Below are 114,034 nucleotides of genomic sequence, written 5' to 3' on the forward strand. Positions count from 1 at the left end.
CCGCCCTCCCCGTGCCACCCGTCCAGGCAGGTCAGAGCGCTGCGGACTTGAGCTTTTACGTGGCGGTGGACCGTCCGCGGCTACCCAGCGAGATAAAGCCAGCTTAGCCAAGGACTGCAGATGGCACCTCAGTCAGGGAAACCCCAGAACTGCGCCTGCCGCCGGGCCCAGCAGCCCTGCCGTCTGCAGTGGAACAGCAGCGCCGTTTGGCTGGGCGGTCCGCAGGAGCAGAAGTTCCTCGGGCCATTGCACTACGGCCCCGGCGTGGAAACGCAGATGCTGATAACGCTGGGAGCACCCGAGGCTTGACAGGGTGCCCTGGGCACGCACTGCCCGCCGTGGCCGGCCGCGCGCTCCTGCTGAGGTGCGTGCGAGGCGCCCGGTTGCCCCGCGGCTGCCCGAGAGGAGCCTGTTTCCCAGGCGCTCGCTCAGCGCCCCGCCCACCTCACCGCACCCTCCGCGGCTGATGACCCAGCCCTTCCCACATTTGTTCGCACCGAGGCACCAAAATAGTAAGACTTCCAGAAAGAGAGGTGTTGGGTTACACATCACACACGCCTCTCACAGCCAGCTTAACCGAAACACTAAAGGTAGCAAGCCGGTGCGAAGCCCGGAACTGCGGACAGTCAGACAGGATTCACGCCCTATGAGGGAGGGAGGGGGAGTAATGATAAAATGTAAGTGGAAGTCCAAAACGGAAAAGAAACGTGAACATCGTCTGTATAAAATTTTGAGCACTGATCTTAATGAATTCCTCCCCTCCAAAAAAGAATTCACGTTTAACATATTTAGAAAACTGCCTGGAGAGTTGTCTAAAATGAGACTTGGGGCTAAAACACTGTCGCTTTGAAATTACTTTTTGAACTTTTCGTTGAGGAAGATTGTGCGGCACCCATGAGGCAGACTGAATTCCAAGTACCAAGTATGAAGTCAAACCTCTCGTGGATTGTATGCATTGATTCTTTACCCCTTGGGCTGCCCTCTCCAACGCAAGTTGGAGATTCATATAACGATAGGCAATGGGCTTTTAAGACTGATAATCGAGTGTTTACTTGAACGATTTGTGTTATTTTGGTGAGAAGAAGACCAAGGTAAAAATAAAATCAGTTTCTCTAAGGGACAAATACTCAGCAAACAAAACTTCAACTTCAGAAATCAGGAAGAGGATTCTTACCCTAGGACTAGTACAAACACGCTGTCAGGGCCACACCTACGCTTATGGCTACCTGCACAGATGTGGAAACATGCAGGGATTTGCTTTTCTTTCTTTCTTTTTTTTTTTTTTCCTTTCTTTTTTTTCCACTTGAAATATAACTTCCCGAGATGTTTCACAAAATTTGCTTTTTTACATTTGTAGCCTCAAACTCAGTAACTTTGTAATGCGAATAACTTGCGGATAGGAAAGAAATTTTATTCTTTATATCTTTGATACCCGATGCTTTAGATGTTTCATCAATGATTGTTAAGTTCAATGAAATATCAGCCCAGCCACTAGGTGGCAACACAGTAGTATGTGTAGAAGTATAGTCTGGCTAACTGGAATTTCACCTTGAGTAACAGGCATGTTCTGAAAATTTACGTGTATATCTTACTTTGCAAAATCATTTAATAGGTACCACTAGAGTTCACTATAACCTTATTGTCAATTAGATCCTTAGGGGCCAGCACTGTGGCTTAAAGTCCCTGCCTACAGCACCGGCATCCCATATAGGCACTGGTTCAAGTACTGGCTGCTCCACTTCTGATCCAGCTCCCTGCTAATGTGCCTGGGAAAGCATCAGAGAATGGCCCAAGTGCTTGGGCCCCTGTACCCACGTGGGAGACCCAGAAGAAGCTTCTGGCTGCTGGTTTGAGATTGACTAAGCTTCCACAGTTGTGGCCATTTGGGGAGTGAACCAATGGATTGAAGACCTCTCTCTCTCTCTGTCTATACCTCTCTCTGTAACTCTTTCAAATAAATAAAATAAATCTTTACCCAGGATAGGCAGGGCCTGAACTATACCCCTCATAAGCAGGAAGCAGCTATAGAAGATATGATGATTTTATGCCCTTCAACATCCCTTAAGATTAAAGGTATGGAGTCTCTGAGAGGGGAATGTTGTAGGCAGGCACATGGGATAAAGTTGATCAGGTTTGTGAGCTGGAAGACCACGCCTTCACCACACCCCTGTGTGATCTCATGCCCCTACTTGGCCACACCTGTGGATCCACCGGCCTATCAGACTAATTAACCATTCCCCTTTGGAAGTGGATTAAAGGCCAGGGACATGGTGGGCCCAGCCTTTGGCCCCCTTTTTAGCCTGTTTCCCTTTTGCCCTGGGCCTGCTTTCTACCCCTGTGCCTTCGGGGCGCGTGGCCTTCAGGCCACCTGCCTCATGCTTCCTGGCCTACATGCTCCTCCACGTGGCTGGCTCCTGGTACTTGGTATGAATCCACATTTCCCTCTTTTTAGATAGGGCCCTCACTCTTCTGTGCACTTCTCCCACTGAATAAAAAAGCTTAAAAACTTGAAAAAAAAAACTTTAAAAAGACTTAGATCCTTTAAGTTGATAATTCTTTTTTTATATAAATAACATTTTTTGAAGATTTATTTATTTATTTGAGAGGCAAAGTTATAGACAGTGAGAGGGAGAGACAGAGAGAGAGGTCTTCCATCTGCTGGTTCACTCCCCCAAATGGCCGCAACAGCTGGAGCTCTGCCAATCTGAAGCCAGGAGCCAGGAGCTTCTTCCGGGTTTCCTACATGGGTAGGAGCCCAAGCACTTGGCCCATCTTCTACTGCTTTCCCAGGCCATAGTAGAGAGCTGGATCAGAAGAAAAGCAGCCGGACTCGAACCAGTGCCCATATCGGATGTTAGCACTGCAGGTAGAGGCTTTACCTGCTATGCCGCAGCACTGGCCCCCAAAAATTCTTTTTTAAGATAAAATTTCCCTGCGTATAACTGACAACTACTGGTTTCCTATAACAGGATATATCTGTTCTGTTTTTGTATGAAAAAATTATTGTTCATTTGTACTTTGTCAAAGCCTTTTAATGGTTTTAATTGCCTTGAGAAAGTGTCATTACATAACTCCCAATAACAAGTCATTTGCTTGTTTTTTCACTCAGCCTTAATAACCATTTTGCCTGAAAGTCGCAGCTACCCTGGCGTCAGACAAACCTAGGTTTCCACTGCTACCCCCATCAGGTGAGTCCTTGTATAGACTGTTTACCTTGCTAACTTCAGTTTACTCATCCTGCCTCAAATGGAGATAGTGTCTACTTTATAAAATTGTGAAAAGTATTAAATGAAATAGTATTAATGGAACATTTAATACAAGCCTTGGTTTGTAGTAGAGACTGAATAACTGGTAACTATTATTCAAACTCTACAATGAAAATATCACCCATATCACTATTTGGTTTCTTTATTCTGTTGACTTAAGCCCCTCAGCAATTAAATTGAGTTCATAACACCAGGTTTCATAGCGATAGGCCATGCGGATTTGGGCTACATTCGTCTTCCGGATATCATTTCCAATGGGGCCTTCCTCAAGGTAATTGTTGCCCAGAAACCTTGCTTTTTCCTAGAAGAGAAAAAGAAACAGAATTATTGTTGCCTATTTTCACCCTGATGTGGACAATATTACATCCTCCACAAAAATTCCTTCCTTTTGTTAGCCACTGGTGAAAGGAAAAACAAAACAAAACCACGTAGTGCCTCAATGTGCATAGTCTGCTGAGAAATTGAATGTATTTCATTTCTTTTGCCCAAGAGGCATGGCCAGAGACAGAATAATGCTTTCTTGTAGGAATCAAAAACCACATATAATGGTGTGTCCCCAGCTAATTTTTCAGATTCAAGTTGCCAGACCCTAAACTCAAAAGGGCATGGAGCCAATGTTGTGGCATAGCAGATTAAGCCACCACTTGTGATGCCAGCATCCCATAGGGGTGCTGATTCAAATCCTGGCTGCTGTGCTTCCAATCCAGCTCCCAGCTAATGAGCCTGGGAAAGCAGTGGAAGATGGTGCAAGTGCTTAGGCCTCTGCCACCCACATGGGAGACTTGGATGAAACTCCTGGCTCCTGGCTTCGACTTGTCCCAGTCCCAACTGTTGCTGCCATTTGGGGAGTAAACCAGCAGATGGAAGATATCTCTCCCTCTTGCTCTCTATTTCTCTGTAACTCTTTCAAATAAATAAATAAACTAGAAAAGGCAGCCAGTCCAGGACAGGTCTACCTCGTGAGAAATTCCACACTGCAGAACACTGTTCCTCGCCACTTCACACATGTCACAGGTACTCAGCTTGAAGACTTGTGCTGCAATGGCGTATTCTTCCATCAGGGGCTCCTGTAGTTATTTAAATGAGGCAAAAAAGAGGAATGCAGTAATAAAATAAATAATACACAACCTACACAAAAAAGAATAATGAAATACTTTGATTTGACTTTTTAAATTCTGGGTAGGGAAAAAATAGTCCAGCAAAATATCTACTTCTATTGCTCAGGAGCCCATATATATATATACCTTGGTGAAGTGGAATTGCATCGGATCATCGGTAGACAGTGAGACCACCAGTCCTTTCTGGAGAAAATCTAAAAATGGATTTTTGGCATACTCTAGAAATAGGCTGTTGTTACTTAATGGTGACATGGCAATAGGAATCTGGGCTAAGAAAAACAAGTATTGTAACACAGGACTCTGAAAAGGAAGAAGATAAAAATTATTGAAGAACATTGAAAAAGAGATACAAACTGGATAAATATTAAAATCTCATAGCCTGCCTTAAACTGTAGCTTTCAACAAAATAATCACCTATTCTTCAAAATCCCTGAGTAAAGAAGAATTACAGTTTCTCAATGTAAATACTATTTAGAATAAAGGTATTTGCGACCATCCATTTTCAGAAGCGTTGAATCAAACCAAATTATTTGAGTTGCCTTAAGGTCGATGGCCTGTCTTAGGCAAAACACTTCACCTAAAAACATTTTTTTCTCTCTACAAGAAAGCTCTGGCTCTCACAAGAAACATCTTAAAGCACGCTGGAACAAGAACTCTGGCAAGAACCAGCTGAAGGTATGCCAAGCTGCCTCTGAATTACCCCTTGTCAGAATCCTAAACCGGAAGTCAGGGGATCTGTACCAATTCCTCCCTGCCAACCATGAGCTCGGTAACCTTGAGCAAGTCCCTTTACTTCTCACTCCACAACAGACTGTGCTAAATAATCTGAAACATCCTTTATGCCTCTTGAATTTAATTCTCGAATTGGTAATGACTCTTGACACTTCTGTAGGGGAGAAAGAAACATGCTTCAAGCTCGCATTTATCTGTTAATATTAAGGAGAGAGCTTCCAACTCACCTTTTTTAAATTCAGGCCATGAGAGATGTTATCTGCTGTCATGAACGCGGTCATGAGGTGGGTGAGAGCCCCAGCTTCCCCGCAGTGAGGTCGGAACAGAAATGTATTCATGCCTCGTTCCCTAGGGAAGAGGAATTGCAGGTTCTGGGCACAGAACTGACTTACAGGAAACTTTGGTAGAAAAACTAACACTCTGGAAGGGAGCAAGTCATCCAGAGAATTCAAAAGAACTGGTGATCCCAAATAATCATCTTAATTCTTCCTAAAGAAAACTTTTAAAAAAGAGACAGCCGGAGATATGGGGGTAAAGAGGTCAGAGTTGATTAGCTAAATGGAAACATCTTGAGTGTCAATGGATTTATATCAGCGTCTCAGCATTTCTCCTACCCACACCATAGCAGAGAAGTGTTTCCAAAACACCTCATAATATAATATTCATTATTCAGATATATCAAGAAGGGTAAATATATATGCCATTTTATAAAATATCTTATAGTGATTAGTGTGAATTTGTTTCTTTTATCAAAGGGAGGGGTAGTGTAAATTACTTAGCTTTCAACAAAAGGAACTTTGTTACTGAAGGTGCCAAAAATGTCCATTCCTGCCCCTGAATAAATAAACTGAAGGAGAAGCTAAGGAAAAGAAATTTCTGATTTGGGTCAATTGGATGCACCCCAAGAATGCACTGTTGCCCTTGACCACCTAGAGTGCCAACGCATGAGTAAAGAGCTATATCACGCAGAATCTCCTGTGACTCCAGTTCTCACGTACTTACTTTCTCAGGCTGTTGAGCACCATGATGTTTGCGTACATGTAGTAGGCATAGTAGGTGTAAGATGGATTCTTCTCCATTGTCCACTCCTGGGGTTTGGGGCTCTTGGAGGAGAACATGTGGCCACTGTGTTTGGACTCATCATCCACACTGTCAAAGCCAGTGATCTGCCAGGAAAAATGAGCCACACAGTGGGCTTAGTCCGTCTGCAGGCTTCCAGCCCTCAGACAAGCTTTTAGCTCCAAAGGCAAGGACCAAATGCAAAGAGAGAACTACAGACTCATTCATGGCTGTGGAATCGCCCATTCATGAGCAGCAGTACAAAGGTCTAAAGAGCTGTGCTTACATGCTTGAGGAAGACACTGAGTTCTGGATGAGCTTGGGGGTTGACGGTCGCCTCAAACACTGGCATGAACACATTCTCCAGCATCTTTCCGAAGTGTGGAAGGAAATTCTTGGATCGAAACACATCACTAGAGGCGAGAATGAGAATTGGGTAGGAAAGGAATATTTATAGGACTGATGGGCCCCCAATGAGTGAAGCATAGGGTCCAATGCCATGTACAGGAAAAGACCTGCTATGTGCATCCTGGGTTCGCTCTCATACACTCTTCTTGGTTACTCATACCCATGGCATGCTGGGCCACACACTTCATCTCTTCAACAAACCTGCCATGGTAAGAAGACTAAACCATCGCAGATCATTCCAGATAGAGAATGAGGAGTCTGGAAGTTATACCACACAAGTTTCACTGGTTTATCTGTGTACATGGTGTACAAGATGGTGAGCGTGAAATGTTTATCACGAATATCTCTTGTCTGTTGGGGCAATTTAGTACTGAATATATGCAAGCCATTCTTCAAATTTCATTCTCATGTAACTCAATAACTTAGATGTCATTTTTACCCCATTTGAAAGTTGATGAAACCAAGCATAAAGAGGTGATGTAACTTACTCAAGGTCTCATAGCTAATAACAGAACCAGCATTCAAGCACAGTGAGTCTGAGTCCAGAATCAGGCTCCTAACCACCGTTCTCTACTGTCTGTTTGCCTTATGGTATTAGATAAGAATTGCTACCCACCTCAGAATGTTACTTCTAAAGTTGAAAGACAGGATGAAAGCCTTGCATTGCCTCAGGGCATACAGAGCACAGAGGCAGGTGGCCAGGGAATATATAAACACAGAAGTTAGATTAAAAAAAAAAATCAATGATACTAAAGAAACTGAGAGAAGCCATCCCTGAAGGCAATGAGGGGTAGCAGACGGTGTGAAAGGGAGTGGACTTCCTTAGCAATGCTATTGGTAAACACTCATTGATGATGGAGAATTTGGATACTTGTAAGTGAGACAACTTGCAGACAGTAGCAAAGGTCCTGACACGGGAAAGCTCCATCCCACTAAGAGGAGCGTGGGAAAGAACAGACCAGACACAGAGAAAAAGACAAGGAGAAAGAAGATAGACACTAAACTGTCACATGATTCTTATTCGAGCTTAAACATTCTCAGTAATGTATGTGTCATCCTGATAAAGTCCTGAGTTTAAAACAAAACACAAAACACTCCTGATTTGAAAACTGAACTGAAATGATGTTCCCAACTCCTGTCTGTGGTCAAGAGTTCTGTACACCATGGGCATTTGGTGCAGTGGTGAAGATACCATTTGAGATGCCCACATGCCATATTGGAATGCCTGGTTTGAACCCAGATCCTCTGCTTCTGATCCAAGTTCCAGCCAATGTATACCCTGGAAAAACCAGGGAGAATGGCCCGAATGCTTGGGCCCCTGCTACCCACATAGAAGACCCAGATGGAGTAATGGGCTCCTGACTTCAATCCAGCCCAGCACTGGCTGTTGGTGGCCATTTGGGAGGTGAACCATTGGGTAGGAGATCTCTTTGTCTCTCCTCTTTTTTGTCACTCTGCCTTTCAAAGAAATATATACATCTTTAAAGAGTGCTGCACCCAGCGTGGGCAAACTGAAGACATGGGACCTGGGACTGATTTGTGCTTTCAGGAAGCTCCTTTCGCTCTAGGAGAGCTGTACATGCTCGTTCATGCGGGGGCAATGAGGCGGATGAGACAAAGACAGGCTTGAGGTTGTCTGCGGGGCAGGTACGTACTAGATCCTGGGGACCTGGATCATCCATGTCATGTTAGAGCTGTAGATGCGGTTGCGGACGAACCAGGAAGCAAGTTTGCTCCATTCATCAGGGCTGCGGCCGTAGATGGACAAACGAGGCTCAGCATGCTGGTACTTGGCTTCCATCAAGTCTGCACCTACCTCCTGCAAAGCCAAGACAGGAGTCCAAAGCGGGAAATCCCCCCAAGTCCCTCAGGGCTCTACACCTGTGGGAGCTACGGAGAGGAGATGGGTGCTAAGAAGAAGCGAGGAAATGTGAGAGGAAGTAGGAGGAATGTGTCAAAGTTTACCATCTGAGGGATCTGAGAGCTGAGGAGATCCACGGGGGATAAAAGACTCAGAAGTTTATGGAGATTAGAGAATGAAAACTCAGACTACGGATGGTGAAGCAGCCAATGCGTTTACAGAGCAAAGGTGGCTTTTCCTAGTCCCCCTGCCTCCCCGAACACACCTGTTGCAGCTCCAGGTGCTGTTTCTGCTGCCTGAGGCACACACATCATGAAGGCGAGAGCGTTAGCATTCCTGCTCTAAATGTTGCTGAATTCACAGTTCCCAGCCCTGAGAAGGCCAGGTCCCGAAGCCACACCCTTAACTTCTCTACCCTAGGAACAGAGGTCTTGCAAATTGTTAGAGTGCACATTTCAGAAGAGCTTCTTAAATCCATGTGTGTAGTCCTTGGCCCCAGAGATGGAAGCTTTCTTTCCTTTCTTTGCCCCTCCCTCTCATTCTCCCTTTGTCCCTTCTTTCTGCCCCCAACCCCCGTCTTCCTCCTCTCCTGAAGAACCGCGCCAGTGGGCATCAATCTGATCTGTTCTTCCTCACCTTGATGATAGTGGCAAAATATTCCCCGTTAATGTAATTGTCTGTCTTCAGGTAGAGATCCCGCAGCTCGCTTGCTCCTACAGGATTGTATTTGTCATTGAACTTATCAAAACGCTGGAAGGTCTGGCGGCCCTGGGTCAGGAAAACGGAGCAGACATGTAGGATCGGCAGAGCTATCTGGACAGAGTGCTGGGGACTGGCCAAGTTAAACAGAATTGTCAGCAGGGGAAGGGGCTGGGCCCAGGAATGGAATTTGGGACAGTTGACAAAGACCGACTGTCAGAATTGTGGTGTTTTCAATCAGGGTAGTAAGCAAACATAGTTAACATAGCTAGGGGAAGAAGGGCTGGTAGAGGAAACACGTGAGGTTCTGAGTGTTAGTGAAGCAAACATTATCTTCTCAACCTACGGCATGAACATCCAGAGAGTCAACAGTCAGGTCATAGGGGTGCAGTTTTAATTTATCAAAAAGTTGCTTTAGGGTCAGGTTCTTCTCTTTGGTGCTGTAGACCACTCTGTCGGCATCCACTTGGTAAGATTTCTTAATGAAGCGGAGCAGGTGTTTCTGGTTCATACAAGCAGCTGCATGGATGTGGGTGTCCACCTGTGTGTGCGTTCAGAGAAAGAAAAACCAGAAATGAGCCCTAGTTTTGCTGGAGTGTCAGAGGCCGTGAGGCCTGCAGGTCCTGCCATGGTGGGAGAATGAGTGGCAGGCGTGATCTGACAACTGGTACAACGATCCAGCGAGAGGAGCCGGGAGGACCCTCTAGGTGCCAGGATACCAGAGGTTTCGCTACAAGGAATAATAATGCTGCCTTCTCCTGTCTCCATTTGCATCCAATGTGCTTCCTGTGTGTGACCCACACAAAATCCTCAAGGGCTCTTCTCCATGCCTGAAACACAGTTGGAAGTATTGTGGCTACTGTAGCTTTTATCTTCAAAGGAGAAAAGATTGAAATTATGAAGCCGTGGCACAGTGATGACATTTATGTAGTAGATATTATTTCCTTTTAAACTTTTCTTAAATTTATTTCTTAAAAAAGATTTATTTATTTATTTATTTATTTATTTATTTGAAAGGCAGAGTGGCAGAGAGAGAGAGGGAGAGACAGACAGAAGTCTTCCACTGGCTGGTTCACTCCCCAATTGGCCACAATGGTCATGGTTAGGCCAGGCTAGAGCCACGACCCCAGAACTCCAGCTGGGCTTCCCCAAGGGTGGCAGGTACTTGGGTCATCTTCCTCTGTTTTCCTAGGCATATTAGCAGGCAGCTAGACCAGTGCTACTTAACCCGCTGTGCCACAACACCTGCTCCTCTGCATTTTTCTTGTAGATTCTGCTGAAAATAGTTAATCTGATGGCTTTTTTTAAAGTTGAAGTTCAGAGAGGCCATGATCAATACCATGCTGATCCTGCTCAATCTGTTTTCACTTGGGAAGGTTGGGAGGTCTAAGCACATAGAACCAACATCTCCCTGATGTCTGGCGCAGGTGTTCTTGCCAGGTCATGTCAGGGGCGACAGCATCGCGTGGTGAGACAGAACAAGCTTCTACAGCAGATATTGTTAGAAGTATAATTTTGTAAGATGAAGTTTTGACTGATCAAGTTAATTTGCCCAAGATTTTATAGACAGCTGAGCCAACATTTGGGCCAAAATCTTTGCTCTTGTATTTCCCATTCTCATGTCCATGCAATCATTTATTTAAATGGTTAGAACACATTTTTGAAGTGCTCCTAATTGATTGTTTTTCATAATCATTATCTCATTTGTTGTTAGCAGTCCACTTGTGCTTGAACTGAGCAGATGTAGTTCCCAGTTTTACAAATGAGGACATTGAAACTCAAAAATACTTAATTACTTCCCCAGGGCTTTATAGTCAGGAAGTAGAAGAAAAAGAATTAGATGAAAGGTCTTCCAAATCCTGGAATAGTACTTCTTGAGGTTTTATACATTCCTATATGGGTGCCGGTTCTAGTCTTGGCTGCTCCTCTTCCAATCCAACTCTCTGCTATGGCCTGGAAATGCAGTAGAACATGGCCCAAGTGCTTGGGCCCCTGCACCCATATGGGAGACCGGGAGGAAGCTCCTGGCTCCTGGCTTTGGATCGGCTCAGCTCTGGCCATTGTGGCCATTTGGGGAATGAACCAACAGAAGGAAGACCTTTCTCTCTGTCTCTCCCTCTCTCTGTCTGTAACTCTATCTCTCAAATAAAAATAAAAAACAAATTAAAAAAAAAAAAAAAGCCAGGAGCCTGAACTCTACTCAGGTCTCCTACATGGGTGGCAGGGACCCCTGTACTTTGGCAGTCTTCTGCTGCTTTCCCAGGTGCGTTAGCAGGGAGCTGGATCAGAAGCAAAGCAGCTGGGACTGGAAGTGGCATTCATATGGGTCACTGTGTTGCAGGCAGCAGCTTAACCTGTTCCACCACAATGCTGCCCCTGATCATTGTAATTTTTTATACCAAGAATATGGTAAATTTTTCTCTGAGAAAAACAATAAAAATGGCATTTAACCTTTCAGACACAATCTGGAGAAGACAATAGAAATGGTGCTTTTAGGAGCCAGCACTTAGCACAAAGGGTTACACTGCCACTTGCAAAGTGCCAGTTCAAGTTCTGGCTGCTCCACTTCCCATCCAGCTCCCTGATGATATGCTTGGGAAGGCAGTGGAAGGTGGCCCTAGTGCTTGGGCTCCGCACCCACATGGGAGACTTGGATAGATTCCTGGCTCCTGGTTTCAGCCTGGCCCAGACCTTGCTGTAGCCTAGCCCACATTTGGATGTTGTGGCCATGTGAGGAAATGAACCAGTGTTTGGAAGATCTCTCTCTCTCTCTCTCTCTCCCCCAAATAAATAAACCTTTTTTTTGAAACAAATGGCATTTTTACCCTTGTAGACACAATTTATCTGCTTTCACTAAAACCTCACTACAATTGCAGTGATCTTAATCAGAAAATGGTGTTCTTCTTGTCCCTCTCAAGAGATAATTGGATTAACGTGTTTGCCCAAGCATTGCCCTGCACAGCTAAAACATTTACCTTCCTGCAGTTGTAAAAGTCGCGGTGGGGGTTGTTCTTCAGCTCCTTCAGCTCGTCCATCTCGTTGAGCATCTGGTGCACCTGGAACTTGGAGGAGAGGAACTTCAGACGCCGGTGCGCATAGGTCTTACTGTGAAAAACACGATCACACGATTCTCAAAGCATTCCAGACATTTAAGGAAAACTGTCACAATTTCAAAACGTCCGGAGCCTTATCACCCATCAGGCATAATCATTGGAACTAACGTTTCGGGTTACTGTGCACTTCGAGCTCCAAGGGCTTAATCTTTTCATGAAAGCTGAGCACAACAGTGGAGGCTGTGAGCAGGCGTTTTAAAAACCAGTGGAGGCAGTGTCATTCCAAGTTAAGGACCTTGGCTCTGGAGTCAACAGATTGGGCTCAAATTCTGGCTCAGCCAGCTGTGTGACTTTGACCAAGTTGGTTAACTCAAGAGCCTCAGCACATAAAACTGTAATTATTAAAATAGCTACCTCACAGAGCAGTAGTTAGGCGTGAAAACAATAAGGTATATGGAGAGCTTCACTTAGTATTTGAGCACAGTAAATAATGAATAAATAGTCTATCACCAGTAGTAGTGCTACTTGTTTAGGTCTCACTCAACACTTACACAGGTCCTTGGGCAATTAAAGCAAGCAAAAAATTCATATCATCCAAGAAATCTTCCATATGTGGGTAAGGAAGTGGCTTGGGCTCATCTTTGCCCGCTGCTGCTTCGTTAGCATAGATGTAAACCACACCGTCTTTCATTTTGAGGTGATAGCCCAGGTTCTCGGGAAGGTTGTCTGTTCGGAAAGGGTCCTCTCCCTTCTTCAGAGCAGGCGTAAAGACTTTTTCAGTGAAACACAGAGTATATAACAGCACATAGGATGAAGAACCACATTAAAAATAACCAAAATACAAAATACTATAAAATCACATTAGTATGGTATCTCATATATCATGAATTGCAATTTTGCAGAGCTAAGCTGAAGTTCACTTTTTCATTTTTTAAAGGTGGCTAAAGTGGTCTAAAATAACCATAAAATAATATTTTATCTAATAGAAGGATGATTTTTCAAGTTCTTTATTTAGAAGTACTATTTATATAAGGTAATGGATATACTACTTATAAATAATTTTTATTATTTAGTGAGGTTGGTTACTAAAGGCTTTCTATTTAGAGTTTTTATTAGTTTATTAGATAACTGCATAAAATAAAACTGAAACTACAGTTAAAAATACAAGGATATTTTGAAAGTTCATGGAAAAACAAAGTTCAAAGATAAGTTTATTTTGGTGCAAAAAGTCTTTGAAATCCATGCGTAGTTTTTTCATAATATGCATTTTTCCATGAACTTTTTTTTGGAGCCCTCTTGAAGAATTTGGATCTTTAGCTTATTTAAACTAAGTTTCTTCATTGGTCTTAATTTAGAGTGTTTTTAAAGTGGGCTTTCAAAGAGCAGTTTTGGGGCCGGCACTGTGGCACAGTGGGTGCCAGTTTGAGTCCTGGCTGCTCCACTTCTGATCTAGCTCTCGGCTATGGCCTGGGAAAGCTGTAGAAGATGGCCCAGAATCCTTGGGTCCCTGCTCCTCTCCTGGGGAGACCCAGAAGAAGCTCCTGGTTCCTGGCTTCAGATCAGCTCAGCTCTGGCTGTTGTGGTCATTTGGGAAGTGAACCAGCAGATGGAAGACCTCTCTCTCTCTCTCTTTCTCTCTCTGGCTCTGCCTCACTCTGTAACTCTGTCATTCAAATAAAAAATAAAAAAACCTTAAAAAAAAAAAAGAGCAGTTTCTAGTAACAGAAAAACTGAGTGGAAAGAGCATTTCCAGGTATCCCCACAAACACAGAGCCATCCCCACTACTGGCAACCTGCATCGAGTAGTACAGTTTTTTTTAAGCATCAATGAACCTGCATTGTCATAATCACCCAAAGTCCACAATGTACAGTAGGGTTTGCTCTTGGTGTTGTACAGCCTGTGGATTTTGGCAAATGTGTAATGACTATATTCACTCTTAATGTACCATGCAGAGTAGTTTCACTTCCCTAGAAATACTCTGTGCTGTGCCTAAGCTGGTTTTAATACAAAGCATACAATAACTTTACAAGAATTATAACTTTTACATGCTTGCCACCTTTTAAAGCACATACAATTCCTGCTAATGGAATTGAGAAGGGAGTAAGTGGATACATGTTCCCTTCTTTCTACAGCTAACAATTTCAGCCTAAGGAAGCCAAGAACACATTCCACGATGTAAGGGCATTTAAGCATTCATCCTTTTTTTTTTTTTTTTTTTTTTTTTTTTTTTTTGACAGGCAGAGTGGACAGTGAGAGAGAGAGACAGAAAGGTCTTCCTTTTGCCTTGGTTAACCCTCCAATGGCCGCCGCGGTTGGCGCGCTGCGGCCGGAGCACCGCGCTGATCCGATGGCAGGAGCCAGGAGCTTTTCCTGGTCTCCCATGGGGTGCAGGGCCCAAGCACTTGGGCCATCCTCCACTGCCTTCCTGGGCCACAGCAGAGAGCTGGCCTAGAAGGGGGGCAACCGGGACAGAATCCGGCGCCCCGACTGGGACTAGAACCCGGTGTGCCGGCGCCTCAAGGCGGAGGATTAGCCTAGTGAGCCACGACGCCGGCTAAGCATTCATCCTTTAATTTCCAGTAAGCATGGTCACTCCTGACTTCTCACTGCTGTGCCCAGTGAAGGCATCAAAAAGTCTCCTGTTGGCAAGTGATGCCTAAAGCAGCCAGAGAGAGAAAATAACACAGAAAGAGCTGGTGTATCTTCTCACAACTGGGAGATAAAAAAGGAAAGAAGTGAATCACTATGTTGGTACACCAGGTACCAATTTCCTAATCCCACACTTAAACAGATAAATAAAGTGTAATTTAGGGACACAAAAGCAAGACAAACATCCTAAATGTTATTATTATAGAGGATGGACAAACCAGGATTATGAGTTACCAAATTGAGTAATATGATATTTTTTAACTTTTATTTTATTTGAAAGGCAGAGTTACAGAGAGAGAGAGTTACAGAGAGAGAGAAAGATCTTCCAAGTGCTGGTTCATGCCCAAATGCCAGAAGGCTGGGGCTGGGCTAGGCTGAAACCGGGAACCAGGAGCTCCACCAGGGTCTCACACATCGCAGCTCTCCCGGGCACATTAGCTGAGGGCTGGATGGGAAGTGATGCAGCCAGGACTCGAACCAGTGCTCATAATGGATACTGGTATTGCAGGCAGCAACTTAACCCACTGCACCAGAACACTGGCCCCATGCTTAATATTATTTTAACATTAATAGGAATTACAAAGGAGAAGTTATAGATCTTTAATAATATGACAATTTGCCTTTCAAATAAATACATCTGTAAAAAAACATGACTCATATTTTTAGATTGTGCTATTTGCAATCTGGGTGCATATTTTAAACTTTTTTCTTTTTAAAAGATTTACCTATTTATTTGAAAGGCAGAGTGGCAGGAGAGAGGGAGAGACAAGGAGAAAGAGATCGTCCATCTGCTTGTTCACTTCGCAATGGCTGCAAGAGCCAGGGCTGAGCCAGGCTGAAGCCAGGGACCAGGAACTCCATCCGGGTCTCCCAGGTGGGTGCAGGGACCTCAGTACTTGGGCCATTTTCTCCTGCTTTCCTAGGTGCATTAGCAGGGGGCTAGATTGAAAGCAGAGCAGCCAGGACTTGAACCAGCGCTCTGATCTGAGATGTTGGCATTGCAAGCAGTGGCCTAATGACCTGTTGCACCACAATGCTGGACCCAAACATTTTTCTTTCAGAGAAGCAGAGAGACAGTGAGCTAAGAGACACAGAGAGAGTTCCATTCTGGGTCCTGATTCCCTCCTCAGGTACCCAGAATGGCTAGGAGTGGGCCAGGCTGAAACCGGGAGCCAGGAACTCAACCTGGGTCTCCCATATGAGTGTCAGAGACCCAAGGACCTGAGCCATCACCTGCTGCCTTCCAGAGTCCACAATAGCAGGAAGCTGGAATCAGGAAGCAGAGCCAGGACTCGAACTCTAGGTGCTCTGATATGGGACGCAGGTTATGTCTTAATAGGCGTCTGAACAGCTAGGCAAAGACTAGTAGCATCCTTTAAATGGAATATTCAGTAGTGAAACCAAGCTGCATGTCGCATACCTTCTATGAGAGAATTCCTTACCTGGGCAGAAGCTCTCATCTGCTTTCCAAGCTGTGCCCTCAATGCTCCGCAAGTACTTGGAAGGGGTTTTGGGGAACCTCTGAAACGACTTCTGCATGTATTTCTCCCGGATACACAATGCCCGGTACAGCCCTTTGCACACTATTTCGAAGTCTTCCACTGTGACCTGGCAAGAAAATGTCAGCCTACCAGAAGCTATGGAGTGGGTATGGCTTCTCTCGGGCACCACCCAGCTCCGCTGTGTGTTGCAGCCATGCTCACTTGGCTGCTTCCTGCCCCATGTCTTCCCTGGGTCTCTCTCCAGGAGCTGGTCCTGAGCTCGCTCATCCACACCAAGACTTCCATATGGTCTTTCTCTTACCGTCCTGTCTTTGCTTTTGCTTTTTGCAGTGATTAGCTAGTGAGCATTACTTAAGGAACTCTTTCTAGCATGGTATATACTTTCTTCCTTCCAGGCCGCATACGGACAGCCTAAGCTACAGGATTTTGAAGGTAATGAAAAAGTGAAAGGCAATGTGATTCTAACTGTGAGAATTCAAACCATTTGTTGGTCAGTCAGGGACATAACTATTTGGGGGTGAATGAGGTGTCCAAAGTCCCTCAAACATCATCAGCATGCACTGTTTTCTGCAGCTGTGGATGGAAGAGAATAGCATCCTATGAGAAGTCAGTCCTCTGCGTGGTTTTAAAGAGAATTTTATCTGTGACTGGAAATGAAGAGATTCTACAGAAAAGCTTTGATAGAGCTGCTAGTAATTTCCCAAATTGGTCCATTTCTCCTGTCTGCCCTGCTCCTCCTCCCCCAGCAATGCCTGGCTGGGCCAGGCCTGCTTAAGTGGCTATCGTTGAATACTCATTATCAGAGTCCAGACATTTTCTTTCTAGGATCAACATGGGCTTGTTCCCAATAGTTTGACATTCAGATATTGATCCTGGTCAGATTAACTATTTACAAAAAGATTTATTTATTGAAAGGCAGGGGTACAGAGAGTAGAGGAGACTGTGAGAGAGAGAAGGAGAGAAAGGGCGAAAGGAAGAGAGAGAGAGAGAGAGACAGAGAGAGAGAGATTGATTCCATCCTCTGGTATATTCCCCAAATGACCACAACAGCCAGGGTTAGGCCAGGCTGAAGCCAGATACCAGGAGCTTCATCCAGGTCTCCTATGTGGGTGTCAGGGCCCAAGTACTTGGGCCATCCCTGCTTCTTTCATTAGGCACATTAGCAGGAAGCTGGATCAGAAGTGGAGCAGCTGGGAATAGAACAGGTGCCCATATGGGATGCCAGCACTGCAGGCCATAGCTTAACCCACTGTACCACAATGCCAGCCCCAGTTTAACTATTTTTAAAGGCCTGCTGAGCTGGGCCGAAAGAGGTGCTAGGTCTGATGCCAACTTCCTGTGGCACGCTTGTCCATTGCCACCTACTAGACCACCAGTCTATCAGCTCCTCAAAGACAGCATCTGGGTGCTATTCATTTTCATGTCTTCAGTGCTTAACACACGGTGCCCACTACAGAGCCACAGCTCATTAAGGACTGACTGAAGTGAATCAATTTTTACTTGGAATTAATGGGAACTTAGCCCTTACTCCTCCTTTACCTTTCTGTTTGAATTACTAGGATGGGGTGGATGCTTGGCTTAGCAGTCAAGAGTTAAGATGCCCACATTCCATACTGGAGTGCTTGGGTCTGAGGCCGAGCTCTGCTCCTGACTCTAGCTTCCGGTTACTGCAGACCCTAGGGGGCAGTAGTGAGCTCAAGTGACTGGGCTCATGCACCCATGTGGGAGACTTAGATTTCGTTTCCAGCTCCTAGCTTCCGGCCCAGCCTGTTGTGGGCATTCCAGGAGCAAACCAGTGGATGAGAACTCGCTCTTTCTCTCTCTGCTTCTCCAATAAATTAAAAAATTACACTAAATAAATAAGTGACAAGGATAAAGACTGATTCGAGTACAGACTGCAGCCAGGTGGAGTGTGCACAGCAGTTCGGCCACATTCAGCCAGCAGCTATGGCCCCATACTTGGCTCTTCAAAGACTCCAGGCCAAGCTTGCAGGTGCTCTTAGCTTTCACGGGAGTAGCTACTCTCTGAGTTTTGTGTACCTTGTCCTCCCTCCCATCTTCCCTCTCTTTGTTGTTATTTTCATTCCTACCAAGCCTGTAAGTGTTACATTTGTCTCCTAGTTTTTTTTTTTTTTCTTTTTCTTTTTTTACAGCAGACAGGCAGAGTTAAACAGTGAGAGAGACAGAGAGAAAAGTCCTCCTTCTGTTGGTTCACCCCCCAAATGGCTGCCACGGCTGGCGCGCTGCGCCTATCCGAAGCCAGGAGCCAGGTGCTTCCTCCTGGTCTCCCATGCAGGTGCAGGGCCCAGGCACCTGGACCATCCTCCACTGCCTTCCCGGGCCACAGTAGAGAGCTGGACTGGAAGAGGAGCAACCAGGACAGAATCTGGCGCCCCGACCGGGACTAGAACTCGGGGTGCTGGCGCCGCAGGCGGAGGATTAGCCTAGTGAGCCACAGCGCCGGTTGTCTCCTAGTTCTTATGGTTTTTTTTCTTTTTTTTTCCCAACTCTGGAGTTCTCCAAACTGTGTTTCCCATGTACTTATCACCATTAAATGTTTATTTTTTTCAATTATTTAGTGTCTAAAACCCCTGCCACTGGCAGAGGACCATGTTCTCATGGAGCAAATGAGCAAACAAGAATGGTGAGCATTTCATTGCTCTGTCATTTTCAAGTATCTTGCGACTTGCCATAAATGGGTTAGTTATATGAGAAAGGAGTCAGGACTGGTCGCAGAACTATATTTGGAGCATAGACTAATGGCTGAACAGCAGTTTCACCAATATGATGCTGATACTGCAAGTCCATGTGGCAGAGATTTATTAATTGGACCAACTGGTCTGGCCAGGGCAAGCAGGTCAAGTTGTTGGTAACATGAGTTTGCTCTCCGTGTGGCATCCTGGAGTCTGTTCCCAAGCAATAGGCTACTGTGTAAGCATCTGCGGTGAAATCAGAGCGTTCAGTTGGTCAAGAAACAATAGCCCTGGCAGAGTTTTCTCACTTCTCCCCCATATTTCTCATTTTCTTCTGGTCTCTTTCTTTTCCTCTACCCCTCTCCTGATGTGTTTTCTTTGGTTGATTTATGATACCTCTACCTCGTCTCTTTATTCTAGGTCTGCGCTAGGTCCATCTCGAGAACTCCCTGTTCCTCTCTAGGGCTCCCTTTCCTGCTTATGAGGCCATCAGCAAGACTGGAGGCCTGCTGCTGTCTTCAGTTCTTTTGCCAAAATATGTCCACTGTATTCTGTAGCACATATACCACATTTTACTCCACAGTCTCCATACTGAAGCGAAGGAGACAGAGGACAGACTATGCAGAATGGTAAAAGCAATACAAAAATATAAGACAAACAGTAGTATTGGAATTCAATAACGGAGCATAACAAGGGACAGGTGGGCTAAACCCCTTTCTCAATGGGAAGGGGAGAGGGAAGAAGCTAGACTGGTCAGGCTGAGTGGCTTCCCACAGCTGTGTTGGAGTGACAAGAAGTAACTCACCCCAGAGGCATAGTCTCCCGTGATCTGCACTCTCTGAAAATCAGGCACTGTCTGGTAGGTTGGAGATAAAGAGATGTATTCATCAATGCGCGACAGCTTGGTGGAAGATGCTTCACTGAGTGGAATGGACAAATTAACAGTCTTCCGTCCTCGGAAACGCTTCTTCCTGGGTTTGAAATTTAAAAACAAGAAGACTTAATTTTGTTTTCACCAGGAGTTTCCTTGTGATAGATATTTAACTACACAATTTTATTTTGAAGACAAAAAGTCAAAGTTAAAATGTGAGTTGAGTGTCAGAAACAGGATCCAAGCATAGTGGGAAGAGAAATCACTGCAGATGCACTTTTTCCTGGTTATATGATGGAGTAGTGGTCCTTATGGAACATACTAGAAAGCCTTCAGCATGACACCATTCTTCCCAGCAGTCCACTCCTGGCCAAAATAGGCAGTCTGGTTACTTCAATAAGCACAGGCTAAGTCAGGTACGATCTGTGTCGTTTTTGTTCGTGTTCCTGCAATTCTGTGAGCTTCCCTATCTCCTTACCTGACAAAATGGTGCGATAATGGCTACCTTATAGAATTCCTGTGAGATTTAATGTGTATCAAATGCCTAGCATGGTACCTGGAACTTTAAAGATGCTTAACACAATGTGCTCAATTCAGCAAGTATTTATTGAGTTTCTGTTTTGAACCAAACCCTATGTTAGGTCCTATGGGGGATTCCAAAGGTGTATTATTGTTCTTTTCTTAAAGACATAAAACCAGGAGAAAGCTGGCAGAATGACCTTTTCCCCCATGAAGCTGGTAGGATGGAGGAGGGCCAACAGGAGGGAGTTCCAGGTCAGTGGTAACTCTAAGTTTGAGAACGAAAGTGTGGCAGGTCATGACAGATGGTGAATCCTGGAGTAGCTCAAATAAAGGGAAAAGGATACTGCAGGAGAGGGATTTCTGGCAAGTTCTGGGGAGGCGGTGTGTATGCTATCATGGACATAGGCTGGGCAGGGCTGAGGGCTACCTCCCTGAGGGGAGCTACATCCCTGAGTCCAAGAGGGCCGGGTCCATGGTGGGGAGGGAACATAACACTGAGGGTGACTGGAGACAGAGCCCAAAGACGAAGGCTGTTGTGTTCTGGTTTCTGTAACCATTGTGTGTAGGCTGCACATGTTAGCAGCCTCAGCGCACCTGGGCTTGGAACAACTGCATGGGTAGCTCGAGTCTCCTTACTTGGGTGGACAGGGAGGCATCAAGTCAAGGGAGACGTGGATGAGGATAGGAGACTCGTGCTTTTTTCTTTTAGAGTCATCCATGGGAAAACAATTGGCAACCGCTACGGAATCCTTCCTCTAAGCTGAGCCATCATTTGGACAGACTGAGCCATGCCTGCATTTCCCCGCCTTTGCCCCCCTTAGGTCACTTACCTCGTGCCTTCTGTGGAGGTGGCCAGCATCTCCATGTGGAGTATGTGCTCTTGCATCTCATGATGAGAAATTGGACAGATCTCATCCACGTCAAAAGGGGAGATCTCTTCGCGGCCCCCCTCATCTTTGACTTCTGAGGCAAACACTTTTTCAGCGAAGCTGCGCATTGCATCATCGAGTTCTAAAAGATATTCACACGTATTAGCGTTCAAGGCCCTTTTCAAAAGGGACTCAAGGTTTTGGCTGGGTGTAAGCCACGGGGCAAGTGGCTGAACTGGGTGTGTGGTTACTCTGCTCTCCAGCCAAAGTTCCAGAAACGTGACGGAGCTCCGTGCCTGCTCTTCTTTAGTGAGAATCGGTGTGTGAAGCTTAGGAAATCTGCTCTCAGAAGCACGGGGTCAGATCCTCACAGCACATTTTGGGAAAGCGCTAAGAGTCACTGGGCTCTCGCAGCACTAGCACTGGGCATAAGGGCGCCTGTTTCTGGCAGGGTGTCTGACTTGGTAGTACTCGTGCAGCACAGTCCTGCCCATTAGGTTGGTGGGGTTTGTCTGATGTTTCAAAGATGTGGGTAGGGTTGTGGTCCCAGGAAGGACCAGTGATCTCTCAGATCTATGTAGTTCTGAGAAACCAATGTGTCCTTTGGGGCCTTTCTTCTTAGGACAGATTTTGTGTTTCTTTCACACATCAAACTTGATTTTGTCTTTCAAATCCTGACAGTTTGGTGATGGGTTGCCGTGTAGGGGAAGGGAGCCACTAAGATCCCTCACTGAGTACTGGGAGTCCCATTTCTTCCAGATCTGGACCTTCTGTAATGAACGACCCCCCGGAGAGCTGATTTTACTTTTACATGCCTTTATTTTCTCATTCTTAAAATGGGGGGAGAAGGCAACCCTTAGCAATGGGTGACCCCAAGACCTTCAGGATGTAAGAGCACCAGTCGCATCAGATAGGACTGTGATGACCCTCAAGCTATTCTGTGGAGTTCCACTGTGTTCTTTAGACTTCCAGTTGCTTCTATCCGTCACCTGCAACACTTCTAAAAGTCTCTTGGCATTTTCAGAAAAGAGATCTGGTGGCAATCGTGGGAATGGCCAACAGATAGCTCTGTGGGGCAATAGCCAAAAACAGAAGGATTCCCCATAGGGTGACAGAGCAAATCGCATGCTCTGAGAGAGTGCACCCCCTGACCCCACCATTCCATCGGTGTCTTTACAGGCCTCCAAAGGGTCACCTTTTCAGTTATAACTGAAGTAGCTGTGATGTGCTCAAACATCTGCTCTGCCCATGCCAACTCCTTCACCTTCCTGTTTCAGTTTCCTGATCAGTAAAGAGGGAATGCTAGGCCGGCACCGTGGCTCAATAGGCTAATCCTCCGCCTAGCGGCGCCGGCACACCGGGTTCTAGTCCTGGTTGCCCCTCTTCCAGGCCAGCTCTCTGCTGTGGCCCGGGAAGGCAGTGGAGGATGGCCCAAGTCCTTGGGCCCTGCACCCCATGGGAGACCAGGGGAGGCACCTGGCTCCTGGCTTCGGATCAGCGCGGTGCACCGGCTGCAGCGCGCCGGCCGCAGCGGCCATTGGCCATTGGAGGGTGAACCAACGGCAAAAGGAAGACCTTTCTCTCTCTCTCTCTCTCTCTCTCTCTCTCTCACTGTCCACTCTGCCTGTCAAAAAGAAAAAAAAGAGGGAATGCTAATGCTTACTCAACCTTACTCAAAATACTGTTGTGAAACCATGTGAGATAATGTGTGGGGATGATTTAAGGAAAATAAAGCACTACATTAAACTGAATGATGTAATTTGGTAGCATTGGTCAAATGCACATTTGCTATTTGTGTTAGCTTTGGGTAATTAAGGAAATGATCAATGATATGACTTAGTATAGGCTGAAGCATGCACTGGAAATGATTGGAGTTTACTAAAACGTTAACACTAACAGGTTAGTCAGTTTTCAAAGCCCAACTTGTCACAGCAGAGTTAACAAAGAAGCCCGCACTGTGGGTGGAACTTCATGCATCTGTTTGCCTCATTAAGTTCAAACACTCCCCAAAACTAAAAAGCATCTTTGGATACTATTACTAGTTCTTTGGCAAGCATCAGGATCCACAAAGGAACAAATGGAACATGAAGTACATACATTTTTTTTTCAACGGCCTAAGAATGCCTCTCTAACCCACTGCCAACTGATCCCCCAAAACAGTACCACTCCTCCCTGAGCTTCACACACAGGCACATGCACATCCAGGATGAGTGGCAAGCGGCAGACAGTGGAGGCTGCGTGCACCACGAGGAGCCAATGGAAACAGGCCAGTGGGTTACGACGAGGAGGAGAAGGATGGCAATGCAACTGGCTTGTCTCGCCGGGTCTGGATGCCTCTGGTAGACTACCACAGAAATGGATGCCTGGACACCAAATGCTACTTGCCTGAGATCTGGCTCTTCTATAACAAGCATTCATAGCTGGGACTGCACACACTCATTTGTTTCAGATCTTTCAATGTGATTTTTACTAAGATTATCTCTCCCTGAGCTATGACAGACAGTTGAAAAGCAAAAACAAGTAGCTTATATGATGATCCCAAAGTATGTTGCTGATAATCCCTATCACTCAGTCAACCAGCTGTTTGGTTCATGCAACCACCCAGCCTGGGGCCGACGCTGTGGCATAGAAGCTCAAGCCTCTGCCTGCAGCGCCGGTATCCCATATGGGCACCTGTTCAAGTCCCGGCTGCTCCACTTCTGGTCCAGCTCCCTGCTAATGCGCCTGAGAAAGCAGTGGAGGATGGCCCAAGTGCTTGGGCCCCTGCCACCCACATGGGAGACTTGGAAGAAGCTTCTGGCTCCCAGCTTCTGCCTGGCCCAGCCCCAACTGTTATGGCCATCTGGAGAGTGAACCAGCAGATGGAAGATCTCTCTCCCTCTCTGTCTCTCCTTCTCTCTCTGCATCTCTGCCTTTCAAATAAGTAAATAAATCTTAAAACAAAACAAAATAAAACTACAGCTGAAGTGAGATCCATAATTCTAAGAGCTCTGCCTTTCAAAAATACTTCAGGGAATAGTGGTGATTATGGAAAGAAAAGAGTGAAACTGGTATTTCAGAAGATTGGTAGAGAAGATTTGATGATGACCTGAATTCATGGAGGAAAGGAGAAATGATTCCCTCAGGTTTGTGCAGAAAACTACTAACTTCTTTTTTCAATGTGTTATATTTGAGATAGTGGAACATGTGAGTAGGAACAGCTTGACAATAGAGCGTCTATTTTTGGAGAGAAAATGGACAGGAGAATAGAAACAAGTGGAATAGTGAAGCATAAATAAGCTTGGATTAGGAGGGGGAGAAGTGTCTGTGACAAAACACACAATCACTGGGCGTTCAGTGTTCATCATCATAAAAGCACAGAGCTAATAACAATAACGCCAACCTCCCAGAGTCGTGGCAAAGATGCACGAGAGATACTTTAAAAACTACACAGTACTTTCCAGAAATGTGGGGATTATTTTTAGCACAGGAAGTGCAAGACTCTTGAGAAAAGGAATGTCATGCTTACTTCTTTGTCCGGCAGATCCAGAAAAGCATGCTGACTTCTCAGCAGTGTTTGATTAATGTGCAGGAAATACAAGGGTGCAGGTCTTTCCTCTGCCACATCTCATCTCCTAGAGGATCTGAGGCAGACTCACTCTCAGTGAGCAAAAGGACAAGTCGAATTTGAGAGCGAAGGGAACCTATGGCTAATGTTATGGTTTAATCCCAAATGAGTTTTTTACTTTATTGGGTCACAAAAATTCACAACAAAATTTTTTGCACTGGAGCTGAGTGTTGACTAAGGCAAGACTCAATATGTGCTTCTTGTTTCAAAATATAGTGCCCCTAAGAGGTCTTCTTTATAGTCTTTTTTTTTTTTCTTTAATCCAGAAAAGCCATGGATTCATTTGCTATGCTATGGGATATTCTCTGTTGACTTTCAATGGTATCACTTAATAAACACTGCTGAAAAATAACCATGTTTCTGAATTAAGGATCCATATTGTATCCTTAATTGATGGCAAATGGCAGTGAAAATAGTCCAAAATACTCACGTTTTCCTTCAGCTGTATAAAATAAGACAAGATAAAATACATGAACAACTTGTGGAAGTCATAGAGGCTACGAATCAGTGCACTGACAGAGGCTGGTAGGCTGCGTCAGAAGGAGGCCCAGGTGTTGTTCCAGCTCAGTCTGAGACTGGTTACATTTTGCTGTGGTCAGAAACTTTGGGAATGTGGTTATTATACAGCTAGTCATTTCCTTTTCCTTGCTAACGTGACTCTTTAAATTAATGTGTGTAATCTTAAAAAGGTACTTTTTGTACAATGTGAATTAAAAAAAAAACCTGATGAGGAATGATGGGAACTCTCATACAATACTGGTAGCAGGTGAGCTAAAATAGCTCATTTGGTAAGCGGTTTGGTAGTACCTACCGAACAGCCATTTCTGAGAAGCTATCCTATGGAAATAATCTTCAAACACAGAAAAAGCTTTAGATACAAATACTTTGTTAGAGAATATTTATACTCACCATGCATGGACTTCAAAAACTGAAAGAATATTAATTCTTTATATTCAGAATATAATATAATTAGAATACTTGACTTATATGAGAGTATTTCAAAAAAGTTTGTGGAAATTGAATTAAAAGATAATTTTGCTGCAAAAAATTTTTGACATTGGTGTATAATTTTTTTCATAACATACTTTCCATAAACTTTTTGAAAACCCTTGTACAGCTTTTTAAAATGATGTTTAGGAATACCATGGTAAAATGGTTAAGTTATAATGTTAATCCAAAATATTTTCCTGCCAAAAGCAGGATATTAAATTACATATGCAATATGTAATATAAATATACAATAAACTACATATATACTATGTACATGTAAATTTACAATAAATTATATATACAATCACAACTGATATTTATAAAAATTCTTTAGTTTTACACAGAAAATAGGTGGAAAAGAAAAACTCTAAAAGATAGATGATGGGACTGTGTGATTTTTTTTTCTTATTATTTCTTAATTTTCTAAAAGGGTGTTTATTACTTTTTTCAGTACAGTTCCTTTTTCTTTTATCTAGAGCATGCATTAATTTCTGATGAAAAAGGCTTCTAACTTCTTAGTGCATGAGCACTTCAAAAGCCTCATGGAAAATGGAATTAAAGACAATTTTTGGTGCAAAAAGTTTTGAAAGCCATGCACATGGAAGGTCTTCAAAAAATTCATTGAAAATCTGTATTATGACAAAAACTATGCATGGATTTCAAAAATCTTTTGCACCAAAATATACTTACTTTTTAATTCCATTTTTTCCATGAACTTTTTGAAGTACTCTTATATTTTTTCAAAGTACTCTGCGTACAAACCTGGGTCATGAACCATCATGAAGACAGTTTGGGTTGATACCTCTGTCATGCTCATGATTTTCAGCTGATACTTCAGCTAGAAACATTGTATAGGACCCTTCTCAGAGCTATGACCACACAGGTTTTAGACTAGCAGAGTTGATGAAAACTCAACAGTTTTCTATTGGGGTCATCAAAGATGCTACATACTAGACACAGTTCTAGAAAATTCCCGACCTCCCAAAACTAGAACAAAGAAAAAACCTTGAAAATGTTTTTGCTTCTTTCTGACATGTATGAACCCAGAATTATCCAAGCTGATATGATAGTTAAAGGAATGATTGTATATGAAAACAATGAGCGCTCCAAACACTTTTGCACACCTACCTGGAAGCTTGAACAGAGGCATTGCTGCTGGGATTCTGGATTCTACGATAGCACAGTAGAAAGGAAGAGTGAGGAGACTGTGGGGCTGGCTGGCTGACACTATAAAATATCCTGACGTTCATTTTTTTATTTTGCTTTGCCCCCTGTAATCTGACCCTTGTCTGCTAAAAGGAGCGAGATGAGCTTTGGACCTATTTATAGCTTTAGGCAATTGACAGTGAAAAACAGGTGAAGGCTTCAGTCTTTATTTTGGGTTTTAGAAAAGATATCTGTGGTGGGCCAGGAATGGCATTTCAATACTCTAAATCTTCCTGCAGGTTGGATTCTTGTCAGGTGTAGTTTTATTACATGATGTGACCACTGATGAGTATTTTCCATCCTACTGAAACACAGGGAAATCTTCCAGGCTTCTGATAAGTCAAGATCCTCAGGGTTTCACATGATGAAAACAGTTTCTGTTAGATGCTAGTTTATCTTGAAGCTACACACACACACACACACACATGCTTGTTTTCATTAGAAATATCTCCAACTTAGCAGAAATTCACTTGACAGAATTTATTGAATGAATTCAGTGGTAAATTTAGACACCCAACTTCTGTCTGGAGTGTTCAGCTACCTGTACTCTATCTATTGTCATAACAATAGCTTTCTTTTGCATAACATTTTATAGTACACAAGACACTTTCCAAACATTAACTATTTGATCCTGATTACAATCCTATAAAGGAAACACTGTATTTGAAAGGCAGAGTGAGGCCGGGCACCGCGGCTCAATAGGCTAATCCTCCGCCTGCAGCGCTGGCAACCCAGGTCCCCAGGTTCTAGAACTGGTCGGGGTGCCGGATTCTGTCCTGGTTACCCCTCTTCCAGGCCAGCTCTCTGCTGTGGCCCGGGAGTGCAGTGGAGGATGGCCTAAGTGCTTGGGCCCTGCACCCGCATGGGAGACCAGGAGAAGCACCTGGCTCCTGGCTTCGGATCAGTGCAGTGCGCAGGCCGAGGCGGCCATTGGAGGGTGAACCAACGGCAAAGGAAGACCTTTCTCTCTGTCTCTCTCTCTCACTGTCCACTCTGCCTGTCAAAAAAAGAAAGAAAGAAAGACAGGAAGGAAGGAAGGAAGGAAGGCAGGCAGAGTGACACAGAGACAGGGGAAACCAGAGAGATTTTCCTTCCACTGTTTAACTCTCCAAATGGCTGTCAACAGTTGGGGCCAGGCAAGGGGAAAAACCAGGAACTTGGAACTCCATCCCATTCTCCTATGTGGGTGCAGGGGCAAGCACGTTAACAGGGAGCTGAATCAGAAGCAGAACAGCCAGGACCCGAAATGGCACTCTAATATGGGATGCTGGCATTGCCAATGGCTGTCTAACCCACTGTGCCACAGTGTTTGCCCCAATAGATAAGTATTTAAAAAATACTCAGTAAGATAATTTATATATATATATATATATATATATAATTTTAGAGGAAGAAAAAGAGAGAGAGAAAGAGAGGCTGGTGCTGTGGCAAAGTAGGTTAAGCCTCCGCCTGCTGTGCCAACATCAAGCATGGGCTCCAGTTCGTGTCTCAGCTGCTCCTCTTCTGATCCAGCTCTCTGCTATGGCCTGGGAAAGCAGTAGAAGATGGCCCAAGTGCTTGGGCCCTTGCACCCATGTGGGAGACCAGGAAGAAGCTCCTGGCCCCTGGCTTTGGATTGGCCCAACTCTGGCTGTAGCAGCCATTTGGGGAGTGAACCAGTGCATGGAAAACCTTTCTCTCTGTCTCTACCTCTCTCTGTCTGTAGCTCTACCTCTCAAATACATGCAAACATACATACATAGATAAAATCTTTAAGAGAGAGAGAGAATATCATGCTCTCATCCACTGGCTTACTCTCCAAGTGCCTCCCCAATGGGCAGGACTGGGCCCCAACTGGAGCCAGGAGCTGTGATGCAACCCAGGTCTCCCATGTGGGTGGCAGGGACCCAAGTACTGAGCTGTCACCTGCTGCCTCCCAAGATGCACATCAGCAGGAAGTGGGAATCAGGAGCAGAGCCGAGATCCAACACAGGCACTCTGGTGTTGGCTGTGGGAAGCCCAAGCGGCACCTTAACTGCTAGGTCAAACATTCGCACCACTCAATAAGATTATTTCAAGTGGAAATAGTTGCTATGAAAACAAAACAAAACAAAACAAGGTGATATCTAAGATGAGTGATGATTTTCAGCTAATTCTATAACTGAGGACAGGAGTAACTGTCTTCTCAGAACTCTTTAGTACTATAGAACCGATCTACACAAGTCATTACTGGATTGAACTGGGGAGTGCACCAGTGGATGGGAGATCTCTCACTTTCAAATAAGTTAATAAATCTTTTAAAAAAATGTTTTATGAAAGGTGATGAATGCTGAAACAGATACATCACAGAACTGGAGTAGAAATGATAGATCCCACCTATTGTGAAGACAGGACTACCAAAGCACACACTAGATATGAGGAGTAATGGAAAATGAGTTTTGAGGTGAAGTGTCAAGTTTGCTTGTGGGTGGTTTGTAGAAGAGCACTGCCATTCACTAAGATAAAGGACACAAGACAAGCAGGATTAAGACTAAAGATGATGTACAAGGAACTTGAAAGTCTATGGGAAAATAGAATTAAAGATGTTCATTTTGGTGCAAAAAAAAAATTGAATTTCACGCACAGTCTTTTGGTGATAAGCCTTTTTCCACAAACTTTTTTGAAGGTCCTTCATATTTGGCTTATTTAATCAGAGTGGAAATGCTTGTGGGGCAGATATTTGGCTTTGGAGCTCAGGGGAGAATTGTGGACCAGAAAGATTTGAGCGTCATTAGTAATGATGTTGGTTAAACTTTGATAATAAGTTACATTACTTTGAGAGTGTGTGGTGAGGAAAAAAAAAAAAAAAAAGAGGGCAACAGATAGATGACTCTTAAGGAAAACCAATATTTCAGGGTTGGTTGTGGAAGGAAGAGACCACAAAGGGAAAGCTGAAATCATGGGGGAAGGAGGCGAATTAGGAAACATTGCCTCATGGAAACGATGGGAGCGGAGCAATCCGAAATTCAGTCACAGGGTTAAAAGCTGTGAGACTTCCTCAGAGGACAGAAAACACTCCATGGGCTTCCGCATTTAGGAAGGTTGCTGATTACTGTTGGCTCACTCGGGTCCGCTAAGAAGCTGCCCAGACAAGAAGAGAGATGCAAGAGACACAATGGGATACTGTGTGTGCAGCCCAACAGGGGAGCGAGCAGGAGCAGGTAGGCAGAGCTTCAGCTCGTGCTGCCGCACAGGTTTGATCCCCTGAAGGGAGCGGGGAAGGAAGGCAGACTGTGTAGGGAGAACCTCAACCTGTGGTCTGAGCATATCTTAGCCAGGGCAGTGGGCAGTTCCCCCAGCAAAGACTGCCCACAGAGAACAGGTGGCCCGGCCACGGCAGCCTCCCAAGGTTCACCCCGCGGATGAGAACAAGGAACGTCGAGGCATCGCCTCAGGGTTGTCCATGAACAGTGTGGCGGCTAGAAGCTGCCAGCCAGCCCGCGGCAGGTCCCAGAGCCTTTTCTCCCAGCTCTGTGACTGCCCCGGGTGGAGAAGTTTGAGAGTTCCAGGAGCAGGGGCTTGATGGTTTTGTGAGTTGAAGAGTGAATAGGAAGTGCAACCTTTGAGGGGTGGTGCTGGTTAGTGGGGGGCATGGTGGGCACCACCCTTAGAAGGGGTGAATGCCCGTCTCAAGGGAGTGAGTTAGGTCTCTTGGGAGTGGATGTGTCACCACGAGAGCGGGTGTTACAAAGCAAGACCCCTGCGTGTGTCTGGCCCCTTCTTCACATGCTACACTGCGATGCTGTCCACCGTGTGAGGCCGTGACATGAGGCCTTCCCCAGATCGGGCTGTCCCATCTTGCACTTCTCGGACTCCCAAACTGTGAGCAAAAATCCCTCCTATTTTCCTTTTTAATATTTATTTTATTTATTTGAAAGGGTTTTTTTTTGGGGGGGGGGTAGACAGAAAGATCTTCCATCCATTGGTTCACTCCCCCAAACAGCTGCAATGGCTAAAGCTGAGCTGATCCGAAGCCAGGAGCCAGGAGCTTCTTCCAGGTCTCCCACGCGGGTGCAGGAGCCCAAGGACTTGGGCCATCTTCTGCTGCTTTCCCAGGCCACAGCAGAGAGCTGGTTCGGAAGAGGATCAGCCAGGACTCAAACTGGCACCCATATGGGATGCTGGCACTGCAGGCGGCAGCTTTACCCGCCATGCCACAGTGCAGGCCCCCACAATTTGCTTTTAATAAAACAATCTAAATTTCAACAGTGTACTGTGCTGTTAGAGGGGAGAGGGAGACATGCTAAGGGGTCCACACAATAATAAGTTCTCAGCACTAATGTATTAACTCAGGGCCAGCATTGTGGTATAGCGGGTAAAGCCACCACCTGCAGTACCGACATCCCATTGGGCACTGGTTTGAGTCCCGATGCTTCACTTCCTATGCAGCCCCCGCTAATGCACCTGGGAAAGTAGTGAAAGATGGCCCAAGTGCTTGGGTCCCTGCATCCACACTGGAGATCTGGATGAAGCTCCTGGCTTTGACCCAGCTCAGCCCCGGCTATTGCTGCCATTTGGAGAATGAACCAGCGGATGCAGCTCTCTCTTTCAAATAAAATAAATAAATCATTTAAAAAATCAAAATATATCAACTCGCCTAATTTTCACAATAATCTTTTGAGGAACTATTATTGTCTCCATTTTACAGTTGAAGAAATTCAGATACCGAGAAGTTGACTTGCCAAGGTCATGCAGCTAGTAAGTGAGAGAGGCAGAATCGAAGCCCAGATATTCTGGCTCCTGAACGGAGGTCCTTAAGACCTTACTATTGCTTAGTTGTGCAATAAGCATGATTGTGTTTATAAGATACTGGGTTCTGGACTAGACATGAGGATGAGACTTAGTGATTTCCAGATATATGGTTGTGGAGTAGACTGGTTAAGTGATTTTATACTTTTATTTATGAAATCTTCAAGTTAAATCTTGAATGGGAGCCTAAAATGAAAGAACCATCAAAGTGGAACTGCTCCCAAAGTAAGAGGACAATAGACGAACACAGCCTTATCCATTCAGCCTTTCTTTAAAGTATCTTCCAAATACATAAATAAATCCTAAAATAAAGATACTATAGAGAGAAGGAGAGATAAGACATAGATCTTCCACCTGTCGGTTTACTCCCCAAATGGCCACAACAGCCAGTGCTGGGCCAGGCCAAAGCCAGGAGCTCCATCTGGGTCTCCCATTGGGGTGCAGAGGCCTGAGGACTTGGGCCCTCCATCCTCCACTGCTTTCCCAGGCACATTAGCAGGCAGCTGGGTCAGAAGTGGAGCGGGGAGGGGGATGACTTGAACCACTGTCCTTGTGGGATGCCAGCGCCACCGTGCAGGCCGTTCTATGGCACTCTAGCACTAGGTTTGAGCACCATAGTTTGAAAACTACTGAATCAAAAAGAGCAGATTCTGGAATCAGGAGACCTTGGTTCAAATCTTAGTTAAAACCAAGTTAGGGGTTTCAGATTTCTCATAAGCAAAATGGAGATCATTCTTACTTTACATGGCTATATGAGGATTAAATCAGATGAGTTATATAAGAACACTTTGAAACTTTGAAGCAATACACAAATGTTGGTTTATCTTTCTAGAGAGCCTTGACTTTAAGAAATTTTCACAGATTTCTCCCCAATAGAGTATAAGATTGTTAAGGAATCACTATTTATCTGGTTCACTGCTATATGCCCATGATTGTAATAGGTGTTCAATAAAAGCCTGCTAAATAGATTAGGAAGGAAAGCCATCAGGAGAATGTTCTGAACCAATGGGCTTGTGGTTATGCTTCACAGGGGATCCAAATAAGAGTTCTCTCAGAGAAACCCAGGCCTTGGGAATTTCAGTTCGCATGCCATGCTAGAGTTTCATTTTGGACTTTAATGTTGAATGTCAAGCTCCTCAAATTCACAAGCAAAGCAAGCATAAGCTTACATGATCTAACTTTCAAGACCTTTACACCGTATACCATTATTCCTATGAGGGATGCTGAGTCGCAGCAGTAAATGTGGAGAACAGATACTAAGATGTTTTAAAATCATGTTTTTTCAAACTTACATAGGTGTAATTTACACATCTTAAGCCTCTACAGAGTGTCCATAGTGCCAGTTTCATCACTCCCACAGCAGCCACTCTGGAAGATTGCTTTTCCTAACCTGGATAATATTTCAGGCACCTGTATTTAAGGCTTTAGTAGGCTCAGTCCAACCACACCCCCACAGGGCATGTACTGCCTCTATCTTTAGGAACAGTTAATAACACGTTAACCCCCAGTATTGAAGGCGCTATCCATTTTTTACTTTATATGATTCCTATAAATTGATGGCATTTTGAATACAGCATTAAGAAGGGACTAAGTTTGGTGTTTGAGATTGAAAACTAACAGTGCTCCCGCTCCATACCAGTAGTTAAGAAACTATCTTAAGTGTGACGTAGATCATGTGATGGAAAACGAAGTCACCAAATAAAATGATCAACTCACTAGGTCACATCTTCCAGTTCATGAATCTGGACCTCCTTATGCTTCTTTTGGCATTGGAAAGGGCATTTGTTATCTGTACTTTGTGTTCCCACAGTTCCAGTTTTCCTTTATTAAGGTAAAGGACCACATTTCATTGCCAAGTTATTTTAAAAACACTACAAAGCATTCCTAACAGTTATGCAAAATGAACACCAGCAAGGCCTCTTGGCCCTTTTTCATGTATTTATGGATATCAGATAACTCATGAAACTATGCTGGCCTTTTAATGACCATGAATATTAACTTGTTATGACAAATGAAACCTTAATAGCACAAAAAGATGCATCGGAGATCCCCTCATAGTCCCAATAAACAAACTTCTTTAGGTATTTTTTCAATATTTGCCAATCTAAAATATTTATATCCCTCCATATATCTTCTTTTTAGGGAAAAAATTAAATTTTTGTTAAATCTTTGGTCTTTGGGCGGCCATTGGAGGGTGAACCAACGGCAAAAAGGAAGACCTTTCTCTCTCTCTCTCACTGTCCACTCTGTCAAAAAAAAAAAAAAAATATTTGGCCTTTGGTAGAATGAACCATATTCCCTGTATTGCAATATTATAGTGTTAGCTACGAAAGCTTAGGTTTTAAGTAATTCTTTTATAACTCAATCTCCTTAATTAGGGCTGGGAAATCTGAGATAACCTAATTCAACTCCTGTATTTTGCAAATGAAAAAACTGGGACACAGTAGTAAAATTATAATTGGAACCCAGGTTCTCTGGCTCTTCCAAGTATACTGAGATTGCTAGATTGTGCAGTAATAATAAAAAAAAGAAAAAGAATTTCCAATGTTAGTTTCAGGTGCTTCGTATCAATGTATGAAAATTTAAGAAATATCTACATATCATCCTAAGGCAATATTTTAAAGCAGGCCTTGTCATAACAGTAGTCACCACTTATCTGTGGAATATATGCTGCAGGAGCCCCAGTGGATGCACGGAACTGCAGATATTACTGAACTGTTTATATGTGTGTGTATGTGCATATATGTGTATGTATACATACAGTTTTTCTTAACAAAGTAGAATAATTCTAACAATATGTAATACAATTACAACATCACTACTCTTGTGCTCTGAACATATGCACTGCAATACCTTGATACTCTGACAGTCAATCTGACAACGAAAAATGTTACTGATTAATAGGCAGGTAACAGATGTGGTGTGGAAAACACAGGACAAAGGGATGAACGCGATGTTGTGAGGCTTATCATGCTACTCAAAACACTGTGCATTTTAAAATTGATGGACTGTTTATTTCTAGAATTTTCCATGTAGTATTTTCAGACCACAGATTAACTGAAACCAAAAATTCAAAACTGTGAAGGGGGGAGGCTACTGTACTGAGAAAAAATGAGGACCTTCCCACACTGTAAAAATATCATATCTAAAAGCTTCTATAAAGGCATTTCAGTGTGGAAAAAATCAGGACTAAGCCAAGAACTTCCAGTTTTTATTTTTTAAGCATTATTTAACAAGAAAGACATTCAACCAAATTTAAAACAAATTAGGATGGCTTAATTTACAATAAAATAACCAACCTTTCATTTAGGGCCAAGGAGGCCAATAACTCTCATTTTAAACAGCAGAATTGCACAACTGATATTTTTACTCATATATGATGACAAAGAAATATAAATGTCATAAAACTCCCATTGACACCCATCCCTTCCCTTCAGAGTAGAGTTCATATACTTGTTTTAGGTCAGTACTCAGGCTTTTCAAAATCAATTACATTTTGAAATATATCTACAACTACTCTGATGATAAGAACATTTTAAAAACAATTCTTATAGAAAACAAATACCTTAAAAAATTTTTTGTGGCACATTAGACTGCTTAAAGAAATAGCAAAGAAGAAAAATAATGTACAAGAATTATAGTCCCCTTGTTTGTGTTTTCCCTAATTAATTATTCTTGCTTCTTATAATTTATTAGCAGAGATGAATTACAAGAAGCAGATGCACCATGTTTTGGTTCTTGGATTTAGCTGCCAGCTTAAGAGTTCATGACTGTAAATACAAAGCAAAATACGATTATGTCCACAAATTCTGGAATGGGAAAAAATCAAAATCTCTCTCGAAAGGTTTGGTCTATCTTTGCTTTCAAGTCATGACAAAAATTCACAGCAGTTTAAAGGCTGATAAAATACTAAACATGGCACCCACTAAAATAAATTTGTGATTAATTTTACTTGTAATACTCCTAAAGTGAAAACTGTAATAAGTATTATCTTGTGTTACTAAGTTAAAATTCTATAGTAAGCTGCTGGAGCTTATACAAGATTTAACAGATTCATTTATAGATCAGGCATAGTAGCCTTTGGACAGAACATCTTATTTTCACACTCCTGAAGGTGCAACCTTAAAAAAATAAAAATAAAAAAACAAAGCAATATGCAATTTAGGACAGCTGGCCAGGCACTTAACTTGGGGAAAGTGACTTTGAGATTTTTGAGGTAAATTAGAATTATTTTCAGCAATTACAAACATAAATCTAAAAACCACATTTTATACCACACTAATTATTCAGCTCTTAACTCTCAGTTTGTCACTCTATTGTGCCAAAATTCATACCTAAGTATTACTTCTTAGGAAGTTATGAAGAGCATTTTCAGGTTTGAATTTTGGCTTCTTTTTGATACTTCTGTGCTTAGAAAGAAAACTGTAAAGGTGCATACATACAAGAGCCCAAATGGGTAACTATCTTTCCCTGTAATTTGACATTAAATTTGATAGAAGCTTTTTAGAAAAAGAGTCACATAGCCAGTCACACAGACACTTAGAAAAAAAGAACACAGCTGAGGTGGTAAGCCTCGATCTAGCCTCAGGAAAATTACAGAGCAATGCTCTAACAGGAGCACAATCAAAGAAGCAGTTTTTGTTTACACATGACGGCAGTACTGTAAATGAGCTGTAAGGAGCACACCTCTCTGGGTTTATCAGACTCTGGGCTTGGTATATGTCTCTGTCCCTCTTCTGAATTCATTTCAATGATATGTGTTTGCTTAGTAAGTGAACATTTGTATTAGAGGATGAGGGACCTCAGTAAGTATGGAGACTTTAGAATACCAGAGCAGAAGCGGCCTTTCTGGAATTAGTCTTTTATCAAAAGTTATCCAAGTCTGTTTCTCATTAGAACTACTAGCAAACTGTCTGCAAACAGAAATGCCATGCCTCTGAATCCTCAAAACAATTCATTGTATTTTTCACTCCTTTCTCAAACAGCAGGTTCAATCCAAAGTTACTTTTTATTTTGAATACACGCATCAGGTCTCATTATCTGCTATGCACAGGTAAATTTATCAACATTCTGTTTCAAACACTCCAAAGAACATTATGAAAAAGGAAAATTAAAAAAAATTTTCATTGGCGGCATCCTCATTCTTAACGAAATGAGAAAACATATTGCCTTAGAGTTTCCATGTGGCTAAAAACTGGGTCTAAATACTTTATAAAGACTTCTAAACTGACCTGCCCTGGGATACTACGCTTTTTCCAGCCATGGTAAAGGACTCATGCTAACTCACTTCTTGTTTCCTTACAGGACTAACAGCAGGAATCCAGCAAAGCTAGGAGCTGGAATTACTGGTATGGGAGCAGATGTGGAAGGATTTCTCTCTTGGTGATGCTAAATGGTTCATTCAAGTTTTGAAACTGTGACCTTGGTCATCAGCACCATGCTTTACTCCACTGAAAAACTTCATCTCCTGTTGCTGTGGAAAAAGGGGCAGAGGGTGAGGTGAGAAGATTGAGGAAAACTGTATGCTTCATTAAACTATTAAATGCAATGAAAATGCAATTTGCCTGTTAATATATTGTATCTGAGGTTTAAGAATCATTGATTACAGCTACTAAATAACACCACATCACATTTTTACAATGTTTGAACGTCTATAAATGCAGAATTTTCTGGCATGACCCAAATTTGAATACAAATGGAAGTTCATTGAACATTAAGTTATCAGTAAACTAGAAGAAACAAATTACATACATTTTACAGGTAGTAACCTACAAAAAAGTAGAGATTAGGTAAAAATTAAGTGAAATTATTCATAATTGTTTCCAGGTTCATCTTTCTCCTGGGAGAACCTAAAAACATGCCTCTGGAAAATCATCTTCATACATGTCAGAAATGGCATCTGCTATCATACAGTTATCTTTCTCTCAAAGGTAGATAGGTCATAGACATTTCTCAGACATTAATTTTTATGTTTGGGTCATCTATTCCACCGAAACACTGTAAAGGAATTACAAATCACTTTTAGGAAAAAGGCACTTTGTTGTGAGAGTTGGATTTAATTTCATGAAAGTTCAGAAGACTAGGATAGACTCAGAAGTCAGTATTCACTTTTGTATTTATGAATGCAGAGCAGATGCCAGTTAATAGAATATAGCTGAAATATTAAAAAAACCAAACAGCAACATTAACTATATTCTTGGCAAACAGTAATTTATGACATTTCTCTACAAACTAACATAGTTCCAAGTTTAATAGTAAAAAGAAGAAAAATCACCAGCAGTTGCTACGTTAGAGCCCAACACTGTTTTCAACAGAATTTTATGTCTACAGTTTGGTTCTGTTTCAGAGCATAAATTGCTTTTCAGATGAAAAACCTGGGGTGGCAGAGGTGTGTTTGTGTGGACTGGGGGAGGACCCAGTGCAGAACACTACTGGGGAATAACGAGAGGTGCATTTCTCTGGTCAGACAACCAAGTGAGGAGGTAGTTATTCTGAGAACTTCTCAAATAGAGAATATTGTGCTGATCTACTATGAGTTGGGGAAGTAGCATGAGCTTCTCTGTGAGAGTGAAGACAGCAATAAGAATGCTTCTCCTCCAGGAAAGTCAGGACCAGGGTGTCAGTGCAGCTGGAATGAAAATGGAGTGTCTGTAAGTGGCTCAAAGTATAAGATAAACACATTGAAAAGATCAACATGAATGATTATTCATATGCAAACGTGTCCTACCTTGAAAGTGGCTCTTTTCTGATGACAGAACTTTGCAATAGCTATAAGAACAGAACACACGCCATGTCATTATTACTTAATTTGCTTATAGTAATCCTTCAAACTCCTGGTGTGAAGCATATGGTATGCATACACTTCATAAGTAATACCTTCTAATTTCTAATAATATATATAAATAAAAGAGGCTTGTAGAATGTTTTTAAAAGTTTACAAGCCAGGCACAAATACTGCATGTTCTTCTTTATCTGTGTAGGCTAAAATTAACAATCAAAAACCAAAAAAGAAACCCAAAATAAAACAAAAAGGAAATGTGTGTATCAGTTTTGTTGCAAAACCAGTGTTTTGTCAAATTTTGTTTTAAATCTTTGTCAAACAAATTGATTGGAACTACATACTATTATAGTTTCAATGATTTTGTGACTATTTTAAAATTTACTTTACATGAGTGAAACTGAACATCTTGTCATTTGATTATTGTTTATAGCCCTTACCTATTTTCCTGCTGAACTGTGGTCTTCTTTTTATTTACTCTTTTTATTTAGTGGAGCATTAAGCCATTGACTATAATGTAAATTTAAAGTGCTATCTTAATAGATAGAATATTAAGTTGAAAAATAAAACAAAAATAGTTTAGACATCAGTTAATCTCAGAGAAGGTGTCACTGGGGAAATACTTCATAGTTACAGGTACGCAGAAACTCCGTTGAAAGGCAACAAAGAGACAAATAACACCAACATCCTTATTTTGCTAAATAGTAAGATTTTGTAATTATGTCAAGAGGCCACATACTCACACTCACCTTGTTACATCACCACACAGGGCAGCCCCATACAACCTTGAGTCCCATCATCACTGCTGTTGAGCTTTTTCATTCGGTACTGGCGTATTTCCCTTACCAGTGTGTAAAAGGCATCTTCAACACCCTATAAAAGAAAAACAAACAAACAAACAAAAAAACAGAGGAAATTAAAGAGCTCAGCTGACACCATCCAAGTTGCAAGTTCTCTCATTTGCACTTTATGTGGGTTTAAAGTTCTAATTACTCAATTAGCAGCTGATAAGAGAGGGTGATTTAAGTGTAACAATCCTCTTTTTTTTTTTTTTTTTGACAGGCAGAGTGGACAGTGAGATAGAGAGACAGAGAGAAAAGTCTTCCTTTGCCGTTGGTTCACCCTCCAATGGCCGCCGCGGCCAGCGCACTGCGGCTGGCGCACTGTGCTGATCCGAAGCCAGGAGCCAGGTGCTTCCTCCTGGTCTCCCATGGGGTGCAGGGCCCAAGCACTTGGGCCATCCTCCACTGCACTCCTGGGCCACAGCAGAGAGCTGGCCTGGAAGAGGGGCAACCGGGACAGAATCCGGCACCCTGACCGGGACTAGAACCTGGTGTGCCGGCGCTGCAAGGTGGAGGATCAGCCTATTGAGCTGTGGTGCCGGCCAACAATCCTCTTGAATCACTTTAACAGGTTCATATGTAAGTGGCACTTGTAGAAAAAACATTTAAGCAAATGAAAAAGTGTAATGTGGGGCATGCAAGACAGAACTATTAAATACAACGTGCTGTTGGTGGAAAATGGATTAATGTTTATAAATATTTTTAATCAATCATGTTCACTAGATTTGTGTGTTAATGCAGGAGTAAAAATGCCACATTAGATCAATAAACACACTTTGGATTTAAACTAGATTAACAAAATTATAATTTTAAGAAATAAAAAGAAAAAGAAATCCATAACGACAAAGCATATAGATAATACTCACTAGAATCCATCAATCAAATTTTTCTGCCTAAGACAAACCTGTCTGGTCTTGGCTGAGGTTTCAATGAATGGAATCCCATAACTCTTGGCCAGTTCATGGGCTTGTTTTGTGTCAACTGTCCTTGTTGGCAAATCACACTTGTTTCCTACCAGCACCATAGGTACATCATCTGAGTCTTTCACTCGCTTAATCTGCTCCCTAAAACAGCAGATATGTTATCAGAACATAAGAAAAACAAACTTTCAGGAAGGAATAAACAGGGCAAAAAAGAAAATGGCAAATTTCAGTCCTACTAGCTTCTAGAACTGACTTCGGGTCCCTGTCGCCCCCCACAACCCCATAAATCCACACTAAGGAGACTGGTTCAGACTTTATGTGGTAGTCATAGGGAAATCATAAGTACCAGTTCACTTCCTGGTATAAGTCAATGGGTATTCTAGCCTGACCTGTGTTCTTCTTAGGCTCTAATATTCTCCAAAGAGCTCAGCTCTGGATTTTACTAGTAACTAGAATTGTATCCTAATGAAGGTGTGAAGCATACAAAGTGAAGCTCACTGCCTCTAATAAACTGTTACTTTTTTTTTTTTAAAGATTTATTTATTTATTTGAAAGTAAGAGTTACACAGAGAGAGAGGAGAGGCAGAGAAGAGAGAGAGAGAGAGGTCTTCTATTCGATGGTTCACTCCCCATTTGGCCTCAATGGCCGGAGCTGTGCCAATCTGAAGCCAGGAGCCAGGAGCTTCCTCCGTGTCTCCTATGTGGGTGCAGGGGCTCAAGGACTTGGGCCATCTTCTACTGCTTTCCCAGGCCATATAGCAGAGAGCTAGATTAGAAGAGGAGCAGCTGGGACTAGAACTGGTGCCCATATGGAATGCCAGTACCCCAGGCTAGGGCGTTAACCCATTTCGCCACAGCGCCAGCCCCTCTAATTAACTTTTTCAAGTTCCTTTAGGAGTAGTGGTATGTAAAACTGTCCAAGGCTGGTGCCGCGGCTCTGCTAATCCTCCGCCTGCGGCGCCAGCACCCTGGGTTCTAGTCCTGGTTGGAGTGCTGGATTCTGTCGCGGTTGCTCCTCTTCCAGTCCAGCTCTCTGCTGTGGCCCAGGAAGGCAGTAGAGGATGGCCCAAGTGCTTGGGCCTTGCACCCGCATGGGAGACCAGGAGAAGCACCTGGCTCCTGCCTTCGGATTGGCGCAGCGTGCTGGCCATAGCAGCCATTTTGGGGGTGAACCAATGGAAAAAGGAAGACCTTTCTCTCTGTCTCTCTCTCTAACTCTGTCTGTTAAAAAAAAAAAAAAAAAAAAAAAAGAATAAAGCTCCTTAAATTTTTTAAAAAATTATTTTCACTTTTTTTTTATTTGAAAGGCAGAGTTCTTCCACCTGCTGGTTCAACTCCCCAAATGCCTGCAATAGCCAAGGTGGGCCAGGCCAAAGTCAGGAGCCTGAAACTCCACCCAGGCTTCCTAGGTGGGTGGCAGGGACCCAAGTACTTGAACCATCATCTGCTGCTTCCCACAATGCTCAGTAGGAGGAAGCTGGATTGGAAGTGGAGGAGCCAGGACTAGAATCACACACTTGGATACAGGGCATGGACTGCACCAAATGCCCATTCCAGGTGTGACCGTATTCAGTTCAAGGCAATCTATCTGGTTTTTCTTCACACAAAACTATAGGCAGAAGTAAAGACATAAAATAGAAAACAGAACTGCTCTGAGTAAACAGAGCTGAAGGCTCTGGAACTCCCAAGTGGTAGCATGCCTTTCAGTGACTTGCGAGGCATACCACAGTTGGTTAACTACTGCTCCAAACTCTCTTGATCAGTGCTATATCAACAGATTTTTCTGAGATGATGGAATGGTTTATATCTGCACTGTCCGACAGGGTAGCCTCGGGTCACACATAGCCATTGAGCCGTTTAAATCAGTCACTAATGTGGCCAAGGAACTCATTTTAAATTTTCCTTAATTCTATTGAGTTCAGTTGCACATAATCACAAATGGTGGTGGCTAACATACTGCACAGCATTGCTCTGGATGCTACCCTTGGATTATATATATATACACACAGTCATAGACCTGAATTGCATTAAGTTGGCTATCTACAGACCTGTGTTCTGGTGTGACAGCAGTAGTCTATGCTAAGGAATAACATAAGAGAGCCTAAAATACCTGGGACATGTCACTTTTAGGTTACTACTGCTCTTTACATCAAACAACACCCTCTGAGCATCCAAGAAAACTTCTTTCTGGTCTCAGTATTAATTCTGCTTCTTCTAAGCAACTGATTTGTTTTCAGCATCCAGATACTCCATCTTTCAGCTGGCTACTTTCCTTTTCATAACAGCTGCCCAATTTGTAGTCAATCTCTAGAAGGTCATTGGGGCTTCATGCAGTTGCAGAATAAGCACATTCCAAATATCATTTTAATTTTTATTTTCTCTTCGACTCACTTCTTAGGCCTACTATTCATTAACTTAATCTTGATCTACCATATGGTTTGGTGTAGGGCATAAATAGAAAAATAAATGCATTATAAAGAAGAAAAATGACTTCTAGAAATTCAGCAATTAGATGTTTGCCGAATGTTGAAAATTTTATTCAGTACAGTCATCCCTCAGTATCTGGTGGGAGACTGATTCCAAGACCCCCTTTCTCCTGAAGATTTCAAGATCAGGGGTGCAGAAGTACCTCAGGTAAAGTGGTGTAGTATTGGAGTATTAGCATATCCTTTTGCATATCTTTCCATATACTTTAAGTCATCCCTAGATTAATTCTAATTCCTATTATAATTTAAATGCTATGTAAACAGTTGCTACACTGTACTGTTTGGGTAATAATTACAAATCAAAAAGTCTGGACCTGTTCAGTACAGGGATGTGGAACCAATGGCTATAGAGGGCTCACTGTACTACAATTACTTTCAGAAAAAGAAAGTGGAAAATAGAGCAGGCTTAAGAGAAAACACTGAACTGTCACGGATGGAAAACAGGTTGGAACTCAGGGCAGCAGAAGACTTGGGGAGCATTTACTATTTACCAGGCACTATTCTGAGTGGTTAACTTACTTATTAACTAGCTTAATCTTCCCAATGACTCTGTTTGGTGCATATCATAGATAAGAAAACCAAGACACTGATTTAGTGGTCTGCTCCAAAGTCACACAGCTAACAAATGATCAAGCTAAATTTCAACCCAGGCAGCTCCACATTCTTATCCACCCTATCATTCTTCCTAAAACACACTGTGCTAAGAAAAAAAAAAAGCCCTAGGTTTTTAGTCCTGACTCTGCTACTACTCGTAATTATTTCAGAAAACCTAACAAACCAGCTTCTGAACTCTATTTCTGATTCTGTAAAATAAGAAATGTTGTACTGGCCTTTTTTTTTTTTTTTTTTTACAGTCCAATTTAGCTTAGAAATGATGGTCCTATGACGACAGCACATCTTCATGTTCCTCTGCCTTGTTTCATCTTTGTCTACTCCTTCTTTGCATTGTCCCCATCATCTTTTCTCCTACTTCCTGAAGCATGTTTCTCAGAGGTATTTTCCTCTTGGATAATCACTTTGTGGTCTCTCATCACAACACCACCTCTGGTTCTGAGATGCACCCAGTGGCAAGCTCCATTATAAAAAATTATAGTGACAGTATATTACAGAAAAATAAATGCCAGTATTTACTTTTAGTAATAATCACATGTTCAATGTCAAACAACCTAAACCCAACTCTTCGACAATTAAAAAGCTGTTATCTGCCCTGATACAGTATCCTCATTCCTCCACAAAGCTTTGCAATACCCTTAAAGACCATCCTTTCAGAAGAAATAACGCTCTTAGTACCTGTAGAGGTTAATATCTGCAAATGATTTGCTATTATTGATGGCAAACACACAGAGGAAGCCTTCGCCTGTCCTCATGTATTGGTCTCTCATGGCACTGTACTCCTCTTGTCCAGCTGTATCCAGAATGTCCAACAGACAGGTTTCACCATCTATAACCACCTGTTTTCGGTAAGAATCCTGGGGGTGTGGAAGTTAGGAGGCAGGGCAAGGAGGGAGAAAAACGGATTTGATTTTCATTAAAAAAAAAAAAAAAAATCCACAGGGAATGCAATGTTATTACCAAGGAAAAATAATCTAACTATTCAAGTTCATTTCTTTCTATCTGGTTTGTCCCCAAAACTGCAAATATATTATCAGGAGCAGAAAGTACTTATTTCAAGTCTCTCCAGGAACAATGCCTCAAATCCTGTATGCCTGCAGGAAAGAAAATCATTCTGTTCCTGGAAAAAATGAAAAAATATGGTAATTCAAGTGGCAGCTCTCATGTATCTAGGAGACTAGAGATTAAATTCAGTGTACTTTTAAGAAGCTATGAACTGGGCCGGCACCGCGGATCTACAGGCTAGTCCTCCGCCTTGCGGCGCCAGCACACAGGGTCCTAGTCCCGGTTGGGGCGCCAGATTCTATCCCGGTTGCCCCTCTTCCAGGCCAGCTCTCTGCTGTGGCCCGGGAGTGCAGGGAGGATGGCCCAAGTGCTTGGGCCCTGCACCCCATGGGAGACCAGGAGAAGCACCTGGCTCCTGGCTTCGGATCAGCGCGGTGCACTGGCCGTGGTGGCCATTGGAGGGTGAACCAACAGCAAAGGAAGACCTTTCTCTCTGTCTCTCTCTCTCTCTCACTGTCCACTCTGCCTGTCAAAAAAAAAAAAAAAAAAAAAAAAGCTATGAACTGGACTGTTTTATGTTTTATTTGAGTTGTTTACTTTTAAAACTGTAAATACACCTCCTCCAATTATAACCTGGCAATGGAGACAGAGTCATCACATTTATGATAAAGGAACAAATTCCTTTTGTTTCAGGGAAGATTATATTACCAATTTCTTTTTCATAACAGATTGTGCTCTTGGGAAATATTTCTGAATGAAGGTACCAAATTAAAATTAATTCCCAGGAAGAGAATTCCTCAGGAAGACAGACATTCATAGACCATATTAAAAATATTTCCAATGTAGCTTTAAGGCAGTCATTTTGCTTTTATTGTAATTTTAAAAATTATTTATTTGAAATTCAGAGACAGAGATTTTCCTTCCATCTGCTGGTTCACTCTCCAAATGCCCACAACAGCCAAGGCTGGGCCAGGTTGAAGCCAGGAGCTCAGGTTTCATTCCTGGTCTCCTACCTTAATTCATCTCCACTGCCTCCCAGGGTGTGTATGAGTAGGAAGCTGCAACCAGAGTGGAGCAGACTCGAACCCAGCCACTCCAAGATGAGACGTGGGGTCCCATGCAGTGGTGTGAGCACTGTACTGAACACCTGCCCTGCTTCTATTCCAACATTGTCCTGACATCTGGGAAAACTCCTCTAGGCTACTGGAAATGCTGTATTTTGTCATCTAGGTGGTGGCTACGTGAACGTATACACAAATGTAACCTGAGGGGTATCAGGAGCTCTACTTCCCACTCTGATTCCCTGGGTTCAAGTCCTGGCTTTAGCTTCTAATTCCAGCTTCCTACTAATGCAGACCCTGGGAAGCAGCAGGTAATGAAGGCTCAATAGCTCACACTGATGGCAAATCTGGATTTGTGAGTGCCCAGATCCTGGATCTGGTGTGGTCCAATCCCAGCCATTGGGGAAATCTGCGGAGTAAACCCGCAGACGGGAGCTCTATCTCTGCTTCTTAGACTAAAAAAACAAAAAAGGAAACTGAGCCATAGATATAAAATTTATGTATTTTATTTATGTGAACTAACCTTCAATAAACTAAAAAATAAATTTCAATTAAAATGTTAAAAAGGTAGTATAAAATATGAAAGCTGTTAAGTCTGAAGACTACCAAGCATTAGCAATTAATTTTAAACAATGGCCATATTAAAGTTTGTTTGCATCAATTAAACATTCAATAGCCAGGTGGTAGAGGGGCCAGTGTGTGGATTAAGATACAATAATCTCTAGACATTTCTCATTTGAAGAACATTTTTTACAGGGCTTCAGATGCCCCCTGAACACAATCTAGAACACAAACCCCCATGGTAACAACAGAATCCTTTATGCAGAGCTTTACCATTCACAAATAGTTGAAACATTGATTTCTGACATCCTTGTGTGGTAACCAGGGCATGTTTATGGTAATTTAATACATGAGGCTGAGATTTTCTCAATATCACTAACTACATAAGCTGAAAACAGGGACTGAAATCCAAAGCACGGTGCCCTAAATATCGAGTGTTTTCTATTCCAATACAGTCACTGCTGCCCTGATGAGCTAGACAATGAAAACTGAGGAATGACTGGATCTCTGGATCCTTTTACAAGACTACTTCAAAAAGTTGGTGGAAAATATTAACTTAAAAATGTTATCTTGGTACAAAAAGCTGTGAAATCCATGCAGTTTTTTTCACAAGCATTTCCATGAATTTTTTGAAGAACACCTTAATATATGATTTCAAAACTTTCTGCACAAAAAACTTATCTTTCAATTCGATTTCCCAGAAACTTTATGATGTACTCTCCTCTCACATCCTGCATTTGATCTCTCTATGGCCCGTGTTTATATTTAACACAGCTACCATATGAAAACCACATAGATGTCAACACTGAATTTGCAAGTTTATGGAACTGTTCAAAACAGTACACTTTTAAGGCAATCTTCAGCACCTAACTGAAAAAAAAAAAAAAAAAAAAAAAAAAAAAAAAAAAAAAAAAAACCTCCTCTCTGGGAAGATTTACTACATGAGGCAGTACCTAAAATAACTTTTTACTGCATCTCTTTAAAGAATGGATAATGGATATGGGTAAACTGAGGGCCCCGGTCGGGTAGTGATCTACCACAGGTCCTCACCTCTATGGTGGGATCATATTCATCCACAAAGTGGTTCTGGATTAGCTGGATTGTCAGTGCGCTTTTCCCAACACCACCTGCTCCAACCACCACCAGTTTGTACTCAGTCATTTCACACCAGCAAGCACCTATGGGATAGTTATCAATTAGGGTTAATGGGCAAGCCACAACTACTGCACTTCAAAGCTTTCTATAATCAATAGTAACTAAAACCGGAGTTTGGAGTGAACCGGTTCCATACACGTGACCTTCCACTTCATTCTCAACGTGATTTAGTAACGCAGAAACTATTGCAGGTGTGTGGGCCACAGATTTCTGGATTATAGCCGTCTACCTACCCCCACCCCTTTCAACAGTCCTTGGGCTCCGCCCTCAGCCTAAGGTAAAGGAAAGCCCCTCTTCCCTGCCCCCACCCCTCACCCTTTCTTAAAGTCTTCTCACTTCTGAGAGGGCGGCGTCCGGGCTGCGATCCCTTCTGTCTACAAAGAGCTCAAGTAGGGCCCCAAGCCAAAGACCCCCGCCCAAGGCCTTTGTCTCCAGCTCGTTGATTCCGCTCGACTCCTGGCACCAACCAGACGCCTGCATGCTCCAGAGCCCAGAGGTACGCACGCCAGACCCTTACCTCAAGCCCCGCTGCCTCCACTTCGAACGAATTCAGCACTACAACCGAGAAAAATGCTGGAGACCCCGGAACCGCCATGAACAGCCCCCACCAGGGAGCGGCACTTCCGGCCCCGCCCGCTACGTAATCAGTCGGCGCCCGGGGCACCCGAGTCCCCGCCCCGGCCACGTGGGCCTCCGACCTAGAAGTCACGCGGTAGGCCGCACCCAGACCCGCCCCTCCCACACGGGACGTTTCAAAAATGAAAGCACTAGGTGCTAGTGTCTCAAAAATCAGTAAAACTTTATTCGCTTCCATTCTTTCGCCATTAACAGAAAATTGGAGAAAGCAAAAAATGTTTTGTGTTTACAAAGATAAACGGCCTCTTTACCCAGAGATCAAAACCTCAAACGACAACGGGGAAGATCAAAGCGCCCTCCCCCGCATCCCCTGAGCTGACCCTTGTCATCCTAGACAAAGCCTTCAGTCCACTGGCCAGGGACCCTGTGTTTGGCCAATTTAAGACGAGGGCCAAGAAATCAGACCAATCCATTCCCGTGATAGAAAGTGGAACAGAAGCTACACCAAGGGTCAAGTGCCTTTATTCTACAAGACACAGGAACCAGGCGGCTACTTATAAAAAAAACAAGATTCATTTCAGGCACAACTTTTTTATTTTTTTTTTCTGTTTTGTTTTTAAATCAGTAAAAGAAACTGGGTCCTAGAAGCTGCAGTGGTCTAAGCAGCAGCAAGTTTGTGCATTCTTCTTTTGTTTGTTTAAATACGTTTAAATTATCACACTGCTGGCACACCTCATTTGCATGAAATTCTGCACCGTACATACTAATTGTAGTCAAGTTATTTACCCCCCATCCCAGAAAAAAAAAAAAAAAAACTACTCTGGAAGATAATTTTCATTGAAATCTAACCAAACTTCGTTAAGTGGATTGTGACAAGATTATAAATGATATGAAAAATAACATTTTTAACATTTGGCCATCAACTTAAGAAAATGGTTTGCCTATACAAGTTTTTGTACTTTTTAAAAAGGTAATATAATCTACCCTCATATGGTCCTCAGAATTAAAGCATAATGAACAGGAAGGAAAGGAAAAGAATGCAACTGAATGCTAAGGCAGAATATCTTGCCAGAAGTAATGAAGGTAGAGTATACACTAAATATCAAGTGCAGAATTTCATAGGGCCAACAAGATAACAGTCTATTTTTCACTTACACAGGCGAAGTGGATTTTGCAATTACCAGTTGCGTTAAATGCACCAAATAAAGCTCCTAAAATTGATACTATAAGGCGCCACCTTAAGTTTTCCAGGCTGCAACTGTGCATAATTTTAAAATGGTTTTCTTAAATTTATTTATTTTTTTAAACATAACACGAGGAAGGTGTTAAAACTGGTGTAATAGCTCAATAGAATAAGTATTCCAGATTTTGGGAGGGATGAAGAGGGAGATACTCAAAACCCTTCACCAGAATCCCCCCAACTTGATCATAGTGGATTAATGATGTGCTTTGTGGATGTGGTTAGTCAATGACACCAGCTTGACGGATCTTTCTTTCTGCGCCAAATCCCTATGAAGAAATAAAATTACAGTTAATGACTTGGATGCGCCACGATCACAGTACATTCACAGTTCCACAAGCAAGTATAGAGTATTATTTTACACCAACTTTTCTCTAGAGGAGGAAAATCCACAGTACATCCTCTTGACCCTAAGCTACGTTCAAAATATCAGGAAAAGCCAGAATTATATTTCAGAGGCTGGTACTGTGGTGCAGTGGGTTCAGCCGTGGCCTGCAGTGCCAGCATCCCATATGGGCGCTGGTTTGAGTCCCAGCTGCTCCATTTCAGATCCAGCTCCCTGTTTATGGCCTGGGAAAAGCAGCGGAAGATGGCCCAAGTACTTGGGCCCCTTCCACCACATGGTAGATTGGAATGAAGCTCCTGGCTTTGGTGTGGCTCCACCCTAGCCACTGTGGCCTCTTGGGGAGTGATCCAGTGGATGGGAGATGTCTCTTTTTTCAAATAAATCTTAAAAAAAAATTTAAAAATATTTCATGCTGTAAGTAACCACTCCATTAGGGAATGAACCAACACACAGAGTCCTAACTAGTTATATGCAAAATTTTGAAATAGGACCTCAAATAGTATGATTGTCTGTCAATAGGTCTCCCCCAAGCTCTATATGGAATCATACCATTGAGTTATCTGGTCCCTTTGGCTGACGAAGAACCATTAGGCGAGGAGCACTGGCATCATCAAGGGTGATGTTCTTCAAACGATTGACCAAGCGATCAGGTCGAGGAGCTGCAACAGCCTTGGGGCCCTCACTGCAGTAAAGTCAGGCGGTGAGAAAAAGTACTTAGAAGAAAAGTTATCTTACATCTAACTGCCCAAATGACTCACTTTTAATGAGGACTATTGCCTCATCAAGCCAGCTGGCAAGACAAGACAGGTAAGTCAGTAATTACGTATTTCCTCCATCTCAAGGTTACCACTGCATAGGAGCTAGAATAAAAATTCCTCTCACAGTAACGAATGAATCAGCATGACTAAGGCATAAAAATTAGAATTTTAGGGGAAGGTATCGTGGTGCAGGGGGTTAAGCTGTCACTTGGGAAGCCTGCATCTCATAGCAGAGTGCAGGTTCATGTCCTGGCACCTCTACTTCTGATTTAACTTCCTGTGCATGCATCCTGGGAGGCAGTGGATGATGGCCTAAGTGCTGGGACCCCTGCCATCAACATGGGAGATCTGGATAGAGTTCCAGATTCTTGGCACTGACATGGGCCAAGCCCTAGCTGCTGCAGGCATTTCGGGAATGAACCAACAGATGGAAGATCTCTCTCTGGTTCTGCCTTTCAAATAGATGAAAATAAGCAGCAAATAACCTAGAAATAGTTTAAAGAAAGAAAAAGAGCTAAACAGAATTCCTTAAGTGGAAGAAAAAGAGCTCAGCAGAATTCTTTAAGAGACACTCAGGGATCTCATATAAGATCTAGCACAGCATAACCACCAATTGTTTCATCTGGTCAAATTTATGAGACTAAAGTCAGACAATGAACACCAAAGGCAGGAAGCCATCAAGAAATAAAAAAAAAAAAAAAAAAAAAAAAAGGAGGCGGCACAGAAAAGTAAAGAAATGTGATAAAGCAGAGCTTACAGAAGAGACAGGGTGTTTATTAATCCAACTACAACCAAACTCACCAGACCCGCCAAACATTACAGGCGCTGCACTTCCCAGTGCGCTGATTAAGAATCACTGAGAACTCCACCTCATCTCCTGCCTGTAGCTCAATACCATCCTGAACTTCTTTCACGTGGAAAAAGAGCTTCTTGCTATCTCCTACTTCATAGTTAATGAATCCAAACTGCAATGGAAAAAAAAAATCAGATATAAACGGGTGCAGAGCACCTCAATTTGAAAGAAGCACAATGCCTTTATCCTAACTAGAAAGGACACATTAAAAACATGGCAATAAAGTTGATGTTCCACTTTAGCTGTCTATGCAGAAAAACTGGTCTGGGAAGAAACATATCTTTATAATCACTGCCATTCACTACAGCAGCAGATTGACTGAAACAAAGAAAGGCTGTATTATTCCTTCATATTATGAACTGTGTTTTCTAAGTTAAGAAAAATCAGGAAGTTATTACTTGAACATACATATCCCTTCTAAAATTACAAGGGTTATGGTATTATGGCAAACAGCCATACAATGTTATATTCACCGTACTGATGCTGAAAAATGTTCTTGCTGAGGACTTGAGAGATTTCCTTGAGATCTCAGTATTAAAACTAGTTTTGTTTGCCTTAGCTTATTTTATGAACACTTGTAAATACGGTTTATTTGTGTGGTCTGAAAAAGAAGCTCTGAGTAAAAGTGTGTAAGATCGTCTCATCTTTCTATTCTGGAAATCTCAATTCAAAATTTATTTTCCCTATTTTGTTAGTTACTAATACCCTCCTATAGACTGCTTACTAATACAGTCCTTTGCTCTTCAGGTGGTTTTCTTCCTATTTTCTTAAGCTACCTAAAATCAATGTAAGTAAAACAGAAATATAAAAAACACCAAATACATGTAGATAGCTTCCCCTTGGCTGAAAAAATTCGAAGGTCTTGGTTACTCATAAAAGGATCAAATACAGATCCAGAGATGCTAGTACTTACCTGATCTTTCACACACTCCACCGTGGCCCTACGCAGGGGTGTGATGTTGTAGGCCATAGTCTGTGCATTTTGACCCAGGACACACAATTGGAACTTGACACTCTCCCCTTTCTGCAGGCAATCCCCTTTGTTGGCCATCCCAACTATGCCAAATGGATAGACCTCACCCTTCATATCCCCTGTAAAGAGAAAATAGGTGTGAAGTCTAAAAGCTAGTAATTCAGATATTTGCTGATGGTAATAAGTTCATAAATACAGTTGTGACAAAAGTTATATTTATAAATATAAAATTTTTGAATACTTTAAGGCTTAAATTAAATCCTAAAAGTCAAATACTACCATGGCAACAAGTATCATCAGTATTTTACTAAAGAACAGTTTTAAACTGCATTTATTAACTTGAAAAATAACACTAGCACTTAACAATCCCATTACCTAAATTTTAAGCGCTATGGGGGCCAGTGCTATAGCACAGAAGTTAAAGCTGCCACCTGAAGTGCCGGCATCCCATATGGATGCTGGTTCGACTCTCAACTGCTCCACTTCCTGTCCAGCTCTCTGCTGTGGCCTGGGAAAGCAGTGGAAGATGGCCCAAGTCCGTAGGCCCCTGCACCCACATGGAAGACTAGGAAGCTCCTGGATCTTGGCTTCGGATGGAATTGGCAGATGGAAGACCTCTCCCTCTGCTTTGCCTCTCTGTAACTCTGCCTTTCAAATAAATAAACCTTAATTAAAAAAAAACAAAAAAACAAAAACAAAAAAACAAAAAACCACTATGGGCCACTAATATATATGTGTGCGTGTGTTGTGTATGTATATATATTTTTGAAAGAGAGGTTGATTGATCTTCCATCTGCTGGTTCACTCCCCAAATGTCTGCAGCAGCCAGGGCTAGGCCAGACCAAAGCCAGGAGCTGAAGGCAAGTCAGATCTCATTTGTAGGTAGCAGGGACCCAACTACTTGAGCCACCACCTGCTGCATTCTAGGGCGCACATTAGCAGGAAGCTGGAATTGGGGTAGAGCCAGGACTTGATCCAAGCCACTGCATACCTGTATGGTATACAGGTACACAAAGTAGCATCTTAACCACTGGGTTATTAATATTATCCACAGGACTATCTTCTTTCCAAGCACACAATATGAGTCTTTAGCCAAAAATATTGCCCACTCTCAGGCAGTAAATTTGACATCCCTTCTTTATGAGATCTGACTCAAAGGAATAGCTTTTCTCCTAGATCGAGTCTAGGAGAAACCTTTCCTTAAAGGGCCAGATAGTAAAAATTTGGGCTTGCAAGTCATTCTACCTCTGTCACAACTACCTAATTCTGCTATTATGGTGAGAATGCAAGCAAAGACAACATGTGAACAAATGACCTTGATTACGTTTAAAGAAAACTTTATGGGGCTGGCACTGTGGCTTAGCAGGTAAAGCCGCTGCCTGCAGTGTTGGCATCCCATATGGCCGCTGGTTCAAGTCCTGGCTGCTTTGCTTCTGATCCAGCTTTCTTATGGCCTGGGAAAGCAGTAGAAGATGGCTCAAGTCCCAGTAGAAGATGCACCTGTGTGGGAGACACAGAGGAAGCTCCTGGCTCTGGATCAGCGCAGCTCTGGCCGTTGTGGCCAACTAAGGAGTAAACTGGCGGATGGAAGACCTCTCTCTCTGCCTTTCCTTCTCTCTCTGTGTAACTCTGACTTTCAAATAAATAAATAAATCTTTAAAAAAAAAAAAAAAACTTTATTTATGATAGGTCATTTTGTGTGTGTTGAACTCTGTCCCAGAGTAAAAAGTTGTCCAAAAGGCCAGCACTGTGGCACAGCAGGTAAAGCCGCAGCCTGCAGTGCTGGCATCCCATATGGTCACTGGTTCGAGTTCCAGCTGCTCCACTTCCAATCCAGCTCTCTGCTATGGCCTGGGAAAGCAGAAGATGGCCCAAGTGCTTGGGCCCCTGCACCCACGTTGGAGACCTGGAAGAAGCTCCTGGCTTTGGATTAGCTCAGCTCTGGTCATGGTGGCCATTTGGGGAGTGAACCAGCGGATGGAAGACCTCTCTCTCTCTGCTTCTCTGTAACTTTGGCTTTCAAATAAATATATCAATCTTAAAGGAAAAAAAAAAAAAAAAGGAAAAAAAGGAAAAAAAACCTTGTCTTGATACCGGTGCAGGCTATAAATGAAAACTGGATCCAAAAGTTCAGCTGCATATTCTTTTTTTTTTTTTTTTTTTTTGACAGGCAGAGTGGACAGTGAGAGAGAGAGACAGAGAGAAAGGTCTTCCTTTTGCCGTTGGTTCACCCTCCAATGGCCACCGCGGTAGCGCGCTGCGGCCGGCGCACCGTGCTGTTCCGATGGCAGGAGCCAGGTGCTTCTCCTGGTCTCCCATGGGGTGCAGGACCCAAGGACTTGGGCCATCCTCCACTGCACTCCCTAGCCACAGCAGAGAGCTGGCCTGGAAGAGGGGCAACCGGGACAGGATCGGTGCCCCGACCGGGACTAGAACCCGGTGTGCCGGCGCTGCAAGGCGGAGGATTAGCCTGTTGAGCCACGGTGCCGGCCTCAGCTGCATATTCTAATGAATTAATAAAGGTGAAGAGGAAGTTAAGTATGAAGTAGAAGCTTCAGAATTGTAAACACTTTTACCCTTCTTATGGTGGTAGGTGAACATTTAAAAGAATACATAGGACCCAAAATCTTTGAGAAAATTCCTACAGAACACAAGTAATCAGAGAGGCTAGGCATTTGGTGCAGCAGCTGTTGCCATTAGGAACATCTGTATCCCATATTGGAGTGCCTGGGTTTGAGTGATGGCTCCATTCCTGATTCCAGCTTCCTGCCAGTATACACCCTGGGAAGCAGCAAATGATGGTTCAAATACTTGGATCCCTGCCACCCCATCGCAAGACCCAGAATGAGTTCTGGACCCTTGGCTTCAGCCTGGCCCAGCACTAGTTGAGGGCATTTGGAGAACGATCCAGCAGATGGCAGATTTGCCTGTCCTCTGTCTTTCAAGTTGAAAAAACAATTATACTCATTGTTATTTTAATATTAAAAAAAAAAACAAACAAAAAAAACGAGAAGGCTGGTTGTGGTATAATTATCATTTATTAACTAAGCATGTATTATGATTCACAATTAGTCTTCGTAGAACCTTCTAAGTCTGAAGATATCTCTAATTTAAAGATGAACAAGCTGAGTTAAGAAAGATTTAAGTAATTTGTCCATAGTTACACAGTTAGGAAGCATTCAGATCTTGGCCTGCCTTACTCCAAAGTCTTTTTTTTTTTAAATTTTTATTTATTTATTTTTTGACAGGCAGAGTGGACAGTGAGAGAAAGAGACAGAGAGAAAGGTCTTCCTTTGCCATTGGTTCACCCTCCAATGGCCGCCGTGGCCGGCGCATCTCGCTGATCTGAAGCCAGGAGCTAGGTGCCTCTCCTGGTCTCCCATGGGGTGCAGGGCCCAAGCACTTGGGCCATCCTCCACTGCACTCCCGGGCCATAGCAGAGAGCTGGCCTGGAAGAGGGGCAACCGGGATAGAATCTGGCGCCCCAACCGGGACTAGAACCTGGTGTGCCGGTGCCAGCCCTACTCCAAAGTCTTACAATCGGTTACAACTGTGTTCCTAAATAAGAGTTGTAAAAGCAACACTTTAGCAACCATCAGGGGCTTATGCTGCACTGTAGCAGGTTAAACTGCCGCTGCAGCAACAACATCCCATAGGGGTCCAGGTTCTGAGTCCTGGCTGCTGTACTTCAGATCCAGCTCCCTGCTAATGCGCCTGGGAAAGCAGCAGAAGACACCAAAGTTCTTGGGTCCCTGCACCCACTTGGGAGACCTGGAAGAAGCTCCTGGCTATAGCCTGGCCCAGATCTAGCTGTTGCGGTCATCTGGAGAGTGAACCAACAGATGAAAGACCTGTCTTCCTTCTGTCTCTCCCTATAATATACTATGCCTTTCAGATAAATAAAATAAATCTTCAACAATAAAAAAAAACCCCAAAACAACAAAAAGGAGAAACCATCAAGTGGGGAAATAAGATTTGTCCAGGCCCAGAAAACTCTAGGCTTGGAGATGCATGAAAAGCTTCCTTTTCCACAAAATTTTTGGTTTGGACTACATTCTACAGCCAGTGTTGGAGAACAAGTGGACTGGAAGTTGGGGATGCAAAGAACATAAAAAAAGCATGTTTGATACTACCGCACAATTTAAAGTGGGTATCCCATACTCCCATGGCCTTTTCCCATGGTGTGGTCTCAACATGCATAACTAACACTGACTTGATATGAACTACACGTGGTAAAAGAATAGGTTATCAAGTTCATGTCCTTGTCCCAAAAGTCCTGCTACAGTTTGGCTCCCCAACTCACAGATCGATTTAAACTCTAAAGTCATAAATTGTTAGTTCAGAAGAGGGTGGATGCTTAATCCAAGTATGGTGATTGGGAGGTGGGTCTAGTCAGAGACCCCTGGGGGCATGCCCCCAAAACGTAATTCTCCAGAGAGGTTTAGTTATAAAAGTGCCTAGGTGCGCTCTCTTTCTTGCTTCTGGGTTTTTCAGGTGATCTTTCCTCTACTTGTATTTTGTTGTTAACCAAACTCACCAGACGCTAGATCAACAGGGCCACCAATTAGGGACCAAGAGAGGACCGTGAGCCCCCAAAACTGATTCCTTCATAACCATGAGACAGGTATTTAGCTGTCGTAATGAAAAGCTAAATAATATAGATCTGCTATTCTCCTACTCTGTTCTGACTTCTGGATGGTAAAAGGATTTATTTGCTTTGGTTGAAATGGTAAACGCTCATCTATTTTAACATTATGTAACTATGCTATTCTTATCACCTATAGTTTCCATTTCTACTGCAAACTTCTTTTATCCACACAGACCTAAGCTGATCCTTCTGGAGCTGGTGATTGGAAGGGTGGCATCAGAACTCAGATTCTTGAAGATGGGGAGGAAGGAAAAACAACAAAGTAAAAACTGTAGGGAATCTTTGGTGTAGAGATGAGAAGTAAGAACCCCATGGAACTCTAGCAATTAAAGAAGGGATATAGTAAACTCTTGCACAAATATTCAACATTAAATATATATTTTAGTGAGAGATTTTGTTATTGGTCTATCTCAGTATGACTCAGAATCAGTCATATGCTCACATAGCAATACTTCTCTTATAATTTAAATTCAGGCTGACCTTAATGCCAAGGGACATAAAAATAAACATGATTTCTCCTAATCAAATTTTTTATGAAATCTGAAAAACAAATATTATTCTATTTTAAAAGCTTAAAGCATTCGTCCGTAGGTATGTCAAATGTCAGTCTGACAGGAGGAAGCACTCACCTTCCTCCACGATCTCAATCATTCCTTGGTACTCTGTCTGTGTTGGATCGACACTCCTCAGGGGGCGAATGACTTTACCAGAGTAGATGGTGGGATCAGCTTCCTCAGTAATGCCATTCACTTTGAAACAAAAACATGTACACTTCTCAATTTTATTTAAACCCTTCCCAAAGGAAAAGAACTAAGCAAATAATATCACCATAATATAGAGGGTGGATTGACTGCCTACTAGTCTTGAAATGAGATAGGTTCCTCTTTCTAGAACAGTCACCATTAAAATATCTGATTTTACTAATTTATTTGAGCAATTAACAGGTATTCATATTTAAAACATCTTGGTTTCTCAACTTTTCCAGATGACCAAATGTCCTCATTTTATTAAGATCTTGTTTGATCTCTAAAATGACAATTCCAATACTAATAAATTTCCCTTATTTTATAGATGTATTACTATCTTTTTAAGTATAATACAAATAATATGTTATATCTCTTCTCTTGTCATATTTTCCAGCAAAAAAATCAAGTTCAATGAAAGCAGAGATTTGTCTTCTTTCTTCACTACTGTATCCTCAGTGGCTAAAACACATGCACATCTAGATATTTATGGAACTGAAATGCATCTGCTCTCAGAGAAAAGGTTATATGGAGAGTAAATGAAAGCCAAAAGTTAAGCTGCAGGGCTTTTAAAAGCTGGAGATTGCCCACTCCAAGAATTTTAGTAGGTCTGGGATGGAGTCAAGACAATGTCTCAATAAGCTGTCAGGGGTGCTGTTGATCTGGGGTTCACACTTGTGAACAACTGGATCTCCCTCTCCCACCGTATCCTTTATTTCCCACTTAAAGCAGAGGCTGAAGAAGTACAAGTCACAATTCACTACCTGAGTGTGTTTTGTTCACTTTTTCAGCACTGATTTTGTTGCCTTTGCCTTTGGACAAGCTGTACTCGACCATGTCCCCCAGTTCCAGGCTATCGACATCACCAGAGAACTCACTAAAGGGAAAGGAAATGACAGTTAAATAAGCTACTACCAAAAACACCAATGATAGTTAAGTAGCCTTCATTTCTTCTACAGCATTCATGGCATGCTTCTTTATGTGGATATGGCTTAAAGCACTTTATATATACTAACTTATTTAATCCTAAAAATAACAATGAAGAGATGCCATAATTCCTACTTTCAAATATTAGAGATTAATTAATTTGATGAAAGTTACTAGGAAGTAAGTAGCAGAGCCTGGATTCAGAAGTGAGCCACGTGGTAAAGAAGCCATGCTCTTAACCATTATGTTGTATCTCACCATGAATGTATAACTGGGGAACCAACCTATACAAAAAGACAATATTCTTTCACTGAAGCAGAAAGGCTCCTATCCAATGTTCAAAGCAGGCACAAACCTGTGTCTTTTGGCCCCATGTTCCCTATAAAGACGTAGATGACTACCTTTAGTTTTTATCTTGCCATAATTTCACCAATATGAATTCCTGAACTCAAAAAAATTGAGAGGGGGCCCAACATCCAGACGCAGCACATTAAGGTACTGCTTAAGACCAGCATCTCATACTGGAACATCAGTTCTAGTCCTAGCTGCTCCACTTGATTCAGCTTCCTGACAATGTGCCTGTGTAGGCAACAAATGATGGCTCAACTATTTGGTTCCCTGCCACTCCATCCAGGGAGACCTGGATAGAATTCCTGGCTTCTGACTTCAGCCTGGCTCAGATCTGTTTGCTGTGGCCATTTGGGGATGTGACCAGCAGATGAAGATCTGTCTCTGTCTCTCCCTGTTACTCCACCTTCCAAATATATACATGCATACATAAATCTTAAAATTGAATTAAAATAAGCTTATATTTTGGTGCAAAAAACTTTGGAAGTCTATGCATAATATGCATTTTTCACCAACTTTTTAAAGACCCCTTGGTTGTACTCCCACATTGATAGTGCCTAGGTTCAATACCTGCCCCCGTATCTTGACACCATTTCCTACTAATACAGACAGACAAGAGGAGGCAAGTGTCACAGCTCAAGTAATTAGGTTCCCTGACATGGAAGATCTGGACCGAGTGTCAGGCTCTGCCCAGGCCTGGCCTAGTCCCAGCCATGAGAAGGCATATGAAGAATAAACCAGTGGAAGGAAAGGCAAGTGCTCTCTGCCTCTAAATAAATAACCTTGTATAATAAAAAAATATTAAATATTTTTAATTCTATCCAAAAAGAATGAATGATAGTAAGCTGCAAGTTCTTACAAGGCATTCCTTACCTGTAATGGAAAAAGATTTCCTTATCATGATTGGCTGTTTCAATAAATCCAAAATTATCCTTCAGAGTTGCAATATAACCCAAGAGTCTCTTGGAATTGGAATTACGACCTAAAAGTCGCACACAAGTTGCAATCTGCTGGCCAGGCCTCTGTTTGTCACTAATACTAAATTCAACCTGTGAAAAATAAGGATGTTCATCAATACTGTACCACTTCCACATCAAGCTTCTTCACTATTAAAGCAATATCTATAAAACCCATTCCACGTCTTCCATCAGAGTAATTATCAAGGATATTTGAAATAGGTTTTCAACATCAGAGAGACATATACTTTATCTCATTCCACTTTCCACAAAGGTCCAAGTTTTGTCTATTACATATTCCTTAGCATCTCAATTACTCTAGAAGAGCCAAAAACCACATATTAAGGAGAAAAACAGTAATAGCAATGTAAAAAAATCGGTTGTGATTTTATCTTTATGATGTTTCATAACAACTTTCTTACAACGACCACTTTCATCAAAGCCAATGGATTTAATCATTTCCTATCTAATGTTTAAACACTGATTCCTCAAAAAGCTTTAACTAGGAGCTTGCTAAGATCTTAATAGCTACTTTTAATTGGAAGAATATCATATTTAATCTCCTAGGCAAAGAAAACACTAGCAAAACTTAAATAAAATTTAAAGAAGTCATCAGGCAGGAATACTATCAAGGTAATTTTTAATTTTCGCTCACAAAAGAAGAATTATCTTGCCTTATCTCCTATTTGAGGAGAAGTAGATCCTTCCACATCCTTGGCTTGAAAAGCGATAGTCAGTTTCACCCCACAATCATCATAAGCAATAATGCCATCCTCAGCCTCCTATGGAAAGATATTTAATGGATCACCATCAAAAATCTTAAGCACAAAAACAGAGCAGCATAAACAACTATAATTCTTACAGACACCAGAGCCAAAGAACTAGCAGAGCTTTACAAGTAGCTTCTCCTAGGGTTCTCTAACAATCAAAGATTATTCATGTGAATAAGACGTAATTTTGCCTTAACCCAATACTGGCTCAATCTGCTGCAACAGGGTCTTTCAGATTTAATTTTTTTTTTTTTTTTTTTTTTGGCTATTGCAGAGGGAACAGTAAACTGAAAATTTATAAACATTTATTCTGTACTCCATACAAGTGAACAAAAATCAAACTGCATGTGTTATTTCCAACCAAGTGGACACACTATAGGCCAACCTTTAGTATCCCATCATCTTTAGTAACCCATACAGAAGCTAAAGTATCCCTTTTTTATAATTCACAGTATTTCAGTGTTTTGTAGACAATCTATGTATTTACCATTGCATGAGAATTGAATTTGGTAAAAGATTTAGCTGTTTAAGTCAGGATATACTAATATTTCTATAACACCTAAATTATCCTACATAAGAACAAATAGCTCTGTAAAGTTTCAAAAATGTCAACTACGTCACACAGAAAAGAATGCACAGCAGCTACATAAATGATGCTGTTTTTTGATTTCATCATTTCTATGGTGATGAAACCAAATATTACATATTCAAAGCCAACTCATTTGTATTCTTCTACCATTTGTATTCTACCTAGAACTACTATGGGAATATTCACTGGACATTTAAAATATAGCAGGCATTATGTAATATGAAATTTAATATTATGACAAAAAGCTTCCACATATCTTATTCCTCACATAATACAAACTGGGAAAGTCTTAACAAGTTAAATAAACTTGACCAAGATGACAAAGCTAGTGACAATTTAGGTGACAAGATGATCCAGAAGATTTGAGCTTAGTTAAGGGAAGAACTACGAAATCAGTAAATGCAGGTCTAACTCCAATGGCATCAATGTGCCTGCAAGTAAACCAAACCCAAAATCTCAGCAAGCATTGTTTGCTGTCAATCCTGTCTAGCCACCAACTGAAATATCTAGTCAGCATCTGAGGATACTATACAGATGAAATAGATAATCCCTGTCCCCAAGGAGCCCAGGGTATTAAAGCAGATTCGTAAACAAGTTAATAGAATAGTGACAGAAGGATGTATATACAGTGTTGATGTAAGAAAAACAATTAAAGGGCAGTAAGATTTTCTTAATCAAGCCAGTTTTGCCAAACAAGTGAGGAGTAGGGCATCTGAAGAGTTAAAAGCCAACAGAAAATAAGCCATGTTCAACTTTATTTTTGTTGTTGTCACTTATTGCATCATCTGCCATGTGTGCAATTCCTACGAGTGCTTTTTTTTTTTTTTTTTTATTTGAGAGGTAGAGTTACAGACAGTGAGAGGGAGAGACAGAGAGAAAGGTCTTCCTTTCGTTGGTTCACTCCCCAAATGCCTGCAATGGCTGGAGCTGTGCCAATCCAAAGCCAGGAGCTTCATCCCAGTCTCCCACATGGGTGCACGGGCCTGAGGACTTGGGCCATCTACTGCTTTCCCAGACCGTATCAGAGAGCTAGATTGGAGGTGGAGCAGCAGGGACTAGAACTGGCGCCCATATAGGATGCCAGCACCACAGGTGGAGGATCAACCTACTGCGCCATGGTGCCAGTCCCTAGGAGTGCTTTTTACACACAAATTGAATCTAAGGAGCGGTATCGTGGCATAGCAGGTTAAGCCACCTCCTTCAACACCAGCATCCCAAATGGGCACTGGTTCCTGTCCCAGCTGCTCCACTTTCTGATCATCTGGCTCCCTGCTAATGTCCTGGGAAAGCAGAAGATGGCACAAATACTTGGGCCCCTGCCACCCACGTGGAGACTTGGATAGAACTCCTGGCTTTGGCCTGGCCCAGCCTTTGCAGTTGTGGCCATTTTCGGAGTGAACAACTGAAGATGTCTCTCCCTCTACTGCCTTAGTTAAAGACTAAACAAAACTGGGGCTTCTGCTGTGGTGTAGTGGGTAATGTTGCCGCCTGCAGTGCCGGCATCCCATATGGGCCCCGGTTCGAGTCCCAGCTATTCCACTCTGATCCTGCTCCCTGCTAATGTGCCTGGGAAAGCAGAAGATGGCCCAAGTTCTTGGGTCTTTGCACCCATGTGGGAGACCCAAAAGAAGTTCCTGGCTTTGGACTGACCCAGCTTCGGCCATTGCAGCCATTTGGGGAGTGAACCAACGGATGAAGACATCCCCCCTCTCCCCATGTAACTCTGACTTTCAAATAAATAAATCTTAAATCTTAAAAACAAACAAACTAAAAGAAAACTGAAGTTCAGAGGTAAAGTAATTTTCCAAACTATCAAGTAAGTGCAGAATGCTGTCTCTAACTCCTAAGTAGTTATTTTTAAGTTATTTGACTTTCTAATCTTTTCATGTATCTTCTCTTGGATATATCCATTATCTCTGTCCCTATTTAAGGAGTATCTTAACTACTAAGGAAATTTTGTGTGTCTTTTCTCTACCATCTAGACAAAAAAAATATATATATATATACACACACACACACACATATATTTATTTATTTGAAAGAGTGACAGAGGGAGAAGGAAGGAAAAATATCTTCCACTTGCTGATTCACTTCCCAAATGGGTGCAACAGTCACAACTAGGCAAGGCCTAAGCCAGGAACCAAGAGCTCGTCAGGTCTCCCACTTGTGTGGCAGGGCCCAAGTATTTGGGCCATCATCTGGCGCCTTCCCATGTACACTAGCAGGAAGCTGGATTGAAGCAGAGTACCCTGGCCTCCAACTAGCACTCCGAAATAGGATGCTAATAGAAGCTGTACCACTGTACCACAACAGCCCCTTGGCTGTTCTTCCATATTTCTCCTATCCTCCCCTCACCAAACACCCCCCCCCCCAAAAAAAAACAAACCATGATCTTCCTGCTAAATTACTCACTACTTTCTAAAGAAAGCCTGAGTTCTTTCACCTGTACCTCTATTTAATGATGAAAGCTCATTCCTACCACCACCCATTAAATTTCAGTACTTTCCCACATCCTTTTAGTTAGAATTTTTGGCACAGTACTCTCAAGGTCTTTAATAGTAACATTTTGCATTATGTATAATTTACTTATTTCTACACAACCTTTTTAATATGTTATTAAGACCAGAAACCATCTTCAGTGGATTTTTCAGTAAATGGAGCTTAAAAATGGGTGAGAAGTGAGCCTTCCCAACTTTCTAAGTCTTAAACTGTTCGGGAAGAGAATACTGTAGATAACTGGTATTCAAGAGGTAATTGTGCGTCTCACGGGACATTTAACCATGTCTGAAGACATCTCTGACTGTGAAATTGACCTCTATTGGATAGAGGTCTGGGATGCTGCTAAACAACCCAACCACCCTATCCACCACCAGCAAAAAATTATCCATCTCAAAATGTCAAAAATGACGAGGTTAAGAAACTTGCTTCAATTAGTTCACCATTAATAGGAAATCCTTAGAGAGACAATACTATTACACGACTTTCATTATTTTGTATATGTAATTTAAAAAGGAATAGAAAGCTAATAACTTATTTTGATCATATGAAACTTACCTTCTCTTTGCCTTTATTTGGGCTAGTGGTTTTAGAATTGGAAAAAGTGGCTTCTTTTTCTACGGTGCCCAGAAAACGATGATCTGAATGAGAATGGAATGAAACCGTGCCCTTGGGAAGCTTTTTAATCCTAATAGCATGATTTCTTTGGGCAGAGAGCATATCCTACAAATGATAAAATAAATTAATGATGATCTAAAAAATGAAATATCTGAAAACTATCCTCATATTTTTCTCAAAAACTACTCACAGGAACCACAGTAAACTCCACTTCATCTGCAATATGGAGTTGGTTCCCATCCAGAATTTCACTGAAGTGGAAGAACATACGAGCATCACGATCCACGCACTTGATGAAACCAAAACCATCTCTCATGGCAGCAATCACACCCTGAAATCCAAATAACATTTTTACTGGCTATGAAGCTTATCAACTAAGGTGTCATTTAACTCTGGAAGAACTACCAAGTTAAACAGATCAGGAATTTTCTATTTAAGACCTGAATACTATACCCACATTTTATTTTCACTGAAATATAACCTTAACTGTTTTCAATAAGGCAATTTAATTTCAGCAATTTTCTGAGACTGCCCAAATGCTATTCTTTGGCAAATATTTGAACATGAAACATGCCCACAATATCTCATAAAGGTAACTATTAATATACTTTTAAAAATTTCACTAATTTGTTAGGACAAAATTTCAAAAACATCAATGAGGAATCTCTCTGGTTTCTACCTCAAAAATTTTATTCAAGTTTAGGTGCCAGAAGGACCCAAGATTTATGTTTGAAGAATAAAATATGGTAAAATTATTTTTTATATGCTTTTTCTCCTCTCATTTTATTATCAGTTCTGTGAGAGAATTGTTATCAAGCACCTGGAACATTTTATGCACCCCAATGTTTATTGAAAACAATAGAAAGGAATTATCAACCTGCAAGGAATCAGATAGTACATCAGTGACTATTCTGTAACTTGTTTTAAATATGATCTAAACAATATTTTGACATTTAATTCTTGTTAAGTCTTGATGATAACCAGGCTAGGTAAAGTAAAACAGATCCTGCATGAGCAACTTAAACAAAACAAATCACTCAGACTTCCAAACTAAGTTCAAAGTATACTGTCAAGCATCCAATAAGATTATTTCTCCAAAGGCAAAGGTTAAAAAAAGGATTGTAAAATTTAATTGAGTGTATCCAGTCTACTGAGACACAGAAACAGAACTAAATGTAAATTATGCCTGGATAGGACTGGCGCTGCGGCACAGTGGGATAAGCCACTGTCTGCAACACTGGCATCCCATATGAGCGCTCATTTAAGTCGAACCTGCTCCACTTCCAATCCAGCTCCCTGCAAATGAGCCAGAGAAAGCAGAAGATGGCCCAAGTCCTTAGCTCCTGTACCCAAGTAGGAGACCAAGAGAGAGTTTCAGGCTCCTGACTTGAATCTAGCCCCAGCCTATAGGCTATGTGAGGAGTGAACAAGCAGATGGAATATCTCAGTAATTCTGCTTTTCAAATAAATAAATTTTTACATATATTTAATATTTATTTATTTGAAAATCAGAGTTACACAGAGAGAGAAGGAGAGGCGGAGAGGCAGAGAGGCAGAGAGAGAGGTAGGTAGGTAGGTCTTCCATCCACTGATTCACTCCTCAAATGGCGACAACGGCTGGAGCTGTGCTGATCTGTAGGCAGGAGCCAAGAGCTTCTTCTGGGGCTCCCACATAGGCGCAGGGGCCCAAGGACTTGGGCCATCTTCTACTGCTTTCCCAAGCCATAGCAGAGAGCTGGATCAGAAGTGGAACAGCCAAGACTCAAACCAGTGCCCAATATGGGATGTCGGCATGCAGGCAGCGGCTTTACCTGCTACACCACAGCACTGGCCCCAATAAAAAGTTAATTCACAAAACCTGAGTTTGTAAAACATGGTTAGGAAAACAATGTTAGTAAACATATCCATTAAAAAGAATTTGCAAAGTTCTGCCACAAAAGAAAACAAATCTAATCTATTGCTTAATTTAGTGTATCTATTAAACATCTTAGGAAACAGTTTGGGAAAACCTATTTTCTATAATGATAGACTTGAATCCTCTCATTCTTCATATTAAGGGTCAATCACTAACTTTCAAAATATTTTAGTGATCATACTGTCAGATTTCCATTCTAAAACGTCTTCACAGGTATTTCCAATATAACTGAGACAGACACCAAACCCAGACTGATTCATATGTCTGTGAATACTACCTTAACAAAGTAACTGCCTAATACGGTCATTCACTCAAGAATTGTTAATGTAGTACCAACTCAACTGTAATACTACACGTGCATACACAATCTGTATTAGACACAGATCCGGTAACATACAATACTTACCATTTCTCTGGATTCATTAGTGAACTGAAATGTATTTGACAGAACTTCTATGTTGGTTGCTCGTTCTAATTTGTCACGTCGATCTGTTGAAATATTAAACCTAACATGGTCGCCTTCTAGCAAGGTCACCTTGGATTTTGTATCTTTGTCTCCAAAGGGAAGTTCTTTAGGAATCACAAAGTCAACTTTGATGCGTCCTGGCAATGGGTCATTCTGATGAGAAGGAAAAACGATTTTAGCTGAAGATTTCTCATCCTTCCTAGTTCTAAGTCAAACAAGAAGAACACACAGCAAACCCATGTTATTTATGATAGATAGTTCCCTGAAGGGAAAAAAAGGTGTTGACAATATAAGTCCAATTTGAAAGTGAATTTCACGTTGTACGGTCACATGATACAAGCACAAAATCTCAGCCCTACAGTTAAGACCTTAACTCTAGTATGAAGAGAGTTAGGTAAGAACATTTCAGTCTTTTTTATTTCCTCACTTTTTAAATTTTTATTTCCACATTTCCTCAGCAATAACATCATCCTTACCCCCCCCCCCCAAGAAAACAAATTGCTGAGGGGTGGGGCGTGGGGAATCAGAAAGAAATAAACAATGCACACCCCAATAGAGCCTAATCCGATAGCTTTCCTCCCAATTTAACCAGTATTTCTTCTTCAGGCCTTTTTGGTTTATCACCCAGCCAAAAAACATATTTACGGATACATCAAAACTTCTCAATTAGTTGAATTACACAAAGAGATATTTAATGGTTCATTATTACATGACAACATTCATCACATGGAATAAAATTTCAGTATACTAGAGCATATTATTATATTGCTAATGAGGTGAAAGACAACTCTCCTGGAAAAGATTATTTACCTGGTTTTTACTGGGTACTTTTGGGATAACTTTGGTTACAGTTCCTTCAAAATGTTCAATGCTGATATCTTCAAAAATGACTGTTCCTTGAGGCAATAGTCTGACATCTGTTGCAACTTCTTTACCCTAAATCAGATGAGGGTGGAGGAAAAGGGAATAAGGTAATTATAAGCAATTTCTAAACATGTATTCCATTATTAATCTTTTTCTTCCCATTATTAATCTTAAAAGGCCAAAGATCAAGTTAACTATCTTACATTTCTATCCTTGATTGTGAATTCCACATCGTCTCCAGGCTGTAAGGCTTCTATGTCACCTTTAAATTCACTATAGTGAAAGAATATTTCTTTTACAATATCACCTCTTTCAATAAAGCCAAACGCCTCCTAAAGCAAAACAAAAAATCCAAGATATTACCAGAGTACAAACTTATGATTATGACTTAAAAACCAACAAGCTTTTAAGAAAATGATGCAGTTGAAACAACTTGGTAACATTATCAATTAAACAGCCCATGTTATCACAAGGAACTTTCAGAGATGAATCAAGTTAAAAGTGAAATTATTTCTGAAGGGGAAGAAAGATGAAAAGGAAAAGGTTTGGGTTTGAAGTACAAAACTTAGAGGAGAGCAGTCAAAGAAAAACTCAAGATCCTCAAATTGAATGCTTACCTTCATGGCACAAACTACTCCCTGACAGCGGGCTTGCTTCTTTTTCAACAGCATAATGTTACGAGCACTTACAGCACCAGTACTAGAAAGGAATAACAAGGGAATGAGATTGGCTAAAAATGCATTAGTCTGGTTAGACATCAGTTTAAAGTAATTTTCTATGGTATCAAAAATTCAGTATCATCTTTAAGAACAAATGTTAAGATTTAAGACTTCTAATTAGAGAAGGACATATGAAGGACTTTTGCTGAAAACGCCCAGCTTTCTAAACTTGGTGTGCACAAGCTCGTACGTACACACACACACTCGGGTCATTTTTTCCTTGGACTGCTGAAAGATGGTTTTTTTAAAAACAAACTTTATAGGGTATATAATGTTCAACTCTTTTTCGAGTCCAACTAAAGAACAGAATTAGTTATGAAGTGAATGCTACCAAAGGTAGACAATAAAGTTTTAGAAACATTTATCCACTAAACAAACATTTGAATGTTATGTGATGCAAACTAAGGCACTGGTGACACAAAGAAAGCTGAGTAAATGCAGTGATTTTGAGAACTTTTCATGCTTTTAAAAACCCTGACATTCACTTTCATTGAAGAATTGAAACCAGAGACATCACCTGTTGCTTATACTGCCCCCATCTTTGTGCAATATAAATTCAACTTTTAGAGATAACACAGTCTCCATAACATAACACTATTGTTGATGCAGCTGTTTTAAGAGCTGAAGACCAAGAAATTTACCTCTCTTAATTCTTTATAAACAAATCATGGCCCAACTACTTTTTATTTCAAAAATCTAACAGGATAACAAAGACAGCAGACCCCTATTTGCTTCTGCAAATTACTGCAGCAATAAGGCTTTTGAGTCAATCAGGGATACAAATGTCTGCTAATTTGTAAGCTGTACGCATTTAGGTAACTAAATTTTTGAGAATTTGTTTCATTTTACAGATAAGACACCAAGTAAGGCTACGGTGAGGATTAATTATATATATAAAACACTAAGTCAAAGGGCTTAGCACATACAAGAACTAAATAAAATGTTAAAGTATCAGTGGGCTGGCGCCATAGAGCAGTAGGTTAATCCTCCACCTGAGTTGCCAGCATCCCATGTGGGCATCGGTTCCAGTTCCAGCTGCCTCTCTTCCAATCCAGCTCTCTGCTATGGCCTGGGAAAGTAGCGGAGGATGGCCCAAGTGCTTGGGCCCCTGCACCCGCATGGGAGACCGGGACAAAACACCTGTCTCCTGGCTTCGGATCAGCGCAGCTCTAGCTGTTGTGACCATTTGGGGAGTGAACCAATGGAGGGAAGACCTTCCTCTCTGTCTCTCCCTCTTAGGGAGTATCAGTGGCTCCATCAGAAATCATGTCCTATCCTCTGGTTTCCTACTTTTAAATTGAGGCCTTCAGATTGGTACTAATAATATCCATACCCACAACTCATTCTTTTGAGCCTTACAAGACCAAGGTAAATAATTCTGTCCATATTGTACAACTTTTCTTTCCATATGCCATTTAAAAGTACACTGCTGGCACTTTCTCCAACTTGTTTTTAACTTCCTTCTCTACTTGGATCTTTTCTCTCTCCCAACCCGCAAATAAAAATTTATCTACTTTCCTTGACTATTTATGCTCACCAGCTCTACAAGTAGATTTCCTGGCCATTACTAGCCTTCTAAATCTCAGAGCTATGTATATAAATGCATACTTGGTATATCTAGATATATCAGTTACTTCAAACTCAGATTGCCAAAATAAATATAATGGTTCTCCCACCCTGAATACTTCCTTCTGTATCGCCTTAGCCCACTTAACAGTGCCAACATCAGCCCAGCAGATGAAAAGAACAGTATCTGGGACTGCCCATAATTCCAATAACCTCTGTATCTAATCTACTATTAAGTTTGATACTTTATCTTCCTAGTGACTTGACTTCTCTACTATCCCACTTGTGTTTTATCTTTCGTAGGGCCCCAACTTTCATGTTGACTCTAATTACTCACCCCTGGCCCAGAGCACTCCTATTCTCCAAAGTTTACTATCTCCACAATTCCAAAGATTCCATGTCTTAAAGCCTTCAAAAATCCCAACTTCATATCCCTACAACCCAATTAAATCAACTCAGACTTTTGGCCATTTCCCCAAACATGCCATATACCCCTCTTGGAGTATCTACAGAACGCTCTTTTTTTTTCACCTTGCTAGTAACTTCATATCCTTCCCTCAAAACCTAACCTCAATCACTGCCACTTATTCACTAATCTCTAGAACAGCTCCTTAACAAGTCTAACCATCTTTCAGTTCTCGTTCTATTTCTGATATCCTGCATAGGGTCTGTCAGAGAATACTCACTGACCCTCAAATACTCAGTTAAGCAAACAAAAAGATCAAGAGGACATGGAAAAAAACTGAATGCAAGAATCCCAAAAAGAATCCCCTAGGAGAATTTTTAAAAGAACTTACTGTTTATTATTATCAATTACAAAGTTAATTTTATCTCCGGTTTCCAGCTGAACATTCCCTTCAACATCTTCAGGGGTGTAAGTCAGATAAAACACTTCCTGTGAATTAATAAGTTATTATTACTATCTTGGCAGGGTGTAGTATTCATTGTATACTGTGATTTTCCTTAAATACTTCTTATACTGGCATTTTAAGCCAAATGTCTTAAAGTTAAATGCTTTATGACAATTAAGTTATTTATATAAACACACACTTTCCCTCCATGGTGCTAATGACTTCTGCGAGTCCACAGCTGAGCAGCAATCAACTTCAAAAAGCTTACACACGTGGAAGCATTTGCCCAGAGACTGTAGTTACAGTTAAAAAAAAAACCCCAATTTTTATATAAGGCATTCCAAACAAAAATAAAGCTCGAGTTAGTACTTAACAGGAACCAGAAAAAAAGATCCCCTCCAACAACCCCCAAAAAAGTGATTAAAAAGAGCATTTTACCTTAATATTCTAACTAAGGTCACACTTGGGCAAGCTAAGACAATTGAAAAGTCCTATGGAATTTTTCGTTTTAGATTTTTTGATTATGCTGCACTTGAAGTCTCTTAGAAACCAAATTTAAAATTGATTTTAGCAAATGCAGCTTAAGTTTTCTATTGTGAATTTTAAAGTACGCTTATAGATCACATAGTGGATCAGGCAAAGGTTTAAGAAAAATACACAAGTTTACCCCATTACGTTCGTAGCATACACTCCCTGTTGGACTCTGACCCGGGGCAGCTGGAGATTTACTCTCTAAGTTGTGAGGAACAGCGCACACAACCTACCAGTCAAAAAAAAAAAATTTCCATTGCTAATCATTTCAGGAGCAGCACTGTGCAATATAAACTGAATTTTAATATCCTCTATACTATACACAGGGATGCATTTTGATATGATCCACAAGAGGATGTCATGCTGCCAAGTCTCAAACTTACAGTACATAAATTGACTGTAAGGGTTTTATGTAAAAACCCAAATTGAATCTTGACCATATTTTTATTAGTCAAGAAATGCCAGTGCTTGATATAATTTTAAAATAATAATCTTTACACTATAGCTCTCTTGCGTGCAAACTAAGGAGATGGGGAGAATCTTCCTTTTCTAATGTGAAAGATATGCAAATGTAGGGCCCTAAGAAAACACAAAGCATCAAAATCACTAACTTGTCCATTCATTCGTTCTTCAGGGAGGATTTCTGATTTTATCTTCACCAGTTTAACAGCAATGGGTTTCCCAGTCCGCCGGTCAGATGATACTTCAAACTCAACATCATCTAAAATAAAGAATATGCTATGCTTATTGCACTAATTTTTGCAAAATGGTATTTCATTTCCAAGCTCTACTTAACATAGCATTTGAACTGCTTTATATCAATGGTCTCAAAGACCTCTGGGACCAGTAACATCAGCATCACCTAGGAGCTTAGTAGAATGCAAATTATTGGGCCTTACTCCAGACCTATGCAAAAACAAACTTGGGATTAAGTATAGCAATCTGTGTTTCAACAAACCTTCCAATTAAATCTGATACATATTAAAGTTTCGGAACCAGTGCCTTAAAACAAGATAGCCACATCTTAAATCTTAGCTTTCACAGCATTTATACATACTACAAATGAAGCAATATAACATTCAGCAAGTTAAAAAGTCACCCTGTGGCCAGTGTTGTGGCGCAGCAGGTAAAGAAGCTGTCTGTGACGGCAGCATCCTATATGGGTGCTGGTCTGTGTCCTGGCTGCTCCACTTCTGATCCAGCTCTCTGCTAGTGGCCTGAAAGAAGCAGCAGAAGATGGCTCAAGTGCTTTGGCCCCTGTACCACACAGGAGACGCCAATGAAGCTTCTGTCTCCTGGCTTCACTCTGGCCCAAACCTGGCCACTGGAGTCATCTGCGGATTGAACCAGTAGATGGAAGATCTCTTTTTGTCTTGCCTTCTCTCTCTTGACTTTCAAAATAAATAAATAAATCTTAAAAAAAAAAAAAGTCACCCAATACCTCAACTTCCTCTTCTGCAAAGAATTCCTAACAAACAGGGTTGCTGTGAAGATTCACCAAAATATTGCTCTGACAGCATGCACCTAGAGCATCTAGTGTACCAAATATTCAGGATGTGAGGCAACTACTTTGTCAAAGATGTTTTAAAAACGGTACATTGAGACTTCAAAACTTCAGTTCTTCAGTAAGTCATTTTCATATGCCGAAGTGATTTCTGTGACATCCACCAAGATGAATTTTCAAATAGTCCAAGTAGTGGTATTCTAGGTAATATAAGTCCTATAAAATATGTTACCTGGTAAAAAAATCATAAGTATCATATTTTTGCTGGCTTCAAAATCTGAGTGCATGGGACTGGTGCTCTGGTGTAGAAGGTTAGCAGTGTTGGCATTACATATGAGTACCAGTTCAAGTCCCGGCTGCTCTACTTCTGATCCAGCTCCCTGATAATGCTCCTGGGAAAGCAGTAGAAGATGGCCCAGGTGCTTGGGCCTCTACATCCACATGGGAGACCTGGAAGAAGCTCTTGGTTTCAGCATGGCCCAGTCTTGGCCATTGCAGCCATTTGGGGACTCAATCAGTGAATGGAATATTTCTCTATTTATTCAAATAATTAAATCTTAAAAAAAAAAAAAAAAAAAAAAAAGATGAGTTTATTTCAGTGCAAAAGCCCTGGGAATACATGCACATGAGAAACCTTCAAGTAGTTCATAGAAAATGTCTATTATGAAAAAACTGTATGGGGGCTGACATCGTGGCTCACTGGGCTAATCCTCTGCCTGCAGTGCCGGCATCCCTTATGGGCACTGGTTCTAGTCCCGGTTGCTCCTCTTCCAGTCCAGCTCTCTGCTGTGGCCTGGGAAGGCAGTGGAGGATGGCCCAAGGGCTTGGGCCCCTGCACCCGCGTGGGAGACCGGGAGAAAACACCTGCCTCCTGGCTTCGGATCGGCGCGGTGCAGCGCCGGTTGTAGCGGCCATTTGGGGAGTGAACCAGTGGAAGGAAGACCTTTTTGTCTCTCTCACTGTCTATAACTCTGTCAAATAAATTAAAAAATAAAGGAAAAAGAAAAAACTGCATGGATTTCAAACTTTTTCATATTGAAATAAATCTACCTTTTATTTTCATTTTCCTACAAGCTTTCTAAAGTACCCTCAGAGAGGGGAGCAACAATTAAATCTCCCAAGTTTGGAGGTGGAGGGATAGCAGGTTAAGCCACTGCTTGTGACACTGGCAGCCCATGCTGGAGTGCCAGTTCAAGTCCCAGCTGTTCTGCTTCTGCTCCGCTCCTGGCTAATGTAACTGGGAGAGAAGAAAATGGCCCAAGTGCTTGGGTCTTTCCACCCACATGGAAAACTCCTGAGTTCCAGGCTCTGCCTTTGGCTTAGTTCAGTCTGAGCCACTGCAGCCATCTGGAGAGTGAGCGAGCAGATGGAAGGTCTGTCTCTCCTTATCTCTCTGTCATGCTCTGCCTTTTCAAATAATAAATCTTACCTCTCCCTCATCCAAAAAAGAAAAAACTCTCAAGCATCTATTATAAAAATACTCAAGGGGCCGGAACCACGGCTCACTTGGCTAATCCTCTGCCTATGGTGCCGGCATCCCACATGGGTGCCAGGTTCTAGTTCCGGTTGCTCCTCTTCCAGTCCAGCTCTCTGCTGTGGCCTGGGAAGGCAGTGGAGGATGGCCTAAGGGCTTGGGTCCCTGCACCTGCATGGGAGACCAGGAGGAAGCACCTGGCTCCTGGCTTCAGATTGGCATAGCTCCGGCCGTAGCAGCCATTTGAGGGGGTGAACCAACGGAAGTAAGACCTTTCTCTTTGTCTCTTTCTCTAACTCTATCTGTCCAAAACAAAACCAAAAGATCTTTTGCTCAATAAGTATTTCACCCCTAAAAAAGAAACCACTGTAACACAAATTAGGATTATACTAGTTTACACAAATATACTTCAGTGAGTTTAGTACTACTAAAAGACCAAAATTCTGACTAAAACACATTTTGAAAAGCACTCTCAGGAACATCCAAGAGAAACTTGAGATTACATTTTATAAAAGAACTGACAGATTACCTCCTACTTTTAAGTCCTGCAGGTTGCCATTATACTGTGAACAGTGGAAGAAGAGTCTAGCTTGACGTTCTGAACACTGAATAAATCCATAAGAGGTTAACAGTTTTTCAATAACCCCAGTTTCACGGAGTGCTGCTGAAGTACCATTGGGGTACCCATTGTGTCCATTGTTGTGGAGAAGGTTTGGATCAAAGCTCATCTGTTTTTTAAAAAAGAAAAAGATCAATACATATTGTTCTGTACATTATCTCCACAGCATACTAAATCTAATTAACAAATCATTAAATCTTCAATATAAAAGGAAAAAAGTTAAAGGGTTATGAGTTTTATTAATGGAAAGTTAATTTAGCTAATAAAACATTTCAGAGGAAACATTCTGGGGGAATTACCCCCATTTAAGTTAGAATTTTCACTTACTAGACAAAAATCTCTGGAATTTACTATTAAGGTAAAGCAACTACATTAGTAAAGGCTGACTTTATGTTAATTTTAAACTACTAAACAATTTCAGAACAATAGTTACTAATATTTAAGATGAGATATTAACACCTATTCTGAAAATTACACAGACCTTTTAGTATTACTTGTAAGCCATGCACCTTGAAGGCATAAAGTTAATAGATTAATGCAGTAAACTTTCTATGCAATGCTTTACCCACACTGGACAAGTTTGGACTAATGCATGTCCTTTAATAGAAAGTAATACAAAACAGTGAGAAAAATTCCAAGACAAAAGTCCAAGACAGCCAAGAGTATTTCCATTCTAAAAACGTTTTAGCACTTCACAGGTCCATTTAAAAGAACCCTTCACCTGAAATGTTCCACTTTCTAGATATTTATGAAATCTGTAAATACTGTCAATTGTTTCTTGGAAAAGATAAAGCAAAAGGAAATATTCTTCAATTGAAAAAGCAGCTACTTAGATGTAATACAATGGAATTTCTTTAGGTTATCAAGCATTATTACACACTATCACATTGGGTATTTTGTTTTATTATTTAGTTTTGGAAAGTTTGAGTGAAGCATAAAATAGGCCAAAATCTGTAAGAAAGGCTAGGCCTGTAATTTACTCGAGTAGCAACACTTTTAAATATTTAAAACTTTAGGCTCTTACCCTGAAAAACTGATTAAGCATTTTAAGTGAGATGTTGGGTATAATTTTTAAAAAGGGATATATTGGCTGGCGCTGTGGCTTAACAGGCTAATCCTCCGCCTTGCGGCACCAGCACACCGGGTTCTAGTCCCGGTTGGGGCACCAGATTCTATCCCGGTTGCCCCTCTTCTGGGCCAGCTCTCTGCTATGGCCCGGGAAAGCAGTGGAGGATGGCCCAAGTGCTTGGGCCCTGCACCCGCATGGGAGACCAGGAGAAGCACCTGGCTCCTGGCTTCGGATCAGCGAGATGCGCCGGCCGCAGCGTGGTGGCCACTAGAGGGTGAACCAACGGCAAAGGAAGACCATTCTCTCTGTCTCTCTCTCACTATCCACTCTGCCTGTCAAAAAAGAAAAAAAAAAAAAGGGGATATATTTTCATTAGGAAAAATATAATTACTAAAATTCTAGGGAGATAAACCGAAGCATAAGTAGTTAGGAAGGTCACTTCACCTCGTATCTATAGGTGGCTAAATTCTAATTCCTTCATACTACACTGTTCTTTGAAATACATTAATGCTAATTTTCATAAAAGCCCATAAAATATATTAACTGCCATCTTACCAATAAGAAAATAAGACACACAGAGGTTAAACTTGCCATAGTCATGCAGTGGCCAATTTAAACCAAGAAGGTCTATCTCCACAACATGGGCTCTAAACAACAGCTTCTCAAACTTAAGTTACCTGGCAATTTGGTTAAAATCAGATTTGGAGGTGGTAGGGGTGGGGACTTGGATCCTCCATTTCTAACAAGATCCAAGGTAACAATCAATGCTTGATTCTTGGACACATTTTGAGCAGCAAGGTCCTAAACCACTTAAGTTCTCTCTCAAGATTCAAGGTTAAAGAGATGATTAGGCAAGTTAGACAGTCTTCAGGGCATTTTAACCAGACCGAGAGGGCCTAAGTCATGCTATTAACACAAAGCAAGACAAGTTTGGATCACTGCTTTCCTGACTTACAGATCTCTGATACGTGGGGGTCCTTTTTTGTTTTTTAGTCCCAGGTGAGGTAGAAGATGAAGACAAAGGTAAAGAGAGTGAAGGAGGGGCTGGAGGAGGGGGATGAGGATCTGATGATACACTAAACACGTTTTCCATCTCAAACAGCTGTAGTAACATAGCAATGTTTCAAACTATGATCAGTAACCATGTAATGCACATTTCATAGTCAATCTTTGTACACACATCAGGTCCAGCAAAACAAAACTCAATCATTTTTTATTATGCAGGAAAAATATAACATTAAAAAGCCAAACTGAAACATTTAAAAAACTCAATCACTAACCCATGGTTTCTACAATTTTTTAAATGCCATAAGGATGCTCTGTCACTGGAGTGAATCTATTCAGCCCAATGTCTTCTCAATGACCAGCAACTTTAAAATCCAACCTTCTATTTCAGTGCTCTCCTTTAAAGTAGATTACACACAGGTAATCCAACTGGGTGCGGAAATAAAGAAGTAAATTTTTTTTGCCCAGAGATTAAAATGATCTTTCATAAATACTAAATATTTATAGTAGAGGTCTGAGTCGGCATGTCATATGGTCACGTCTCAAGACTGTGTGGAAAGTAGAGAACATAACAGGTTGATAATGAAGCCCTCGCTCATTTATTTGTTCTCAGTATATTACAGTTAAAATATGCCCAATTAAGTGGCCATACAATTTAGTTATCTAGCTTAACTATCCTTACAAATGTAAAAATTGTTGAAAAAGAATCCCACAGAAGAAACCTCAGATGGAATATAAGGCAAGTATAGGCAAAGAGTTTAGAAGCTAACACTTCTATTCCTAGTACTGGTTCTTTAACTTCCACATTATGAAAGAATTGTCCACCTAATGAAACCTGACAAACATACCAAACAGTCAAGGTCTAGATTATATGAACTCACAATTGTAACAAAACACACTACACGTATATTGTCCAAGATACTAACTCAGGATAAAGTTTTTAAATAAAATACTTAAAAACTAAGCATCCAGAACGTAGTATTTCCAATGAGAATGAAACATTTCTGCACTGTTAATAGCAAACTACTTAATAATGCTTATTTCACCTTTATCCTGTTTATCTACCACTGTTTTACAACTCAGACACAACACATTTTATGTTTTTAACTAACAAGCAGTATGATCAAACTAATTTGAGGATTATTCTTTTGGATCACTAACTTACAGCAGGCCTTTTAAGTTCTTTTTTTCTATGTTTAGGCTGTAGTTCTCATTATGCAAATAAAATATGACTTGTGATAAGCCAAAAAAAGCTGCAGAAAAAGACTCTCAAGTCTCCAGTCCTGCCATAAATACCTGCAAGTTACAGGTGAGAATCCTATTTTTCCTCAACAAAGAAAAAACCAGCCAAAATTGGAAGGAATTAGGCTAGTGTCCCTTTCTATGTCAGGGATTTAGGCTGTACTGCTCGAGTTTTATCCATAAATACACACCAAAAGAGCAAAAAAAGAGCTTTCCCTCTCTCCCAGCATCTTTGATGACTTGAGCTTTCTCTCCAGCCTTTATCCATTTGGAATGGGGCTTGTTTCCCAAAGGGAAAAACATACCAAATGACTCTAGACATGATAAAATGTTAACACTTTTCTTTTCAAAGAATTGCCAATAATTTGGCTGAACTCTATTTCTATAGCACTGTAAAGTGATTTTTTAACCAGCACCAAACACTTTCAAGAAGTACCATTAAACAAAGTGGAAGTTCTTGTAAAAACATAGATAAAAGTAGAAGACTAATGGAAAGAGCAAACAGCTGAACAAACTGGTTTATTTAAAAAAAAAAAAGTTAAAAGATACATGCACTCAGAAAAGAGGTGGTGGTGGAAAGAAGGGACAGGTATGTAAATGTTAGCTGGTTTTTAACATGGGGAAAAAATTCAATTGCTTGCTTCATAGCATACAAAACACACATTCCAAGTGAACTGAGTTGAACCCCTAAGAAATATTAGAGAATCAGATGTGTACTCACATATTTATAAAAATATGTGAGACTTTCTAGATGTGAAATCATTGGAAAAAATTGTGCAGGAAAGGATCAATATTTGATTATATAAAAAAAAGTACATTTAGGAGCTGTCGCTGTGGTGCAGCAGGTTAACGCCCTGGCCTATAGCACCGGCATCCCATATGGGCGCCAGTTTGAGTCCCGGCCACTCGTCTTCTAATCCAGCTCTCTGCTATGGCCTGGGAAAGCAGCAGAAGTTGGTCCAGGTCCTTGGGCCCCTGCACCCACGTCGGAGACACGGAAAAAGCTCCTGGTTTCTGGCTTCAGATGGGCACAGCTCTGGCTGTTGCAGCCAATTGGGGAGTGAACCAGCAAATGGAAGACCTCTCTCTCTCTGCCTCTCCTCTCTTTGTGTAACTCTTTCAAATAAATAAATAAATTTTTTTTTTTAAAAAAAAAGTACATTTATACTAAACCCTAAAGAAACTGATACTTAGAATTAAAAATATTTCAGTGCACTAAAATTTAAGCAAATCAAACTGCAGAACAAAAACTTCTTGAGGGCAGTGACTTTCTGTTCAAAGCTAAATCCTGGGAGTCTACAGAAATAGTGCCCAGAATACAGTAGGCACTGATTTGCTGAATTATCGATAAATAAAAAGATAAATGAAAAGAATTATTCTTGAGGATCATTTATCATTATGCACAAAACCTTTAAAACATACAAAAAAACCTCAAGGCTGGTACTGTGGTGCAGCAAGTAAAGCTGCTGCCTGTAGTACCAGCATCCCATATGGGTGCTGGTTCAAGTCCCAGCTGCTCCACTTCTGATCCAGCTCTCCACTATGGCCTGGGAAAGGAGTAGAAGGTTGCCCAAGTCCTTGGGCCCCTGCACTTGCATGGCAGACCTGGAAGAAGCTCCTGGCTCCTGATCCGCACAGCTCTGGCTGGTGCGGCTATCTGTGGAGTGAACTAGCGGATGGAAGACCTCTCTTTCTCTGCCTTCGCCTCTCTTTGTAACTCTACCTTTCAAATAAATAAATCTTTAAAAATAAAGGAGAGAAAACCCTCTATTTTGGCAATAAAAAATCCAGATAATTTGTTTTATCATTATTCATATTCCAAAGTAGCAAAGATAACACTTCAAAACATTTAAAAATTAAAAAAAAAATGGGCTAAGAATAATCCATATGCTTTTACCATAGTAAAATGGTGCAGTTTCTCTGAGATGCAGTTTAGCAACATGTATCAAAACACAAAGGTATTTTCTGAATAATTTTACTGCAGGAAACTTCCCCTTAGGAGATCCGAAACCTGGACAAGTTTTAGGTACAAGTATATTCACTCAAACATTCTGGTAAGAAATTCCTGGACACAATCTAAAGTCTAACACTTCACAGTTCAAGAAGTCATGGTAGTTTACATAATGCTAAGCAGTCATTAGGATATACAAAAATATGAGTACACTGTAAAATGAAATGAGAAATACAAGATATTTATATGACTTCAACTCTATTATAATAAAAGACCAGAAAATAACCTAATTTAAGGTTTATAAATGAGAAAACAGGTGTCTGAAGGGCAGAAAGCTAAAAATGGTAAATATGGGAACAAAATCCAGTTGACTCCTCACCTCATCCTTAAACCACTGTCTTATTCATTCAACCAAATCTTGAGTACCTATAATGCAGCAGTACTATTCTAGGATCTATTCATATAGTAGTCAATACGAGAGACAAAAATCTCTAAACTTATGAAATTTAGACTTTTAACCATCGCCCCATTTTTTTTAAAAAAATGTATTTATTTGAAAGTCAGTTATAGAGAGAAGAGAGAGAGGGAGAGAAAGAGATCTTCCATCTGCTGGTTCACTCCTCAGATGGCTCAACAGCCAGCGCTGGGCCACATTGAAGCCAGGAGCCAGGTTCAATTCATCCAGGTCTCCTGGATGCAGGTGGCAGAGGCACTAACACTTTGGCCATCTTCCACTGCTTTTCACAGGCCATTAGCAAGGAGCTGGATCCAAAGCAAGGACACAAACCAGTGCACATATGGGATGCTGGCATCTTAGGCTGTGGCTTATCCGCTATGCCACAAAGTCAGCCCCAAACATTTCCCTTTCTACTATTAAAATAGAAAAAAAAAAAAAAAATCATTAACAGAACTAATCCCCTTTTACTAAAAGCGGAACTGTTAAGAATATCAGGTCAAATCTAAACTTCACTTCGAACACACACACAAAAAAAATCAACCGAAGTTCTCTCAAGCACATTGAGTAGAATTCAGAAGGCTGGCTTTGAGTTCTGATTCTGAAGGACAGTTAACTTTATTTCTCTGGGATTGTTTGCTCAAATGAAAAGAGAGCCTAAGTGGTTCCAAGTTTCCTTGGTGTGCTTCTGTTGGGTGGGAGAGTCAAAACTGTAAGTGACATAATTTTTTCTTTTGATATCTCTGAGTTCCTTTTTCCCTAATCATGACTATTCGGCTTCTACTGACAAGGAAACAGTTTATAAAAATTGGCCTATTTCAGCTTGTAAATGTCCTGATTTTTCAAATCAGGTGTTGGAACTTTGGAGCATGGCTTCTATCCCTAGTAAAAAACCTGAGAGTCAATGAATTTTAAAAAAAAAACAAAAACAAAAAAACAGAGGCCAGCACTATGGCGCAGTGGATTAAAGCCCCACCCTGCACCTATCTCTCTCTTTGCTTCTCCTCTCTGTGTAACTCTTTCAAATAAATAATTCTCTAAAAAAATTGACTAAAGTCTGTAAAATCAAGAGACATAATCACTCAGTACCAAGACAAAAGATGAAATGTACTTTAATGAAAAATTATTTAAAATCTATCCAGGAGAGAGCACTTAGTACAGCTGGAGCTTCTCTAAGAGACCAAATACATTAAAAGAGCAGAATGTATTAATATAATCCTGTGTGGAAAAATATCAGTTTGAGTCATAAACACTCCTTTTGTCTTAAAGGAGACAATAAATTAATCTAGTATTGCTATTTTCATTCTAGATAGCAACAAAAAAATCAAAGTGTTATACTTAATCAGAAAATCTAGAACCATGGTATTCATTTTTAAAAACAAGAAAACTACAAACTTACCTCGCAATGATAATCAAATATTGCACTTTCAGTAGTATTTGCTGACTCTTCTTTTTCAGCACACGTTTCAAAGGATGAAAGTTGCTAGTATTAAAGAGCGAGAGAAAATGATCTATCAAGCTAATAAAGAATACAACTGCTGCTGCACCGGGCAATCTCACAGTACAGCACTGAAGAAAACAAAGACTACTAGCAGCGTTGGGAAGTGCTCTTTCAAAGCTGTTGAGTAGGCACAAACTTCTTGTTTCAGATCAAGTGTTGTGTCTTCAACTTAAGTGTACTCTTCTTTGGTCTTGTTGGTTGTTTCGAGGTTTGTTCTTTGCCTGATCTGAACTTGAAGCAGCAGTTTCAGGTGGTAAAGTCTGTTCTGTTACACTTCATACTGGGAACAAAAAACATATGTACAACATACAGGGGAGAGTTAGGAACAGAGGGCGAGAAGATGGACAAAATTACTTCATTAACTTATAATCATGAGTCAAGCAAGTAAAGCAGGAAACTTCCAAGCAAACTCATTTGATATCTGTACAATCTCTGAAGTACTAACAACCACCTCCTTTAGTAACAACACTTAAGATCAAGTTATCCAGTTTTTACTGACCAAATAAGCTTGAAGTTATACAGAATATTCAATTTAGTATAAGCACCCTGCAACTGTTAGATTTTATGGAAAACATAACAATATTTCCTGTCAGAGATTTTGCAATCTTGCTGAGAAGACAGGAGTTATATATGGAGAAAAATCAGGAACACAAGACAGAAAGCTAACAAAATTAATCTGCTCAATTAATACTTGAATTCCTATGTCACATACTATACCAGAAATACTACTCATTTTTTATTCACTACTGTATGTGCATCAAAATAACATGGTGCACACAGAGGCTTGTTAAGAGGTAGAGTATGAACTGAACCTGGAAACAAAAGGCAGAATTTTAGAAGAAACAACTGAATGAATATTTTAGGCATGAAATATAACACAGGCCATCTCAGAAAATGTTACTAAATTCCAAGTCTCTTGCAAGCAAGGACCAGGTATTATATAATCTTCATACTACACATCAAAAGTTTTCTGCAAGAATGTTTGAGGCAACAAGTGTGATTGCTTGTTTCAGAGGAAAATAGGCTAGCCTGGCCAGAACAGAAGGCTGGGCTGAAGTGAAATGGAGTGTGTGCTCCAAAAGCTGTTTGGAGCTGATTATGAAGCATTTCAACTTGATAAATGAGTAAAAAAGTCCTAGTTTTTGATAGAAATATTAAGTCTTAAAATCCTTTAGGAACTGACTGAAGCAAACATAAATGTCATTTGAGATGTTTAGAGTAAATAGATGAGAAATGTCTGGGGAAAATGTAAATACATTTAGAAATAAAAAATACAATTCTGCTTTACATGAATTATAAAATTATAAATGATTAATTTGCACTGCTCTCCCATGTCAACTAAAGTGGCGCTGTTAACAGATGATTTGCATAGGGAGAAGAAAAAGGTGGATATACTAAGCATCAGCAATAATTGTGAGGGGGCTGGTGCTATGCCTCAACAGGGCAAGCCACAGCCTGTAGTGCTGGTGTCCCACTTGGGGACCAATTCGATTCCCGGCTGCTCTATTTCCAATTCAGCTCCCTGCTAATGTGCCTGGGAAAGCACGGGAGGACAGCGAAGTGCTTAGGCCCCTATACTCATGTGGGAGACCCCGATGAAGCCTCAGGTTTCTGGCTTCAGTCTGGCCCAACCCTGGCCGTGGTGGCTGTTTGGGGAGTGCACTAGTGGATAGAAGACCTAACTCTGCCTTTTAAATCTTAAAAAAATAAAAAAATAATAACTGTGAGAGGTGACAGCTGGTAAAATAACTTAGACTAGGAGAACTAAATTCCAATCACTGATACCATTAAACAGGTTTAGCATTTCTAATCCTAAAATCCAAAATGTTCAGTTAACCAAAACTTTGAGTGCTAACATGATACCAAAAATGTTTTGAGATTCTGAGATTTGGGATGCTTAGCCAGTAAAGTCTCTGCAAAAAATTCTGTGGTATAGGCAGGTTAAGTTGCCACTTGGGACTCTAGGAGCAGCGGTTCGAAACCCAGCTGGTACATTTTCAATCCAGCTCCCTGCTAATACACCTGGAAAAGCAGTAGCAGAAGGGCCAAGTCCTTGTGCCTCTGAACCCAGGCGGGAGATATGGATCAATTTCCCAGTTTCAGCCCAGCTCAGCCCCAGCCACTGCCAGCGAACCAGCAGATGGAAGATGGATCCCTCTCTCCCAACTCTGCCTTTCAAATAAATAATAATCTTAAAGAACACTACTTGCTTAAAAACTAACGGCAGGTGCTTGGTGCGACAGTTAAGATGCTGCTTGGGACACCTGTACCCCTTATCAGAGTGCCTGAGTTTGAGTTCCAGCTCTGCTTCTGACCCAGCTTCCTTCTATTGTGCATCCTGGGAAGGCAGATAAATGGCTCAAGTACTTAGGTTCCTGTCAACCACAGGGATACCTGGTTAAGCTCCTGGCTTGAGCCTAGACCAGAACTTTACTGTTGCAGGTATTTGGGAGTAAGCCAGTAGGAAGACTGTCTCTGCCTTTCAAAGAAAATGAAGGAAAAACCATATCTCTAGCCCCACCTCAAGATGCTTCTGACGGGCAGCCAGGGTTAAGAACCACTATTCAAGACGTCACTACCTTTCTCCACTTTCTACTCTCTCCAGTCCTTTACCTCATTTCTTCCCTTAATCTTTAAACACAACTACTGGGTGACTGCTAAATTCTAGTTGCCTTTGCTCACATGGGCTTTTCCACAAGGAATTTAAATTTTGCTATCTTAGGATGGGAGTTGTACTGCTGTGGATTATACTATTGCTTGAACACCTCCAACCCATACTGGAGTGCTGGTTCAAGTCCCAACTACCCCGCTTCCTACCCAGCTCCCTGCTTGCTAATATGTCTGGGAAACAGTAGATGATAGTTTAAGTATGTGAGCCTCTGACATCTACGTGGGAAACTTGAATACAGCCTGGGCCTGGCTTAGCCCTGGCTGTAGCAGACACTTGGGGCGTGAACCAGGGTATGGAAGATCTCTGTCGCTCCCTGTTACTGTCTTTGAAATACATTTTTGCTAGCTATAAAGTGACAAAAGAAAACCTTTCTTAACTATTACAGCACAAACTTTGATTACTTTCTTAATTTCTAATAAATGAGACAGATGTACCCACTCACTGACTCAATGTCTGATCAACTTTTCGGGTACCAAACCATTTTTTTTTAAAAAAGATTTATTTATTTATTCGAAAGGCAGAGTTACACAGAGAAAAGAGGAGGAGAGGGGGGAGGGAGGGGTAGGGAGAGGGAGGGAGGGAGAGGGAGAGGTCTTCCATCTGTTGGTTCACTCCCCAATTGGATGCAATGGTCAGAGCTGTGCCGACCCAAAGCCAGGAACTTCTGGGTCCCCCACGTGGGTGCAAGGGCCCAAGGACTTGGGCCATCTTCCACTGCTTTCCCAGGCTATAGTAGAGAGCTGGATTGGAAGAGGAGCAGCCGGGTCTCAAACCGGCGCCCATATGGGATGCTGGCGCTGTACCATAGTGCCAGCTCCCAAACCATTTCTGTACTTTGTTTACTTCATGTGTCTGATTGTATATGTACCTGGGTCTTCCAATTGTATTTCAATTTTCTGAGAAGCAGACAAGTTTATTACTTCATCAAAACATCAGGATTATTGGAGGGCCAGTCTTGGCCTATTACTATCTAATAAAGCTCAAGGAAACCTACCAACAATTATGAAAAATTGAAGTGGCTGAATGAGTATTTTCACAGCTATGAGATTTCTATAATTAAATGTTTTCAATCAAATTAACACTGAAGGACCTAAAAACTGTTGGTCAGGCATCAGTGAAATTAGCTATCTATTCAGGTCAAGATTATTAACATTCATTGGTGGTACTGACAACTTCTTGTGCCTTAATTCTCTGGATATAAATGTATCTCCCTCCATCTCCTCCAAAGCTAGACAGAATCACAAAAAAAAAAAGGTACCACTCAAAATTGTTACTAGTTAGGTAACAATTCAAAAGTTAATCTGAGGGGCTGGCACTGTGGCATAGCAGGTTAAGCTGCTGCCTGCAGCATTGGCATCCTATGTGGGTGCCGATTCTAGTCCTAGCTGCTCCACTTCCGATCCAGCTCTCTGCTATGGCCTGGGAAAGCAGCAGAAGATGACCCAAGTCCTTGGGCCCCTGTACCCCCATGGGAGACCTGGAGGAAGTTCCTGGCTCAATAGGCGCAGCTCCAGCTGTTGTGGCCAGACGAAGAGTGAACCAGCAGATAGAAGATCTCTCTCTGCCTCTCCTCCTCTCTCTGTGTAACTCTGGCTTTCAAGTGAAATAAATAAATCTTAAAAAAAAAAAAAAAAAGTTAATCTGAGTCTCCCTGACTACTGATTGTAATCAACTTTTTTTCCCCTTTGCTTAATATGGACACAGTATCGTTACTAATTATTATTATGTCACAATGTTTCAGGAGCTAAAGCTAAATCTTTTACTTGGACAGAATCCAAATGGCTATTCCCTATGTTATCTGTCTTAAAATTATAACCACCTGTTTCATTTACTATTTGCCTTGGGTCGCTGCTTTATCTCAAAGGCCTAACAGAAGCCAGTGACACAGTAAGCATTAAACTGAAACATGTTGAGCTAATTTATTTATGTGCTAAAAAATCCATCTCAAATTACACTACCCACTTTATCATTCTGACAAATCAATCTGAAAGTAAGACAGCACTCACTGGATAAGAATGGTAATGAAAGGGGCTGGAGCTATGGTGTAGTAGGTTAAGCCTCCACCTGCAGCACTGGCATCCCATACGGGTGCCAGTCCAAGTCTCAGCTGCTCCACTTGTGATCCAGCTCCCTGCCGATGGCCTGGGATAGCAGTGGAAGACAGCCCAAGTGCTTGGGTCCCTGCACTCCTGATGGGCCCAACTCCAGCCGATGCAGCCATTTGGGGAGTGAACCAGCAGATGGAAGACTTGTCTGTAACTCTGCCTTTCAAATAATTTTTTTAAAAAGGCAATGAAAACCTAAAAAGGTCTCTCCACCTATCTCCCTTCTTTCTAGGACTTTCTTCCTTTGCGAGGAAGAGCAAACACCTTTACAGGTCAAAGTTCTCAACTGCCTAACATTTCATTTCACCAAGTGTCTTACTTAAATTTTCCAATTGGAAACCTGACTTAACGTCATTATTTCTTGATGCATTAACTTGTCATAAGTTCATGTGTAACACATTTTGCTATAACCTATTTAGCTTTGGTGCTTAACAGGTTTGAATTCACTGTTACTTTGGGATCTAAGTAAACGATAAAGTTTAGATAACTAACCAACTTAAAACATCTGTCACCTCCCACTGAGAAGATATAAAATTGATACTACTAAACATACAAAACCAGTAGAGACAACTGTGCTAGGCCATTAATGACCTGAATAGCTACTAACATATTTATCTGTTGTTACATACACAAATACTTTGAAGTAGGACATATGCCAGAGCGGAAAGAAGCTGAAGAAAGCTCCAGGAACATCAGAGAACAATGTAGATGAACACAGTCCAACAGAAATATAGTGCAAGCCACATGCGAATGTGTAATTTAAAGTTTTCTAGCTATTAGATTAAAATCAAAACAGATGGAATAGATTTTAATTCCATGTCTTATTTAAACCAATTACAGTCAAAATGTAATCACTGTCCTGGTTACCATAAAAATACAGGATTTTTACACTGCTTGAAATCTGGCATTATTTTACATTACAACACATTTCAATTCAGACTAGTGACAGTTTAAAAGCACAAAAGCTACATGTGGCTAGTGGCTACCACACTGGACAGTGGGGATGGGATGGGGTAGTACTGATGTAGCTAATAAAGAAACAGCAAATCCAAGGCTTTGGGGCAAATGTTTTCAGTAATAAAAGGAGGCACCATGTAACAGAGCTTGTGGCTATTAAAAAGAAGGAGTGCAAATCACTAACTGATTAGTACTGGCTGTAGCCTCAAACCAATGGACAGCTTACATGTGCAAAATGTGAGAATTGCTGATAAATCTATTTTCAACTACACACTAATGTTTTACCTCAGCAGAAAAGGATGTTATTTTATAGTTCTGTATTGTTGCTTTTAACTAGGTATTCACACATGTTAAGTGGAAAACATTCTAATATCAAGACAAAGGAATTTTTAAAATACTGCTTGAGCATAAGTTAAATACACAAGAAATGATGGAATTCAAGAAAATGAGTCTCCCACCACAGACATTCTAGTTACTAAATCCTATTAAATACAACTGCCATTTTTCTAACTGTAGTAATTCTCTATTACGAAAAATGCCAGTTTTTACAGCTCTCCATAAGACAGTTTGTCTCAAGTATCCTAAAGCAGTTCCCCCTTTGTTTTTTGAAAACACAACGCTAGAAGGCACACCACTTGTGTTTATTTAATAAGACCTAAATATTTTTATTTCATTTTGCAATACAGTACTAAAATCCATCCCCTCAAAAGTCTGTCCAAAAACAATTTGCACGTTGCAAGTACTTTGTTGAAAGTATGGCCTTCACAATGTGAACTTATTACAACTGAACTATATACCTGAAAAAGGTTAAAACAATGTTTTGTACATTTGCCCTAATTAAAACAAACAAGACATGTGAGTGTCTTTAGAAGGGGGAGGGGAATACAGGGGTGAGATAAAGCAGGAGAGTATGTCAGCTTTCACCCTGTCAATTCTCATTGCTAAGAATTTACCAGAATTATCAACCATACTCTTTAAAGGTCACTCTTAAGTCAGAACTTATTTACAAAAAAAGAAAACCTATCTTCTGGGCCTCAAATACTTTACTTTTCAACTCAGCTGCTATAAATACTCATCTCGATGGTAAACATCCAGAGCAGCTGCAAAACCACTCAAACTACTACCATCTCTTTTATTTCGGTCCTAGGGCTAAAAGGAAACAAAAAGAAAAAAGGTTGAGTATTTATCTAGGTTTCATGACTTAGGTATACACCTATTCAAATATATAAACCCCCTCTTTACCCACTCCAAGGATACCCATTATTGGTTAGTCCCAAAAGAACAAGGTATAATACATAATACCTCTCAACACAGTATTGAGAATGTATGCCTTATAATAACCCAAAATGAAAATTACTCAGCATCTTGGTATAGTGCAGTTTCCAATAGTGGGCTGTAATTCGGAAATCTACATTTGAAAAAATAAAGTTGGCAGACCTAGGTGCGACCTGCCGGTCCTTAGCAGCCCCATAAAAACCAAAGGCTCTCAAAAGAAACAGATTTAACTACCGGAGCCTTAGAGCATCCTCCCTCCCGAGCACATTTTAAGAGCAAAACGAGATAATTAACTGATCCCAAAGTGTTCAGATTATTCCCCCCTCCCCCCGACTGAAGGCTGGGTTAGAGAACACTGCCTGCCATCTGGGTGTTTCTAAGGGAAAACCTTAAAGCAAAAGAACAGGAAAAAAAAAAAGCAGCTATAAGATTTGGTATTGATAAAACATCAGATTGGCAAAAACCTCAAACGTTTGCTCCGACTGGAGCTCTAAAAAAACCAACCACACAGAATGACAAAGCCAAGCCGTTCATTGCACAATGCTGGCCAAGCGCTTGCACCATAGAGCCGGAGGAGGTGGTGGGGAAGCCACCACTCGACTCTCCCAGCGCACGCCATTTCCTCACGATACTGGGGTGGGAGCCACGTGCCCAAAATATTAGCGGCTGGTTTCCTTTCTCAAGAAACCCAAGGGAGATGAACAGGGGACGTCGGATGCTGACCCCCAGCTCTAGCCGGCTGGAAGTGAGGGTGCCAGTTTTGCCGCGTAACTGTGCCAGACGCGGCTGTGGAACCGACGTTTCTCTAGGCACTTCCTTAGATGGAGCGGGGTCTCAGTCCACACACAAAAGAAGGCGCCACTGCCGCACTGCGCTCTGGTCCTCGTAGTCTGCTTCCCAAGCAGGTGACAGCCAGGAAACTGAGAGTCAAGAGTAGGCCCCTCTCTTCTGCCTCGGGCTCTTCCAACCTAACACAAAGGACCGCGCCACCACCCCCTCGCCCCGCCCGCCGGGACCTGTAGTTCTCACTTCCCCCGCCAAGCCGCAGAGGGGGAGGCGGCCAGACTACAGCTCCCAGCAGCCTCCGCGCCGCAGCCCCGCACCCTCTGCCTCCATCTTGGCTGCGGTCGGAACCTCCATTTTCGCTCCCTCCCCCCACTTTAGTCACCACCACCACTGCCACCACGCGCGCCCCCCGGCCTCAACTCCTCGCTTCGGTTTTGAGGCCTGACACGAAGCCCAGACAGTTGAAGGAGGACGAATGGGGAAATCCGGGGCAAGAACTCAGGGTGAGATCCACCCTACCCGGAGCTCTAGCAGTTCCCACCTTGACTCAGAAGTCTCTCCCATTAGTCCTGGTCTTCTCATCCGCCTTTAGCCAGGCTTCTCGCTACCCCTAAGTGGACCCGGAGGTCGTACTCACCCCAACAGCTCAGCGCCCCCTCTCCAGCGCCGCCATAAGCAGCACGGCCCGGTACGTAGGAATAAATCTCGCTTCTCTCGCGAGAGTTGCAGGCTCCAAGCGCGTGCACGGGAAAGGCGGGGCGGGGAGGGGGCTGTGTGCTCCTAATACGCTTGCGCACGAGGGCTGAGTGACGCTAACCAGTGCGCTGCGCTTAACCACAAGCAAGATGGAGGCTGGTTTTTCTCCGGGTTGTACTGCGGGAAGCAATCTCGATGTTTACTGACTCTGCTGGGACGCTAGGGGCGGGGTGGTGAAGGATTTAAGGCGTCTCTGGTCATTGCAGGACTAAATATGTTTTAGAGAGCGAAATTGGATTAAACTTTGAGGACTAATGATTCTGTGGGCGTATCAGGGAAAACAGGATTTCCCAGGGATAACCCAGAAGTCCTAAAACCTTAATTTCTCACAACGCAAGCATTCCTTCTTTTATCTACTACAATTAGACGAATTTATAGAGTCAGGTTTTTAATAAGGTAATTTGAAAGTCTAAGTGAGACCTTTGTCTTCAAGAAATACATTGCAACAGATCAAAGAGCGAGCAAGCCTGCATAATCAGTTAAACCACACTTTAAATTCCTTCAGCCCTAGTTACCGGAAGATATTCACAATGTTATCAGATAATCGAAGAGACTGAATCAGTAATTAAAAGGCTGAAATCAGGGCAAAGGGATGGTTCATCCAATGGGAGAAGGAGGAAAATGGTAAATTCTGGCCACAGAAAAATCCAATTTATTATCCCATCAAAGGATACAGCACGCTCCTCTAGTGAGACTAATGCTTTTCACAGGTTCAGTAGCTCACTCCACAATAGTGGATAAACAGTGACCACTCTCCTACCCACCCAGTTTTCACTTTTGGGGGAGGGTAAAGATAACTTCCTAGGCATACTGCCAGTTGGACCTCTGCAGACACAGGCTTGGCTCTGAAAAGCTTTCCTTTTATACAAAGAAATTTACATTAGTAAAGTAAGCTACTGATTCAGAGGTTTTCGTTCCAGAAGTCCCACTTGTCTGCCTAGGAGAGATCTTTTCACAGGTGAAAGATTAGAGAATTGACACCTGGCTCAGAGAGAGGTGGACACAGGTGGTTCTCTGAAAGCTGCTACCTGAAAACTGCGTAACCAGACAGACTTTGATTGCATGCAGTTCCTCTCCTAAATCTCCCATGGCTGGAGTGGCCACCTCTACCTTCAGGAGTGCCCAGCTGCTATTCTTTTGTGTAATGCAAGATTATTACATAAACTTCAACTATCTGACTCACACTTTGAATCAGTCTTATCCTTTGAATGTGGCCCCATGCCTGTGCATGTGATACATTTCTTTCCCAGTTAATCTGCCTAGTGTCCGTTCATTTTGCAGATTAAGGTTATTTAGCCTTCAGGGGGAAAAGAGAAAATTTAAAACTTCCCTATGCTTTTAACGCATGTGTTCAGCATCTCATACGTGCAATTTCTGGGAACTACATAGTAGTAAAAAAAGGACATGGGTCCCGTTCACAAGGAACTTTAATCTAACATCATTAAATAATCACAAAAGTAAATCCAAAGATAGATACTAGAATACATGCAACAAAGGAAATATTCTCAGTATTAAGAGTAAGTATATAGGACCAGTGCCGTGGCTCACTTGGTTAATCCTCTGCCTGTGGTGCCGGCATCGCATATGGGCACTGGTTCTAGTCCTGGTTGCTCCTCTTCTGGTCCAGCTCTCTGTTGTGGCCCGGGGAAGGCAGTGGAGGATGGCCCAAGTGCTTGGGCCCTGCACCCCGGTGGGAGACCAGGAGGAGGCATCTGGTTCCTGGCTTTGGATCAAAGTAGTTCTGGCGGTGGCAGCCATTTCGGGGGTGAACCAGTGGAAGGAAGACCTTTCTCTCTTTCACTGTCTAACTCTGTCTAATAGGAGTATATAATTTCCAGTTCTGAGCAAATTGCCTTGAGTTTCTAAGAGAAAGCAATAGCCTGTTTCTAGTCAAAGATTTCCTCTCTACCTCTGGTGCTGTTGATCTAATCCCAGGCATACCACCTCAAAGCTGCCTCTTTGCTCTCCTTGATGCCTTTCCACATTATCCTAAGCACAAATATTAGCTTCACCTCCAATCACTTGAAAGCTTACTCTGACAATTACAACTTCACACTACAGGAGAGGGCCTCTAATGTTCATCTGTGTATCCTTTGCTCCTGTCAGTGCCTGGCCTAGACAACTCTCAACAGCTTGTTGAATGAACAACACTGGATAACAGTATGAGAAGTTGGAAATTAGAATATTCTGCTGGGGGAGTACAGAATGCAAATGTTTCAAAACCAGCTGTTTTCTTTCCTTTGTCGAGTTTTTAAACTGAGATCACTCCTTCCCAGCAATGGAGCTAGTCTGGATATTCTAATCTACTGTTACAGAGAAACTATGCTGGGCTCTTGCGCTAGATACAAGGTCATGTGAAGCTGGGCTAAAAGTAGAATTAAGTCTAAGAGCACACATTCTCAAATATCACAGCAATGCAAAATGTAAAAAATAACAGCGTCACTAAATTCTACCAGCATAATTTCCATTAAAGTCTCAATTTCTACCATTACACATAGCTCCAAAGACTTTCTTAAACCATGAGACTATTTCATACCCTCATTCTGACATATCCCAAATGCTTTAAATTCCTCCTTTATCCAAAATTATTATCAATTTACATTTGACACAAAATGCAAAAGTGTACATATACAGAAGTATATATTTTTAGCTTGTAATGCATTAAAGAAAGGAACAGGTGGAATAATTTGAGTTCAATCACTAATTAGATTGCTATCTTTTTTACAATTCGTTTTCACAAGATCACATTTTAAGGTCACTTTTTCAAATGAATTTTGAAGTCAAATCAAAAAATTAAAATATATATACCTCTTAATTTTGTTTTTAAACTGAGACTTGTTAAAGCAAAAACTTTTCTAGAGTTTCATAAAACCGAGTGAAATCACTTGGAAAACCATTTCCTATACAACAGAGTGGGAGGAGATTTTGAGAAGATGATCAGTCTATTAAGGAACAACCATAAAAGGAAAAAATGGCTAAATTAATTTTAATTATTCATCATATTTATTTTTCTACTCTGAGAGACTTAAATAGACAATGAAATTGATTTAGAATTATGTGTTTTATTTCTTTATAGTTATCAGAAAGTACATCATCTCTGGAGCCCATTTAAGAATCAAAAGTAAGCAGCTCTTACATTATTTTAAGGTTTTCTTGAATAGAGGGGGACAAGATTTCTGCAGTTCTCTGTCAGATGAGAAAAATTAGGTCAATGTGGAGCTTTTTTAAAAAATGTTAAGTAAGGCTAAATTTATTCAAGATTTTAAGGACAGTTTCTATTTTGATATTATGTCCTTCCTAGTTAGGAAGGCTAAAAGGGGCCTTCTTTTATAACATTATGATAACAGAGTATTGAAAAAGTGCCCACATTCAAAGTTTCAGACCAGGAAAATACATCTAGAGCAAAAACTTTCCTAAAGAACAATTATTTTCATAAGAATTAATGTAAATAATTAAAATTTGGTCCTTAAGCAATACAGCCCCAAATTTTTATTCCTTAACAAGCTCCTAAATGGTTAAAATGCATTGTACAAATAAGTATAATCTTATAGGGTCCCTGCCTGCTGGCCAGTCAGGCTTTGTGAGACTGGTTTTTTGATGAGAAAAAGAAAATATTATTATTATTATTTGTGAGTAAGGAGGCAGCAGAAATATTTCCCAAATCTTCCTGATGGGGTGGGGGAAAGCTTTATAGATTAAGTAGCAAAAAGCTGGTATGTGGAAATGCCTGGCAAGGCAAATCCTGATTGGAGAGGCTTGTTATCAGGCCAGCACAGGAAGTTGGACTTTTAATTTCGGATTTCCATGTTTAAGGGACCTTTCATTTCCGAAGGGGCTCCAGTGTTCTCAAGTTCTCATGCAGCTCTGGCTGCTTGGTTCTGCCAGCTGGATTTTCCTTCTTTTATGCATGCCTCTGTTGGTGACATGCAGCTCTCTGTTTTGGGTTTCCTCTGCATAAATGTGCTGAAAAGCAGTGACTTCAAAAAAATGTGATCAGATCCATCGTCAAAGCATAAGATGGGGAAATTTTCAGGAAAAAAAAAAGGGGAAACATGCAAGAGGTTCTTTTATTTGGGGCATCAAGGAGAAATCCTGTAAAAGGACAGTCTAATGTCAATAACATTAATGTAATACAATATTAGAGTTTAAATAATACTGTATAAAAAATAATGCAGGGCTGGGGCTGCTGTTGTGGCGCAGCAGTTCAAGCTACCTCTTGCATCACTGCCATTGCATGCAGTGCTGGTTTGAGTCCTGGCTGCTCCACTTCCAGCTGCTGATCCAGCTTCCTGCTACTGTACCTGGGAAGGCAGTGGGAGATGGGCCAGATGCTTGGAGCCCTGCCACCTATGTGGGAGATCCAGGTGAAGTCCCTGGCTTCTGATTTCAGCCTACCAAGACCTGATTGTTGTGGCCATTTGGAGGATAACCAGATGATTAAAGACTTCTTTCTGTTTCTCTGCCCCCTGACCCTTCCCCATTGCTTTGCCTTTCAAATAAATAAATAATAAATCTTAAAAAAAAAAAAAGAGGCCGGCGCCAGGTTCTAGTCCCGGTCCAGCACCGGATTCTGTCCTGGTTGCCCCTCTTCCAGGCCAGCTCTCTGCTGTGGCCCAGGAGTGCAGTGGAGGATGGCCTGAGTCCTTGGGCCCTGCACCCCATGGGAGACCAGGAGAAGCACCTGGCCCCTGGCTTCGGATCAGCACGGTGCGCTGGCTGCAGCGCGCCGGCCGCGGCGGCCATTGGAGGGTGAGCCAACGGCAAGGAAGACCTTTCTCTCTGTCTCTCTCTCTCACTGTCCACTCTGCCTGTCAAAAAATAATAATAATAATAAAATAAAATAAAATAAAAAATGCAGTGCAGATGTTTCAAGTTGAGGTTAAGATGCTCCTAGGATGCTCGCATTCCATATCTGAGTGTATTGAGTTTGAGTCCTGGATCTGCTCTAGATTCCAGCTTCCTGTTGCTGCACAACCTGGGAAGCAGCAGGTAATGACTCAAGTAGTTGGATCCCTGCCACCCACATGGGCGATCTGGATTAAGTTCCTGGCTTCTGAGTTTGGCCTGACTCAGTCCCAACTGTTGTGGGCATTTGGGGAGTGAAGCAGCAGATAGGAGACATGTCTCTGGCTTGTCTATCACTTTCAGCCTTTCAAGGAAATAATTAGTTTTAAAAAAGAAATGCTTTAAATAATGCTTCCCTTTAAAATATTAACATGGGAGCTGGTGTGGCACAGAGGGTAAAGCTGCCACCTGAAATGCTGGCACCCCATATTGAAATACAGGTCTGAGTCCTGGCTGCTCCACTTCTGATCCAGCTCCCTGCCATTGTGCCTAGGAAAAAGCCAAAGATGACCCAAGTACTTGGGCACCTGCCACCCATGTGGGAGAATGGGATGGAGTTCCTGGCTCCTGGCTGTGGTCTGGCCCAGCCATTGCAGCCATTTGGGGAGTGAACCAGTGGATGAAAGATCTCTCATTCTGTCTGTTTGTCTCTCTCTGTGTGTCTCTCCCCCTCTCTGTAACCCTTTCAAATAAATAAATTTTTTAAAAATTAAAATATCAACATTGCATGTTATATAAACATACTATGCTGCTGCGCCAGAAGTATTCACCATGACATAGTAGCTGTGGGAACCAGCTAACCAAATGGAAGGGTAAAGCACAAGATTTTTTAAAAAAGATTTTTATTTACTTATTTGAGAGGTAGAGTTGCAGACAGAGAGAGGGAGAGACAGAGAGAAATGTCTTCCATCTACTGGTTCATTCCCCCAAATGGATGCAGTGGCCAGAGCTGAGCCAATCCAAAGCCAGGAGCCAGGAGCTTCTTCTGGGTCTCCCACACAGGTGCAGGGGCCCAAGCACCTGTGTCATCTCCACAGCTTTCCCAGGCTATAACAGAGAGCCGGATTGGAAAAGCAGCAACTAGGACATGAACTGGCACCCATACAGGATGCCGGTGCTGCAGGCTGAGGCTTAGCCTACAAAGCCACAGCACCAGCCCCAAAAGAATATTTTAACTTAGCAGAAATTAGAACATGATAAAAACCAATTGTACCTAGGACATAGTGTATAAGGCCCTAACTGATCTATCTTATTCTCACCTAATTTTCTAAAGCTTGGTTCACTATGATTCAGTTCCACTGTCATTTTTGCTCTTCCCACACTGTCAGTTTGTTCCTACTTCAAGATCCCTGAACTTGTCTCTCCCAGGAATGCCTTTTCCCTAGATCAATATGGTAGCTGGTGCTTTCTCTTCCTTTCAGATTTCAGCTCAAATGTTATTGACTCATGGCCTTTTCTACATTTAAAGGACCCACAAGCATCATCACTCTCCACAATATCAGCTTTGTTTTACTGTATTCACTACATGTATTGCCATCAAAAGTGAACACCTTTATGAATTTAATTGTTTATTGCCCATCTTCCTGAGCCATATCATAAGCTTCAACTCTTTTTTTGATTCATCACTGTATTCCTAAAACCTAGGACAGTCATGTATGTAGTAAATATTTAGTAAACACTGGATGAACGAATCACACCTATTTTATTGAATCTACAGCAGTATTGACTGTATATCATTATTTATGGATTACCAATATGGAAATGTCATTTTTACTATAACATTCTTTCACTTAGAGTTATTTTACACTAAAAAACCTATTTTAAACATACTTTGATGTAGATTTTTTATTATGTTATTCTGTGTATATAAAAAAAGAAAAGCAAAATAAATTAAGGCATTTCTGAAACTTTTTTTTATGAAGTCTTGTGCTTCCAAATCATTTTTTTTTTTTTGACAGGCAGAGTGGACAGTGAGAGAGAGAGACAGAGAGAAAGGTCTTCCTTTGCCGTTGGTTCACCCTCCAATGGCTGCCGCGGCCGGTGCACTGCGGCTGGTGCACCGCGCTGATCAGAAGGCAGGAGCCAGGTGCTTCTCCTGGTCTCCCATACGGGTGCAGGGCCCGAGGACCTGGGCCATCCTCCACTGCACTCCCTGGCCATAGCAGAGAGCTGGCCTGGAAGAGGAGCAACCGGGACAGAATCTGGCGCCCCAACTGGAACTAGAACCCAGTGTGCTGGCGCCGCAGGCGGAGGATTAGCCTATTGAGCCGCAGCGCTGGCCATCATTTTTTCTAATAATAAATTTGACCACATTTTAAAAAGTCCATTCACCAAAGGTCGAGATTAAAATTAAGAATCAAAGCCAGTATTGTGGCACAGTGGGTTAAGCTACTTCTGTGCCACTGGTATCCCATATGGGAGCACAGATTTGAGGTCTAGCTGCTCCACTTCCAATCCAGCTTTCTAATGCCCCTGGGAAAGCAGCAGCAGATGACCCAAGTAGTTGGGCCCCTGCCACCCATACGGGAGACCAGGATGGAGTTCCTGATTCCTGGCTTCAGCCTGGTCCAGCCTTAGATGTTGCAGCTATTTGGGGAATGTTCCAGCAGATGAAGGCCCTCTCCCTGTCTCTCTCTCTCTGCTCTTTGTCATTCTGCCTTTCAAATAAATATTAAATAAATGTTAAAAAGCTAAAAATCAACTGAGAAGTATATTTGCAACATATAAAACAGCATATTTGTACCATGAAAATGTAATACATAAGAAAAATCCAAAAATGAAGAAAGGATTTTAATGTCCATATTTTTATCTATTGTCCAGATTTTTATCTAATATCCAGATTTATCTATTGGGGCTGGGAGTACCAGCATCCCATGTGGGCACTGGCTTGAGTCCTGTTTGCTCCATTTCCAATCCAGCTCCCTGCTAATGTGCCTGGGAAAGCAGTGAAAGTTAGCCAAAGTCCTTGGGCACTTGCCACCCAAGTGGGAGACCCAGAAGAAGCTCCTGACTCCTGGCTTCAGCCTGGCCCAACCCTGGCCATTGCAACCATTTCTGAAGTGAACCAGAAGATGGAAGATCTTTGTTTCTGCCTCTCCTTGTCTCTCTGTAACTCTGGCTTTCAAATAAATAGATAAATCTTAAAAAAGAAAACTAAACCAAAAAAATTTATTTGAAAGGCAGAGTTGAGAGAGAGAGAGAGAGAGAGAGAGAGAGAGAATATCTTCCATCTGCTAGTTCACTTCTCAAATGGCTGAGCTAGGCAAAGTTAGGAGCCTGGAACTCCATCTGGATCTCCCATGTAGGTGGCAGGGGCCCAAGTACTTAAGCCATCTGCTGCTGCTTTCCCAGGTGCATTAGCAGGGAGCTGGATCAGAAGCAGAGCTGGCAAGAGTAGAACCGGTGCTCTGATATTGGATATTGGTGTCACAGGTTGTGGCTTCACCTGCTGCACCACAATATAGGCCCCTTAACCACATTAAGAAAACTGTGAGGGCAAATAAACACTTGAAATTATCTTAGCTTCATTAGTAACCAGGTCAGCATATTTTTTTTAAAATATTTATTTATTTATATGAGAGGCAGAGTTACAGAGAGAGAGAGGGAAAGAGAGAGGTATCTTCCATCTGCTGGTTCACTCCCCAAATGGTGCAATAGCCAGAGCTGGGCTGATCTGAAAGGAGCCAAGAACTTCTTCTGAGTCTCCCATATGAGTGCAGGGGCCCAAACACTTGGGCCATCTTCTGCTGCTTTCCCAGGCCATTAACAGAGATCTGGATTGGAAAAGGAGCAGCTGGAACAGAACCGGCACCCATATGGGATGCTGGTGCCACAGGCAGAAGCTTAACCTGCTACGCCACAGCACTGGTCCCCCACAGAACAATTTTCAAAACTAGAAAATTAAACTTGACACAGTATCAAATAAACTGCAAAATTGATCTGGGTTTCATCAGCTTTTCCTCTAATGTCCATTTCTTCCCCCAATATCAAACATAGGATTCCATGTTGCATTTTGTTTTAAAGATTTTTTTTATGGATTTTTTTTTTTATTTGATAGAGCTAGACAGTGAGAGAGAGACACACAGAGAAAGGTCTTCCTTCCGTTGGTTCACTCCCTAAATGGCTGCCACAACCGGTGCTGCGCCGATCCGAAGCCAGGAGCCAGGTGCTTCCTCCTGGTCTCCCATGTGGGTACAGGGCCCAAGCACTTGGGCCATCCTCCACTGCCCTCCCAGGCCACAGCAGAGAGCTGGACTGGAAGAGGAGCAACCAGGACTAGAACCCGGTGCCTGTAATGGGATGCCAGTGTGCACCGCAGGCAGAGGATTAACCAAGTGAGCCATGGCGCCAGCCTTAAAGATTTATTTTTTATTTATTTGAAAGAGTTACTGAGCGAGGCAGAGGCAGAGAGACAGAGGTCTTTATCTGCTGTTCACTCCCCAGATGGCTGCAACAGCTGGAGCTGTGCTGATCCGAAGCCAGGAGCTTCTTACAGGTCTCCCACATGGATGTAGGGGCCCAAGGACTTGGGCCATCTTCTACTGCTTTCTTAGGCCATAGCAGAGAGCTAGATAAGAAGAGGAGCAGCCGGGACTAGAACTGGTGCCCATATGGGATGCTGGTGCTTCAGACCAGGGCTTTAACTTGCTGTGCCACAGCGCCGGCCCCCCATGCTGCATTTTTAAACTGCATCTCCTTATCTTCTATTCTTTGACAGTTTCTCAGTCTTTCCCTATCTTTCCTAACATCAACACTTTGAAACAGAATGTTATTTTGTAAATGTCTCTCAGTTTAGCTTGATGTGATTTTTGTTCCTGATTAGCTTGAAGTAATAAATGATAGTCACATGTCACAAAATTACACTTTGGTCAGTAACAGTCTGCATATACCAGATTGTCCTGTAGGATTTTAATGGAGCTTAAAGACTCCTAAAACCTAGTGACATCTTAGCTGTAGTAAGGTCTTAGCACCAGACATTACTCTTGTTTTGTAGTGATGCTGATGTAAACAGAATGGCTGTTCTGCAAGTCAATATAAAGGTATGACTTTAGCACATACAATTATATATAGTACATAATACTTAAAAATGTTAGTAAGTGATTGTTACTGGCTTATATTTTCTTGGTACTATACTTTTATTGTTATTTTAGAGTATATTCCTATTTTTTTTAAAGCTTTACTATAAAACAGCATGCTGTGTTTTGCTGGTGGCGGCCTCAAATATCTTTACTGTTGTTCTTGATTGCATTAAGAAGCCACATTGCAGTGATGGTGCTAAAGCATCTAGTTTTGGGTAAGTGTACTCTGTGGTATTCATGACAAAATCACCCAATGGTGAATTTTTCAGAACACATTCCAGTCATTCAACAATGTGTGACCATACCTGGAAAAATACTACCCTTCTCATTGCATCATATCAAGGGATATATGATTTTGAAGTGTATTATTACGGTGTTTACCCTCACCAGTTGATGTCTATTAGGATTCTTCATTTTAAAATTACTGTTCTTTCCTTTGTAATTACTAAATAGTTTGGCGAGAGCGTCTTTGGGATTTATTGGATTGTATAGTGACCTTTCTAAATTCATGTCCACTCAGAACTTCAGAATGTGACCTTATTTGGAAACATGGTCTTTGCAAATGTAATCAAGTTGAGATGAAATCATGTTGGATTAGGGCAGGGCCAAATCCAATGACTGGTGTCCTGAGAAGTGGAGATTTTGGATAGAGACAATAGGCAACGAGAACACCATGTAAAGAGTTTGGAGTGAGCCATTTAAGAGTCATGGAGGCCGGCGCTGCGGCTCAACAGGCTAATCCTCTGCCTGTGGCGCCGGCACACTGGGTTCTAGTCCCAGTTGGGGCGCCAGATTCTGTCCCAGTTGCTCCTCTTCCAGGCCAGCTCTCTGCTTTGGCCCGGAAAGGCAGTGGAGGATGGCCCAAGTGCTTGGGTCCTGCACCCGCATGGGAGACCAGGAGAAGCACCTGGCTCCTGGCTTCGGGTCAGAACGGTGTGCCGGCCGCAGCATGCCGGCCGCAGCGGCCATTGGAGGGTGAACCAACGGTAGAAGGAAGACCTTTCTCCTGTCTCTCTCTCTCTCTCTCACTGTCCACTCTGCCTGTTAAAAAAAAAAAAAAAGAAAAAAAGAAAAAAGTCATGGAATGCCAAGAATTGCCAGCAACCCCAGAAACTGGAATAGCGGCATGGAACACATTCTCCCTCAGAGCCTTCATGAGGAATCAACAGTTTGATTTCAGACTTAGCCTTCAGGTCCATGAGGAAACAAATCTGTTTGCTGTTTAAAAACGATTTATTTGTTTGAAAGGCAGAGTTAGAGAGGGCAGGGAGAAACAGAATCTCAAAGTGCTCTCAACAGCTGGCAGAAGGCCAGGCCAAAATCAATAGCCAGGAACTTTATCCAGGTCTCCCACATGGGTGGCAGGGGCCCAAGTACTTGGCCAGCATCCACTGGTTCCCCAGAGCATTCCCAGGAAGCTGGATCGGCAGTATCAAGTAGCTGAGACTCCAGCTATCACTCCAATATGGGATGCAGGCATCTCTTGCGCAGTTTAAATTGCTGAGCCACATGTCTTCTTCAAATTTCTGTTGGTTTAAACCACAGTTTGTGACAACTGCTTATGGCAACCATAGGAAGCTAATACATACAGAAACTATGCAAATATCCCATTTCTGCTTGAACTTTACTTTTTTTTTTTTAAAGTATTAATTTGAAAAGCAGAGCAACAGAGGGAGAGACAGAGATCTTCTGTCGGCTGGTTCACTGTCCAAATGGCTGTAACAGCCAGCTTTGGGCCAGGTGGAAGCCAGGAGCCAGGAACCCCATTTGGTCTCCCACATGGATGGCAGGGACCCAATACTTGAGCCACTCTCCACTGCCTTCCCAGGCTCATTAGCAGGAGCTGGATGGGAAGTGGAGCAGCCAGGAGTGGAAGTAGTGCACCAATATTGGATGCTGTCATTGGAAGTGGAGGCTTAGCCCACAATGACACAACACCAGCCCTTGAGCTTCAAGTTTAGTCCACTGGTTTTAGCATCTATTGCTGGATCTTGTCGAATCTCTATTGCCACGTAGAACTGTTATTGGACCACCAACATTTGTGCTGCACCACTTCCTCAAAGGGTGCTTTATTGTTTCTAAGGTTTTATTTCAAGCTGTGAAAAGCCATTGAAGTAGGCAAAATTTCTCCAATGGCCACCAGATTCCCACTGCCTGGTATAAATGCTGTTTCAATACCTCTTGAACATGGTTGGGACCTATGAATATAAGAAGACATCACTCTTTTATAGCAAAGGAATCACTACAGATATAATTAAGATCTCCAGTTGTCTTAGTCAAGATTATTCTGGCTAGGCCTGACTCAAACAGGTGTGTTCTCAAAAGAGAGAAAAAGGTAGAACACGAGAATTCACACAGATGGTCTCTGTTGGTCTTGGAGACAGTCTTTGTGACTTCCACAGACACAAGAAAATGAGTCTTTTCGGGGCCGGCGCAGTGGCTCACTTGGTTAATCCTCCGCCTGCAGTGCTGGCATCCCATATGGGTGCCAGGTTCTAGTCCCAGTTGCTCCTCTTCCAGTCCAGCTTTCTGCTGTGGCCCAGTAGGGCAGTGGAGGATGGCCCAAGTGCTTGGGCCCCTGTACCTGCGTGGGAGACCAGGAAGAAGCACCTGGTTCCTGGCTTCGGATTGGCGTAGCTCCGGCCATAGCAGCCATTTGGGGGGTGAACCAAGAGAGGAAAGACCTTTCTCTTGGTCTCTCTCTCACTGTCTAACTCTATCTGTCAAATACATAATTTTTTTTTTTTTTGACAGGCAGAGTGGATAGTGAGAGAGAGAGAGAGAGAGAGAGAGGTCTTCCTTTGCCGTTGGTTCACCCTCCAATGGCTGCTGCAGCTGGTGTGCTGCGGCTGGCGCACCGCGCTGATCCGAAGCCAGGAGCCAGGTGCTTCTCCTGGTCTCCCATGGGGTGCAGGGTCCAAGAACTTGGGCCATCCTCCACTGCCTTCCCGGGCCATAGCAGAGAGCTGGCCTGGAAGAGGGGCAACTGGGACAGAATCCGGTGCCCCAACCGGGACTAGAACCCGGTGTGCCGGCACAGCAAGGCGGAGGATTAGCCTGTTAAGCCATGGTGCCGGCCCAAATAAATAAATTTAAAAAAAAAATCAGGTGGACTGAGTTGTCCTACTTGAAAAAAAAAAAAAAAAGAAAATGAGTTTTTCAATATTCATGAGTTTTGAAGGGGGCTCAGAGCCTCAGAAAAGATGAAAGCCTTGTCCAACACCTTGATTTCAGCCCTGTGAGGCTGAGAGAACTCATTTGATCCCTGTAGGGACTTCCGGCCTACAGAACTGTGAGATAATAAACGGATGAGTGTTGTTCTAAACTGCTAAACTTGTACTAACTTGTTAGATGGTAGTAAAAATGAACATGGCCATACTCCAAATTTTTATATTGGCACTCTCCTGATCATATAAGTTTTTCATGAAAAATTCACAGAAACAGCAACAACCTGGATTCCTTTTTCAAACGCTACTTAGTTTGTTGACTGAGATTGCCTTTGTCCGGTCATCCCCCAGGAATGCAAACCAAGTTTGCTTATGGTCACAATTAACCACATCACAATCTCTACCAAGTCAGATATTCCAACTTGAGTGATGTTAAAAGATGAAATAAAAGGCCGGCGCCATGGCTCAATAGGCTAATCCTCCGCCTGTGGCGCCGGCACACCGGGTTCTAGTCCAGGTTGCCCCTCTTCCAGGCCAGCTCTCTGCTGTGGCCCAGGAGTGCAGTGGAGGATGGCCCAAGTCCTTGGGCCCTGCACCCGCATGGGAGGCCAGGAGAAGCACCTGGCTCCTGGCTTCGGATCAGCGCGATGCGCCAGCCGCAGCGGCCATTGGAGGGTGAACCAATGGCAAAAAGGAAGACCTTTCTCTCTGTCTCCCTCTCTCTCTCTCACTATCCATTCTGCCTGTCAAAAAAAAAAAAAAAAAAAAAAAAAGAAAAAAAAGAAATAAAAACATTTCTAGGATAACATACAGAAACAACCATTAATTCCACAGATATTTCCAGGCTACCTGAACTGCTGAGTGAAGTTATTTGAAGCTCTGAAAATTCTGCCTCCTTTAGCAGGCTTTGGAGAGTGATAAAAGAAAAGGCATCATCCACATTCCACTATGAATAATAGTAGATAAAGCTCATCAGTTCATTCTGAAAGTTGCCATCAGACTTTCCAGTGAAATAGGAACCATGACCGCTTATAAACATGTGTCACACAGATGAAGTAGGTCAATTAGTTGTCATATTAGTGTATGACACAGATATGTATGTAGCACAGATGAAGTGGGAGAACAATTAAAAATTAGTTGTCATATAGTAGCAAGAATTTTCAAAAATGTCATTACCTTTGTATCTGAGCAATGAATTTTATAATCACACAATGAAACAAACTGGTGAAAATGAATGAATGATGGTTGTCTACAACAAAAATGTATGAATCTTAAAAACAAGTTGAATGAAAAAAATCAAATTCCTAGACTACAAAAAAAAAAACCACTATTTTTTATAAAGTTCAAAAAGGAACAAAACTAAAAAAGAAAAGTCACTTTAGGGATAAATATTCTAGGCCTTTTTACATGTGATAAAACTACTAAAGGGAGCAGGGGGTGGAGAAAGATAGGAGGGGCTCAAATAGATGAATGTAAAGCACTGGTAGTATTCCAATTCTTTTTTTTTTTTTTTAAGATTTATTTATTTATTTGAAATGCAGTTACAGAGAGAGAGAAGGAGAAACAGAGAGAAAGAATCTTCCATTCCTTGGTTCACTCCCAAAATGAACACAATCACCAGGGATGTGCCAGGCCAAAGCCAGGAGCTGAGAGCTTGTTCCAGGTCTCCCTCATGGATGCAGGGGCCCCAAAACTTGGGCCATCCTCTTGAAGCTTTCCCAGGCGCGTTAGCAGGGAGGTGGATCAGGAGTGGAGCAGCCAGGACTCAAACTGGCGCCCATATGGGATGCCGGAGCTGCAGGATATGGTTTAACCTGCTGTGCCACAGCTCTGGCCCTACTAATTCTTAAGTTGGGTGATGAGCCACTGTTTGATCATTTATTGACATGCCACATTTATTCTTTTGTAGATGTTAAATATTACATGGAAATATAAATGAAAAATCATAAAGTAGTCCCAAAGTTTATAGATATATGTCAGTTTTCTGAAATATAATTTTCAGGATTCTTTGTTACACACAATTCAGGTTAATTTTAAAAATGAGTTCATCATAAGTAATTCTCAGGCACTCTAGGATAGCCATGAAACCAGAATTGGAGGCTACTGAGTCTATAATAATGCTAGGCCTGCTTTCGTGAAGATCCCACTGTATCCAGATGGGTAGACACTTCAGTTTACATCACAGTGGAGACTGAAGGTTGTCACTAAAAATAACCTCAGCAAAACACCTTTGCTGCTGCTCTGTGGAGCTGAATGTAGTGATCAGTGTTGGTGGTCACCATCCTCAAAGGATCCTACATGGTTCCATTCTTCTGTAAGACTAACTTCGACACTGAAGACATCTGTATCTTCTCTAGCTGCAAAGGAGGCTGGGAAAAGTGTAGCATTTTCAAATTCTTTAGGAGGGAGGTTATGCTTCATTAGTGAGGATTCTTTAAAACACAGGAGTTGGGAGGCGGCAGGGGCTGTGGCACATCAGGTTAAGCTGCTGCGTGGGATGTCCGCATCCAGTACTGGAGTGCCAGCTTGAGTCCCAGCTCCTCCACTTGTGGTCCAGTTCTCTGTTCATGTGCTTTGGTTGCAGCGAATGAGGGCCGAAGTAGCTGAGTCCCAGCCACCCACTTGGGAGATTCAGATGGAATTCCTGCCATCTGGCTTCCATTATGCGGGCATTTAGACAGTGAACCAGTGGATGGATGATCTATCTGTCTCTGTCAACTGTGCCTTTCAAATAAATAATCTTAAAAACAAACAAAACACAAACATATTGGGTAGCTGAAACATAAATGAGAGCTGTCTGTCCCAGTCCACTCTCTTGGCTATATAGTATGAACAGACTCCTTCAGCTTATGGAGACATTAGTCACTTTCTCAATATTTTTTCTCTTGGCTAACAGAATACTGGCATTTTTGGGGGCAGCTATGTACTTAGTACCCGTTTGCAGCTAGAGGTGGCAAATAAGGCAAGAAGAAATGTGTTGGAATGTCTGGGAAAACTTTGGGTAAAAAACCCTTCATATGACATTAGGGGAATAGATAGCTGCACAGGCCACTTCTGTTTTTCTGTCTTCAACATGGGAACATCTGCATCTTCTAACAACCACAAGAAAATAGCATGAAGGATAAGTCAACACAGTAAGGAGGCAGATTTGACATAACTGCACCCACTCCTGTTTGTTGTATGGGTCATTGATTATTATGCCTTCCAGTTACATATACATATACTCTCATATACCACTCTAGAAAATTAACAACTAGCTATTGTATTTCATTATTTAAGCCTTAACTATTGAGGTCATGATAGTTTTTTTTTTTTTTTGACAGGCAGAGTGGATAGTGTGAGAGAGAGAGAGAGAGAGAGAAAGAAAGAAAGGTCTTCCTTTTTGCCGTTGGTTCATCCTCCAATGGCTGCTGCGGCTGGCGCATCTCGCTGATCCAAAGCCAGGAGCCAGGTGCTTCTCCTGGTCTCCCATGTGGGTGCAGGGCCCAAGCACTTGGGCCATCCTCCACTGCCTTCCTGGGCCATAGCAGAAAGCTGGTCTGGAAGAGGGGCAACCGGGATAGAATCCGGCACCCCAACCGGGACTAGAACCCGGTGTGCCGGCGCCGCATGGCGGAAGATTAGCCTGTTAAGCCATGGCGCCGGCCGAGGTCATGATAGTTTCTAACAGGAGCTGTGGTGTTTCTTTTGCACTATTTTTAAAAAATATTTATTTTATTTATTTGAAAGAGAGAGCGAGCTCTTCCATGCGCTGGTTCACTCCCCAACTGCCCGCAATGGCCAGAGCTATGCAATCCACAGCCAGGAGCCAGGAGCTTATTTCAGGTCTCCCATGCGGGTGCAAGGGCCCAAGAACTTGGGCCATCTTCTATTGCTTTCCCAGGCCATAGCAGAGAGCTGGATTGGAAGTGGAGCAGCTGGACTTGAACCAGAACCCATGTAGGATGTCGGCGCTGCAGGCCAGGGTTTTCACCTGCTGTGCCACAGTGTAGGCCCCTTGCACTATTATTAAAAAATAGATTTTGCTTGCCGGTGCTGCAGCTCAATAGTCTAATCCTCTGCCTTGTGGCACCGGCACACCAGGTTCTAGTCCTGGTCGGGGCACTGGATTCTGTCCCGGTAGCCCCTCTTCCAGTCCAGCACTCTGCTGTGGCCCAGGAGTGCAGTGGAGGATGGCCCAAGTGCTTGGGCCCTGCACCCGCATGGGAGACCAGAAGCACCTGGCTCCTGGCTTCGGATCAGCACAGTGTGCCGGCTGCAGCGCGCCAGCCACGGCGGCCATTGGAGGGTGAACCAACGGTAAAGGAAGACCTTTCTCTCTGTCTCTCTCACTGTCCACTCTGCCTGTCAAAAATTAAAAAAAAAAGATTTTGCTAATCAAGAAACACTTGAGCAGTATTTGATATTTAGGCATTTTTAACTGAGCAGTTAAGAACGTGCATTAAGAATCTGCCTTGGTAGTAGCTGACGTTGTGGCCCAGTGATGCTGGCATCCCATATGAGCACTGGTTTGAATCCCGGTTACTCTACTTCCAATCCAGCCCCCTGTTGATGTTGTCTGGGAAAGCAGCAAAAGATGCCCTTAGTGCTTGGGCCTCTGCCACCGATGTGGGATACCCAGACGGAGTTCTCAGCTCTTGGCTTTGGCATGGCCCAGCCCAGACCCTTGGACCATACAGGGAGTGAACCAGTGCATGGAAGATATTTCTTGCTGTCATTCCCTCCCTCTCTGTAACTCTGCCTCTCAAATAAATAAATCTTTAAAAAATATATATACAATAATAATATGAGGTTGGCACTGTAGCATATGGTTAAGCCTCTGCCTGTGGTGCATCCCATATGGATGCTGGTTTGAGTCCTGTCTGCTCCACTTCCAATCCAGCTCCCTGCAAATGGCCTGGGAAAGCAGTAGAAGATGGCCCAAGTGCTTGGGCCCCTGCACCCACGTGGGAGATCCAGAAACTCCTGGCTCCTGACCTTGGATTGACCCAGCTCTGGGCACTGCGGTCACTTGGAGAGTGAACAAGTGGATGGAAGACCTTTCTCTCTGTCTTTTCCTGTTTGTAACTCTGCCTTGGCTAGAATCTTGGTTCCAGTTTGGACAAATAACCTCGTTGTGCCTGAGTATCTGTGAAATGAGGTACAGTTGCAACGGAGATTGTTTAACACAGTACATCTCATAATAAGGCACTCAATAAATGGCAGTCATTATTGGCAGTACCATCTGTATTTTGTGTGGTGCCAAGGTTTTCTAGTTCTCCTCTTACCCATTTTTGTCTCCACTAGACTCAAGTTTAACTAAGTCCCTTATCTGTGTCCTATACACACTTCCATTGGATTTGTCACACTGCATTGTAATTATATGTATATTTGTCTCCCCTGCTGGGCTTTTCTATGTAAAGTACCTTTTTTCCCCCTGTAACTCTTAATGAAGTTATCAGGGATTGGTGCCGCCTGTGGTGCTGGCAACCCATAAGGGTGCCAGTTAGAGTCCCAACTACTCCACTTCCGATCCAGCTATCTGCTATGGCCTGGGAAAGCAGTGGAGGACGGCTCAAGTCCTTGGATCCCTGCACCTGCCTGGGAGACCTGAAGGAAGCTCCTGGCTCCTGGCTTTGGATTGGTGCAGCTCTAGCCATTGTGGCCAATTTGGGGGTGAACCAGTGGATGGAAGACCCCCCTCCCCCGCCTCTCCTTCTCTCTCCATGTTAACTCTTTCAAATAAATAAATAAATCTTTAAAAAAAAAGTTATCAGGAATTATTACTAAAATACAAATTCCTAGATCTCATCCTCAAATTTTTATTCATGGGTCACTGAATCACTTTGAGGAACAATGAAATAAGTCTATGTTTGAATCAAATTATGTATAAGGAATTCAACTAAGAATTATATCTAAGGTATTGATGTGATACATACCTTTTAATATGAGACTACTGGTAAAGTTACAATGCTCAGTATGTTGTGCCAATTACAAATTATTTATAGGGGCTGGTGCAGTGGCATAGCAGGTAAAGCCGCTGCCTGCAGTGTCAGCATCCCTTATGGGTGCTGGTTCAAGACCTGGCTGCTCCACTCCCAATCCAGCTCCCTGCTGTGGCCTGGGAAGGCAGAAGATGGCTCAAGTGCTTGGGCCCCTGTACCCATATGGGAGACCCGGAGGAAGCTCCTGACTCCTGGCTCTGGATTGGCACAGCTCCAGCCATTGCAGCCATTTGGGGAGTGAAAAACTCTCTGCACTTCCTAATAATTAGACTCATTACTAAGGAAAATTAGCTAGTCTTCTAAAAATGAAGTTTTTATTAGGAAAGATAATTTTGTATACAAAAACCAGTCAAGTTCCGCTACCCACTAAATAAATCTTTAATTTCCAAAGTGAAGAATATTTTTCCTCCATTAAATTTTTTTTAAAGATTCATTCTATTTATCTGAAAGGCAGAAAGAGAGAGAGAAAAGCGACATAGAGACAGAGATTGATTACTCTTTCATTCGCTGATCCAGTCCCCAAGTGGTTGCAATGGCTGAGGCTGGGCCAGGCTGAAGCAAGGGGCTTCATCCAGATCTCCCATGTGGGTGCAGGGCCCAAGCACTTGGACCATCCTCTGCTGCTTTCTCAGGCACATCAGCAAGGAGCTGAATTGGAAGTGTAGTAGCTGGGACTTAAACCCGTGACCACATGGATGCCAGCATTGCAGGTGACTTAACCTGTGGTGCCAGAACACCGGCCCCCATTCAATTTTCTAACTATACATTACCTTCATAGTATTAACCCACTATCTCTCCCACTATCCCCCAGTGTAGTGGGCCATTTGATCACTTTACCATTCTCAATGAAATTTCGCCATGACAGCTGGCATATGGCCTATGGTCATCTGTGTCATGAATGGACTTGTGGGACACACTCAGGGCACTTAGGACATCAAGCCAAATCACAGGACTCAAAGTATAGTCTTGAATGGAGATAAAAATGTTTGCATTTGAGTTGCTTTTTAGTCAAATTCTCTGCAGAATATCAAACAGAAATCTGATGAATTTTAAGGTGACATACAACTCTCCATTAATGCATAATAGATGAGCAAAATCCACTGGTATTACTGGGATTTGTTGCTTTTAGGACATATTGGAGAGACTGGAATTAATTCTGTACAGCGGTGCAAAAGAAACTTTACATCACACATAGAACTAACAAAAACCTCTTTTTAATCCTGTCATTCCCATGCAGCATGGTGCTTAATGTTATGGGAAAACATTGATGGGTTTAGCACTCATTATTTCAACTACTTTTTGGTAAATCTAAATAATACGATAACATGAGGTAATCTAGAAATTTGAAACGTAAGTAAACTGAGACAGGGGAATGAGTTGATGAGTGAACCTAGTCCACCATCTCAATGTTGCTTTTGTGTTGTCTAAACAGCATTACGAATGTAATAATTCTCAGGAGATAATAAAACTGATCTAAAACAAAAGTCAAACACTAGTACTAATAATGAAAGACACCGGAGTAAATAGTGGTTCTTCAGTATAAAATGGGAGTGTTAGATAAATAGAATATAGTACCTAAGCACTGTGATGTGAATAATTCTATGGTATGTTCTTCACACTGGGTAAACTGCCTGCATTGAGGATTTCCTACTAGGACAAAACTGAAAAATGTTGACTCATATTTAATAGAGTAAAAGCCACTTTTTTTTTTTTTTTAAAGCATTTAACCATGCACACGTGAGTGTGCACATACACAGCCCAAGCTCCTCAGCATTCTCTGAACAATGTGACCACTGCATTACCCTGGGGGAGAACAGCTCACTTAGTTTTTCAAGTATGTTTCCTGGGGACTAACAATAGGTTCTCTCAAATTAAGAGTAAAGACACCAGGCACAAAGTGCCAACTCTTAGCACCAGAGAGACTTAAATCTTCACAGGATGTTACAAAGAAGAGAATCTGCCCATCAAGTTTTAAGCAGTTGCATTCCTTCTGTCAAGTGGGAAAAAAACCCAGGTTTATGCCAAATAGATTTAAAAAGTTAAATACTTTTTAAAATCCTAAGCGTATTTCACAATCCTATACAAAATAAAGTTCCTGTCTTACAATAAAATGCTTGAAGTTCCAGAGATGCGGAAAACAAAAATGAACTGAAAACAGAGCTTATAGAAAATGAAGGTCCCAGGATGAAAATCAGAAGTAGTTTCCTGCAGAAAGGAATGGTGAAATTCAGTGTGTATTCTCACCAGTACACCTAAAACTGTTTTGTGGACAGCCTAATTAACCGGTACTCTAAACTGTCACGCGGGAAGTTTAAATCAAGTCCGAGGCAAGACACTGAATGGACAATACTCCAATGGAAAGACAGCAACTTCCTTCCTTGATAAGACAATTTCCAGCCATCATTCAGAAGTTCAGTTATTTGATGGCTTGGGAAGCAGTGTCCTCTGAATTCTCCTTTCTGACCTGAAGTGACTCGCTGCTGATAGACAATAATTCTCGTAGTTCCTTGTTTTCAAGCTGAAAAAAAAGAGAACAGATACATGTTTATTTCCAGGATTTGTACTGCCAAACTGCATCAGGACAGATTGGTTTGGGCCAGGAAAAGAAAACTTATTTTCATTGTAAAATTATAAGGAAATTCAAAACACACACACACACACACACAAGCTGAGACTTTCCTAAAAGACTACTTATTAATTTAACATTTACTGAGTGCTAAAACTGCAAAGAAGAAAAAACACAAAGTCCCTTAAGGAATTTACCATTTGTCATACCCTTCATGGTTCCCACGCGTTTTAACTACTGTTTCTTTAATTTTCAATTTCTAATAATCTTTTCACTCTCTCCTTCCAGCTCTCCCACAGTTTTAGAAAATGAGAGGAGAAAGGTGGCAGGGAACTAGTGCTTGAGCATGTAGGGAGATACCAGACAGGTTCATTATCTATGCCATCTTACAGCACTCTGTACGGGAGGTCTCTTTGCTGATATCAGTATTCTACTCGAGATGAAGATGCTGTAGTTCGTAAAACTCCAAAAACTTGTCCAAATCCAGGTCACTTGGATGTGGTATTGCTGACATCTGTGTCCAATGACCTTTTTTTTTTTTTTTTTTTCCTTAAAATAGTAAGTAAAACTGGTCCCACATTTCCTTAGGACTGTATCTGTAACTGGGGTAAACCAGGAATAGTGCAGACAAGGGTGATCTGTCATTTAGCCAACCATGAAGTCCCTCTTAGGACTTGCCACTCCCTTTGATTCCCAAACAGAGCTTACACTCTCCATCCTCACTCTCTACAGGACACTGAAACACCGCACTTCTTCAGCCTCGCCAAGGGGTCACCTTCCACCATGCTAAGTGCTTCCCTGGGACTTCCATCCCTCTCCCAGCACTTACTCTCATTTCATATCACTTCACTTCTAGTCTTATTCTTCCTGCTGGGCGCTGGGCAGAGAACTCTTTTTTCTCTCTGGCAGTTCTTTTTCTTTTCCTTCCTTCTGTTTTTCTTTTTTAATTTAAATATTTATTTATTTATCATTTGGTTCATTCCCCAAATGGCCACAGCAGCCAGAACTGGGTTGGGCTGAAGCCAGGAGCCTTTTCCAGGTCTCCCTCATGGGTGCAGGTGCACAAGTACGTGGGCCACCTTTCACAGCTTTACCAGGTGCATTAGAAGGGAGCTGCAGGAGAAGTGGAGCAGCCGAGACTTGAACCAGTACCCAAATGAGATAGCCAGTGTCATAGGCAGTGACTTAACCCACTGCACCACCGTGCTAGTCCAGCTCTCTGGTTTTTCTCAAAAGCCCATTATAACAACTTGTAATAAGTAGGACACAAACCACCTACTAAAATGTTTTTCCTTAATATTTTTATGGGGTACACTAATAATCCAGGCCTTTTTTTGTGTATTTCTATTTTAATAAAAATAGCTTTTAAAAAATCAAGACTTTTGGGGCCGGCACGGTGTTACAGCAGGTTAAGCCTCCGCCTGCAGTGCTGGCATCTCATATAGGTACTGGTTTAAGTTCTGCCTGTTCCACTTCCAATCCAGTTCCCTGCTAATGACCTGGGAAAACAAGTGGAACATGGTCCAAGTCCTTGGAGACCCACAAGAAGCTCTTGACTTTGGCCTGGCCCAGCCCTAGCCACTGTGGCCACTTGGGGAGTAAGCCAGCAGATGGGAGACTTCTCTCTCTCTCTCTCTCCCTCTCTAACTCTGCCCCCCTTTTTAAAATCAAGAATGTGAGGCTGATAAAATAAATAGCAGTTCCTTGGCTTTGTTCCTTAAAAGCAGTACCACTTTATGTTTTTCCTTCCTTAATTCTAAATAATCTGCCTACACTTGCATTTCCTAGTCATGAACTTTAGGTATTACTCATAGGACTTCCTCCTGTGGCAGATGGGGAATACTGGCTCACATATAACCTATTCCTTTCACTTTCTCTACTCTCATAGTATCTCAACCTCTAGGCAATTCTTGGTTGGTACTTTCACAGAATGCTGTTTATTACAACACTGCCTTTTTTTTTTTTTTTTTTTTTTT

At 42.0% G+C, this 114,034-nt stretch overlaps 4 protein-coding genes across 9 annotated transcripts in view; all 4 read right to left on the bottom strand.

Annotated features, from left to right (window-relative positions):
• Window positions 1-3,399: 3,399 nt before the first annotated feature.
• Window positions 3,400-27,065, bottom strand: AMPD1 (adenosine monophosphate deaminase 1). Of its 2 annotated transcripts, XM_062193496.1 has the most exons (16): window positions 27,029-27,065; window positions 25,341-25,352; window positions 21,265-21,445; window positions 19,847-20,012; window positions 16,289-16,454; window positions 12,748-12,967; window positions 12,119-12,248; window positions 9,490-9,684; window positions 9,081-9,212; window positions 8,239-8,402; window positions 6,462-6,588; window positions 6,119-6,282; window positions 5,344-5,464; window positions 4,511-4,684; window positions 4,223-4,333; window positions 3,400-3,567 (listed from the first exon to the last, which is right to left on the bottom strand). In XM_062193496.1, exons 1-16 carry the CDS (start codon window positions 27,048-27,050, stop codon window positions 3,409-3,411), a joined length of 2,244 nt encoding a protein of 747 aa, XP_062049480.1. In that variant the 5' UTR covers window positions 27,051-27,065; the 3' UTR covers window positions 3,400-3,408. The 2 variants fall into 2 exon arrangements, with proteins under 2 accessions (XP_062049480.1, XP_062049481.1); XM_062193497.1 differs by lacking the exon at window positions 25,341-25,352 and having other exon boundaries at window positions 27,029-27,050.
• An 8,006-nt stretch (window positions 27,066-35,071) lies between these two features.
• On the bottom strand, window positions 35,072-47,940 carry NRAS (NRAS proto-oncogene, GTPase). 3 transcript variants are annotated; one of them, XM_062192020.1, is made up of 7 exons: window positions 47,814-47,940; window positions 47,192-47,319; window positions 44,193-44,371; window positions 40,398-40,557; window positions 39,401-39,524; window positions 38,601-38,641; window positions 35,072-37,346 (listed from the first exon to the last, which is right to left on the bottom strand). In XM_062192020.1, exons 2-5 carry the CDS (start codon window positions 47,300-47,302, stop codon window positions 39,405-39,407), a joined length of 570 nt encoding a protein of 189 aa, XP_062048004.1. In that variant the 5' UTR covers window positions 47,303-47,319; window positions 47,814-47,940; the 3' UTR covers window positions 35,072-37,346; window positions 38,601-38,641; window positions 39,401-39,404. The 3 variants fall into 3 exon arrangements, with proteins under 3 accessions (XP_062048004.1, XP_062048003.1, XP_062048005.1); XM_062192019.1 differs by having other exon boundaries at window positions 35,072-38,501; XM_062192021.1 differs by lacking the exon at window positions 38,601-38,641.
• Window positions 47,941-48,071: 131 nt separating this feature from the next.
• On the bottom strand, window positions 48,072-90,408 carry CSDE1 (cold shock domain containing E1). 3 transcript variants are annotated; one of them, XM_062192022.1, is made up of 21 exons: window positions 90,300-90,408; window positions 81,767-82,148; window positions 76,671-76,817; window positions 74,557-74,755; window positions 71,661-71,770; window positions 71,186-71,278; window positions 70,465-70,562; window positions 68,000-68,081; window positions 67,586-67,714; window positions 67,329-67,454; window positions 66,459-66,671; window positions 64,328-64,468; window positions 64,078-64,242; window positions 60,339-60,446; window positions 59,582-59,757; window positions 58,198-58,310; window positions 57,320-57,439; window positions 51,983-52,161; window positions 51,018-51,181; window positions 50,008-50,140; window positions 48,072-49,381 (listed from the first exon to the last, which is right to left on the bottom strand). In XM_062192022.1, exons 3-21 carry the CDS (start codon window positions 76,806-76,808, stop codon window positions 49,334-49,336), a joined length of 2,535 nt encoding a protein of 844 aa, XP_062048006.1. In that variant the 5' UTR covers window positions 76,809-76,817; window positions 81,767-82,148; window positions 90,300-90,408; the 3' UTR covers window positions 48,072-49,333. The 3 variants fall into 3 exon arrangements, with proteins under 3 accessions (XP_062048006.1, XP_062048008.1, XP_062048007.1); XM_062192024.1 differs by lacking the exon at window positions 76,671-76,817; XM_062192023.1 differs by lacking the exons at window positions 71,186-71,278; window positions 81,767-82,148; window positions 90,300-90,408.
• A 20,991-nt stretch (window positions 90,409-111,399) lies between these two features.
• Window positions 111,400-114,034, bottom strand: part of SIKE1 (suppressor of IKBKE 1) — a 6,818-nt gene continuing 4,183 nt past the window's right edge. The window contains exon 5 of the mRNA XM_062192025.1: window positions 111,400-112,010. Within this exon, the coding sequence (XP_062048009.1) occupies window positions 111,909-112,010 (102 nt within the window). The 3' untranslated portion in view covers window positions 111,400-111,908. The remainder of the gene's footprint in view (window positions 112,011-114,034) is intronic.

This window comes from Lepus europaeus, chromosome 5, assembly GCF_033115175.1.
Source record: "Lepus europaeus isolate LE1 chromosome 5, mLepTim1.pri, whole genome shotgun sequence".
Classification (NCBI taxonomy): domain Eukaryota; kingdom Metazoa; phylum Chordata; class Mammalia; order Lagomorpha; family Leporidae; genus Lepus; species Lepus europaeus.

What these genes read in the sequence shown, in the direction of transcription:
- AMPD1 (XM_062193496.1), bottom strand. Translation starts at nt 27,050, where the DNA reads ATGCCTCTGTTCAAGCTTCCAG. An exon ending in TTAATTGCCCAAGGACCTGT is followed by an intron (nt 12,249 to 12,747) that starts GTAAGTGTTGAG and finishes TGTTTTTCACAG; the next exon opens with TAAGACCTATGCGCACCGGC. An exon ending in ACTCTCTGGATGTTCATGCC is followed by an intron (nt 9,213 to 9,489) that starts GTAGGTTGAGAA and finishes TTCCTGACCCAG; the next exon opens with GGCCGCCAGACCTTCCAGCG.
- NRAS (XM_062192021.1), bottom strand. Translation starts at nt 47,302, where the DNA reads ATGACTGAGTACAAACTGGTGGTGGTTGGAGCAGGTGGTGTTGGGAAA. An exon ending in GCAGATATTAACCTCTACAG is followed by an intron (nt 40,558 to 44,192) that starts GTACTAAGAGCG and finishes CTGCTGTTTTAG; the next exon opens with GGAGCAGATTAAGCGAGTGA. An exon ending in CCTCAGCCAAGACCAGACAG is followed by an intron (nt 39,525 to 40,397) that starts GTTTGTCTTAGG and finishes TTTCTTTTATAG; the next exon opens with GGTGTTGAAGATGCCTTTTA.
- CSDE1 (XM_062192022.1), bottom strand. Translation starts at nt 76,808, where the DNA reads ATGGAAAACGTGTTTAGTGTATCATCAGATCCTCATCCCCCTCCTCCA. An exon ending in TGTAATGTTTGGCGGGTCTG is followed by an intron (nt 50,141 to 51,017) that starts GTGAGTTTGGTT and finishes ACTTTACTGCAG; the next exon opens with TGAGGGCCCCAAGGCTGTTG. An exon ending in AGGGACCAGATAACTCAATG is followed by an intron (nt 49,382 to 50,007) that starts GTATGATTCCAT and finishes ATTTCTTCATAG; the next exon opens with GGATTTGGCGCAGAAAGAAA.